The sequence below is a fragment of the Eubalaena glacialis genome, chromosome 2 (genome assembly GCF_028564815.1).
Source record: "Eubalaena glacialis isolate mEubGla1 chromosome 2, mEubGla1.1.hap2.+ XY, whole genome shotgun sequence".
Lineage (NCBI taxonomy): Eukaryota > Metazoa > Chordata > Mammalia > Artiodactyla > Balaenidae > Eubalaena > Eubalaena glacialis.
The window spans coordinates 19,712,227-19,856,405 of record NC_083717.1 but is presented as its reverse complement, the minus strand read 5'-3'; the positions used below and the strand labels follow the sequence as shown (position 1 = coordinate 19,856,405).

Genomic DNA, 144,179 nt, shown 5'->3' with positions numbered 1-144,179 from the left:
TTGTTATACTTGGATTATACCATATAATGACTGTTATTCATCCTATATGGGCAATTGATGTGTAAGCTATGATTTTCCGTAATTGGGTTTGGTTTAGGCTGCCTTATCCCCCAATTATAAATGATAGTATGGATGTAGATAGTATTAAATTTAGGTTAATATTATAGTACGGATGTAGATAGTATTAAATTTAGGTGAAATTTGATATAATACTGATAGGTGTGTAAGTTTTTGTCAAGTTAATAAAATTAAGCCTGCTATTAATGAGATGCCTTGTGTGACTTCAGGTACTCAGAAGTGGAATGGAGATAGTCCTAGTTTTATGATTAGGGCTACTGTTATGATTATTGATGCTGTTGGGCTAAAGATTTCTGTAATAGTTCATTGGCTGGAGTATAATAGATTAATGATAATAGCTATTATAAGTAATATTGATGTGGTGGCTTGTGTCAGAAAGTATTTAGTGGATGCTTCTGTGGCTTATGGATTAAACTTTTTTATTATGATGGAATAATGGCAAGTATATTTCAAATCCAATTCAGATAAGCAATCAGTGGGAGCTGGTTATTACAATTATGGTTCCTGAGATGATGGTTGTTAAGATAATGATAAAGGTGATAGGATTTATTAGTACGGGAAGGCTATAAACCAACATTTTCGGAGTATGGGCCAGGTAGCTTATTTAGCTGACCTTACTATAGAATGTGGTGTAATGCGGTAGCACGAAGAATTTTGAATTCTTAAGGGTAGGTTCAATTCCCATGATTCTAGAAATAGCAGAGTTGAAACCTCTATTATTTATTCTATCAAAGTAACTGTTTTATCAGACATATTTCTTATGTTGTGGGGTTATGCTTGATGTTATGATATGTGGTGAGACGTGTCATATGCATAGGGCTAGTGTTAGCCGTAGGAAATTTTTTCAAAGCAGATGTACAGTATAAGTTGATTGTATTGGAATCAAGGCTAGGATGCTTGGATTCGTAGGAAAGAAATTGTTATAATAGTGTTTTGATGATAAAGTTGGTTGTATATACTTCTGGTGTGGGGGCGTTGTGGAATGCTCCTAGAAAATGGATTGTTGTGAAAATATTATGATGATGTTGGCATATTCTCCTAAGAAAAATATAGCGAATGGGCCTGCATATTCTACTTTGAAGCCCGAGTTCAGATTCTCCTTCTATTAGGTCGAAGGGGGCTCGATTAGTTTCTGCTAGAGTAGAGATAAATCATATTATGGTTAGGGGTCCTGATGGGAAGATTCTTCATAAATGAGGGTTGAGAGAGTAAAGGATCCATTTATTATCAATAAAAGGACTGATAGAAGAGTAATCACTAGTGTTAGTTCATATGAAATTGTGCTACCGCTCATAGAGCTCTGATTAATGCATATTTTGAATTGGAAGCTCATCTGGATCATAGGATAGTATAGACAGGCTTGACACAGCTAGTATAAATAATACTCTTTAAGTTTATATTAATGAGGGGGTAAGGTAGAGGGATTCGTATGGTTAGGTCTAAAATTAGGGCTAGAATGGGTGCTGTGATAAATATGGAAATGGAAGACGTAGCTGGTTGTAATGGTTCTTTAATGAATAATTTGACTGCATGGCAATAGGTTGTAATAGGTCATATGGTCCAGTGATTTTTGGTCCTTTTCAAAGTTGCATGTAGCCTAGAACTTTTGATTCAATTAATGTGAGGAATGCCACAGCTAGAAGAATAGGGATAATGAATATTAAGGTGTTAATTATAAACATTTTGTTAGGGAGAGGATTTGAACCTCTGGTTATAAAGGTTTAAGTTTTATGCAATTACCGGGCTCTGCCACTCTAACAAACCCTGTTCTTGGGTAAGATTTGTATATATTTATTAAATTAAGATTATATCATTAATTGGTTTTAAGATGCTTTTATAAAGTGAGCCTCATTTCTCTTATCCTTTCATCCTGGGAGAAATATATAATAGATAGAAACCAACCTGTATTACTCCAGTCTGAGCTCAGATCACGTAGGACTTTAATCATTGAACAAATGAACCTTTAATAGTGGTTACACCATTGGGGTATCTTCATCCAACATCAAGATGGTAAACCTTTTACAACAAATACATCATCGATATGAACTCTAGAATAGGTTTGCACTGTTATTCCTAGGGTAACTTGGTCTGTTGATCAATTTTTGGAACAATAAGTGATCATATATTTTGACTAGTAAGTCTAGACTTTAATCACTCAGAGACTTTTTTGTTCTCCAAGGTCACCCCAACCAAAATTGTCAACCCAGTTAGGTAGCCTCATCCACGAGAGGGCAGACAGCAGAAGCAAGAAGAACTACAATCCCGCAGCCTGTCGAACAAAAACCACATTCACAGTCCCTCGTAGGAACTCAGCCCCCGCCTGTCTCCCGCTGTTGCTGCTGCTCTGACTAGCTTGCTGCCTCTTGCCTCTTCTTTCTCTCTCTGCTTAGCGCCTTGCCTTCTGCCGTATGGATGAAAGGCTCTTGGTGCTCCAGCCAGGCATCAGGGCTGTGCCTCTGAGGTGGGAGAGCCAACTTCAGGACACTGGTCCACAAGAGACCTCCCAGCTCCACGTAATACCAAACGGCGAAAATCTCTCAGAGATCTCCATCTCAACATCAAGACCCAGCTTCACTCAACGACCAGCAAGCTACAGTGCTGGACACCCTATGCCAAACAACTAGCAAGACAGGAACACAGCCCCATCCATTAACAGAGAGGCTGCCTAAAATCATAATAAGGCCACAGACACCCCAAAACACACCACCAGACGTGGACTTGCCCACCAGAAAGACAAGATCCAACCTCATCCACCAGAACACAGGCACTAGTCCCCTCCACCAGGAAGCCTACACAACCCACTGAACCAACCTTAGCCACTGGGGACAGACACCAAAAACAACGGGAACTATGAACCTGCAGCCTGTGAAAAGGAGACCCCAAACACAGTAAGATAAGCAAAATGAGAAGACAAAAAAACACACAGCAGGTGAAGGAGCAGGGTCAAAACACACCAGACCTAACAAATGAAGAGGAAATAGGCCGTCTACCTGAAAAAGAATTCATAATAATGATAGTAAAGATGATCCAAAATCTTGGAAATAGAATAGACAAAATGCAAGAAACATTTAACAAGGACGTAGAAGAACTAAAGAGGAACCAAGCAACGATGAAAAACACAATAAATGAAATTAAAAATACCCTAGACGGGATCAATAGCAGAATAACTGAGGCAGAAGAACGGATAAGTGACCTGGAAGATAAAATAGTGGAAATAACTACTGCAGACCAGAATAAAGAAAAAAGAATGAAAAGAACTGAGGACAGTCTCAGAGACCTCTGGGACAACATTAAACGCACCAACATTTGAATCATAGGGGTCCCAGAAGAAGAAGAGAAAAAGAAAGGGACTGAGAAAATATTTGAAGAGATTATAGTTGAAAACTTCCCTAACATGGGCAAGGAAATAGTTAATCAAGTCCTGGAAGCACAGAGAGTCCCATACAGGATAAATCCAAGGAGAAACACACCAAGACACATATTAATCAAACTATCAAAAATTAAATATAAAGAAAACATATTAAAAGCAGCAAGGGAAAAACAACAAATAACACACAACGGAATCCCCATAAGGTTAACAGCTGATCTTTCAGTAGAAGCTCTGCAAGCCAGAAGGGAGTGGCAGGATATACTTAAAGTGATGAAGGAGAAAAACCTACAACCAAGGTTACTCTACCCAGCAAGGATCTCATTCAGATTTGATGGAGAAATTAAAACCTTTACAGACAAGCAAAAGCTGAGAGAGTTCAGCACCACCAAACCAGCTTTACAACAAATGCTAAAGGAACTTCTCTAGGCAAGAAACACAAGAGAAGGAAAACACCTACAATAACAAACCCAAAACATTTAAGAAAATGGGAATAGGAACATACATATCAATAATTACCTTAAATGTAAATGGATTAAATGCTCCCACCAAAAGACACAGACTGGCTGAATGGATACAAAAACAAGACCCATATATATGCTGTCTACAAGAGACCCACTTCAGACGTAGAGACACATACAGACTGAAAGTGAGGGGATGGAAAAAGATATTCCATGCAAATGGAAATCAAAAGAAAGCTGGAGTAGCAATTCTCATATCAGAAAAACCACATTCACAGAAAGACAGACAAGATGAAAAGGCAGAGGGCTATGTACCAGATGAATGAACAAGATAAAACCCCAGAAAAACAACTAAATGAAGTGGAGATAGGCAACCTTCCAGAAAAAGAATTCAGAATAATGATAGTGAAGATGATCCAGGACCTTGGAAAAACAATGGAGGCAAAGATCGAGAAGATGCAAGAAATGTTTAACAAAGACCTAGAAGAATTAAAGAACAAACAAACAGAGAGGAACAATACAATAACTGAAATGAAAACTACACTAGAAGGAATCAATAGCAGAATAACTGAGGCAGAAGAATGGATAAGTGAACTGGAAGACAAAATGGTGGAATTCACTGCTGCAGAACAGTATAAAGAAAAAGGAATGAAAAGAAATGAAGACAGCCTAAGAGACCTCTGGGACAACATTAAATGCAACAACATTCGCGTTATAGGGGTCCCAGAAGGAGAAGAGAGAGAAAAAGGACCAGAGAAAATATTTGCAGAGATTATAGTCGAAAACGTCCCCAACATGGGAAAGAAAATAGCCACCCAAGTCCAGGAAGTGCAGCGAGTCCCATACAGGATAAACCCAAGGAGAAACACGCCGAGACACATAGTAATCAAATTGGCAAAAATTAAAGACAAAAATTATTAAAAGCAGTAAGGGAAAAATGACAAATAACATACAAGGGAACTCTCATAAGGTTAACAGCTGATTTCTCAGCAGAAACTCTCAAGCCAGAAGGGAGTGGCATGATATATTTAAACTGATGAAAGGGAAGAACCTACAACCAAGATTACTGTACCCAGCAAGGATCTCATTCAGATTTGATGGAGAAGTCAAAAGCTTTACAGACAAGCAAAAGCTAAGAGAATTCAGCACCACCAAACCAGCTCTACAACAAATGCTAAAGTAACTTCTCTAAGTGGGAAACACAAGAGAAGAAAAGAACCTACAAAAAAAAAATGCAAAACAATTAAGAAAATGGTCATAGGAACATACATATCAATAATTACCTTAAACGTGAATGGATTAAATGCTCCAACCAACAGACACAGGCTTGCTGAATAGATACAAAAAGAAGACCTATATATATGCTGTCTACAAGAGACCCACTTCAGACCTAGGGACACATACAGACTGAAAGTGAGGGGATGGAAAAAGATATTCCATGGAAATGGAAATCAAAAGAAAGCTGGAGTAGCTATACTCATATCAGATAAAATAGACTTTAAACTAAAGAATGTTACAAGAGACAAGGAAGGACACTACATAATGATCAAGAGATCAAGAAGAAGATATAACAATTATAAATATATATGCATCCAACATAGGAGTACCTCAATATATAAGGCAACTGCTAACAGCTGTAAAAGAGGAAATCGACCATAACACAATAATAGTGGGGGACTTTAACACCTCACTTACACCAATGGACAGATCATCCAAAATGAAAATAAATAAGGAAACAGAAGCTTTAAATGACACGACAGACCAGATAGATTTAATTGATTTTTATAGGACATTCCATCCAAAAACAGCAGATTACACTTTCTTCTCAAGTGTGCACAGAATATTCTCCAGGATAGATCACATCTTGGGTCACAAATCAAGCCTCAGTAAATTTAAGAAAGTTGAAATCATATCAAGCATCTTTTCTGACCACAACGCTATGAGATTAGAAATGAATTACAGGGGAAAAAGCGTAAAAAACACAAACACATGGAGGCTAAACAATACGTTACTAAATAACCAAGAGATCACTGAAGAAATCAAAGAGGAAATCAAAAAATACCTAGAGACAAATGACAACGACAACACAACAATCCAAAACCTATGGGATGCAGCAAAAGCCGTTCTAAGAGGGAAGTTTATAGCTATACAAGCCTACCTCAAGAAACAAGAAAAATCTCAAATAAATAATCTAACCTTACACCTAAAGGAACTAGAGAAAGAAGAACAAACAAAACCCGAAGTTAGCAGAAGGAAAGAAATCATAAAGATCAGAGCAGAAATAAATGAATTAGAAACAAAGAAAACAATAGCAAAGATCAATAAAACTAAAAGCTGGTTCTTTGAGAAGATAAACAAAATTGATAAACCATTAGCCAGACTCATGAAGAAAAAGAGGGAGAGGACTCAAATCAATAAAATTAGAACTGAAAAAGGAGAAGTTACAACAGACACCGCAGAAATACAAAGCATCCTAAGAGACTACTACCAGCAGCTCTATGCCAATAAAATGGACAACCTGGAAGAAATGGACAAATTCTTAGAAAGGTATAACCTTCCAAGACTGAACCACGAAGAAACAGAAAATATGAACAGACCAATCACAAGTAATGAAATTGAAACTGTGATTAAAAATCTTCCAACAAACAAAAGTCCAGGACCAGATGGCTTCACAGGTGAATTCTATCAAACATTTACAGAAGAGCTAACACCCATCCTTCTCAAACTCTTCCAAAAAATTGCAGAGGAAGGAACACTCCCAAACTCATTCTATGAGGCCACCATCACCCTGATACCAAAACCAGACAAAGATACTACAAAAAAATAAAATTACAGACCAACATCACTGATGAATATAGATGCAAAAATCCTCAACAAAATACTAGCAAACAGAATCCAACAACACATTAAAAGGATCATACAGCATGATCAAGTGGGATTTATCCCAGGGATGCAAGGATTCTTCAATATACACAAATCAATCAATGTGATACACCATATTAACAAATTGAAGAATGAAAACCATATGATCATCTCAATAGATGCACAAAAAGCTTTTGACAAAACTCAACACCCATTTATGATAAAAACTCTCCAGAAAGTGGGCATAGAGGGAACCTACCTCAACATAATAAAGGCCATGTATGACAAACCCACAGCAAACATCATTCTCAGTGGTGAAAAACTGAAAGCATTTCCTCTAAGATCAGGAACAAGACAAGGATGTCCACTCTCACCGCTATTATTCAACATAGTTTTGCAAGTCCTAGCCTTGGCAATCACAGAAGAAAAAGAAATAAAAGGAATACAAATTGGAAAAGAAGAAGTAAAACTGTCACTGTTTGCAGATGACATGATACTATACGTAGAGAATCCTAAAGATGCCACCAGAAAACTACTAGAGCTAATCAACAATGAATTTGGTAAAGTTGCAGGATACAAAATTAATGCACAGAAATCTCTTGCATCCCTATACACTAATGGTGAAAAATCTGAAAGAGTAATTAAGGAAACACTCCCATTTACCACTGCAACAAAAAGAATAAAATACCTAGGAATAAACCTACCTAGGGAGACAAAAGACCTGTATGCAGAAAACTTTAAGACACTGATGAAAGAAATTAAAGAGGATACCAACAGATGGAGAGATACACTATGTTCTTGGATTGGAAGAATCAATATTGTGAAAATGACTATACGACCCAAAGCAATCTGCAGATTCAATGCAATCCCTATCAAACTACCAATTGCATTTTTTACAGAACTAGAACAAAAAAATCTTAGAATTTGTATGGAGACAAAAAAGACCCCGAATAGCCAAAGCAGTCTAGAGGGAAAAAAACGGAGCTGGAGGAATCAGACTCCCTGACTTCAGGCTATACTACAGAACTACAGTAATCAAGACAATATGGTACTGGCACAAAAACAGAAACATAGATCAATGGAACAAGATAGAAAGCCCATAGGTAAACCCACGCACCTATGGTCAACTAATCTATGACAAAGGAGGCAAGGATATACAATGGAGAAAAGACAGTCTCTTCAGTAAGTGGTGCTGGGAAAACTGGACAGCTACATGTAAAAGAATGAAATTAGAACACTGCCTAATACACAAAAATAAACTCAAAATGGATTAGAGACCTAAATGTAAGACCAGACACTATAAAACTCTTAGAGGAACACAAAGGAAGAACACTCTTTGACATAAATCACAGCAAGATCTTTTTTGATCCACCTCCTAGAGTAATGGAAATAAAAACAAAAATAAACAAATGGGACCTAATGAAACTTAAAAGCTTTTGTACAGCAAAGGAAACCATAAACAAGACAAAAAGACAACCCTCAGAATGGGAGAAAATATTTGCAAACGAATCAACGGACAAAGGATTAATCTCCAAAATATATAAAGAGCTCATGCAGCTCAATATTAAAAAAACAAACAACCCAATCCAAAAATGGGCAGAAGACCTAAATAGACATTTCTCCAAAGAAGACATACAGATGGCCAAGAAGCACATGAAAAGCTGCTCAACATCACTAATTATTAGAGAAATGCAAATCAAAACTACAATGAGGTATCACCTCACACCAGTTACAGTGGGCTTCATCAGAAGATCTACAAACAACAAATGCTGGAGAGGGTGTGGAGAAAAGGGAACCGTCTTGCACTGTTGGTGGGAATGTAAACTGATACAGCCACTATGGAGAACAGTATGGAGGTTCCTTTAAAAATTAAAAATAGAATTACCATATGATCCAGCAATCGCACTACTGGGCATATACTCAGAGAAAACCACAATTCAAAAAGACACATGCACCCCAATGTTCATTTCAGCAGTATTTACAATAGCCAGGTCCTGGAAGCAACCTAAATGCCCATCGACAGACGAATGGATAAAGAAGATGTGGTACATATATACAATGGAATATTACTCAGCCATAAAAAGGAACGAAATTGGGTCATTTGTTGAGATGTGGATGGATCTAGAGACTGTCATACAGAGTGAAGTAAGTCAGAAAGAGAAAAACAAATATCGTATATTAACGCATATATGTGGAACCTAGAAAAATGGTATAGGTGAACCGGTTTGCAGGGCAGAAATTGAGACACAGATGTAGAGAACAAACATATGGACACCAAGGGGGCAAAGCTGCAGGGTGGGGGGGGTGGTGGTGTGATGAATTGGGCAATTGGGATTGATATGTATACACTGATGTGTATAAAATTGATGACTAATAAGAACCTGCTGTATAAAAAAAAATAGAAAAAAACCTATTTATTAAAAAAAAAAATTGTCAACCCATGTGAGAATTTTGTTATCTGTTGGGGGTTTCGTTAGTTTTTTGGGGTTAATTAATTAAAGCTCCATTGGGTCTTCTCATCGTATTTTGTTATTCCTGCCTCTTCGTGGGAAGGTCAATTTCACTGATTGAAAGTAAGAGATAGTGAAACCCTTGTGTGGCCATTCATACAAGTCCTTATTTAGAGAACAAATGATTATGCTACCTTTGCATGCTCAGGATACTGTGGTAGTTTAACAGTTGTCACTGAGCAGGCAGTGCCTCTAATACTAGTTATGCTGGAGGTGATGTTCTTGGTAAACAGGCGAGGTTTGTGTTTGCTGAGTTCCTTTTACTTTTTAAAATCTTTCCTTGAGTGCATGCCTGTGTTGGGTTAACAGTGTACTTAATAAATAATTCAATGTTGAATTGTGTTTATTTGCTGTTAGCTATCAGTAACTGATGTAACCTTATGCGAGGAGAAATGGTTCTTGTTATTCATGTTAACATTATTGCTTCTATTGGTTAATAGATTATTCCAGTGTAAAACTAGGGGTTGATTTGCTTATTGTTGATATTAAGATAAAGTTATTGTTGAGTTTGAACACTTTTTAATTGGTGGCTGATTTTAAGCCAACTATTGTGTTGTTTATTTTTACTCTCTAGATAAAGTTGTGCCCATTTCTAAAAAGGTGTACCTTTGTAAAAATACATTAACATTTATAATTTGGGGTAAGTTTTTAAAGTTGAACTAAGATTCTTTTCTTGGACAACCAGCTCTCACCAGGCTCATTAGGCTTGTCATCTCTACTTATAAATCTTCTCGCCATTTTGCTACATAGATGAGTTTGTTCTAATAAACTGTTCATAAGTAGCTTGTTGGTTTCTGGGTATTTAACTTAAGTTCTCTTTGTTAAATGTTTACTAGTTAAATCCTTGTGCAACAGATAAAAGGGTAAACTTTGCTTTTCATTCCCTTATGGTACTTTCTCTGTAGCACCAAAGGTTGTTTTAAATTTCTATCTTCTATACTTTGAATGTTGAGTGAATGATTTATTAATGTGCTTGTGGTAGTGTGTGTGTGTGTGTGTGTGTGTGTGTGTGTGTGTACAACTGATTTTTGTATATTGATTTTTGTGTCCTACAACTTTACTGTCTATTCTAACATTTTGGGTGTGGTCTTTAGGGTTTTCTATATATAATAGCATGTCATCTGCAAATAGAGACAGTTTTACTTCTTCATTGCTGATTTGGATGCCTTTTATTTCTTTTTCTTGCGTAATTGCCAGGTTAGGATTTCCAGTACTCAGTTGAATAAAAGTGATCAGAGTGGGTGTCCTCGTCTTGTTCTTGATCTTGGAAGGTAAGCTTTCAGCTTTTTACCACTGAGTGTGATCTTGGCTGTGGGCTTGTCACACATGGCTTTTATTATGTTGAGTTTCAGTCACTCTGTATCCACTTCATTGAGAGTTTCTATCATGAATGGATGCTGAATTTTGTCCAGTACTCTTTTATGCATTATTGCGATGGTCATATTTATCTTTGATTTTGTGAGTGTGGTGTATCACATTGATTTGTGGGTGTTGAACCATGCTTGTATCCCTGAAATAAACCCCACTTGATCATGCTATATGATCCCATTAATGTATTGTTGTATTTGGTTGAATATTGAATATTGTTGATTTTTGAGGATTATTGCATGTATTTTCATCTGGGATATTGGCCTATAATTTTCTTTTCTTGTAGTGTCCTTGTCTGGTTTTGGTATCAGGGTAATTCTGGCCTAGTAAAATGTGTTTACAAGTATTCTCTGCTTTTGTTTTTTTTTTTTTTTTGGAAGAGTTTGAGAAGAATTTGTATTAGTTCTTCTTAAATGTTTGGAAGAATACACAAGCAAAGCCATCTGATACTGGACTTTCACTTGTTGGGAGCTTTTTGATTACTGATGCAATCTCCTTGCTAGTAATTGCTTTGTCACATTTTCTATTTCTTCATGATTCAGTCTTGGTAGGTTTTATGTTTCTAGGAATATATGCATTTATTAAAAATTGTCCAATTTGTTGGCATATAATTGTACATAATAGTCTCTTACGATCCTTTGTATTTCTGTGATATCTGTTGTAAATTTCTGTTGTAAAATTTCATCTTTCATTTCTGATTTTATTTGTTTGAGTCCTCTCTCTTTTTCTCTCGGTGGGTATAGTTAAAGATATGTTTAATTTTTTTTATCTCGTAAAAAAACAGCTCTTAGTTTCATTGATCTTTTCTTTTGTCATTTTAGTCTCTATTTCATTTATTTCTGCTCTGATATTTGTTATTTCCTTCCTTCTATTAACTTTGGGCTTAGTTTGTTCTTCTTCTCATTCCTTGAAGTAGAGAGTTGTTTATTTGAGATATTTCTTGTTTCTTAATGTAAGCATTTATCACTTGAACATCTCTCCCATAACTGCTTTTGCTGCACCCCTTAAGTTTTAGTATGTTGTGTTTCCATTTTCATTTGTCTTGTGATATTTTTTAATTTCTCTTAAAATTTCTTCTTTGACCCATTGATTGTTCAGTAGCGTATTTTTTAACCTCCACATATCTGTGACTTTTCCAGTTTTTTTCTTGTAATTGATTTCTAGTTTCATACCATTATGGTTGGAAAAGATGCCTGATATAATTTCAGTCCTCTTAAATTTATTAAGACTTGTTTTGTGACCTAATGTATGGCCTATCCTGAATAATGTTCCATGTGCACTTGAGAAGAATGTGTAGTCTGCTGCTATTGGATGGGATGTTCTTAAATGTCTGCCAAGTTTATCTGGTCTAACATGTCAGTTAAGTCCAGTGTTTTCTTTTCTTTTTTAAAGATTTTTTTCCTTTTTTTGGATGTGGACCATTCTCCAAAGTCTTTATTGAATTTGTCACGACACCACTTCTGTCCCATGCTTTGGCTCTTTGGCTGTGAGTCATGTGGGATCCCAGCTCCCCAACCAGGGATCGAACCCGCACCCCCTACATTGGAAGGTGAAGTCCCAACCACTGGACCACCAGGGAAGTCCCAAGTCCAGTGTTTTCTTATTGATTTTCTCTCTAGGTGATCGACCCATTGATGAAAGTAGAGTCAATAGAAAAATAGTCCCTACTATTATTGTATAGCAGTCTATTTCTCCTTTAGGGCTGTTAATATTTGTTTTATATATTTAGGTTCCTCTATGCTGGGTGCATAAATATTTACAAATGTTATAACCTATTGTTGGATTGGCCCCTTTATTGTTACACAATAACCATCTTTGTCTCTTATTGCAACCTTTGTCTTAAGGTCTATTTTATCTAATATAAATATAGCTACCCCAGCTTTTTTTGGGTTTCTGTTTATATGAAAGATCTTTTTTCCATTCCTTCACTTTTACTTTGTGTGTGTTCTTAAAGCCAAAGTGAGTCTCTTATAAGCAGCATATAGATGGGTCTTGTTTTTTTTTTTTTTTAACATCTTTATTGGAGTATAATTGCTTTACAATGGTGTGTCAGTTTCTGCTGTAGAACAAGTGAATCAGCTATATGTATACATATATCCCCATATCCCCTACCTCTTGCATCTCCCTCCCACCCTCCCTATCCCACCCCTCTAGGGGGTTACACAGCATGGAGCTGATCTCCCTGTGCGATGCAGCTGCTTCCCACTAGCTATCTATTTTACATTTGGTAGAGTATATATCTCAATGCTACTCTCTCACTTCATCCCAGCTTACCCTTCCCCCTCCCCATGTCCTCAAGTCCATTCTCTACATCTGCGTCTTTATTCCTGTCCTGCCCCTAGGTTCTTCAGAACCTTTTTCTTTTTTTTTTAGATTCCATATATATGTGTTAGCATATGGTATTTGTTTTTCTCTTTCTGACTTATTTCACCCTGTATGACAGACTCTAGGTCCATCCACCTCACTACAAATAACTCAATTTCATTTCTTTTTATGGCTGAGTAATATTCCATTGTATATATGTGCCACATCTTCTTTATCCATTCATCTGTCGATGGACACTTAGGTTGCTTCCATGTCCTGGCTATTGTAAATAGTGCTGCAATGAATATTGTGGTACATGACTCTCTTTGAATTATGGATATCTCAGGGTATGCCCAGTAGTGGGATTGCTGGGTCATAAGGTAGTTCTATTTTTTGTTTTTTAAGGAACCTCCATACTGTTCTCCATAGTGGCTGTATCAACTTACATCCCAAGCAACAGAGCAAGAGGGTTCCCTTTTCTCCACACCCTCTCCAGCATATATTGTTTGTAGATTTTTTGATGATGGCCATTCTGACTGGTGTGAGATGATACCTCACTGTAGTTTTGATTTGCATGTCTCTAATGATTAGCAATGTTGAGCATCCTTTCATGTGTTTGTTGGCAATCTGTATATATTCTTTGGAGAAATGTCTATTTAGGTCTTCTGCCCAATTTTGGATTGGGTTATTTGCTTTTTTGATATTGAGCTGCATGAGCTACTTGTATATTTTGGAGATTAATCCTTTGTCAGTTGCTTCATTTGCAAATATTTTCTGCCATTCTAAGGGTTGTCTTTTCGTCTTGTTTTTGGTTTCCTTTGCTGTGCAAAAGCTTTTAAGTTTCATTAGGTCCCGTTTCTCTAAGAGGTGGGTCAAAAAGGATCTTGCTGTGATTTATGTCATAGAGTGTTCTGCCTATGTTTTCCTCTAAGAATTTTATAGTATCTTACATTTAGGTCTTTAATCCATTTTGAGTTTATTTTTGTGTATGGTGTTAGGGAGTGTTTTAATTTCATTCTTTCACATGTAGCTGTCCAGTTTTCCCAGTACCACTTATTGAAGAGGCTGTCTTTTCTCCATTGTATATTCTTGCCTCCTTTATCAAAGATAAGGTGACCATATGTGCATGGGTTTATCTCTGGGCTTTCTATCCTGTTCCATTGATCTATATTTCTGTTTTTGTGCCAGTACCATATTGTCTTGATTACTGTAGCTTTGTAGTATAGTCTGAAGTCAGGGAGCCTGATTCCTCCAGCTCCGTTTTTCTTTCTCAAGATTGCTTTGGTTATTCAGGGTCTTTTGTGTTTCCATACAAATTGTGAAATTTTTTGTTCTAGTTCTGTGAAAAATGCCACTAGCAGTTTGATAGGGATTGCATGGAATCTGTAGATTGCTTTGGGTGGTATAGTCATTTTCACAATGTTAATTCTTCCAATCCAAGAACATGGTATATCTGTCCACCTGTTTGTATCGTCTTTAATTTCTTTCATCAGTGTCCTATAGTTTTCTGCATACAGGTCTTTTGTCACCTTAGGTAGGTTTATCCCTAGGTATTTTATTCTTTTTCTTGCAATGGTAAATGGGAGTGTTTCCTTAATTTCTCTTTCAGATTTTTCATCATTAGTGTATAGGAATGCAAGAGATTTCTGTGCATTAATTTTGTATCCTGCTACTTTACCAGATTCATTGATTAGCTCTAGTAGTTTTCTGGTAGCGTCTTTAGGATTCTCTATGTATAGTATCATGTCATCTGCAAACAGTGACAGTTTTACTTCTTCTTTACCAATTTGGATTCTTTTATTTCTTTTTCTTCTCTGATTGCTGTGGCTAAAACTTCCAAAACTGTGTTGAATAATAGCGGTGAGAGTGGACATCCTTGTCTTGTTCCTGATCTTAGAGGAAATGGTTTCCATTTTTCACCATTGAGAACGATGTTGGCTGTGGGTTTGTCATATATGGCCTTTATTATGTTGAGGTAGGTTCCCTCTATGCCTATTTTCTGGAGAGTTTTTAGTCATATATGGGCATTGAATTTTGTCGAAAGTGTTTTCTGCATCTATTGAGATTATCATATGGTTTCTATCCTTCAATTTGTTAATATGGTGTATCACATTGATTGATTTGTGTATATTGAAGAATCCTTGCATTCCTGGGATAAATCCCACTTGATCATGGTGTATGATCCTTTTAATGTGCTGTTGGATTCTGTTTGCTAGTGTTTTGTTGAGGATTTTTGCATTTATGTTCATCAGTGATATTGGCCTGTAGTTTTCTTTTTTTGTGACATCTTCATCTGGTTTTCGTATTAGGGTGATGGTGGTCTCATAGAATGAGTTTAAGAGTGTTCCTCCCTCTGCTATATTTAGGAAGAGTTTGAGAAGGATAGGTGTTAACTCTTCTCTAAATGTTTGATAAAATTGGCCTGTGAAGCCATCTGGTTCCAGGCTTTTGTTTGTTGGAAGATTTTTAATCACAGTTTCAATTTCAGTGCTTGTGATTGGTCTGCTCATATTTTCTATTTCTTCGTGGTTCAGTCTCAGCAGGTTGTACTTTTCTAAGAATTTGTCCATTTCTTCCAGGGTGTCCATTTTATTGGCATATAGTTGCTTGTAGTAGTCTCTCATGGTCCTTTGTATTTCTGCAGTGTCAGTTGTTACTTCTCCTTTTTCGTTTCTAATTCTGTTGATTTGAGTCTTCTCCCTTTTTTTCTTGGTGAGTCTGACTAATGGTTTATCAATTTTGTTTATCTTCTCAAAGAACCAGCTTTTAGTTTTATTGATCTTTGCAGTTGTTTCCTTCATTTCTTTTTCATTTATTTCTGATCTGATCTTTATGATTTTGTTCCTTCTGCTAACTTTGGGGTTTTTTTGTTCTTTCTCTAATTGCTTTAGGTGTAAGGTTAGGTTGTTTAATTGAGATATTTCTTGTTTCTTGAGATAGGATTGTATTGCTATAACTTCCCTCTTAGAACTGCTTTTGCTGCATCCCATAGGTTTTGGGTCATCGTGTTTTCATTGTCATTTGTTTCTAGGTATTTTTTGATTTCCTCTTTGATTTCTTCAGTGATCTCTTGGTTATTTAGTAGCATATTGTTTAGCCTCCATGTGTTTGTTGATTGATATCTAGTCGTATAGCGTTGTGGTTGGAAAAGATACTTGATACGATTTCAATTTTCTTAAATTTACCAAGGCTTGATATGTGACCCAAAATATGATCTATCCTGGGTAATGTTCCATGAGCACTTGAGAAGAAAGTATATTCTGTTGTTTTTGGATGGAATGTCCTATAAATATCAATTAAGTCCATCTGGTCTAATGTGTCATTTAAAGCTTGTGTTTCCTTATTTATTTTCTGTTTCGATAATCTGTCAGTTGGTGAAAGTGGGGTGTTAAAGTCCCCTACTGTTATTGTGTTACTGTCGATTTCCCCTTTTATGGCTGTTAACATTTGCCTTATGTATTGAGGTGCCCCTGTGTTGGGTGCATAAATATTTACAACTGTTATATCTTCTTGGATTGATCCCTTGATCATATGTAATGTCCTTCTTTGTCTCTTGTAATAGTCTTTATTTTAAGGTCTATTTTGTCTGATATGAGAATTGCTACTCCAACTTTTGATTTCCATTTGCATGGAATATCTTTTTCCATCCCCTCACTTTCAGTCTGTATGTGTCCCTAGATCTGAACTGGGTCTCTTGTAGACAGCATATGTACGGGTCTTGTTTTTGTATCCATTCAGCCAATCTGTGTCTTTTGGTTGGATCATTTAATCCATTTACATTTAAGGTAATTATCGATATGTACGTTCCTATTACCATTTTCTTAATTGTTTTGGGTTTGTTATTGTAGGTGTTTTCCTTCTCTTGTGTTTCCTGCCTAGAGAAGTTCCTTTAGCATTTGTTGTAAAGCTAGTTTGGTGGTGCTGTATTCTCTAACTTTTGCTTGTCTGTAAACGTTTTAATTTCTCCGTCAAATCTGAATGAGATCCTTGCTGGGTAGAGTAATCTTGGTTGTAGTTTTTTCCCTTTCATCACTTTAAATATATCATGCCACTAGCTTCTGGCTTGCAGAGTTTCTGCTGAAAGATCAGCTGTTAACGTTATGGGGGTTCCCTTGTATGTTATTTGTTGTTTTTCCCTTGCTGCTTTTAATATTTTTTCTTTGTATTTAATTTTTGATAGTTTGATTAATATGCCTTGGCATGTTTCTCTTTGGATTTATCCTGTATGGGACTCTCTGTGCTTCCTGGACTTGACTATTTCCTTGCCCATGTTAGGGAAGTTTTCAACTATAATTTCCTCAAATATTTTCTCAGACGCTTTCTTTTTCTCTTCTTCTGGGACCCCTAAAATTCGAATGTTGGTGCGTTTACTGTTGTCCCAGAAGTCTCTGAGACTGTTCTCAATTCTTTTCATTCTTTTTTTCTTTATTCTGCTCTGTGGTAGTTATTGCCACTATTTTATCTTCCAGCTCGCTTCTCTGTTCTTCTGCCTCAGTTATTCTGCTGTTGATTCCTTCTAGAGAATTTTTAATTTCATTTATTGTGTTGTTCATCATTGTTTGTTTGCTCTTTAGTTCTTCTAGGTCCTTATTAAATGTTTCTTGTATTTTCTCCATTCTGTTTCCAAGATTTTGGATCATCTTTACCATCATTACTCTGAATTCTTTTTTAGGTAGACTGCCTTTTCCTCTTCATTTGTTTGGTCTAGTGGGTTTTTACCTTGCTTCTTCATCTGCTGCATATTTCTCTGTCTTCTCATTTTGTTTAACTTACTGTGTTTGGGGTCTCCTTTTTGCAGGCTGCAGGTTCGTAGTTCTTGTTGTTTTTGGTATCTGTCCCCAGTGGATGAGGTTGGTTCAGTGGCTTGTGTAGGCTTTGTGGTTGAGGGGACTGGTGCCTGTGTTCTGGTCGGTGGGGCTGGATCTTGTCTCTCTGGTGGGCAGGGCCACGTCCAGTGGTGTGTTTTGAGGTGTCTGTGAACTTAATATGGTTTTGGGCAGTCTCTCTGCTAATGGGTGGGGTTGTGTTCCTGTCTTACTAGTTGTTTGGCATGGGATGTCCAGCACTGGAGCTTGCTGGCCGTTGGGTGGAGCTGGGTCTTAGCATTGAGACGGAGATCTCTGGGGGAGCTCTCGCCAATTTATATTACATGGGGCCGGGAGGTCTCTGGTGGTCCAATGTCCTAAACTTGCCTCTCCCACCTCAGTGGCTCAGGCTTGACACCAGGCCAGAGCACCAAGACCCTGTCAGCCACAGAGGTGGAAATACATTTGCTCTTGATTCTTGCAATTTCCTGGCCTGTGAACATAAGAGACTTGTCTCCTGCAGCTGTTAAGGTGAGTAGTTCTCTGCACCTACCTGACGGAATCTTAAAAGTTTATATAGAGGCCGGTTTCAGTCGCATATTCAGTGCCGATGGTCTCAACCCTGCCTTACTCTCTCAAAGGCTGCATCCTTGGAAAAGCTATGTTTGTTTGTTTTTTGGTTTTTAATCCATTCAGCCACTGTATATCTTTTTGTTGGAGAATTTAGTTCACTTACATTTAATGTAAATATTAATAGATACGGACTTATTGACATTTTTTAAATTGTTTTCTGGATGTTTTGTAATTCCTCTGTTCCTTTCTTTTCTTGTTCTCTTCCCTTGTGATTTGATGGTTTTTCTGAGTGGTATGCTTAGATTTCTTTTTCTTTATCTTTTGTGTGTTTTCTGTAGGGTTTTGCTTTGTGATTACCATGAGGCTTACATAAAACATCTAAGAGTTATAACAGTTTATTTTAAGCTGATAACAACTTAAGTTTGAATGATTCTAAAACTCTACATTTTTACTCTCCCCTCCCACCACATTTTATGTTTTTGATGTCACATTTGCATCTTTTTATCTTTAGTATCCATTAACAAATTATTGTAGTTATAGTTATTTTTACTATTTTGCCTTTTAACCTTTATACTAGTTATATAAGTGATTAACCCACCACCATTGCAGCATTAGATTATTCTGAATTCAACTACATATTTACCTTTATCAGCAAGATTTATACTTTTATATATGTTTCCTGTTACTAATTAGTGCCCTTTTATTCCAGCTTAAAGAAGTCTTTTAAACATTTCTTGTAGGGTTAGTCTATTGGTGCTGAACTCCTTCAGTTTTTGCCTGTCTGGAAAACTCTCTCTCCTTCAATTCTGATTTTTGTATATAGATTTTGCATCCTGCAACTTTACTGAATTTGTTTATTAGTTCTAAGAGCTTTTTCTGGTGGAGTCTTTAGGGTTTTGAATATACAATATGTTCTCCTTCAATTCTGAAGGACAACTTTGTTGGGTAGGTTATTCTTGGTTGGTAGATTTTTTTTCTTTCAGGAGTTTAAATACATATCCCAGTCCCTTCTGGCCTGTAAAGTTTCTGCTAAAATAATCTGATAATTTTGTGTGCGTTCTCTTGTATATAACAAGTTGTTTTTCTCTTGCTGCTTTTAAGATTTTCTCCTTGTCTTTAACTCTTGACAGTTTAATTATAATGTGTCTCAGTGTGAGTCTCTTTGTATTCATCCTTTTTGAAAATCTGGGCTTCCTGGATCTGGATGCCTGTTTCTTTCTCCAGGTTAAGGAAGTTTCAGCCATTATTTCTTTGAATTAGCTTTCTGCCCTTTCTCCTTCTCTTCTTCTGGCACCCCTATAAATGTGTATATTGGTCTGTTTGATAGTGTCCCATAAATCCCTTAAGTTCTCTTCAATCTTTTGTCTTTTGCTCCTATGATTAGATGAATTCTACTACCTTATCTCAAGTTTATGGATCTTTATGATTGATCTAGTCTGCTGTTGAAACCCTCTATTGAATTTTTCAGTTCACTTATTATACTCTTCAGCCTTGTGATCTGATTGGTACTTTTTAATATTTTCTATCTCTTTGTTGAAATTCTCACTTTGTTCATGCAAATGATGATGGAGCAAAGATGCTCCTGACCACAGTGAGCATCTTTATGTCTGTTAACTGAAGTCTGTTAGATAACTTACTAACCTCTGTTTTATTAAGATCTGTGTCTGGAGTTTTATCTTGGTCTCTAGTTTGGAATATATTCCTCTGTTTCTTCATTTTCCTTGACTCTGTGTTTGTTTTTGCACATTAGATAAAGCAATCTCCTCTCCCAGTCTTGCTAGAGTGGTCTTGTGTAGGAGATGAACCTTATCTATCAGGCTGGCTCATGCTCCTGTAAACTTTGTGATTGTCCAAGCCACCTTTTTTGTTCCTAGTACCTCCCAGTCGTTGAAGGTGTGCCAACTTGGCAGGGTTCCAAAAGAAATGATCACAGCACCTACGTGAAGGCTGGTTGGTAGCTGGGCCCTCAGGCAGCAGCTGGGAAAGTATGTAGATAGGCATCTTCCAGAGAGAAATGGGAGCTGGGTGTTTTTGCCTGCTCCCTCTGCACTGGGCCCAGTTGTATAGCTTTGTGGCCAGGCTGTGCTCTTGAGCCTTTTAAGAACTTCTTTGTTTGCTACATGAATGTAAGTCCTGTTTGCTATCAGAACCAAGCAATTTGGGTGCCTGCCCCTGAGGTGGCAGCCACAAAAGCTGGGGCACAGCTATGTGTACAAGTTCCTTCCAGGGAGATAACTAGCCACCTGGAGCAGGCTAGAAAAAGAGGGAGGAAGAGGTGTCTGCGGGCTTCCCTGGTCTTCAGAGAGGATCACAATCAGGCCCTAGGTGCATAGTACATTAGAAGGCTGACCCTCAGGCAGAAGCTTTTGAAGTATGCAAAGAGACCCCTTTCAGGGAAAGACTGGGAGACTGGGCATTTCTGTTTGCTCCTTCTATGCTCATCCCTGGGGGGATGGCCAGTTTAAAACTGCCTCTGTTTTCTATAGTCCTATGGGACTTGTGAATGGACGCACTGGTGACTGTCAGAGCCAGGTGATCTGGGGACCCATCAGCTACCAGCAGCCACAAAGGCTGGGGTGCAGACCTGTGTACAAGTTTCCTTCAGGGAGATTCTGGCAACTTGGAGCAGGTCAGAGAGAGAGGACAGGGGTGGTGTCCACTGGCTTCCCTGGTCTTTGGGGAGGATGGCAGTCAGCCCCTAGATATGGGCTCAGTTAGAAGCCTGACCCTCAGGCAGCAGCTTTTAAAGTATCCAAGTAGACCCCATTCAGGGAAAGACTGGGAGGTGAGCGTTTTTTGCCTGCTCCCTCTGCACGGACCCCGAGGTGGTGGCTGAAGTGAGTGCTTGTGCCCTTTAACAACTGCTGCTTCTCTTGCTATAGTCTGTGGATCTCATGGACGCAAACCCCATTGGCTTTCAGAGCTAGGTGTTTGGAGGCCCACCGCTCGGGTAGGAGTCTTAAAACCTGGCGGTTGTAGATGTGGGGTCCAAACCCTTCACCCCTCAAGGAGAAGCTGGCATTCGGGGATTTCCTTCCAACTGTACAATCTGTGCCAGGGCTGGGGTTTGTGGCAACAGCATGTCTCAGCCTTTCCTACTCATACATAGGAAAGACATAGGTGTTTGCTTGGTCCCTCATTGTATAAGAGGTCCTTAGCCAGTTTGAGTTTCTTTCAGAGGGAGTTGCTCTGTGTGTAGCTGTTCACTAGGTGTGTCTGTTGGAGGAGGGGGGGGGGCAGGAGCCTTCTGTGTCACCATCTTTAAAGACAGCCTCAATACTTTCTAAACTGTTTTGTTTTGTTTTCTCCTGGGATGGATAAATCTGAGCATGGCTGGAGGATAAGGGCAGGATTCCCCAACGAAGAAAAGATTTATGATAAAAGAGGGAACATTGGTGGAGCCAGGTTTTGAGAGGAGCGATATGAACTCAGGATAACAGGGCAGGGGTTTGACCCTGGATGTGGCCCAGAGGGATGAGCCTTCCTTTGAGTTGGAAGGGAGGAGAGAAGGGGGGCAAACTAGACAGTGTGAGTGACAAGCTAGTATGGATGAAGAATGTCCCCTGCCATATCAGTAAACAAAGGATGTTGCGGCCATCAAGCTAGCAGCCACTGCAGCGGCCCTGACTGTGCACCCTGAGGGGATTCAGGATGGAGAAAAACAGGATACTGGCCCTAGCTAGTTAAGATGCATATCAAAGGAATGACTTCAATAAGCCCAGACTCTCGCATCTTCCCGTACATAGAAAAGCCCTCAGTTCGTGAACTTGAGATGTCTGTTTTTTTCTTTAATTAACCGCCATCTTTCAGTGTCCTATCTGGTTGTGTTTTGCTCTGTTTCTGCAAAAGCTCCTGTGTATCCTGGCTCCTCACTCACCTCTTCAGAGCAGCCCCTCAGAGCGACCTGAGAGGCCCCTCCCGGGCTGAAGTCAGTATGTCCACCGAGTAAAACATAATTCTCAACTTTTAGGTTTTGCATTTTTTAAGTTGACCCTAGGAAGGTGAGCAAACACATTTCTGATGGACTATATTTTCTTGGTAAATTTGAAGGAACAACCAACTACTGAATGTGAAAGAAAAGGAGGTAGTTCAGAAATAAGGAAAATGGAAAGGAGCTGGAATATTGTATGGCAATTGGACAAGAAAATTACATGGAATCCCACCAAACACTCTGATTTCTGACATGCATTGGGCCTTTCTTGTGAGTACTTATCAGTATAATAGAGATGATTATTGTGAGTAATATTATTGAGTACGTGTGGGGTGTCAGGTATCATGCTAAGCATCTGTATGAGTAATTTCAGTCCTCCTCACAGCCTTTACAGTAGGAGTGATTATCCCCATTCTACAGGTGAGCAGGTGCAAAGAGAAAAGAAGATAGGGTTGGAGGCTTGACTGGCCACCTGTCCTAGTTGCGTACACTGGGCAAGTTAATCTCTTGAAGCCCCAGATTCCTCTTGGAAAATGGCGATCAGAATCACTATTTATGAAATTATTAGGAATATTAAATGAGATGTGTGTGTGAGAGCCTAAAGCATTCTGGGTACTTAGTTTTGTTTTTTTTTAAACCATCATAGAATGTGGGCATTGCTGAGCCAACAGCTGATCCATAGTCGTGATTGGATTTTGCGTTCTCTCTCCCCAACGGAAGATGAGGATTTGCACCACAGAAGCGGGAATCCCTGTTAACTTCTGCTGCCAGGCAGGTACCACAAATGCGTGATGTGTGTTAAAAAAAAAAAAAAAAACCCAATCGGGGGTGGGTGTGATAGTAGCAGAGACAGCGGCCTGAACCGTAGTCCAGGGAAGGCTGGCATTCAAACACAGAAACCTCATCCCCACATGCGGTGTGGCCCACATGCCACCAGTTTGTAACTCCTGGGGACCCGGGTTTAAAGATGCTAGATTCTGTCAGCCTCTTGCTTATTATGTGACTTTGGCAGAGTCACTTAGCCTCCTTGAACCGCTGAGTGGAACTAAACCATGGCCCACAGCTCAGAGATAGTGCTACAACAGGTCGGCCAATGTGTGTGAAGTTCTGAGCAATTCTTGGGTTTTTCTTGCATGAACAATTCCTACTAGTACGAGCGGGTGGCGAGGGCTGCCATAAGATGACAACGTAGCAGATAATGGGGACCTGGGAGTTCCTGTTGGCACAGATCCTAATGTACTTTTGAAGACGTTGATTAATGAAGCTGCGTGTCCCTCGTGAGGTGAGGCCAGGATAACACTGCTCGTCTGCAGGTGTGTTGAGATGGGAACCCGGGGAGAGACAGGGTTAGCCTCATCCCAACGGGGAAAGCAGAGGAGGCTTGAGCTCAGTCTCCTAAATGCCTCAGGTGTGACCCACAGATGCTTCCCCCAGAGGATCTAAATGGCCTTTTCAGGCCAAAGCTGGAAATCCTGCAGGCCCCCTGCTCCAAAAGAAACACGCATTGCTTTACTGCTGTGGCTGAACTATTGCTCATGTTTATTGAAAAGGCAGAACATAATGCATCCGAAGAGATCCAGCTTCCACAGTTCTCCAAACGCTGGCTGTAAATCACTGTTAGGCTTGTCATTCCCTTGGGTGGCAGCAAAACTGCTGGAATGAAACGTCCCTGGGAAGAATAAACCACAAGATGTGCCTTCTATTGTACCAGACCATGAAGATTACAGCTGATGAAGTGCTGGCAGAAGCTTAGCAGTAAAGAGCCCTTGAGCAAAAGTCCCCATGCTGTGCAGTCCAGGGCGTTGACTTCTCCTCTGAGGCCATCGCCTACCATCAAGACCCAAGTGTCGCAAGGCTCAGGCCCCAGACGCGCTACCAGAGCAAGAAGGACATGGTTTTTCTAAAGGCAGTGGATGGAAATCTGACTCTAACTGCCATTTCCAATGGAGAGGATGGCATTGTTGGGCCCTCCTGTATCTGGGGTGGTAAAGGGGCAGCTTCTACCTAAAATAGCAGGGAAGGGACACTGGTTGGTTTGGAGAACCATTATCAGAAGATAACCAAGGGATGGGCACTTCTCAGTCACACAGCTGGGACGCGATCACATGTGGCTAAGGGAAGGGCTCAAGTGTTAGGTATTGTGAATATCTTTTACTTGCAATACTCTTTCTAGAGGTTTCTTCCCAAAGAAGGTGAAGCGATTGTACGTAGGATCTAATGCAGTGAGAAGCGGGCTGATGTGCAAACACTACTCCCAGGGTCTGCCTGGACAGTCCAGGTGGGTGGAAAGCATTTGCATAAAGAAGCCAAGATCGGAATGCCCTCAACAAGCCCTTTTGGGAGAGAGCCTGGATAGCAACGGGGCAAGGTCCCCTGACCCCAGTAGGTAAGGAGGTGTCTTTGCACAACAGAAGTTCACAACATAGTGGGTCAGCTCACCTCGAATTCAGACAAGTTGGAAGTAATCACTGAGCAAACAGTAAGTTAGAATTTAGCAGGGGCTGAGATACTTAGAAATGTGCTTTGATGAAACAGGACAGGCCCATAAAGGCAATTCCCCTTTAGATTAAAGGGGCCCATGGGAAACCTCTGTAACTCTGGATAGCTGAGGTTGGAAATCAGGTATAATTCTTCTTAATTACCTGCCACCTGTAGCCCCGCTCCCTGACTTGTGATGAGCTCCCTAGGTCTTAATGACACCAGAAGATCCCACGACCTATCAATCATTCCTTCAAACTGACGGCTGTCCTGCTGCTCAGAGCTGGGACCACGCTGCCTTTCTTCGGAGATGGAGGCTGAACCCCTTGAGTTCTTGTACCTCTAGAGATTCTAAAATGTTCTTTCCCTAATAAGTGCACTTTTTCCAAGCTGCTCCTGGAAGCCAGGGACAGGCCCCAGGCAAGCGCATGGCACTGCCGGCATCAGAGCACTGGGTCTGGGACAAGGCCAGGGAAGGGCAGGAGGCCGGCAGCCAAGGAGATAGGAGACTTGCCCTGTAAACCAACTAGACGCTACCAAATGCACAGTAAAAATATCATCATCTACAAGAGTTCTTGAGCTATGTGCACGTATAAACCCAGTGTCCTTTTCCACTCCCTGTGAGAGGCCTCAGCGGGTACCAGGTGAGGCCAAGGCTCCATCCCTGCTACCCCCGCAGGTAGGCGGCGCCCGCGGGCTCGCGGCCCAGCGCGTTGATGTGCGGGAGCGCGCCTGCCGTGGCCGCCAGCTTCTCGCTCAGCTTCTGGTTCAGCAGCTCCAGGTGGCGGCTGTTCTTCCGCGCCTGCCGCAGGGACCTCTTGACCTTCTTCACCCGGTCCCGCAGCTGCTTGTTCCGCTTCTCCAGCGTGGCCACCTTCTGCTGCAGCTTCTTGACGTGGTCCTCCTCCTCAAACAGGGCCTTCTGCACCGAGGAACACATGAGCTGGGGAGGAAACACCAGGAGACGCAGGTGAGTTTCAGAAAACCTCCCCAGGTGAGCTTCCTGGTGCTGCCAGCCCGGCAACACAGACCACGATGTCACCCATGGCCCCAGCCCGGGATAAGGACAGCCCTCATGCCCCCTTCTTGCTTTCACCCTGTGGACCCCAAATGCAGAGCCCCCCTCTTTTGCTTTCTGTGTTTGGGTACCCTAGATAATTTTGTTTTAAAAAGATACTCCATGGTTTTGACTTCTTACATGCCTATCGATTTGCATCCTATTGAGTCCCTGTTGGAGCAGGTCACTCTTCACTTTTTGCTCTCATTCAGCAGTTTTGCCTGTTCAATTCTAATCTGGCTCTAGAACATTTTACAGTAAAGCCAAAGCTTGAGGATCACCCACTTGGAAGCAAAACGGGATCCACAGAGGGCCTTCAGCGTATTTCCACGAAAGGGCTTTGCCTGCACTGAGGCGCAAATACCCTCATTCTGGAAACCTTTCTAGTCATCGTGGGATGGGCTGGAAGTGAGTGTCTCTTTTGAAAAATTGAGTTTTTGTTTCTTACCTAAGCCACCTTGGTTTCTTACAGAAAAAAGAGATATTCTAAATATGTCACTCTAGCAAAAAGGACAGAGCTCTAGTGACCCAAGAAGTAAAAGAACAAAACCCGAAACAGAAAGATGCACAGAGAATATGAATAGTCTACAGGAAAGGTAATATACAAATATCTCAAACATATGAAAAACTTAGCCCTACTCTTAATAAGATAAATGCAAAGTAGATCCACAATGGATTGCTTTTTTTTAACAAAATGAAATTTTGAGTTTACCCTTTGGTAAAATCAGAGTCAGCATTTGGGGAAATAAATAGGCATTCTCATATACTGTGGGTAGGGTGTAAACTTCTATAAAGAGCAATCTGTGTCAAAATGAAAATTGCATATACCCTTTGATCTAGTCATTCTGGGACTTCATCTGATAGAAACACTCCCATATATGCAAATATATATTTATATATTATATATAGTATAATTATAATTATAATATGTATTTATATATATATATATATACACACACACACATAAAACAACTAACACTGTTAGAAGAAGGTTGAGGAATGACATTGGCATCATGGCCATATGAGACATCCCTCTTCCCACCCCCAACAAAAATGGCATCTATCCATGAACAAAAGTGACTTTAAGAGAACTGTGGGATCCACCAAGGGACCCAGGAGGAGTCTTGCCCACCCATTGCATCTATGCATGCCTGTCTCTAGTATTCTATTGTGTCCACAGAACATATTTTTCCCTGTATATGCAAACTAAATGATTGTTCATTTTAAAGCATTAAAAAAAAAGACAAACATCAGTCCTGGCTGTGGACCCTTCAGTGGTCTGTGAGCTTCCTCCAGCCCCTCTCAGGCAAAGAACCTCAACAGATATTTCTCCAAAGAAGATATACAAATGGCCGACCAGTATATGAGAAGGTGCTAGACATCACTCATCGTCAGGAAAATACAAATCAAAACCACAATGAGGAGCAGGCAAGCAAAGGAACCTGTTGTTTGTTCTCACTGCCCCCCCCCACCCGCTCCACTGCAGCAGGGGTCCCCATAAAGCCTTGACTGAATTTGGCCTCTGATCAATTTCTATCGATTAAGGAGGCCAAGAACCCTAGTTGGTAACATATTTTGTGGTGCCCAACGTGGGGCTTGTCCCTTCTGGGGAGAGGATCTGGGCACCTCCGGGACCACTGAACGCAGCTTCCCCGTGGGTGACAAGCGGCCACCTGAACCTCTCGTTTCAGCATCACCTCGTTTGGTAAGTCTGCCTTTCTGGCCCGCGAGGGGGCTCAGTACCCTCATTCAGGCAACGCTTCTCCCGTCCCCTTTGTCCCTCACCATTTTCCCTTTCCCTCTCCTGAAATCTCTCTACTTCTCTCTCTGTCCTGTCCTCCTTCTGTCCTGTCCTTCCAAGAGAGTGGATGTCGGGCAAGCTACAGCTCCCTCTGGCCGGCAATGGCTCACCTTGATGGGTGACAAGCAGAGGTGGGAGAGGCTCCCTCCACACCTTGCAGACCTTGGTCCAGCGGGCTCTCCCGGACTGGAGATTTATGAGAGGGATAGAGGTTCAAACCTCATATCGTGTAGTGGGCTGTAAGTCCGATCGTCCCAATATTCTCACCTTTATTTTCCTGCCGCCAAGAGAAGTCCCGTTGGGAACGAGCTGAAGCGGCAGATTTCTATATACTGGTGCATGCGTGGGTGAGGGTCCCACCTGTGGGTCGGGGACCCACAGACGACGTACAGCTGGCTGGTTTCCGGGCTTGATCACCCCGGTGGGCAGTGGACGGGTGCTCCTTCCTTCACTGGCCCTTTCTGGAAGCGTGCAGATTGGTACCTGACTAGACAGACGCAGGGGGCGTGCTGAAAAGGCAATCTCTCTTTCTCTTTTTCAGTCTTTTCTGTCTCTCCTCCCTTTACCTCTCCCTTGGTCCTTACCCCTACCCTCCCATCCCCTTAATCCTGAAAACTTCTTGTTTGTGTCTTTAAGTTTTGCGATTGGTATCTTTGTGATGTAGTTTTTGTCTGTCCAGCTGTTCCTGCAAGTCTCTGCCGACATTGTGAGTACATACAAACACAGCCCACGTTGCCTGAGACTCCAGCCCTGGGTTACTTAGTGGGATTTTAAAGAACAAAAAGAAAAGACAGGAGCTTGCATCTCTCTCTCCTCTGCACTTGCAATGTCACTATTCTGCCTGAGCTCAAGGGGCTTGCATCTCTCTCCTCTGCCTTTGCAATGTAACTCTTCTGCCTGGGCTCTCAGGAACCACCTGATTCATCTGTAGTCCCCCAGACTGAGGGGGAAAAAAAGGCCATTTTAAATTCAAGCGGGAAAACTATGAGATCTCTGCTTCTATAGAAATTAACTTGTCTAGCTTAAGCTGTGGGTTTAATTAATTAATACAGACCCATCTTTAGAGTTATCAACATTAAGTACAATACTTTCATTGTATCTAGGGTTACCGGAAGTCAATAAGTGCATATTGTTCCTGTTATAAAAATCTGTCAACAGGGATAATAACCTGATATGATTAAATTTTTAAGTAAATGTAACTGGGATAAGAACTTTTTGCTAAACTACATAGGAATAATTATGTTTTGGAAACGTCCATCTAAAACCGTCTCTCCAATTTTTGGTAAATTTGAAGCTAAAGAAGTAATTAAGATAGAAATTAATTGTATATTCAGGCCATTTCAAATAAGATAAACTATTGGAACATTAATTGCTAAACAGGTCTAAATTTACCTACTTTTGTCTCCTTGTGAGAGAGAAATTAAGCTGTTTGGTGCCACCTTGAGATGTTCGCTGCCAATTTATGGAATGCTAATGTGAAAGACAGTTCATGGTTGCTTAAGGAAAGTAGGATGCGTAAGAAAAGAAGGTATGAGGAATGGAAATATATTTTGGTGAAAGGAAAAAGGATGACTTTGTCCTAGAGCTGGCTGTTTCTGAATGGGGAAAGAATAAGGGACAAAGTATGGCTACAGAAAGTTGCAGGTTTGAGGAAGAGGAACATTAGGAACTTTGTATGTGGTCAGGATTTTCTAAGGTTGGATTAAATTTAATTAGGTAAATGGATTTTAAGAGTAGGTTGATGCAAGACTGGGCTTGGTTTCTCTGTTCTCTTACGAGAGAAAGTTTTCCCAGGATCAGGTTCAAAGTCAGCCCCCACCTTTCCCCCCTTCGGGAAGTAGCAACGGCAACAGAGGGATGATTAGAGCGCACAGCCCCTTCTCAATGGGAGACTTAGGAACCTGTAAGGAGAGGTTTGGCAGGTTCTCAGAGAATCCTGACAAATTTAGGGATGAATTTATCAGGCTGGGATTGACATTCTCTCTCACCTGGCAGGACATCATGTTTATTCTGGCCCACTGCTGCACCCCAGATGAAAAGGAGCGCATACTGAGAAAGGCCAGGGAACACGCAGATGGCCGACTGGCCACCAATCCACACGGCCAAATTTATCAGGTGGGTGGGACGCAATCCCAGAACATGACCCACACTGGGACTATGAAAGATCGTGTAGGCCAGGCTAGGATGAGACATTATATTACTTGTCTATCAGAAAGAATGAAAAGGTGTATGGTGAAGCCAGTAAATTACGATAAGGTCTGAGAGGTTACACAGGAAGAAGGTGAAAGCCCAGCAGGCTTCCTGAGCCGGGTGACAGAGGCATTCAGGAAGTACACCAATACAGACCCTGAGTCCGCAGAAGGGAGGACACTCTTGGCCATGCATTTTATCACCAAGGCTACTCCTGATATCTGGAGACAGTTAGTTACAGAAGCTTGCGGCTGGGCCCCAAGCCCCACTGTCAACCCTGAGGAGGCCTTCAAGGTCTGTAACAACCGAGACTTAACAGAAGAGGCCGATAAGGATAAGAGGCTAATAAAGAAAACGCAGCTTCTGGCTGCTCTGATTCACCCACCACCTCGAGGGGACCCTGGAGGGCTGAGAAGGCTGGACAGACCACCAAGAAGCCCCTTGGACCCAAACCAGTGTGCCTTTTGTCGGAAAGGGGGGCACTGGAAGGCGGAATGTCCTGGGCGCCCAAGGGGCAGCCCCAACCGGCCCCAGTTCCTTGCAAACCTCTCGGATGAGAGATTCCCGCGCACCAGCTGAAGGGGCCCGAGCACCTGCTCGGGTCACCCTCGATGTGGCAGGTAGGAGAACTGAATTTCTTGTAGACGCTGGAGCCGCCTGCTCTGCTCTGACTTGGCCAGCTGGCCCCCTCTCCAGCCATGACTGTGCTGTGACGGGAGTCGATGGACAGCCAAAGGAAAGGCAATTTACATCCCCTCTTGCCTGTGGAATCGGGTCCATTATTATTACTCACTCCTTTTTGTACATGACAGAATGCCCTGTCCCTTTCCTCGGGAGAGACTTGCTAAATAAGTTAGGAGCTAGTATTTTCTTAGGTGAAGTCAGGGTGAAGTCCAAGAAGGTAATCCGAACGGAGAATGCATCTATTAGTAGTCCCAGATGACCCACCTGTTGGGCATCAAAATATGCCCCAAGACATCCCCCAAGAAATTACAGAACAGGTAGATCCTGCAGTTTGGGATACCTCGGTGCCAGGAAGGGCAAAACGTGTTCCCCCAATAAAAATAAGGTTAAGCCTGGGGAAAAATACCCCTGGAAGAGACAATATCCTTTAAAGCCTGAGGCCCCGAGAGGAATCCGGCCGCTGCTCGGCAGATTCCTGAAACACGGACTCATTAGGCCCTGCTCATCCCCCTGCAGCACCCCGATCCGCCCCGTACAGAAGCCTAGCGGGGAGTGTCGGTTTGTGCAAGCCTTACGAGCATTAATGAGAGCTTTGCAATTAGGGAAGGATAAGAAATTAAATATTTTCACTGACTCTAAATATGGGTTCCACGTGCTACATGCTCATGTTGCCATATGGAAAGAAAGAGGAATGTTAACCACTAGAAGTTCCCCCATAAAACGTGAAGATTTGATTCTGGTCTGTTAGAAGCAGAGTAGCTTCCTACCCAGGTAGCAGTAATCCACTGCAGGGGCCATCAGAGGGATGGATCTTTTGTGATCTTTTGTGAGCCAAGGGAACAGCAAAGCTGATCAAATTGCAAAACAGGCAGCTGAATTGCAGGAACCTGAACAAGTTAAGGCTCTAGTGATTGGCCCCCCCTGAACTCCCTAGCCTCCCCCAGTTTTCCCCACAGGAACAAGAAAATGCTGAGAAATGGAGCTATGAGAAGGGAAGCACAGGCTGGTATAAAAAGGAGGATAAGGTTCTAATCCCTGAAGCCCAACAATGGAAACTCACCAAGAGCTTACATGACGCCACCCACTATGGGAGGGATGTTCTATGGGACTTGATGCAAAAGGGTTTTTCAGGAAAGGGGCTTAAAAGAACAATAAAACAAGTAACGCTTGCCTCGCCTGTAATAACCCACAGGCCCATCCAATGCCCCCTTCGTTACTCAGGCCAGTTCAACGCCGAGGGACATACCCGGGGGAAGACTGGCAGTTAGATTTCACCCAAATGCCCCCACGATCAGGATATAAATACCTTCTGGTGTTTGTTTGTTGATACTTTCACAGGATGGGTTAAAGCCTTCCCCACCCGATCTGAAAATGCCATGGAAGTCTGTAAGTCCCTTTTGAAAGAAATAATTCCTCAGTTTGGACTTCCAAAGTCCCTGCAGAGCGATAACGGGCCCTCTTTTATAGCCAAAATCACACAGGGGCTCACAACAGCCCTAGGGCTAGACTACAAGCTACACACCTCTTGGCACCCCCCAGTCTTCAGGGAAGGTAGAGAAAATGAACCATCCTTTAAAGAAAACCTTAGCAAAGCTCCGCCCAGAGACTCATGCACCCTGGACCAACCTGCCTCTTACTGTACTCCTCAGGGTCCGTGTAGCCCCCAGGAGTGGTCTGAAACTTAGTCCACTTGAAATGACCTACAGGAGGCCTTTTCTTACTACTGACATTCTACAGGATGAGGAAGTGAACCAGACCCTGAGATATATTATTCTAGGACAAGTTCAGAAAGCAATCCAGGACTATGCCTACAAGGCACTGCCAGCTCCCACTAAAAATACAGAGGAAGGAGCAGTTCCTTCACAAATAAACCCTGGGGACCCAAGTTCTTCTCAACACCTGGAAAGAGGGCTCCCCCAAAGACCAACTATTGCCAAAATGGAAGGACCACTATAAAGTAATTTTAACCACCCCCACTGCTGTCAAACTGCAAGGGGTATCTGTTGGGTACACCTGCCCAGACTAAAGCTTTTACTTCCAGAAACCCCACGGGTCACAACAGAAGAACAATGCACCTGTGAGCCAGCGGAAGCTCTGAGATACCTATTCCAAAGACAGGTACCATCAACACGTAAGTAAAATGATGTAGTGAGTTGGCTCCTATTTGAAGCCTTAATGGGACTTGGGACCTCTCTTGTTTCCTTGGCTGATGTGGTTCTTGACAATCGTCTGGCCCTTGAGTACCTTCTGGCAGAGCAAGGCAGAGTTTGTGCGATACCTAATACTTCCCGCTGCACTTGGATCAATGCAACAGGACAGGTAAAAGTTAATATTAAGGAAATATAAGCGCAGGCAGAGTGGCTTCGTAATTTTGGCAGGGGTGATATCGCCTTCCTTGTTTGGTCAACAGTCAAGGAAGCCCAAAGTTAGCCTGGTTCCTTCCCTTTCTAGGCCCTTTAATGGCGATTGTTGTTCTCCTTTTTAGCCTTTGTTTGTTTAACCTTTTGGTTAAGTTTGTGTCTTTTAGGCTCCAACAGTTTGAAGTAAGGCTCATGATGGCTCAAGAAATTCAGCCCATTCCAGCGGAAAGTGGCCCAGGTCCCTACAGGTCCTTGGAACAGTCAGCGAGGGACTTCTCCTCTAGGGTAGGCTAGGGTCTGTGGCCCCTGTCCAGCAGGAGGAAGTTTCAGAAGAAGAGACCTTCAGCCTCTTACCCCTTAATAAATGTGTAGAGTCTCTCAGGGGGGAATGAGACAGGCTGGGACCTGGGACCCTGTACTGCAGTGCTGCAATGCTTGCACCTGGGCACACCTCTCCTCAAGCAACAAATTAAAAGAAACTGTATGGGACTAAAAATTACTGCGTGCATGCTCAGTTGGGAAAATTCTGGACAAAAGATACAAAGAGACCAAAAAAACCCAACTGCCATTTTGAGGAGCCTGGAGCAAAAGCAGGGGGTCTGGAGCAAAAGCAGGGTACTTGCGCATGCCCCCTGCACACACCACCACCTAAGGGGTGGGCAAAACACCTAAGCTACCCCTTCGGCCCAACCCCTGGACACACCCCTACCCTCACCCCATATAAGGAACAAGCTCGCCCCCTCTCAGGGGGTGGGCAAGCAAGGGAACCTGTTGTTTGTTCTCGTTCCCCCCTGCTGCAGCAGGGGCCCCAATAAAGCCTTGCCTGAAAAAACCAACCAACCAAACAAAACCCACAATGAGGTATCACTCACAGCTGTCATCAAAAAGACAAGAAATATGGTTCCAGTTCAAGATGGTGACATAAGAGGATTCTGAGCTCACCTCCCACCATGGACATACCGAATCTACAGCTATATACAGAACATCTTCCCCTGAAAGAAACCCCAAAACTACGAGTGACCCCTACATACCAGGCAACCAAGAAAAAAATGTACATTGAAGCAGGTAGGAGAGGCTGAGACAATCTCATCTTAAACCCGGTGCAGCAACCTGCAATCAAGAGGGAACTGACAACTGAGCTTATCCCTGAGGAGCAAAGGGGTTGAACCCCACATCTGGCACCCCAACTTTTAAGACCTGCACCTGAGAGACGAGCCCCTGAAACTTCCAGGTTTGAAAGCCACCAGGGCTTGCCTCCCTGAGACCCACAGGCTATGAGTGAACTGAGAACAGTTCTTAAAGGGCTCACACAGACTCACCTGGCTACCCAGCACCAGGGCCCAGTGCAGAGGCAGCCGACTGAAAAGCACCCGATTCGCTTATCTGAAAGCTTTGGCCTGAGCGGCAGGCTTCTCATTGAACACACAACTAAAGGCCAACTGAAATACTCGACAAAGACTATGGCCTTCGGGAGGCATTGTCATGCTTCCCCTCTGCTCCACCCTAGGTTGTGGTGTCTCCGAGAAAGGGGCTTATGTACACATCTGACACCCTAGCTTTTGTGTCTGCCACCCAGAGAACACATCCCTTGATAGCGTGGCTCTGGTGGCCAGTGGGGCTTGTGTTCATGGGTTCATCAGGATGGTAGCAAACAAAGAAATAGTTCTTAACTGGCTATTACCACAGGGTTCAAGGCAGAGGGAGCAGACAGAAATGCCCATCTCCCAGTCTTCTCCTAAAAGAGATATTTGCAAACTGTAAAAGCTTCTACATGAGGGCTTGGCTTCCAATCAGTCTGAATCTAGGTGCTGACTGAAATCCTCCCCTGACAGGTCTTGGCACACCCTCAACTACTGCGAGCCACTAAGAATAAAGTAGGCTTCTTGGACAATCAATCACAAAGGTTTGAGAGATATCCAAGAGCTAGGGCAGAGTTGAGCGATAAGGTTCATCTCCTACACAAAGCCACTCCTTCAAGACTGGGAGAGGTAGTTGTTTCATCTAACGCATATAAGCCATAGATTGTCAAGGAAAAATGAAGACACAGAGGAATATTTCCAAAGGAAAGAATAAGATAAAACCTCAGAAAAAGACCTTAATGAAATGGAGATGAGTAATTTACCTGATAAAGAGCTCAAAAGAATGGTGATAAAGATGCTCACTGAGCTCAGGAGAAAAATGCATGCATAAAATGAGAATTTCAACAGAGATCAAAAATATAAGAAAGTACCAAAATAGAAGTGACAGAGCTGAAGAATACAATAACTGAACTGAAAAATACAATAGAGGTGTTCAACAGCAGACCGGATGAAGCAGAAAAAAAGGATCACTGAACTCAAAGACAGAGCAGTGGAACTCATCCAATCAGAACAGCAAAAAGAAAAGAGAATGAAGAAGAGTGAAGATAGCCTAAGGGACTTACGAGACAACATCAAGCAAAAGGGGTCCCTAAAGAGGAAGAGAGAAGGGGCAGAAAACTTGATTGAAGAAATAATGGCTGAAAACTTCCCTAACCTAGATCCAGATCCAGGAAACCCAGAGAGTATTAAATAAGATGAACCCAAAGAGACCCACACCAAGATACATTGTAATTCAAGTATCAACAGTTAAAGACAAGGAGAGAATCTTAAAAGCAACAAGAGAAAAATAACTTGTTATGTACAAGGGGAACCTACAAGACTATCAGCAGATTTTTCAGCAGAAACTTTGCAGGTCAGAGGGAGTGGCATGATATATAAAGAGCTGAAAGAAAAATAAAAAACTGCCGACTAAGAATACTCTACCCTGGAAAACTGTCCTTCAGAACTGAAGGAGAAAGAATTTTCTAGACAAGCAAAAGCAAAAGAATTTCATCACCACTAGACCAGCCTTACAAGAAATGTTAAAGGGAGTTATTCAAGCTGAATAGAGAAGGTGCTAATTAGTAACAAGAAAACATTAAAAAGTATGAATCTCACTGGTAAAGGTAAATATATAGTAAAATTCAGAATAATCTCATGTCAGAAAGGCAGTGGGTTAATCACTTGTAAAGCCAGTATGAAGGTAATAAAAGATAAAAGTAGAAAAATAACTATATAACTTGTTACTGGATACACAAGATAAAAAGATGTATTTGTGACATCAAAAGCATTGGAAAATAAGTTATTAACTTAAAATGGACTGTTACAAGTTGTTTTACATAAACCTCATGGTAACTACAAAGCAAAAACCTATAGTAGATAAACAAAATATAAAGAGAAAGGACTCTACCACTACAGAAAATCATCAAACAACAAAGAGCAAGAGAAGAGAAAGGAACAGAGGAATTACAAAACAACCAGAAAGAAATTAACAAAATGGTAATAAGTACATACCTATAAGTAATTACATTAAATGTAAATGGACTATCTCCAATCAAAAGACAGAGTGGCAGGACTTCCCTGGTGGCACAGTGCTTAAGAATCTGCCTGCCAATGCAGGGGACATGGGTTCGAGCCCTGGTCCAGGAAGATCCCACATGCCGTGGAGCAACTATGACCATGTGCTGCAACTACTGAAGCTTGCGTGCCACAACTACCGAAGCCCGCACGCCTAGAGCCCATGCACCACAACAAAGAGTAGCCCCCGCTTGCTGCAGCTAGAAAAAGCCCACGTGCAGCAACGAAGACCCAACGCAGCCAAAAATAAATAAGTAAATAAATAAAGACAGAGTGGCTGAATGGATATAAAATACGACCCGTCTATACGCTGCCTAAAAGAGACTCACTTCAGCTTTAAGGACACACAGAGACTGAAAGTAAAGGGATGGAAAACGATATTCCATGCAAATGGAAACCAAAAGCAAGCTGGGGTAGCTGTACTTATACTGTAAGACAAACTATAATAAGAAACAAAGGTCATTAATATAATGATAAAGGGATCAGTTCATCAAGAGGATATAACATTTGTAAATATTTATGCACTCAACATAGGAGCATCTAAATATATAAAGCAAATATTAACAGACCTAAAGGGAGAAATAGACAGCAATACAATAATAGTAGGGGACTTCAGTATCCCCCATCAATAATAAATAGATTATACAGACCGAAAAATAAGGAAACATTGGACTTAAACTACATGTTAGACCAGATAGACTTAACATTTACAGAACATTCAATCTAAAAGCAACAGAACACAGATTCTTCTCATACGCACAGGAAACATTCTCCAGGATAGCTAATATGTTCGGTTCCAAAACAAGTCTTAATAAATTAGAACGCTGAAATCTTATCAAGCAGCTTTTCTGACCACAATGGTATAAAAGTAGAAATCAATTATAGAATAAAACTGGAAGATTCAAAAATATGTGGAGATTAAACATGCTCCTGAACAACAAAAGGGTCAAAAGAGAAAATCAAGAAATAAAACATACCATAACTTGTGGGATGAAATAACATCAGTTGTAAGAGGGAAGTTCATAGTGATAAATGCCTACATGATGAAACAAGAAAGATCTCAAACAACCTAACTTTACACCTCAAGGACCTAGAAAAAGAAAAAATAAAGCCCAAATTTAGTAGAAGGACTATAAGCTGGTTTTCTGAAAAAATACTAATCTTCAGCTAGATTCAGTAAGAAGAAAAGAGACATAAATAAAATCAGAAATGGAAGGAGGTATTACACCTATTACAGCAGATCATAAGAGACTATGAACAATTATACACCACCAAACTGGACAATTTGAAGAAATGGATAAATTCCTAGAAACATACAACCTACCCACACTAAATCATAAAATAGATAGAAAATCTGAACAGACCAAGTACTAGTAAAGAGATTGAATCAGTAATCAAAAACTTCCCAAGAAACAGAAGTCCAGGACCAGATGGCTTCAGTGGTGAATACTACCAAACGTTTAAAGAAAAATTAATACCAATCCTTCTCAAACTCTTCCAAAAAATAGAAGAGAGAACACTTCCAAACTCATTTTACAAGGCCAGTATTATCTTAATACCAAAACCAGACAAGGACACCACAGAAATCACAAGCCAGTACCCCTGATGAATACAGATGCAAAGATCCTCAACAAAACATTAGCAAACTCTTTTCAACAATATATTAATAGAACCATATACCATAATCAAGTGGCATTTATTCCCGGGGTGCAAAGATGGTTCAACATCTGCAAATCAGTTAATGTGCTACACCACATTAATAAAATGAAGGATAAAAATCCTATCAATAAATGCAGAAAAAGCATTTGACAAAATTCAACATCCATTTATGACAAAAACTTTGGTGGAGGATTAGGCCTCGAGGGCAGAGCTCTCATGAATGGGATTAATGTCCTTATAAAGGAGGCCTGAGAGCTCCCTTGCCCCCTCTGCCATGTGAAGATACGAGAAGAAGTCTGTGACCTGGAAGAGGGCCCTCACCTGTCCATGCCGGCTCCCTGACCTTGGACTTCCAGCCTCTAGAACCTTGAGAAAAAAATTTCTGTTGTTTATAAGTCCCCCAGTAAGTGGAATTTTGTTATGGCAGCCCAAACAGACTAAGACCCCCTGGTACATAGTAAATGTCCACTAAATGTTGGTCATTATTATGGTATAGAGTTCAATCTCTTAAAACCCTTAAGACCTTTGTGACTGGACCCAGCCTGCATCTCCAGTCTTACTTATCATCCTTCTGTTCACACACTTTATGCCCAAAGCATCCTGGCTCTAGTTGTCCCCCAGTATGTCTTGTTCTTTCCCATCTCTGGGCCTCTGCGTGCTCTTCCTTCCTCCTGGAGGGCTGGTCGACCCCAGCTCTGTCTGGCAGTCCTAGAACCATTCTGCAGGTCCACCCCCATGACACTTTCCATAGGTGTCTCTCCAATTACACATAACGTTTCCTACTCCCCCATCTCCATAGCACGCAGAGCTATTCATACAGCACACACCAAGCACCACACAGCCCCGGGGGTATGTGCACTGCCCTCGTCACATCGCAAACTACCGAAGGCCTATTTCACCATGGTCTTTGTAGCCTTGTTGCCCTGGCCATTTTAGGCATACACTAAAACATCTGAATCAAGTTAAGTGTTCCAAAAATACCTGTCATTTAACAAAGAGCTTTTGCCACTGTTAGGGGGTTGGGGGGAGGGAACATGTGCCACACTGCCCTCTTCTGGCCAAAATGAGCCCCTCGAAGAGAAGGTGCCACAGGAGACTCTAGAGAACTCATTATTTATATAGTATATGACCAGATATCATCTATATAACTTTCTGACAGTTTAATATGGCCACATACTAGGCTCAGCACTTTATAGCCACTCTCACTAAGTCATGATCGTTCTCTAAGTTATGACAGATCCTTGAACCAAGAACAAGATAAAAGAATCCAAGCAAAGTCTATTAAAAGAAGAGGACTGGGTTTTGGGGGGGATCGACATGTACACACTGCTGTATTTAAAATGGATAACCGGAAATAGGAAAGCTGCAAAACACTGTGGAGTGTTCCCGTGTAAATAAAAAGAGGAAAAAAAAGTTTCTCAAGTCACCGCTGCACGACGTCGGGCTGGCGCCGGGGCGGGGGTCTGCGCTCTCCCGAGCGGCCGCGCGCTGGACTTCGTTGTGCCGCAACAAGCCCCTGTTCCCATTGTTTGTGTTTTTTTCAAAATATGGCAAAGGTTCAGGTGAACAATGCAGTGGTGCTGGATAACCCTTCTCCTTTCTACAACCCATTCCAGTTCGAGATCACCTTCGAGTGCATCGAGGACCTGTCTGAAGACCTGGAATGGAAAATTATCTATGTGGGCTCCGCAGAAAGTGAAGAATATGATCAAGTTTTAGACTCTGTTTTAGTGGGCCCTGTTCCTGCAGGAAGGCATATGTTTGTATTTCAGGCTGATGCACCTAATCCGGGACTCATTCCAGATGCAGATGCAGTAGGTGTAACAGTTGTGCTAATTACATGCACCTATCGAGGCCAAGAATTTATTAGAGTTGGTTATTATGTAAATAATGAATACACTGAGACGGAATTAAGGGAAAATCCGCCAGTAGAACCAGACTTTTCTAAGCTTCAAAGGAACATTTTGGCATCCAATCCCAGAGTCACTAGATTCCACATTAATTGGGAAGATAACACAGGAAAACTGGAAGATGCAGAGAGCAGTAATCCAAATCTACAATCACTTCTTTCAACAGATGCATTACCTTCAGCATCAAAGGGATGGTCCACATCAGAAAACTCACTAAATGTCATGTTAGAATCCCACATGGACTGCATGTGACCACCTGCCATCCCTATAGTACAAATTAAGCTATAAAAACACACAGAACTATTTCCCTGAAATTCCGTAAGTACATAGTCAAGATACAATGTGAAGAATTTGTTTAAAAAACATCCTGTAGAAAGTTTATAAGAAAACCAGTATTTGAGCAAATTGTGGAATATAAATACAACTACTTTTAAGTAATTTTTTTCTCTAACGTGTTATTTGTTCTGAAACTAATCTGATTAAAATATATATATTATTTTCTTTTCCTCTATATGTAATTAAAGCACTTATAAAGAAAAATGAATCATTAGACCAGGTTGTAAAGATGTCTTAGCCTCTTGGACAATAATCTTTGGACCACTATTTTACTAATCTTTGAAAGAACAAAGTTAACTTCAACTAAAATGTGTCTTCCTGTGATAACACATAATTTGGTTTGATTTAAGGGGCAAGTTTTCATTCTTTTTACGGCATGCCCTTAAAGAAGGGATTTGAAGTCAACTGTATGCTACCAAGAACTCTAGGATCTGATTTTCCAGGCCACCTTGAAGCCTCTTATGGCTACTGTTCAGTTCATATAATGTTAGACAGCATTCAGTTTGGTTTCTAAGACAACAAATGTGGTTAATTGTTTATAAGGTCCTCTGGCTATGATTTTTGTTTTTATAACAGTTCAGGACATCAGAACACTCCTTGAATCATACATCATTATTACCCAGTGAATTCAGCAGGTCAAGAGCAGATACAAACTCCCTAAGTTTAAGAACAGGAGAGTATAATGACTCCGTTCCGTTCGTTAGATTTATAATACTATGAACTTAACTCTTTAAAACTGTTTTGCTAGGTCATCTGTTGTTGGCAGCATTTATATAAAAACAGTGGATTTGGAAAGATATATTTAGCTTTATCATAATAGATAAGTTACTATTTTGGAACTATATGTATTTTCACATGTAGTACTCTTCTCCATATCCCCTGACACTCATGCACAATAAGATTAGGCATATTTGTGGTGGACATATGTTAGATAGCTTTTCCAGGTAAGTTTTTTAAAAGCAGTCTTGGAAAGGAATGCATTAACTAAATGGGCCAAAAAGTTCTTTTTCTTTGATGAGAGCTAGGTCCTTCCTCGAAAAGTTTCTTATGCTCCAGTAAATTAAATGTAGAATATTCTCATTACTCTTGCTGCTAAGCAAGACATTAGCCATATAATGCAGAGTTATGCAGTGCCTTCATATCTAAAACTTTTATACTGCACTTTTTAAAGCTTTTATTTTGAGTAAGGGAAAGGGGCATTTGTCTGAATATGGATTCTAAGTTGTATATATTTCCTGTCATTCTAAAAAGTGACTTTGTGAAGCAAAATTTTGCTAAATGTTAAACTTTGAAATTTAATATACCAGATAATTAAAATACTGTCCACTAACTAGTTCAGACTTTAAAAGTAAAATACATCTGGCTGTTAAAACAATATGAAGAAAATTTCATTTTTGTCTAATTGCAATTAAAAGAAAATGTTAAAATATTAAAATGAAAATAAAAGCAATACCTTCCAACCAAAAAATAAATAAATAAAAAATAAAATGGATAACCAACAAGGTATTGCACAGGGAGCTCTGCTCGATATTACATAACAACCTAAGATACATGTATATGTATAACTGAATCACTTTGCTGTACACCTGAAACTAACCCAACATTGTTAATCAACTAGACTCCAATATAAAATGAAAAGTTAAAAAGGAGGACTGGGTTTTAATATGGCCGGCTGTTCATTTTGAAAGGACAGAATCCAATAGTGGGTTGGAACATAACATCAAAGAGAAGGCTGAGTTACATTTTATGACGTTCTTCACACGCTGCATTTTAAAATAATGAATGAGAGCAAACATGGTGGGATGCAACAAGCTCTGTGCTCTTGGTGGAACGTTAGTGCACATCTAAGACATCAACACTCTTCGCAGGCATCACTCAGACCCAGGGGCCAGCTGTTCCCTACTCTAGGGAGCTAGAGCAAGAGGAAGACCACCTTGACAATGGCCTGAAGAAACCAAGATGGAGCAAAGGGACAGCCGGAAAGTGTGTCTGTGTGTGTGTGGGGGGGGGGGGTAGTTATTAAAATGGGATGAATGGGATGACTGGAGTTCCTTGGTGAATATGTCACTCTCAATGCCTTAGCCTCTCTTTGACATGGGTAGGGTTTGAGCTGGAGCAGAAAGACATAGAAGGACTCTTGTCCAATGTCACCAATAGCAAAGCTGTGACCCAGGACCCCTTACCAAGCAGAAGGTCTTTATCTCTGCGGAAAGTGGGCTCTGCCTGCAAATAGGGAGGGCTTAGGCCCTAGGAATAAGAGGCTAACCCCATAAAATGAAGAAGCCATTGTCACAAGTGTCTCAAGCAGGCCTCCTGAATCCTGGCCTTCACCTCTTGAGAAAGCATGAATTTCTATGCAAGACCTGTGCTTTCAAATATATGTTTCTTTAAGAAACTATCCTTTCTCTGGAATGCTTTCCAAATGAAATCACTCTCTTTAGAAACTGCTTTTAAAATATACATATAAAAGGTCAACACACTTGCTCATTTAATTTTGTGTGCTTTATAAGAGGCTGAGAAGAGGAGGGGGAAAGGCCAGACCAAGAGGAAACACGTATTGCCACGTGTTCTTTGAAGAAGAACCAAAGAGAAGCAAATGATCATTTGGGGCAACCCCCAAGCAAATGATTCCTAATGGGCAGCCCCATCCTCAGGACCACATCACACCAGCTCTGATTGGCTACAGAGGAGAAAGCCCTTGCCTGTCAGATGTCTAAGCCCCCAGCATCTACCTGTGGCTGAGTCGCTTTTCTCTAGAAAGCTCCACTGCTTCAGGGTGGATGGGAAGGCTGTCATAGGGGAGCCTGCCCTTTTATTCTCAGACAAAAGGTAGGCTGGGATACCCATTCTTTACCTTCTTTTTAAAGTAACGTCTTTTTAAACTATAAAAGCAACATTTTATTGTAGAAAAACTTTTTCAAATTGAGACCAAAAAAAAGATAATTAAGATCATCTGTAATTCTGTTGCACTGAGATAGCCACTGTTGACATTTTAATACATCTCTTCCTAGGATTGTTTCTATTGGTATACATAAATATTTAAACAAAGTTGGACTCATGCCATTATTAGACTTTCTGATGTAACTTTTTCCCTTTGCTATTTTATCATGATTATTTTCTGGACACTTGTACATTTCCATTGAGCATTTCGATGGAAGCTGGGGGAGGGGGAGTCAGGTGGTTCTGCCCAGCTGCCATGAACTGCAAAACTCATCACTAGTTGTTAATCCTCCTCCATCCTTATAACCACAGGCCAACAGGGAAGGATGCCAAGATGGGCGTTTTTGCATCTGTGGGGCTGAATGATCTTAGGGTGGCCTTTCGGGTGGTCACCAGCCTCCAATGACAGGACAAACCCATGAGAGTTTCTCACCTGTGCTCTACCTAAAACCTTCCCATGTGTTCTCTGCTGTCCCCAGGAATCTCAGGTGCTGTGGGAAAGTTTCGCAATCAAGATCTTGAAGGGTTAAGGAATTGAAGCCATGTTACCATACAGAATCCATATACAATACAGAATCACCTCTAAATGATTAAAGAAATCATTTCTAAATGGTTTCCACTTCCATATGTTCGTTCATTCCAGCAAGAAGCATTTATTATACCATGCCTGGCACCGTACGGTGCAGAAGGTTCTCCCTGAATTATTCCGCAATATACTAAGCTCTGTATCTACTTAACAAAAAGACAGTGCATTAAAAATTACTATTTCATGGCAGCAGACATACCAAAGGCTCCCTGAGAGGATTCTTGCCTTCACAGCTGCTTTCAATTTAAATAACCCTATACAGACAAGACAAAATGTACTTTCTGAAATGTTAAAAATGAGGCAAGTCCCAAAGTGGTAACACTGACCAACAGCTTGCCTTTTTAACACTTCGCTCCTGGTTCTTGAGATTCAAAAAAGAGAAAGGAAAAAAAAAGGTGAGAATTAAAATCTAGAACAGAGGCCTGCAAACTATGGCTTGTGGACCCGATCTGGCCCACCACCTGTTTTTGCTAATAAAGTTTTATTGGAACACTGCCACATTCCTTTGTTTACATATGGTCTGTGGCTCTTTTCCTACTACAGTGGCACAGTAGTTGCGACATAGACTGTGTGGTCCAAAAAGTCTAAAATGTTTAGTACCTGGCCCCTTGTAGGAGAAAATTCTGGAACCCTCATCTTGAGAGAAGCTCAAGGCAAACGGAGATGCAAAGGCAACGGCTGACAACTGGATGAGTTTGGAGGGAAAACAGCCAATAAAGAATGGAGGAGGGCTAAGGATGGAAAAAGCATCGGGTCCCAGAGTTTGCCAAGAGCCTCACTGCCCACCCTTCACCCTTTTCACACCATTTTTGAACACCGATGTGCAATCACTGCTTTGGGCTGCCAGGTCGCACCTCAAGTTCTCAGTGATTCTTGTCAAGGAGCCTTTGACTCTCAACAGACTGCTGCCAATTTCAAACCTCCAGATGGAAGTTCACAAAAGAGCTCTTTCCAAAATGGTTATCCCACTGTTTCTAAAGTGCTTCCCCAGCGACACTGGAAAGATACGCTTTCTGGAGCCTACCCATGTGCACTGCCCAGGAGCAGCCACTCTCAGGGTGAGAGGCACTCTGAAGTGGGTCGCTGGTCACACAATTTGTCAGTTCTGAGAAGCTTACACTGCATGGTGCCTTCTGACCCAGTCACGGCCAGAGGCCAAGACTCCTTCATTCTCCGTGTGATGCAGGAACTCCTGGAGGGTTGATGGTGAGCCCACAGGCCTCAACCCAAGTTCTTGCCAGTTCTCTCTCACCCTGTCTCTTCGTTCCACCATTGTTTTAAACCTCTTAGAGACAGAGGGATGAGGAGGCGAGCAGCAGAGTCAAGTCAAAGCAGAATGGTTTCCTAAATGATTCGACAGTAACAGTTTGGATGACACCCAGCACTACCGAGAAAACTCCCAAGCCACAGAAGCGACAACAGGGTGGTTCTTCTGCGGACTCTCTGGAGAAACAACCTGAGGTTCCTATGACTGTATTTGACTTGGCATCTGGTCCTTCCTCTGCTCCACCCAAAGTCAAAAGAGTTGTCTCCCTGGGCCAGGAACCCAGCAGAAGGGAAAGCAGATGCCCCAGACAGGCTGTGGCTGAAGGCGAGGGGCGCGGAGAATGGGCCAGTGGAGGTGGGAGCAGGCAGGCAGGGGGTCAGGGGACAGAGCTGGGGGCAGGAGCACCCTTCCCACTGGGCAGTACTGGCTCAAGGGCTCCCCCAACCCTCCCTTCCTGCTCCCTTCCCCCCACTCTCCCCAGACAAGCCAAGGCTGTCTGGCATCCTGGGTAGGAGCCTGGGCTTCAGAACCAGGCAAAACTGGGACTGCATCCTGGCTGATCCTTCATCCTATGGCAGGGCCTCCTCGCCTGCATCAATGAAGCTGCCTTAGTTCACTCTCCTCATTTACACAACAGGGGTAATAATGCCTCCACCATCGACTTGCTTTGAAGATTAAAATCAGATAACAGATGTAAAAGCATCTGACATAGCACCTGACATACAGTAAACATACAGTAAATGAATCTTTATGACTGTTCCTCACCTGAACTTGAGCTTTCCTGATTGAACTACTCCTTCATAACCACAATGGGCTCCCTCAAATATCTATGCCTTTGCACGTGTAGTTCCTTCCGCTTAGAAAATCTCCACCAACTACCCCCCACATCCTTATCCAACTGACGAAATTCTACTTATTCTCCAGGCCTGGGTTCAAGGGTCACCTCCTCTGTGAAGCCTTCCCTGATTCCTCCAGAAAGAGCCATGTAATCTTTCCCCAATTCTATTGTCAAGTTTATCACACTGTGAGTCTGACTCTCTCCTGGACAGTCAAAGCCCCTCAAATGCAAGGGTTCCATCTTTTCATCTTTGTATCCAGTACCTGGCATGGAATAAAGCACTTAATGAAGGAAGGGATGCAGGTTGAAATAAAAACAAGTTCAGTGACTTAAAAATGAGCAACAAACGGAGAAGCAGAGCCACCTTTGGAAAGTAGGTGCTGGGTTCATTGTGATCCTTGTGAAGTCCTATCCCAAGTCTGTTCTGACTCCCTGTTCTGGTAAGATCAGGAACTGGCTTTAATGATCCTTGAAGTTAATGCATTTTCTTTTCTGATTCTCTCCCAGGCCCAGCTGACTAGGTTATTTCGTGTATCCTATACCAAATCCATAAGAGCTTCAGGACATAATGGAGGTGAGAAAAGACTGAATTTTCACGGGGAGATGCTGGGTTACAGGAAGCCCAGGTAAATTTAGGACACAGATCACGTTTCAGAAAGACTCCACAGATGGCGGAAGAAGAGGACAGGGTCTTCAAAGGCCAGGGCTTAACTCTTGAATCGACCATGATTAAAATCAGGAGAGACTGCGCCGCCTTGGGTCCATTCTGTGCTATCACAGAAAGGGAAGTTTACCGATTAAGTTCAGTTACAGAGAGATGAAGGTAAATCTTCAGATAAATGCACTAGAGAGCACTGCCAAGGTGAGGTCTACATAATGCTCATCTCATGATGCTCGCATGGGGACAAAGGGGGTTTTTTGGTCAAATAAAGTTCAAAAATTCTGCATATTATGTCTCCCTCTTTGATATGATACACATTAACCTATCAACCATACACGTTGGTCCTGCATTAAATCAACCTCCATAAATGTTTTACACCCATTCTCATTTGACTATGGCAGAGCCCTCCAACAGGCAACAAGAACTGATTTCACGTGTTGGGGGGATGTCTGTCTTCTCAGGCCTGGAGGCAGCCAGTCCGCTCAGCTATGAGCAGCCTGCTGCATTGTCCTCAGGGCTTTTTTATCAATGTCCATTACAAAAATCCTTTACTGTTATGGCTGGAAAAGGCATCATGGGTCTAGGAGTTGAGTAACTTTTAAAATAAATTTTGAAGATAATTAATGATATTTTAATTACCACTCATACATAAATGAATAAATGTCCTCATTGCATCCCACTACACACACACTCTCTCTCTATATATATCTATATAGAGATATAGACATATATCTCTATAAAGAGAGAAAGAACATTAATCACTCAATTGTATGCATGTGGACCTTGCTGATGGGAACTGAACTTGTTCCATTCTGTGACACTTCGATCTAGGTTCTAAGCTTCTCGCGGGGGAAATCTGTATCTCCCCAGGGAGTTTTGCAAACGTCATTTTCCACTGTCCATGATGGAAGGAGGACTGGGAAGCACTAGGTCATGGAAGACTGATTGCAACCCCCAAGGCTTTTCTAGACCTACCAAGGGAGGTAAAACTGAAACCACAGATCCTTGCGTGAGAAGGCTGCTAGCAGCTCTTAGTCAGTTCCAAGCACTTTCCATGGTGCAAGGGAGAAAAGACTCCCCGGTAAAGTGGAAAGGAGGGTATGATTTTTTTAGGTTCCCAGAAATTCATTCCAGACAATTGGCATCACAGTAGAAGGATGGGCACCTCCATCTAGTCCCAATCCTGCCATTGATGAGTTGGTGACTTTGGCGAGTCATGGTCCTCCCTGAACCTCAGTTATAGCCTCAAAGACATCTTCCGATGCCTTTGAATGTTTGGTCAAAGCCTCCTTGGGCATTTTAGTCCCTAGCTGTCCAGTTCTGGCCAGGGCTGGGATTCTCTCCCATGAAAACAGCGGGAGGAAAACAGACCCACAGTAGACTTGCCAATGCAGGAATTCCCTTGGGAGGCATGGGTGCTATTCATGGTCACTGGGATCTCAGGATTTTATTTAAAGATCTGACCACTGGCCTTCTGAGGTGCGTGCTCAGCTTTCATGGCATCTCGGGCTATGGGAGAGGAAGAATGAAAGGGCCTGATGGTGTGGGCACCTCCAAACCCAGCAGTTGACAGATGTGCGACTACTGGCGATGGGGGCCAAGTTCATTCCTGCCCCAGCCCTGGGTGTGCGGACCACTGCTGAGTGGGGCTCACGGAGCCACCGACTGGCTCCTTAAGCTCCAGGCCTCAGGTCGCTGCTGTTGCCCAAGGGAACAGCAGGCCAAGGTGAAGGCTTCCCCCTCGCCCTGTGGACCTGTGAACTCTGTCCAAGGTGACCTAAAGGCAGCCCCTCTGATCTCAAGGCATCCGGGTAAGGCTGCTGAGAGTAGGAAGGCTGAACCATGGATCACGGGGGGCCCACCAGGGAGGGGAAGCCTAGAGCAGAAACTGGCCCAGAGGCAAGCCAGCCTCCTCTGCCCCTGCTCTCTCTCCAAAGGCATCACTGGCCTGACCCATCTGGGTCCGAGGCTCATTTCCCTGGGGCCTTTCACACTCACAGGTTTCAAACATTCAGTATTGTCTCCAGCCCTTCTGAAAAGGGCAGCTAAGGACCAGGTTCTACTTTTCCTCCTGATGTGTGGTATATTTTCCTGGCATCATCAGTACTGGCTGAAAAACCCAGAGGGTTCCCGCCACCAGCCCAGCCCAGCCCAACTGGGAAATGCAACAAAGATTTATAAGCTGTGAGCATGCTCCTTTTTACTTCCCAGAGACTGATGACTGGTCCACGGCCACATCCAGGGTCTGACTCAGTCCAAAGTCTGTTTGCTTGGGAGAGTTTATCAAACCCAGATACAGGACTTTCTGCTACTGAATCAAGACAGGTAGCCTCGGAGCCACCTCTCCTTAGAGGAGAAAGAGCTGGGGGTGGGATTCAGTGAGAGCTAGCTTCAAACTTAGCTCAGGCTACGCAGCTATTTTTTCTTCTTTCAGAAAGTGGAGATACAGATAATGGTAAGACTGTGCATGGCGGTATTTGGGAAGCTGTCCATCCACTAAATGTTGACCATTATAATTACATACAGGCTCGGTCCATAACCTCATGTCCCAGAATCAGTTCTCAGCTAATATTTTAATAGGTAAAAATATTATTGGAAAATCCTTAAACCCACAAACAGAGGACAAACAGATACTCAAGCACAGTGATGTGTTTCTGCCAACTTTCAAGGGCCGTCCTTCCTGCCTTGGTATCTGGCACAAGTCCCTGCAAACCTGAAAGCTTCCATAACATGGTCAGGGCAAATTTTACATGTGAAAGGCATTAGATTACAGAATCCTACCCACTGCATGGTTATGGCCAGATTCTATGACAAATGAAAAAGGAATATTAGCTCGGAGAAGAAAATTTAAATATGCCTTAATTATTGCCCCATTATACAAACAACCAGAGTTATTCCTAGCCACCTCTTTAACAATTTGCTGTTCCACCTTCCTGAAATGCTGTTCCATGACTCTGCACATCAGGCTCATTGTCATCCTTCTGGTTCCTGTGTCACCGCCTCAGATGTCTTTCCTTACCACCTTGTAAGTAACCTCCCCTAATGACTACCTCAGCAACCTGCTCGTGCCCCTAATAGCATGATCAGTTGACTAAATAATGATTAATTATCTCTTTCTTCCATGACACTATAAAACAGGGACTCTGTCTCTCATTTTTACTGCTATTACCCTAGTGCAGTTATTACCCTAATACAGTGCCTGGCATACAGTAAGTGCTCAAAAGAGTTTTGACTGAAATAACGAATTATAAAGCTATTACATGCTAATTATTTAAAAAATTGGAAACTACTTCAAAACAGAAAAAACAAAGTCACCACTCAAAAATGACTTCTTTTACTGGCATCATTTTTTTTTTAACCTGGGTATAAACTACACTGTATTTTCAATTTTGAATTTGGCTTTCTCAAGCTTTCATTTCATAAAAACCTTACAATCTGAGAATTTCATTATTCTGATGGCTGAATCTATTTCATTATAAGATTACTCTTTATTTAGATATATTCCTTTGATTGGGCACACAGGCTGTTTCTAAACATTGTACTATTTTAAATAATGTTCAAGAAAATAACACGCCACATTTTTCTTTATCAGGATTATTTCTTTAGGGCTGACACTTGAAAGTGAAATTCTTAGGTTATTAGACTGGAAGTAATGAACATTTCTAAGAATTGTGCTCTATGTTGCCAAATTGTTTTCTAAGAGTATTATACTGATTTTAGGTTTAATTTTTCATATTTCTTTCTTTGATTTACCTAGAATCTATTTGGGTATATGGTATGATGGGAGTATATAAATACATTTTTTTCCAAAAAGCAAATCAATTATTCTCCCACATTTTATTAAATAGTCCTCCCTTAAGCTGGGGGGTGGGGGGTGTGATGAATTGGGAGACTGGGATTGACATATATACACTAATATGTATAAAATAGATAACTGATAAGAACCTGCTGTATAAAAAATAAAATAAAATCCAAAATAAATAAATAAATACTCCTCCCTTTCCCACAGATTATATTACCTCCTTCCTCAGGATTCTAACTTATACTAAGGTCCGATTGGACCTACTTCGACCTGTTTAGCTGTGGGTTAGTACACCAGTCTCATGGGGCTTTTATAGTATATCATGTGATAGGATATTCCTCTTCTTTTTCAAAAAGTCCTTGGCTAAACTTTTAAAATCCAGATGGATTCTATAAGGATCTTAAAATACAGTATGAACCCATACAGCTCTATACATATTTTGAGTGTATCAAAAACTACAGACTAATATTTATTACCTAACTTTAAAAACTGCTTCAAAGTATGTGCTTTTCTGATCTGTCTCCCTGCCCATTATTTTTTCTTAAATACACCCTTGATTCATCTGTCTTATTCCTACTCAGGGAATAAAGCCATGAAAGTTTATGTTTTGTTCTGGATTTAACCTATAAAAGTTGTATGTTCTCCTCTTCTCATTACCCATCTAGAAAAATACGCACAGATGTTCCTAATGGGGATAAAGAAGGACGGTCACAGCAGAATTATTAATAAGATTGAAAAAGTAGCAACAACTTTCATGCCCGTCAGTAAGGGAAGGGCTAAATAAACTACAGCCTGTCCACCCAATGAAATACTATGCGAAATTAAAGGGATGAAAAGGGAAAAAATCTCCGACATGTATTATCAAGTGGGAACCTCCCCCCAGTTGTAGACCCATTCATATTGTATTATACCACTTATGAAAAAAAAAAAAAGCCCACCAAACTATTTTTTAGGGTCCACATGTATGCATGTAAAACCCTGGTCTGAGGTCTGGAAGGATCTTGACTGTTAACAAGGTTGCCTCCGGGGAGGGGCCTGGGACTCAGAGTTGTAAAGGAAGCTGTGCTTTTATCTGTAGCGCATACATTTTTATACAAATACCATATGCGTGCGTGTTTCACTTGTGCAATTAGAAACGAGTACGTGTTTTTAAAGTCATACTCTTGGAAGGGATGATCAGCTCTTAGGTGCATTTCTCTTGCACATGCCTTGGTGCCATGAGGTTCCTTCTGTAGGTGCTCGGCACGACTTAGCCCCACGGAGCACCCAGGGCATCGGCCCCCCGGGGATCCTCACCCCACAGGAATCACAAAAGACTCTGCAGTTGCCATTTTAGGTAAGAAAAGCCACTCTCGGGCAAGGGTGGGGGGAGCTTGATGAGGATTAGACTAGCAGCCGAGTCACGGGTGACACTTCCCAACCACAGTCATAAAGGAGCAGGTGCTAAGCATGTAACCGGCTGGGGACATCACACACGACCCATCGGAACCGGTTCACGGCTGTGGAAGGGGGCTGTTATTTACTTGATGCACCAAGATCCCCACACTTGGGACTTTATCATCCCTAAATTCTGGCGTTGGAGAAAGAATAATAACTACCATTTATCAAGGCATCCATGTGCCAGGCACCGTACTACCTGTTTTGGACACACTCTCATATTAAATTCTGACATTTGACCCACAAGGTAGGTTGCACTATTTGTCCCATTTTAGAGATTAGAAACACGAAGCTCAGACAGCGGAAGCACCTTGCCTACAGCCCCATGGTACGTGATGGGACTTGAACTTGGAATCAGACCATCTCTCTTCAAAGGCTGTGTGCCCTTTGCTCTTAAGCTCTCTGACAGAGGTCTTCAAATAAGGAGATTTCATCTGCAAACCAATAGCTCAAGTGGAGGTTTCCAGGGGCCTGGCTTTCCTCCCTGGCCCTCGGCAGTGCGCACAAGGCCATTCCCCTCCCAGAACCACCACCTTCCAACTACTCCCCACTCCTCCGCCTGCCCCCTCGCCCCCCAAAAAACCAGGGGCAAACTAAACATGACAATATTTGCCTGTGACACAGTGGTTTCAGTTAACAAAAAAGAAAACTGAAAACAAGCGTTCCAGCTGCCCGCCTCCTCATCCGCATCCGTAACCCCACTTGCGAGCAGTCTGGATACTCAATCTAAAATGAATGAGGCAACTTTAGTGAAGAAGGACATCAGCTCAGCTTTTAAAAACTCAGTTAATGAACATCAAATTCCACTCTAGTCCCTGAGAAGGTGACCTTCTGACTCATAAACTTTATACATCCTGTGGCCAGAGCCGCCTCAGTGCTGGAATCCTGTCCCCAAGGCTGGGCGTGTACGTCTGCTGTGAGGTCGGCCCAGAGGCCCAGAGTGGGCAGCCAGCTCCCCACTCACCCCCTCCCTGAGCTGGAAGCCAGGAAGCCCCGCCCACTGATAGACTTGACTGACCAGTGGAAAAGCCAGGCCTTATTCTTTTTTCTTTTATTTATTTATTTACCTATCTATCTATCTATCTATCTATCTATCTATATTTTATTTTTGGCTGTGTTGGGTCTTCGTTGCTGTGTGCAGGCTTTCTCTAGTTGCGGCGAGCGGGGGCTACTCTTCGTTGCGGTGCGCAGGCTTCTCATTGCGGTGGCTTCTCTTGTTGCGGAGCACGGGCTCCAGGCACGTGGGCTTCAGCAGTTGTGGTGCGCTGGCTTAGTTGCTCCGCGGCATGTGGGATCTTCCCGGACCAGGGCTGGAACCCGTGTCCCCTGCATTGGCAGGCGGATTCTTAACCACTGCGCCACCAGGGAAGTCCCCCTTTTTTTCAAATAATTTTTTTTTTATTGTGGTAACATATACAGAACACCATTAATGCACCATTAATGCATCCACGTTTACATGCACGGCTCCGTGGCATCAAGTGCATTCCCACGGCTGTGCAGTCCCCTCTGCCATCCATCTCCAGGCCTCACCTCTGAGCTCCCTAAGCGTTTCCACTCCACCCTACCTTCCCCTGTCATCTGCTCCGCTTCTGCCCTTACAAACTGGCCTCCACTTCTCCACATGGTCCTTTGCTTTCTGCAGCGGTACCATTCTGGGGAATAAAGCCCGCACCGCGACCAGCCCACACGGCACAGGCTCCCAAGCAGCCCCGCTCTGATGGCCTCCGGGGCCTCCTTCCAGACCCAGGCTGGACCTCCCTGCCCAGAAGGCTCAGGATCTGCCCCCTGAGCCGACTCCCGGGCCTCCCCCTTGGACAGCCCTGCATCCACCCGCTCCTCCCTCCAGGCTTCTCTGTGTCAGGAGATGCTTTGGAACACGGGTTACAACCTGGCACCTCCTTGGGCAGCTAGATGATCCTGGGCAGGTGGCCGAACCTCAAGGAGACAAAACACCCCTCTACAAAATGGAGCCCCCGTATCTAACTGCTACAATGGATGTGAGGACTAAAAAAGAGTCTTGTCAAGGGCCCAGGATCTGGAAAGCTCTGTTAGATGCTAACTGACATGCTCCTTCTGTAAGATGATACTGACTCCCTCCTACTGATTCCTACTTCAGCTCCCTCGCTCTCTCCATCGCTCTCCTTCTCAATTCTCACTTCCCTCTTCCCACAACACCCCTGTCCACCCACTCCGCACTCTCTGCCTTTGGTGGGAACCCGGAAAGTTGATGTTATCCCAGCACGTGGTAGGCTCCCTGCTGTCTGAATCCCAGGGAGCTTCTGTTTCTAACCTCTTCCCTTGGCTGAGTCTGGCAGAAAAAATGCCCACTTAGATGTCACATCTCATAGGAGGGAATGTACAGAAAGAGACAATTCCCCAAATGCCAATTTACAGCCTGGAAAGGGAGCCCAGAGCCTTCTGGGCTCGGAAAACATACCCTTGCTCTGATGCTTGCCAAATGCTCGATATACAAACATAGGACATCCTTTCCTTCCCTTCCCCCTCTGTGAGCGAGATAAGAAAGACAATCCCTTGATAGATTTGAAGAATGAATTACTTATTTCTAAAAGTCACTGGGGGGAAAGAGACCATCTGGAGGTTTTGAAAGCCTTAAACACAGGAAAGAAACCAAGTAGACAAAACCAGATTGGAATGGGCTTCTACAGACATCCCCTGGGCCTGTCTGTAACTTTAATCTCCTAGAAGAGAAAGTAATCTGATTGTTCCCCTGCAATCCCCTGCTTGGGAAATACATGCCAGGGCACTTGCATTATATCACTTCTCTGCTCAGAAACCTGCAAAGGCAACCAGAGCCCACCAGGAGGTGGTCCTTACTTGGCTTCCCGATTTGACATCATTACTCTTTTCACAAGCACTAAATTACAGGCACCCTGAACTAGTCTTGCTGTTTCCCAAACATACCCCAACCATCACTTGTAGAGTCTTTATTACCGATGCGTTCTCCACCTGGCATGTCTCGCTACACCCACCCACTTAAAAGGCACCCTTTCCAAGGCCAGCCTCTGATGCCACCTTCACAAAGCCTTTCCTGGGTCCCTCGACTGCATGTAATCCACCCCCTTTGGCCCTCCCATGGTGCTTGAAACCCCCCTTTTCGCATTTATCTTGTGGAGGCAAGAATTAAAACCCATTATGTGATATCTTATCATAAGGTACATAGATAGGTTCACCCCAGGGATACATCATGGTCATGTACATACTTGTCTTCACCTCTGTGCTTGATGATGAACCTTTGGAGGCAACACCTGTGTCTGCCTCCTGGTCTCCATCACTCAGCACCCCCGGCTCCATGCCTGGAACTTCCCGGGTACTCAGTAAACATTAGTCTATTAAGCTTTACAAGTTGATAACACTTCTCTAAGCATACAGCCTGTGGACACAACCTCCGCTGCCATGTGGATCTTTGCAAATGTTTATAAGGAGCCTGAACTCAGCAGTGCACACATCCCCATGGAACAGCTGCACTTTGCAGTGAAACCAAGGGAAAGTGGAATTCCCTCCCTTTGACAGATTGATGACACACTAGGTCTGGTCTGAGATTCATCTATGAGCTCAGTTCTGTACCTTGAAGGAGACTGGTTTCAGATGCTACAGAATTATCATCCCCTCAATTTCTGCTTGAAGCATCTGGTATGATTAGCTTAGGCTATGCAAATTTCCAGGTGAAGCTCTGAGTTTTTAGAGCCCTTCCCAGTCTTCCGGAAAGCCGTGAAGCAAAGAGCTTAACATTCCCTATTTCCGATTCTGTCTTGAAACCACCTTCCCACACAGTGTGGCTTAAGACACAAAAATCATTGCATTAGGCTGCAGCCTTTCGAGCACGAACGAGCTCGTTAGGTCCTTCTGACCTGTTTCAGGAAATCCTACACTTGTGGGTTGAAGTAGAAATCCTAGCATGCCTTCTGAACTGAAAATTCATTGCCAAAAGGGAACTTATAACTGTGTTGCCATGGCAGCCAACCTGTCACGTTTCACTCAGCCTAAGAATATCTAAACCCTGATGGTTCTGAGAACAGGCTAAGTGGAACAGCCAGGTGCGATCTCCACAGGGACCTGGGGTAAGACCCGTTTTCCTGCTCTTAACCCACTGTGCCTCTCTGTGGATCTCTAAATGCCCTGACTTCCTCTGAGTGTCATTGTGGGGATCCAGGCTATAGCTCCTGCTTCTCCATCACGTTCTGTATGTACACATGTGTGAATGTGAGACTCCCCAGAATACACGGTCAATGTGGGTCTCCGGAGTGTGAGGCACCATGGAGAACAGTGGGAGAGAACAGACAAAGAGGAGCTAGAGATTTTCAAGGGAGACTGGCAGTTCCCCAAGGTGGGAACTGGATGTGACGTGGCGAGCAGCCCCCGGGGATCACTGAGCACAGGTGGAGGGGATGCAGTAAGCCTGAAGTTCTAGAAGCTTCTGTGTGCTGAAGGAGAGGGCACCACCCATAACTGTTTGGGGGAAGGCAGATTTGGGAGGCAGAGATGGTCCGAATGAAACACAAGGTCCCAGGAGAGCCCAACTGGGGAGCAACAGACCTCGGTCAGACCAGTGGGTCTCCATCAGGAAGCAGGTAGGTGGGAAGGGGATTCCAGAGAGGGGGATAAGCAGCAAGGCCTGAAGGGATGCCTCGAAGTGCTGAGAAATCCCGCCAATGGGAGTGCTGTTGAGGTCACCAAACTACGGTGTCCTCTTTGCCTCCCTGGCTCATATTCAACAGGTTACTGATCCTAGTCAGAAAGTCACCCAGATCACCTTTCCCCTCCTTAAAATCCCCGGTGGCCCACTATTAATCAAGAATAATTTCAAAATTCAGACCCGCGGAATCACATGTTTCGAGGTCCTGCAGGCAACCTCTCACCCAGTGAAGGCAAATGCTTCTGACAAGTGGCCACTGGGGAAAGACACTCTGACCACACCGGGCATCCAGCTCACTTTTTTTTTCCTAGCACAACTACCTATCCCAAAGGTAAACATACTTACGTACCTTATAGCAAAATATAACATAAATGGTTTCAATTCTTGCTTCTGGAGTCACGCAGAATAAAACCATTTCCTCTTCTCCAAGGTAGCATGCCAAAGGTTTGTACTACACAGAATCATGCCTTCTTTAAGTTCTCTCCATCCCAGGGTAAATATCGCCAGCTCCCTGGACCATTTCTCACATTACATTTTTCAAGACTCCCTCATGGTCTAAACTCTACATCTCAAGAAAGCCTCCAATCGATCCATCCATCCATCCATCCATTCATTCTACCTAATGTGGTGTCCAGAGCTGAGCACTGTGCTTCAGGGATGGTCTGATCAGGGCTGTTAAAGCCCAAACCTTATGTATGAGGCAAGAAGGAGCAGGGAGGGGTAGACTTGGAACTCCCATACAGCCAGCTCACTAAGGTGGGATAGGCCTGAGGAGGCCTTACCGGGCTGTAGAAGGAGAATCTGCAGATGCAGTGGGGTATTTGAGGTGCTGTGCCCAAGGGAGAGGTTGGGCAGGAGTAGAGAAGGACAGCTGGGCACCCAGTGATACATCTGGAGTGCTGGACAGTGTTCCAGTCCTGGGTGGGGTCTATACACTGGGTAGGGTGGAAACAGGTGGACAGTCAGTAGTAGAAACCAAAACAACAATCAATATCAATCCTTGCTATGGACTGGGGAACACAGGTGGAGTGTGAAGACAGCTGGAAATTAGTGATAATAGGCTGGTCTCTACTCCATACACCGGGCTGTGTGTAACAGGTAGTGATCATCAAATTCTGAGACTAAGAAACTGACATAACCCTAAGATCCACTGGATGGGGTACCAAAGCCATGTACTTAAAGCCATTAATGTATTTCTCATATACGCCAAGAACTGTGGCTAAATGGAAAAGGATGGTGGGCAACAGTAGCCTTAGCTATGAGGTCCAATGAAAGGACGGCAGGACAGACATGATGCCCTGGCTCCAGGATGCCTCATTCATGATGCATTGGAATTGTGATCCAGCAGCACTCTTTTCAAGATTGTGATGTGAATGATCATACAGAGAGGGCCTACTTTCTTTGCTCTGCATTCTGTTTTTCTATTAAGGTGGAAACAAAGATCGAATAACAGGTAAGACGTAGAAAATGATAAATAGCAAGATGGTACACTTAAACTCAACCATTAAATATGGTTGGACTAAACACTAATTAAAAGGACAGAGATGATCTAACTAGACAGAAAAGCAAGACCCACTACATGCTATTTATAAGAAATGGACTTTAAATACACAGACACAGATACATCATGGAAACATGCAGCACAAGAAAGCTGGTGTGGCTACACTGATATCAGGCGAAGTAGACTTCAGCACATGGAGTCTATTACTCGAGATAACAGAGGACACTTCATCAAGGGTCAACTCCTCATGAAAACATTATGATTATATATATTTTACCCCTAAAAACAAAAAATGTAGGAAGTAAACTCAGGGAATATTTCTTTAATGCTGTGAGCATTAGAAAGATAAATAAGATATAGTCACTGCCTCCAAACAACTTCCATCTTGTAAATAAACAAGTATTTAAAGATTTTCAGAGTAGAGTAGGAATTCTGTCCTCTGACCACCATTCCATCCCTGGAGCAGCAACTGGGAAGTCAGTCCTTTTTGTGTAGCAAGTTCTGATGTGGCAAAAGGCTCTTGTTCCACTGAAGACATGTCTAGTCCCCCAACATCCAAAGTGAGGGGACAGAAAGGTCTCTATCACAGGACCGTTGGCAAGACCAGCTTTGCAGACACCTGGTTGACCTCAAATAGAGATGAATGTGATGATTAATTTTATGTGTCAACTTGACCAGGCTAAGGGATGCCCAGAGAGCTGGTAAAACATTTCTGGGTGTGACTTTGCGGGTGTTTCTGGAAGAGATTAGCATTTAGTTCGTAGACTGAGTAAAGGAGATCCCCCTCCCCAATGTGGGTGGGCATCATCCAATCCCTTGAGGGCCTGAATAGAACAGTAAGGTGGAGGAAGGGGGAATTCTCACTCTGCTTGAGCTGGAACATCTGTCTTCTCCTGCCCCCAGATATCAGCACTCCTGGTTCTTAGGCCTTCAGACTCAGGGCAAGACTTACACCATTGGACCCCTGGTTCTCTGGCCTTTGGGTTGGGACTGGAACCATACCGCTGTCTTTCCTGGACCTCCAGCTTGCAGACGGCAGATGGTATGAGCCAATCCCTCATAAGAAGTCTTTCTGTTTTCCTACATTTATCCTCTTGGTTCTGTTTCTCTGACTGATACAGTGAAGATCCAGGTCATCTGGGGCCATCAGACTAAAAGATGACTCAGAAGTGCAACAGGAGAATGTTGCCTAAACAGGACCCCTGCCCAACTCTGAGTTTTATTTTTGCACCCTGTCACGTTAGAAAAAATACTCAACCTGCCTCCGCCTCTTCTTAAGGTCACTAAAATCAAGGTGCAAAGGCTGCCAGGGACTCTGATGCAGGACTGTCACAGAAACAGAGCTTGTGAGCATGAGGTGAGACAATGCTCCCTCTTCAATGGCTCTATCATTTTCGCTGGGAAGCCCAGTCCTTGCACTGAGGGGTGACACCCACACACCCACGTGCTGGTTGGAGCCATGGGAAATGCAGCCCTCTCTGCCACGGATCTTTGCCACCACTGTCAACCACATGCCACCGAACATCACAATGATGCCCTCACCCATCAAGGTGCCCCAAAACTGGTGTTTACCCTTCTCCACTGGTCCAACATGCCTCAAGACTGACCCCATTGAGACAATCCAACACCATTTGATCCTGAGCTGGTAAACTTTAACTCTTGAGGCTGTTTCATTATTTTTTTTTTAACATCTATTGGAGTATAATTGCTTTACAATGGTGTGTTAGTTTCTGCTTTATAACAAAGTGAATCAGCTCTACGTATACATATATCCCCATATCTCCTCCCTCTTGCGTCTCCCTCCCACCCTCCCTATCCCACCCCTGTAGGTGGTCACACAGCACTGAGCTGATCTCCCTGTGCTATGTTTCATTATGTTTAAAATGAAAGTCCTGATGCCAGTCTGATAGAATTACATCATGCATGAAGACGTATACGGAAGGTCTTTGTAAACTATAAAATGCTATACAAAAGCGAGCTAAGAAGTCAAAGTGGGAGGGGGTACAGTCCTATCCTGCAGGGCACAATAACAGAAAACCTAGAATGAGAAAGAATTTTCTGGGCTTGCTTTAGCCACTGAAATGTCTTTGTGTAGTAAGTAGATGAAAGGTGAAGGGTATTATAAGGTAGTCCGCAAACATAAAATGGGAACGACGTGACGATTAACAGCTATGTATTGTTTCAAAATAAAAGTACTGTTTATGCATCTATATGTTATAATGGGAGATGCTAACTTGGGAGCAAGTTATGATGATGATTTTTTAAAAATTAACTTATTTTTGGCTGCATTGGGTCTTCGTTGCTGCCCGGGGGGCTTGCTCTAGTTGCGGTGAGCGGGGGCTACTCCTCGTTGCGGTGCGTGGGCTTCTCACTGCGGTGGCTTCTCTTGTTGCGGAGCACACGCTCTAGGCGTGCAGGCTTCAGTAGTTGCAGCATGCGGGCTCAGTAGTTGTGGCATGTGGGCACTAGAGCACGTGGGCTTCACTAGTTGCGTCACGCGGGCCCTAGGGCGCAGGCTCAGGAGTTGTGGCGCACGGGCTTAGTTGCTCCGCGGGATATGGGATCTTCCTGGACCAGGGCTCGAACCCGTGTCCCCTGCATTGGCAGGCGGATTCTTAACCACTGCGCCCCCAGTGAAGCCCCAGTGATGATTTTCTTCGTTCATTTTTTCCTTTCATAATTGCACAGTTGGAACAGAATTCCAGATGTCATCAAGCTCATGCTCCAGGCAGAACCTCAGCCAAATCACTTTCATCAAATAGGTCTCTAATCCTTTTGAAAAAGCTTTCCAGGAGAAGAGATTGTGAAGTTTCTCTGTGAATGGTTTAACATTTTTCACTTTCTTTTCTAATCAGTGATAATGGGTCACCGATTTGCAATGTGCCCTCAGAAAGCGTATGTGTCACAAAAGCAATCTGTAGACATTTAGCAGAGTGGTGAGTATACTTAGATATTATTTTGAGGGAAAGTATTACCCAGTTTCTAGTGGCAAATATTGTGAACAATGGAAAATGTTCTCTTCCCATGACTGGGATGAGAGTTCCCCTCAATGTGTGAATGTTTCTCTGTATTACTGGTAAGAGGTCAATCTGACATTGAGGGGATGGGATGCCGTTTTGATATGTGAGGTAGGATTGTCCTCCTGTGCAACTGACAACGGCCACAGCAGACAGTGGCTGCTACTGTTGGGTTAACAGCTGAAACCACATTCTAGAGCAATTGTTCTCAAATGGGGTGGGGGGGATTTTACCTGCCAGGGGAAATTTGACAGTGTTTGTAGACATTTTGCTTGTCGTGACTTAGGAGATAATACTACTGCCATCAGTGGACAGAGGGCAGGGATGCTGCCAAACATCTCACAACGCCCAGGACAGGCCCCCTCAACAGAGAAGTATCCATCCCGAAATGTCAACAGTGCTAAGGTTGAGAACGCCCGTTCTACAAGGAGACCTGGAGCACAGAGCAAAGGAGGGGCTTGTAAGGATGGGGCTTCAGTGGGAACTCCAATGACATGTGTCTGTCCCAGGCTCTGGTCCAGACCTGACTCTACACAGTGAGGGGCACAAATCCATTTAAAGCTCTGACAAGTGTACTGTGTTCACAAACACAGTATGAATGAGGTCCACCCATGAGTACAACAATTATCAACTTTTTTAGGCAGACATGGTGGAATGGGAAAAGCCAGAAGTCCTAAACTGTCTGCATTTCAAGAATTGGGTCCTATGTGTATGTGTCTTCTATGGGGGTTCTTACTCTGGGGTTCCCACCCGCCAAAGGTCTGTGAGTAGAATTCAGAGGCCCTGTGGATTTGGGTGGGAAAATATTACATATTTATTTTCACTAATTTCTAACTGAAACATAGCATTTTTCTCTATTGTGAATTCAGTCAACAAGCCACAGCAGTATTAGCAACACCGGACGTTCTGTCACTGGTGGAAATCAGACACCTTCATCTTACCTTATATCTCAATAAATTACTGATACTCATCATTACTTTGAAATTATAAATGTTATGAGACTTGCAGCTAGTTCTTATTCTATAATGTGTCAACAATACAGCATGTGTATTTCTGTATCACAAATTTGTTTTTTTATATTCTGATAACTTACGTACATAAAACTGGTTGCCTTTGTAACCCTGGGCATCTTATTTTCTGCATTTAAAAATATACTCTGAAAAGGGGTCCATAAGCTTCACCAGACTGTCATAGAGCTCTATGGCACAGAAAAAGCTTAAGAATCCCTCTTGATGATATAGTGAACAGACTTGTGGTTGCCAAGTGAGAGGAGGGGTAGGGAGGAAAGGAATGGGAGTTTGGGATTAGCAGAGGCAAACTACTATGTATAGGATGGATAAACAATAAGGTCCTACTGTATAGCAGAGGGAACTATATTCAATATCCTGAGACAAACCATAATGGAAAAGAATATGAAAAAACATCTATCTATATAACTGAGTCACTTTGCTGTATGGAAGAAATTAATACAACATTGTAAATCAACTATACTTCAATAAAATTAAAAAGAAAGAAGACTCCCTCTTGGATAGGGACAGAATATGACTCAGAATAAGCCCATTCACAAATTGTTGCCACGGCTAAAGGAAGGCTGATGGTCTGTGGAAAGCATGTTCATTGGCCTGGCTCTGATGGAAGGCCAACCTGGGCCCTTTGGATAGTGGTCACCACCTGGGGCCTTGGCCTGCTGGAGGCCCATGCAACTTCACACCAGGGCTCACTTGGACCCTTGAAGGCAAACAGTCCACCCAGGTCTGTCATCACCCAAAATGTTGGCCCCTTCCATCTCCCATCCTCAGCCCTGCTCTCACTCCAACTTTCTCTGTGTTTTTATGCTTTGATCCAGGCTGCACCCCCCTCCTCCCTCCCAGATCGCTGGAACTCTGCAGTATAGAAAATAAATCCTCAAACACCTTCACCTCACGGGGAGAATCCTCCTTCCATCTGCCTGCCTGCTTGAAGCCTCGCTCTTCCCCAAGAACACAGCTTCCCAGTCCCTCAGGCTGCAGGGCTGGGAGGAGGGATTCGCTTTTTCCTCCCCCAACAATGGCATTTCCAAACTATTCCTCCTCCACTCACATATAATAACCCTAGAGCTTTCGGACTCAGGCCATCTCATTGTATCACAATCTCCACCTCTTTATTTGTCATCCACTGGTCTTCTAACCACCAGCCTACACTCATGAATGCTTGTAGCCCAGACTTCTCTCCCACCAGGAATCACATGGATAATGTACCCTTGATCTTGCCTCCAGTGACCTTCATCCACACCGGGCTTTAGCCACTTTCTCCTACGGATGTCTCCAGTAGTGAGTCATCACCTGGAACCACCCCACCCTTAACATTCTGCACCCATTACGCACCACAACTTCCTAGAGGCCGTATAAGTACAATGTGGAAAGCTTAGGCTTTGATGCTAGACTATCTGGGTTCAAATTCCAGTTCTGTACTAGTGGGGAGACTTTGGACAAGTTACTTAATCTCTCCATGCTTGTAAAATGTGAAAAATAAGAGTCCTTTCTCATACGGTTGCTGTGAGAGTTAAATGAGTTACTTTGCACCAAGAATCTAGAATGATGCCTGGCACACATACAGAGCTATTTATACACCGGCTTCCACTATCATCCTTCCAGATTGCTCATGCCGTCACTTCCTTTGTTGGTCCTTGACTTCCTGAGGTTTCTCATCTCCTGACCTCTCCATTTTCTCCCAAAGTATCCATTTACTCCTGTCTTCACCTCCTTCCCTATCCAGCCACCCTCTCTCCCATGGTTGCTTCATAAATATTTGCTTAATGGATGAATGAATCAACGATCCATAACTTCAACTATGTTCTCGTCCATACCCTCAGCCCCGCTGCCTTCTTGTCCTTTTAATAAACACCCCAACAATACACCAGCCCCAGATCTAACCAAAGATCTAACTTCTCCCCTTCTACCCCCAGATGTTGACTGCTTCCACTACAAATTTAGCATCTCCGGCTTCAACTCTGCCCAGTTCTTCCTTTATGTGTCTCAAGTCAACTCTTTGCTATCACTCACAACAGTGATGCCAGCCTTCAGTGCTTCCTCAAAGCCCTCTTCTCCTACCACCTCTTTCTTCACTCCTGGCAGATGACTTTGCTTCCTGCTTTATAGAGAAATAAAGACTTCCGTGCGTGCGTGTGTGTGTGTGCGTGCACGCTCACGTGTGTATGAGACAGAAAAGAAGAAATGAAGTGGGGCAGAATAAAGGTTCCTCAACTTTCTTCCCCATTCCTTAAACATATCTGCATCTTCTAATCTCCCCGTTCCAGGAGAAAAGCTGCCCTTCTTTGGAGGAAGCTAAATTCCTACTCCAGTGCTCAACTTCCATCCAACCCATCCAACTGTAGCTTTTAAGCTGCCTGAGAAGGAAGCTTTATATTTTATAATGAAGATTACTACTATGTAATAAATGGTAGAAATGGATCAATCCTGTCCAGATATCAGCTGGCCTCTAAGAATAAATTAGACACTTTGGGAAGGTCAGCTTTCTCACATGGGTCATACAGAGACATACTGGAGATACCAACCAAATCATGAGAATTACCTAAAAGAACTATGAAATCAAAGCCTGAGCAACCCCATTAAGAGTGACCAAAATCAGTAACTTTTTACAGCCAATGACTTAATAAAAATCTTAACTAACTGGCAAACCCAAAGAACTTCCTGAAAACAAAGACTGTTAGGTACCAGCATAGTTCGTCAAAGTGAGATTGCAGGCCTTTAAAGATAGGATAGACCTGGCTCAGATGGATCAAATGCCCATTCCAGGGCCTTCCCTGTCTCCAATTTTACTTCTGTGTTAACACTATCAGACCTAAATATCTGAAAACAGGCTGTTTTTTTCCGACAAAGCAGAGAACCCTGCTGGCAGATGTTTTACAGAGAAAAGAAAATAGCTTAAAATACATCAGACTATTTCAGTTCAAGAAGCAATGACACAAAAAGAAAAAATAAGGCATCTGGAAAAAGAGTAATTGAAAGAATTTTTTCCCCTTAAGCCAAGCCCCAGTACACTTTCTCCTGGGAATGAGATTTTACAGTTGGGAAACATGATGTGGGGATAACTGCTACATTTCAAATATATTACTGGTGCACAGAAGGCTGCAATGAAATGGTCTGCAATGGTCTTCAAAATCGTATAACCCTTTGAGAGTTACACTAATAAGATCCATGTTATGAATGAGCTTAGATGTCTGCAGAAGTCACCTTTGGGTCAGGGTGGTTCCCTATTCAAAGGGATGAGAATCGGATGTGGCTGAAGGAAGGAAGGTAATATACATACATGATGGAGGAAAGGGCCACCTTCAGCCCACATCCCTTCCTTCTCTCTCTGTACTTGCAGGACTTTTCCTAGAATAGCAGATCTCTCTCTTCAACCTTAATTTGAAGGTCATTGTTGGACAGGGTTTGCCCTTCTTAGACCCTAGGTGCAATGCCTTAAATCACTGGGAGCACTAAATAAATATCTGGTGACCAACTGAAGACCAACAGGTCTGGTCAGAACTCAAGTCCTTGTCCTTAGGCCCGTTCATATATATCTTGTGACTTTATGAGGATACCTGGGAAGCTGTGGGGCTGTGAGCAGACTGCGACATCACATTCGATTTTTAGGGCCCCTGGAAGACTCTTTTGGTTACTTAAATAGCAGAAGAGCCAAACACCACTGCCAACGGTCCCTCGATATGGGTTCTCTCTTTTCCTCAGTAACAGAATCCTACGAGAACTGTGTAACTGGGCACTGGATTGCCCAGGTGAGAACCCAAGTTTCCCAGCCTGCCTTGAGCCAAGTGCAGCCACATGAACAAGTTCTGACCACGGGATATGAGTAGAAGTGGTAGGTAGAGTAGTATAATGTACAACTTCTAGGAAGTGCTTCACAAAGGTAAAAGCATGTCCTTCTCTTACCCTTTCTTCCTTCCCGCTGGCTGGAATGCAGATGTAATGGCTGGAGCTGGAATGGACATTTTGGGCCATGAGTTGAAGTTGGTCACAGAGGCCATGCACAGGGGAGTAACCAGATGGAAGGACCAGACCCCAGGGCACTCCATTCCAGTCTGGCCTGCCTACCTGACTTTCACATGAGTGAGAAACAAACCTCTACCTAAGCCTCTTGGGTTTTCTGATCCTTGACCTGAAACTAACCCTAGGAATACATACTGATTTATATAACACGGCAGGACTGGGCTAGTTGCCAAGCTCACTGGGAAAGAAGGTATAAAACAGACTCGTGCTTCTAACTCCGTGGAAGTAATAACCTGGCAGGACTCTTTGAGGAGGTCACATCAGATTCTCTGACAAAGACTCTTCCTTTAATACCAATATATCTGGGTTTTCTGACCAGGGGAACCATGGACTTCTCTGGCTGTAGATCACTATGAGTGCAGCCTGTCAAGCAATCAGGTGCTGACGTTAGGCTGAGGTTGTATACACGTGGTGACCGTGCAGGTCCATAGGAATGGCGGGACATCCATTGGAATGGCTGGGCATCGCACTGTACCTGTTTCTGAGCGCGCTTTAGGGGCACACACTTGTGCTCTCTCCTGGCTACTGCTACTCTCCTGGTGGCTGCTACTGAGCCACCCCTCATGCACCATCATGTCCTGCGCTCCCCTGGCTGTCTCCTCTCCAGGGCAACCCCCTTCCCGCATCCACCATTCTCCTTACGACACAGATCCAGCCCCATCCCCTCCTGGAAGCTGGTCCTTTCTTCCTCCAGCTCTTACCTGCACACTGACTAACCCAAGGGCTCCCCCTGACAGGTCAGGGCTCAAAACATACGTATTGAATGAATAAATAAACTAAATATGTTCAATAAGGCCTCAGGCCTGAGAGTTCAAGCTAACAGGAAACTCTCTCCAAAGCACTCCCCAGAAGCCAGAAAGCAGTGCATATTTAAAAGAAAGAGAATCAGCCTGAGTCATCACTAGGCTGCTCTGTCGACAGGATTGTTTCACTTGAAAAAAAGAGGGGGCACTGCCTGCTGGAATGCTAAGCAAGACTCTAAAGGAAGGAATTCATCCCTCACCCTTTCAGATGCTAGCTATGGCGCCCAAGATCAGCTTCGGAGCAAAGAGAATGAGGTGAATTGTTCTCTATTAAAATAAACAACATGGGGGGCTGCCCTGGTGGCACAGTGGATAAGAATCTGCCTGCCAATGCAGGAGACACAGGTTCGAGCCCTGGTCCGGGAAGATCCCATGTGCCGCAGAGCAACTAAGCCCGTGCGCCACAACTACTGAGCCTGTGCTCTAGAGCCTGCGAGCCACAACTACTGAATCCCATGCACCTAGAGCCCGTGCTCTGCAACAAGAGAAGCCACCGCAATGAGAAGCCCGCATGCCGCAACGAAGAGTAGCCCCCGCTCGCCGCAACTAGAGAAAGCCCGAGCACAGCAATGAAGACCCAACGCAGCCAAAAATAAATAAATAAATAAATAAATAAATAAAAATTTTAAAAATAATAATAAAATAAAATAAACAACATGAAATGCTTTAACACACTGGGGTTGGTGAACCCCAGAGAAACATGCATTTGATTGTCATTTTCTCCCCTTATCCTGGATTTTCTGGCTAAATCTCCTGTACACTAGAATAGAGAAGATAAACATTTCTCAATTTCCCACCTCATCGCCCACATCTGAAACCCTTAGAAGAACCCACACACCCCAAGCAGAGCCAACTGCACAAGTTCAGACGTGCAGTCCTGCCCAGGGAAGGTGTCAGTCATGATCGTTTTTTCACGGCTAACAGCGAGATCCTCTATAAGGAAGGGTCTGACTCCATCTAATGCCCAACTGGAGTAATTATGACCAGGCAGCCTGGGTCACCTCAGGAGGGGCAAGACATGCAGGGGGCATGTATGGCTGGGCTTCCTCGGTAACACAAAGACTGAGTGATCTACGGCTCAGTTTGTGCACAGCTGCTTGGATATCAAAGGCCAAGGAGGAGCTAAAACAATCCATCAACAAGTACTTAGTGAGAACTGGGAGAAATAAAGACCATTGAAAACCCTGTGTCAGCCAGCAAGGAATGTTCACCTTGACACAGTGATTCTTAGCCTGGAGGCCATGACCCAGTCACGGTGGGTTGTGAAATCAATTTAGCGGGTCTTTACCTACATTTGTAAATAAATCAGGACAGAATAGAAAGTATCAGGACAACACTTTCATAACTTTGTGAAACGTCTGTTTTGGTTCTAAAATGTTCTTCTTTGTGGGAGCTCCAGCCAAAAATGTGTGGAAGCCACTGCCTCAATAAATGATGAATAGTTCACGTTCTTGTGGGAACTCCTCTTTTATGTCTCGTGCACTCGCCTTCTGTGGAATTTGACCCCATCTGCACAAACCCCAATATCGTTCTTCCAGTGTGTTCAAAGATGGCCACAATTATACCCTTTAATCAGATAACGGATGCAGGTACAAAATAGAAAATGACTTCTAGTGGCCACTCAGAGGACACGGCCTCCTATGTAGCCAAACAATGAACGGCTGCAAATAGCTAGTGGGCGCCAGCTAGAGCAGCTCACTGCTCCGTCCTCAGTCCCGGAAACAGTCCCTGGCACAAAGTTGGTCCTCAATAAATATTAGTTGAATGAATAATTCAATCAAGGAATGAATTAGGACAATCCCCAAAGCTCAAAAATCATGATGTAGTGACATGGACATTTACCTAACCCTACAAAGAAATCATGTTTCATTGAGGTGCAATAAAGATACTCAGCTAGACTTAGAGAACTGAGTTAGAACCAAGATTATTTAACTCCAGCTTGAAATGCTCTGATGGCATCATTCGGACTGAACACTAACCTGGCCTGGGGCATCACTTCATACCCGAGCTCCCTCCTAGCTTTCTAGCTACAGATTCTTCTTCCCTCTCAGCCCGTCTTGAAACTTCTTTAGCAATAAAGAGCTAATTGAAATTCTCCGTTGCATGGGACTGTTTTATGATTTGGTGCCGTTGCATGTTCAGTGTCCTTTGCCTGAAATGCTAGTCTTCTTTGAGAGCCCAGCCAAATCGTCCCATCCTCCTTTAAGTCCCAGGTCAGGTATGATCTCCTCAAAGCCTGCCCTGATCACGTGCCCTTAACCCCAGCCTCTGCAGAGTAAACCAAGCTCTCATCCACGCTACCTCTGTACTGCAGACAAATCCAGTACAATTGTTGTTTGGCTAATATCCTGTTGCAATTTACCTGGTTACATGTTTTACTCCCCGACTGGATTTTGAGCTCCCTGAGGTCTACAGCGGCTCTTATTCAGTAAGTGTTTATTGGAGGCATAAATGAATACATGAATGAATGAGTAAACGAGTCAGTCCTACTGGACCCCTCTTGCCCACCTTCAGCCCATCTCATCCTATCCCCATAAATTACGAGAAAATTAAAAAGATTAAAATATGTACATGCAAATAAAATACTGATATGGCCTGAAGCAAAAGAAAAATAGGAAGTCAACGGCTAATGGTGTTTTCACAGGTAGACCACGGAGAAGTCATTGGTCTGCGACTCTGGCACCACCTGTTTGAACGTGGGCAGGGAACATTCTCTCCCGAGTCTCGCTGCTCACTCGCTGAGGGACGAGCTGAGAGGATGGCTCGCTCAGGTTTAACCCTGTGGAATTGTGACTTAGGAAGAGCCTGGGGGGCTCGTAGGCACTCAGCCCAGGGAACGCTGACCCCGAGAGAAAGGACCTCTCACGTGGGAAGAAGAAAATAAGGGAAGCCATGAAAGGGTCCAGGGCAGGGGACGGCAATCATTTTTGATAAAAGGCCAGTGAATAGATATTTTTGGCTTTGTGAGCCACACGGCCTGGGACACTACTCATCCAGGCCATTGTAGCCCAGAAGCAACCACACACAATCCCTAACACCAACCAAGGCTGTGAGCCACTAAAACTTTACTTATACACACTGAAATTTGAATTTCGTACAATTCTCATGTCGCAAAATATATTTTTTTTACATTTAAAAATGTAAAAACCATACTTAGCTCAGGCAGTGGGCCGGAGGTGACCAGCTGACCAGATGTGGCGTGAGGGCCAAAGTTTGCCGACCTCTGGCCTAGTGTGGAGAAATCATGCTAGGTAATAACGTCTGAAAATCTTCACTCAGGAAACAAATAGTGCTATGTATATGTATAACTGAAACACTTTGCTGTACACCTGAAACTAACACAACACTGTAAATCAACTATATTCTAATATAAAATAAAAACTAAATTAAAAAAAGAAAAAGAAAACAAATACTGTTGTAGTTTACCCAGAATGCCCATGATCTGACCTATGCCAAATTACCAGTATTTCCAGAATTTGGATATCTTAAGTCCAAACAAACATGATGCTCATAAAAGACTTCATCCAACTCAAATGTTTTTGATTTTGAATGAGCTTATGCTTCCTTCTATGACACAGATTATTGAATGGAGTACTTAATATATATTTGCCCCATTAGAATCCAACACTCCAAAAAAATGAATATCATCCATGAAAGCAAATAAGGGACTCAAACAATCACAGTGCATATGTCACCTGGGAGACTCCCAGGAGAGCCCTGCAGACGTCCATCGCCATCTGCCTTCCCGTTTTTAGCGTGTGGACCAGCCCACCTAGACATCACCAGCTGTCACTCACAGCCCAGCTCTTCACGCAGTCACCGCACACTGCCCACAGCAGCAACCTGTGCTTCAATTGTTTTCGATGACTCATCATTTATTTTTAAAACGTTTAGAATAAGTGTATTTTTGTTCAGACGTGTCTGGTATTTAGACTCCTCAGTTGGTATACCAAATGGAGTTACGTGTTCCCAAAATCGTTTACTTCCATTTCCCTAAAGAGTCACTGTAAGATTCCGTTAAATACTAAGCTCTCCTAATTCAAATAAAATATAACTTAATTCACTTTTCAAGGACACCTCTGTTAGGCAACCTGTAGAATTTCACTTAAGAAAATCTTACTACCTGCCCTCTGATTGGGATTCCACACACCCCGCCCCCAATCCTACTCCATCCATCACTTGATTCCTGTCTGAAAACACCACCTTTCTGAGGCAAAGCCCAGTTATTTCTAAGCCTGTCCACAGTTATTACAGGGCAGGATGTTGAGAGTGAAGAGAGGGAGAAAAGTTTCAAGGGAGCCCCTGTGGATCATCTGGTTTGTAACCAAGATGCAGATTCAATAAGTTCATCCTTGTTTCTGTGACTTGTGACCACTACATGTTGCTGTTCTGCCAGACCACCACAATCAGAAAGAAAACTTCCATCCATCATTCTATGCCTCTCAAGATATACTGAGCTATTCCTAAAACTCACTATTATACTCTTCAGGCCAATTTTCTTCCATCAAGCATGCCTATGGAGCAGCAATATGGTTAAGATGGACATTAATGGGCCCTCCACCCAACACAGCTGGGGAGTCAGCACCCAGACCCAGTGGCAGACCCGAAAGCCACTCCTCACCCCCTTCTTCCTGCCCATGGAACCCTGATTTTATTCACCTTCCTCCTGGTTCCAGGCTCAGAGAAAAGGGCTTTCCCACCTCCAGGAGATGTATCTTGATGAGTCTAAGGTTAGACTCTACACTAATAGGGGAAATTACACTTCTTTTGCCACAGTATAAGCCTGGAGCTTCCAGTGGATTGATCCTCATGGGCCAAGAACACAATTCTGGCCAAGGAAATGACAAAGACCTCTTCTTGACGAAGCTTTAGTCAAGCTCCTCTGAGTCTTCTTCTCCACTAGGCCTCAGCCTTGTGCTGAAAGGACTGACTTTCGGCACAAACGATCTTACCCACTGCGCCCCACTAAGGGACGCAAACAAACTCTAACGCGGCTTCTAGCAGCCTGTGGTCACGTCCCTGGGTTGAACCAGTGCCCTGTGAGTTCCCACCAGAGAAACCTCAAAGCTGCCAAATCAATTCACCATTTGTTCCAGCCAACAGCCTGATAGGCCCCTGACTCCCTTTTCTTAAAGCATTTCTTTAAAAAACAAAACAAAACAAAAAACCTTACAATTGTAAATCCTTCTTCTGTCCCTTTGAGATGTATATGTATCTCCTATAACCAAGGAGTGTCTTTCTCAAGGACCTGAGAGCCATTCCTTTCAAATGTAATCATCAGGAAAGATAGCACCCCCCACACACACACACACCCCCACCGTCCCCCGGTCTCCCAGGCTCTATGGGAGGCGAGGAGCCTCACTTCAATTAGCAGCAGTTAGTAAACCCACATGGCCTCATCACACTGACTAACCAGCGTGCTTTTTGTGATTTTTCTACCTCTCTGTCTGCGCTTGAGCCTCTGCTCATTCTCCTCTTAAAACTCACAGCTACCTCTAACCGGATCAGAGTTAAGCCCAGCTCTCCACATACTCAAGTCTCTTTCTCCTACTGCCATAGTACTGCGTGAAATCTGTCTTTACCGCCTTTACCTAGTGTCAGGCTTTGTCTTTCTTTACCAGAAGCATAAGGAAAGCCTGCTAAAGGGCTGCTAGAACTTTTTCTTTCTGATCAAAAACAAAATGAAACCAAACCAAATGAAACAAAAAAAAAACCCAACCATCCAAGACTATGAAGGAATTTGGAGACAAATTTCCATTTGGGATAAAGCAGCTGTGTGAGGAGGTGATTCCTAAGGCTACAACCTTGCACCACAAGGGGACAAATTCAAAGGCCAGGCTGAGAGCCGCAGGTGCCAAGACCCTGACAGCCTGAGCCTCCGATGACACTAGATACCAACCCTGGACCTGCACGGCCCTGGGCTTCTTGTTATAGGAGACTGATAAACACCCTAGCGTTTAGGCTGCTTTGGGTACAACCCTGAAGTCAAACACATCCTAACTGATTCAATCCACAGGGTGAAGAGCTGCCCAGAGGGTGCGGCAGAAACACAGCAGTGCCCAAAGAGCAACGGTGATCATGACAATGACAGGTAACACAAATGCAACCCAAAACTCCAGTAGGGAAAAAGGAGTCTTTGGTCTATGAAACTGACAAGTCCAGGACTCACTTTAGGTTCTGGCAGAGCTGGACTCAGGTATGCTGACGATGCCATCAGAAGGCTTTCCTGTCTCCTCTGCTCTGCTTTGCCCGGCATCAACCTCATCCTCAGGAGCTTCATCCCATGTTGTGGTGAAGACGCCAACAGCATCAGGTGTACAGTCTTCCGATTGGTAACCCCAAAGGGAACGGGGAGCCTTTGTCCTTATAGTTCCAGCAAAGGTCTCATTGGCCTGGCTTAGGTGTCTGCCCATTTCTTAAACACTGACCATGGCCAGGGGATATGAGATCTACTGGGCCAGGCTTAGATCACAGGGATGCAATCAGTTCAATGAGAAAGGGTGGCCACAGCAAAGTCAGGATGCCACTGCCAAAAGCAAGAAGAGGCAGGCCGAAGCAGCAGATATCCAAAAATGACAGGAATGAAAATTAAACCTTAGACTCTGACCTGCCCGGCTAGCTTAGTCGGTAGAGCATAAGACCCTTAAATCTTAGACTCTGATAACTACCCTACAACTGCCCTAATTCACTGTAACCTGGGGAGGGCTACCACTGCCATCTCACCCACATTAGTAGTAGTAGTAGTAGTATACAAGCTACAAAGAGTAGGACTATGCCTTATTATTCCTTAGCACAGTGCCTGGCTTGTAATAGACACTCAAATACTAGTTACCCAAGTGTTCTATCATTTGCATATACAGGGGTCAGGGTGAGCCAAGGACCAGCCCATAGGAAACCATCTTTATGGACTTAGTTATCTCCTCTACTCAAAAAACAGGATGTCAGAGCTGAAAGACCCCTTATAAATCATCTAGTCCAAACCCCTCGGATTACAGTCAAAACACCTGAGCCTCAGACAGGGTTGCTGGTGTGGCCTAGATCTCAAGGCTGGTCAGGGTCAGGGTCAAGGTCAGGGCTAGGGCCTCTTCCCAGCCTGGTGTTTACCACTGCACCACGTAGTCCCCAAAACACTTACAGGTGAGTCTTAAGGAAAATTAAAATGTTCCCTCCTTTCTTAAGGGTTTTCTCAGCATAACTGTACTGTCCTTGAGAGGGAAAAGCGATGAAAATAACAGACATAAGATTTCTGAATATCTGTTGTGTTTTTATCCTCCAGTTCCACAGACCTTTGGGATTACTGTATTGTTTTTTAGTGTTTCATTTGCGTGTGTTTGGAAAGAGCTGGGGGAAAAGAGCCAGAATAAAGAAAGACTGGGGCAAGAAAGATCACTGTGAGCGAGAAAGATGTGTCTGGGTCCTGGTGCAGCAGAGGATGGAAATTCCCTAACCCTAGGTTCAAGGCTTATCTGCTTATTGGCCCAGAGAAGGCAGCTGCCAGGCACGGGAGATTTATAATGTGACATTCCAGCCCTGATCTCTGTGGAATAAACAGGCCAAAGCCCACAATACTCAGTGTACGTCTGGTGCTTTTGTACCGAGCTCAAGATCTTTTCCACCACAATGGCAAACTATGCAGAATGGAAACACAGGGTGGGCGGGGGGAGCTCGGCAGTGGGGAGAGGCGAGAATTGTGGGAGATGACTCCGAGGCCCCTGAAGGGGGCGAGGCTGTACAACCCTCCCTAGACCCAAGGGCTTGGAGAAGGCCACACCTTTCCAGAGTAACTGTGCTGCCCCAGCCCCGCCCGCCACATCCCAAGCTTGGGATTTCTGCTCTGACACCCAGAAGCAGCCCTACTGACCACATCAAGCAGGATGGAAAATGGAAAATTTTCTATGGGGTATAAAGCTCTGTGCAGAAACACAAGGGAGATTTTGGTGGTCTTCAGACTTGGTCTGCTTAGAATGTGACATCTCAGTGGAGGAAAAGTAGGCAGGAGGGGGAACAGAAGTACCTAACAGCAGGGAAGAGCCCACAAATACCATCACCACCCCCTTGGCAATATGGATGCCCCCTAAGGTGCTGGCAGAGAGTGCCACCATCCTGAAACAGCTCTGCGGTAAGCACGGGCTCGGGATCCCCTACACCCAGGCCCTGGCCCAGACTCTGCCCTCACCAGCTCGGTGGTTTCAACAAGTGGCTTCAGCCCACCCTGTCTCAGTGTCCACGTCTATGACAGGAGGGTCCTAAGAGTATACACATCGCAGGGCTGTCGTGAAAACCTAGTGTCGCCAGAGCCTGCCGAGTGACTGTCACCCACTGTATCCACCGTTCCCAAAAATGAGTCAGGAAATGGCAGGTGGATCGACTCCTTGCTGAAGACCAGTATTTCCTTCAAAGCAAAGAAGAACCATAAAGCCAAAGAGCATGAAACGTGCAGAGAGGGAAGACGCTTCCATCAGTCTTAAATTATCCAAGCTACAGTCTATGTAGCAAATCTATTCATAGAAATGGTCCTTGTGAGGGTTGGGAAAGGTGTTGGCATACATAATTGGGGTGTTTTTTCTGTTGCTTCTTCCTCAAGCCTCTGGGACTACCGTTTACCTGTAGCCTAGCTCCCCACTCCGTGTTTGCTCTAAAGCCTGGAGCAACTCAGGACAAAGGAGGGCTTTGCATTAGGAAGTTAATGGAAGCACCTAGGCTCAGAGTGCTGGGGATGCACAAAGGATCTGCCACTCCCAAGAAATCAGCTGAAATCAGTACAGTTTCCATTTCAACCTTGGTGATCCAGGTTTGCACTAAAGACCTCCTTAGGAGGCTTCCAAATAGTTACTTGCGGTCTCAACTTCAAAGAAAATACTCCAGCCGTGTAGAGGAAGACCCTCTGACCCCTCTTTGAGGGCATGAGCGTGAGGAAACAGCTTCTGAGAAAGAAATGACTATTTGGATTTGTGGATGCTAAGTGTCAGACCAGATAGATTGGCAAACATCAGACTTTAGGAGGTTGATGATAAATAATGGAATGCAGCTTTCTGAGATTCAAAGTCAAATTTGATAAAAGGCCAAAAAGAAAGAAAACAGAAACTGCTGTTTTCACACCAGAGTAAGAGCTCCAAAATTTCTCCCTGCCTTCTTTGGCTTCCCTGAAGTGGAAGGATTTGATATGACAAGTTCTACTGTCAGATGGACACCTACCCTTTAAAGAGATTTGCTTTGGATCTAAGAAAAATACCGAACAATCAGCAAACCCCCCAAATCTCTGCCAGCTGTAAGAATGAAACGATGCATTAACGTGAATGAGCTTTCCCATTTAGAACTGGTTCTTCCTTTCTTCTTCTAAAGACCTGTAGTTTTGCAGTTGTCACCTGTTACATTTAAAATGCCATATCAAGTGGTCAGTACAAAAGCCTAAGTCCCAAATGACATAAAACACCATCAGATACAACAGGGAGCTTAGCTTCTTAAGTCACATAGCGTGAAAATGAACTCCAAAATCATTTGGGATACACAGAATAAATTTTTTCTTGAGTAATGTATCAAACATGGACTAGGAAGATTATTTTTAGTTCTAGTTAAAAGCTTCAAGAAGCCAAGTTTTTTCTTTTCCTTTTTCTTGGCTAGAATTGCCATAGCTTTTATATGTTTCTTACAAGTGTATGTTGTATGCTTTTCATAAATTTACACACAGATACACAACACACTATTTTCCAACTCCATTCTCCCATCAAGAGTAATGGAATCTAAGCTTTTTATTTGGTTAAGAGACCTCTGGCTGTGTTAAGAATACTTCTGCAGTTAAATACCACTTTCAACTAGTGAAAGAAAATAGCTGTGGGAAAGAGGAGACTTCTGAGACTGGAATTCATTAACACATTGGACAATAGTATTTTTCCTTTATTTAGAAAGCTGCTCTAACTCCTCCCAAGATAAAGACGATGACCAAATATAGGCCAAGTGCTCACTCTGTCTCCTCTTTGGCTCTGAGCACCAACTAGATTTCCTTTCTTGTTTACCTTTGGCTTTCTCTCTTCTTTTACCTCTAACAAAACAATACCATTCATAATGCTACTTTTTATTGGTATGGCACTCAGACTCATCAAATACATATATTCAGCACAATAAGCAAACACACACATAGTGGTGCCCACGTCCTAAGCACTGTTCGAAGAGTTTTGTATGTGTTCATTCATTAAACCACGTTACGTCAACATTCCTCACAATAATCCTACAGGCTTCATGGTGTTGGCTGCCCGAATCCTTCCTCCCTTCCCGTTAAATCCCAACTTTGTTAAAGTTCCACCCTTTTTCACATGGCCATTACTTCAGGAGGGGCTGTCCTAGGGGGTGGGTCCTTACTGGTCTAAGTTAAGTGGCCCACTGGGTACAGGTATGTGACACACTTCTGGCCAAAGACACATGAGAGAAAGTCTGCCGGGTTGTGGGGAGGGGGAAGTTCATGAGAATAATTTTTTTGTTCTTAATAAAAGCTACACAGGAAGAGAGAATGTCTCCCTCTTTTGGATCTTGTTGGGCCTGGAGTTGATGTCTTGAACTGCTGCAGCCTTCTTGCAACCATGAGAGAAGCTAGCCTGAGGACAAAGGCACCACAGAGAGAATGCCAAGCCAAGAGAGTCACCCAGAGGGGTCCGAGAGCCCCGATTGTACTGTTTCTGCAGCTGCCATAGCTTTTGATTTCCTGCCTCGTGTGATAAGACGTTTCCTCATTGTTTTATTCTTTTATAAACTATTTAATCTAGTATTAATTTTTTTATTATTATTATTTTAAAATTTATTTATTTTTGGCTGCATTGGGTCTTTGTTGCTGCATGCGGGCTTTCTCTAGTTGCGGCGAGCGGGGGCTACTCTTCATTGCAGTGCGCGGGCTTCTCATTGTGGTGGCTTCTCTTGTTGTGGAGCACAGGCTCTAGGCATGTGGGCTTCAGTAGTTGTGGCACGCGGGCTCAGTAGTTGTGGCTTGTGGGCTCTAGAGCGCAGGTTCAGTAGTTGTGGCACATGGGCTTAGTTGTTCCGCGGCATGTGGGATCTTCCCAGACCAGGGATCGAACCCATGTCCCCTGCATTGGCAGGCGGATTCTTAAGCACTGTGCCACCAGGGAAGTCCCTTCCTCATTGTTTTAAATTAGCTGAGTCCAGAGTTCTCTCTTACTTGTAGCCAAAGGCATCCTTAATTATAAATTAAGAGGTAAAGAAAGAAATAAAGAGTAAGAGGGCAAGTGACTTACCTAAAATCACACTGCTAGTAAATGTCCTAAGAACACGCAGGCACTAAGGGACTACGGTTTATACACAAAACCTAAGAAAAAGGGCTAAGAGAAAGACTTCCAAATACCAATGTTTTATAAATTATATGTACATATACTTTCATAATCACACACACACACAGTCTCTCTCTCACACACACACAAGCACATCACAACTAATCTTGAAATTATGGTTAGCAAGTTCATTAACTAGAGCTCAATATATATTTCTGACTCCTATCCCCAAAGATTATTAGATTTTGATGTTGTGTGAGAGAGAAAGAGATTATAGGTGTAAGTCACTGAAAGTGTCACAGGCACACGAGAAGGCAAATATATTCTCTTTTTATAAAACTCCAATGGTTTTGACTCTTAACAGTTTATCTTAGTAAAATCAAGTGATCAGCCACCATAGTCTAAGAATATAAACCAGGCAGTGATCTGTTGTTCATTGTTAATGCTTCTTTTCACCCGTGATCCTGAGTCACTGACTCCTGGATGCTAGCTGTGTGGGGATTTCGGCTAGAAGGAGGCATCATGCAAAAGAGAGCCCAACGCTGGCTCTCCCCAAGGAGAAAGCTTCATTACTACAGATGCTGTAGAATGACACATGGAAAAGGCAGACTCCACACCAGCAGGACTCGGCATGGAATTCACTCTGGATGATAAACCATTGAGTTCTATGAAGCAAATTAAGAGTTCATTCTTAGTGACTGCCCATCAATAAGAGTCTCCAGCACAGAAAGCGAACCCTCCACCCAGGCACCAGACTTCCAGGTCCTTTGTAAGCCTTTCCCCAGAGGCTCCTAAGGCGATGTCTCAATAAATCTGTCATGGTCTGTGAACAAGAAGCATCTGGGAGTGAGGTAAAAAAGCGCTAACGAATTCAAAGCCCACAGCAATAGTTCTGGGCTGAGTTACTTCTAAATGGTAATATCTGTCGGGAGGAGCCTCCTTCCCTGCTGTCTAGTTTCTCTGTAGAGGGTCCTTCAGTGGAGGTGCGTTCCTGGTCTACCCAGGGCTCCTCACTCATGCCCCCCTGGGGGCGGGGAGTGAATTCTGATTGGTTTATTTGAGAACGGAAACTGCGCCTGCCTCTCTTGGTCCCACCCTCTCCCCTTACCCTTTCGGGAACTAGCTGACCACAGGGAGCTCCCTGTCCAGTCTTCTTATCAAAGCTGAAAACATTAGAGCATCACAGCCCACAGACACAGGCTGTGGTTTTCCAGAGCCATCTGTGCGTGACTGGGTGGGCGAGTCCATCGAATTCTAACTGGGGAAACAGCCCTCTCACCTGCAGGTAGGATCACATTTTCCTACACCATCTTGATCCGTTAAAGGAAAAGCAATCTTCAACTCAATCTAGAACATGGGTGACGAAGCTGGCGGCTCTTTATGGAGCACACTCCGACCCCAACATTTTCCAAAAGCAGAGAGGCTTCACCACCCTTGACTGTGTATACTGCCTCATGGCATTAGAAGCACTCTCCCACATCCTCTCTCTTTGGGCCTTTTCAACAAACCTGGGAGGAAGACAGCGTTTATCATCCCAAGTGGGCTCCAGTGTGGAAACTGGCACTCGGAAATTTTAAGTGATCTGTCCAGAGCCCACAGCTCTGCGCAATGTCCCAGATCGCTAGCTCCAGGCTTCTGTTCTTTGCGGAATACCTTTCCCTCCCAGCTCCCTCCAAGGCTCTAAGGATCCATGAGCTGCGTGACTGAGCCGTGATGGGGCAGGACGTAGGCCAGGACTCTCTCCACCTCCCCCGACATGGCAGTCCTGCCTTTTAAAGGCTGCTTCAGTACAACACCATTTATTGATTTTGGTTCTGTATAATAGAGAGCTTAATTTACAGGAAGCCACAACTTTAAATTTTTCCTCGCTTCAGAGGCTCGACCAGGCACAGAAGATAATTAGATGAATTCTTCTGTTATTTCAGTGACCTATTTTTCATTCTGACAAACAGCGTGTCTCTCTCCAAATTAGAGACTGTTAAAAAGTTCTTTAAAAGCCACTCCACAAACTAATAAACTAAGCAAATAGAAAGCACTTTGCAAAGGCAGGCGTGTCATCAAACCGTCTACTTCTCAGGGTCTACACCCTAAAGTGGGAGCCTGTCTACTTATAGGTGCAGTGTCAAGGCAGGTAATCACTCTAACACATACATCTGCAAAGTTGTAGTATTCTGAAGGGAAGAAAAGTCCTTGACTGTCATGATGTGGAATCAGACCCCGAGCCGTCAACTGCCCTCGGAAGCCTCCCTCCCTCCCTCTCTGTCCCGGGGTACTCATAGACTACATTTACATGGTGCAGCAAAACTCTGCCTCACTGAAGCCGGCAGGAGAGGAGCCTCGGTGGTCAGCCGAACCAAGGCCTGAGCGGAAAACACAAGTGGCTGTTACCCTTCCTCCCATGACCGAGGACGTCTTCTTGCCTTAACTGGCTCTGCACAGCGAACACAAGTGACTCTCTGAGGACCTCAGGTCTCCCACTCAGAGCACAACTTCCCAACGTCGACCACGGTAGGCGGCGATGTGGACGAGCAGGAGTGTGCACGCTGCAGTCCTAAAGGACCTCTTTCTTGCCAAATCCAGCATCTTTCCGCCCCCTGAACTTCAGTTCTTGGCACCGCTGCCCTCCTGGTTGTCTCTGCGAGAGGGTCCCGCCAACTGCAGTCTCTTGCTCTCCCACCCACATTCCCCATGGCTGGTTGTCTGTCCGCCGGGCTGAGTCTTGTCCCTCTGTCCTCCCTCAACTGCAGCCAAGGCCCAAGGCTTGGTTCTCAGCCTCAGTTCTCTCCTGTCTCCTCTGAGGTGGCCTCATTCTGCCTCGTGGCTGCAACCATCACCTCCCAGGCCAGGCACATCAACTTCTCTCTGCCTCTCATCCCACTGCCTGCAGGATAATAACCCTCACTGTCAAACCATGACCTCGTGCCATCCACAACCCAGACCACCCCCTACCCAAGCAAGGCCTCCAATGCAACCTCTCCCCCCAACTTTGCTTGTGGTTTTTCTTTTCTTGTTCTATTTTTGTCATGATACTCGCAGTCAAGCAGGCTTCACCTCCAAGAATGCACAGCATCCTTGGACCTCATTGGCACCTCACCCCCAATTTCTAAAGCCGGCCAGAGGCAAGCATCCCCTTATCTCAGCCACAGGTCCAGGCCATACAGTTGGTTTCTGCCATGTTTCCAGTCTGGTATCCTGCGTTTCCTGCTGGACCAGACCGCCTACCCTAAGCCACATCCTATTCTAAGCTGGAGTCCTGATATGTTCCTAGTTCCTGCCAAGTCCCCAACCACCAGGGCTGGGGGACAAGCATGTTCCATAGCCACCTGGAGACTCTAGATCACATTTCAGATGCCTCTAAAAATGAGAAATTCCAGTACGGAGGTTCCTTAAAAAACCAATAATAGAACTACCATATGATCCAGCAATCCCACTCCTGGGCATATATCTGGAGAAAACCATAATCCCAATGTTCACTGCAGCACTATTCACAATAGCCAAGACATGGAAGCAACCTAAGAGTCCGTCGATGGAGGAATGGATAAAGAAGATGTGGTACATATATACAATGGAATATTACTCAGTCATTAAAAAGAATGAAATAATGCCACTTGCAGCAACATGGATGGACCTAGAGATTATCATACTAAGTGAAGTAAGGTCAGACAGAGAAAGACAAATATCATATAATATCACTCATATGTGGAATCTAATTTTTTAAAAAATTAAACAAATGAACTTACTTACAAAACAGAAACAGATTTACAGATATCGAAAACAAACTTATGGTTACCAAAGGGGAAACGTGGAGGGGAGAGATAAATCAGGAGCTTCGGATGAACAAACACACACTACTATATATAAGACAGGTAACCAACAAGGACCTACTATACAGCACAGGCAACTCTACTCAATATTCTATAATAACCCATATGGGAAAAGAATCTAAAAATGAATGAATATATGTATATGTATAACTGAATCACTTTGCTCTACACCTGAAACTAACACAACATCGTAAATTAACTATACTCCAATAAAATTAAAATTTTTAAATTTTTTACAAAATAAAAATGAGGAATTCCAGAAGACAGCTTGGTTTGGGGTAAACAGCACAGCAGAAGGAAGTAGGGTGGTGTAGTAGAAAGAATCCCAACTTTGGGTGCAGACAGGCCTGGGTTTGAATCCCACCAACTCACCAACTGTGACTAGGCAGCCTTCTCCTCTAAGCCTGGTCCCTTCACTGTGAGGTGGGGACATCACCACCTGGTTTTTGGAATTGTCATGAGAAATAAAGAAGTTCAGAAGAACAATGACAGGAGCTACCAATTATGGAGTCTTCAGGGGAAGGAGACCAGATGAGACCAGCCCTTAGGGCTGCAAGAAACAGAACATTCGCACTCCATCTTGCGAGAGCACCAGAATCACAACTAACTGCTGAACAATCATCGACAGGAAGACACTGGATCTCACCAAAAAAGATACCCCACATCCAAAGACAAAGGAGAAGCCACAACGAGACAGTAGGAGGGGCGCAATCACAATAAAATCAAATCCCATAACTGTTGGGTGGGTGACTCACAAACTGGAGAACACTTATACCACAGAAGTCCACCCACTGGAGTGAAGGTTCTGAGCTCCACGTCAGGCTTCCCAACCTGGGGGTCCGGCAACTGGAGGAGGAATTCCTAGAGAATCAGACTTTGAAGGCTAGCGGGATTTGATTACAGGACTTCGACAGGACTGGGGGAAACAGAGACTCCACTCTTGGAGGGCACACACAAGGTAGTGTGCGCATCAGGACCCAGGGGAAGGAGCAGTGACCCCATAGGAGACTGAACCAGACCTGCTAGTGTTAGAGGGTCTCCTGCAGAAGCAGGGGGTGGCTGTGGCTCACCATGGGGACAAGGACACTGGCAGCAGAAGTTTGGGAAGTACTCCTTGGCGTGAGCCCTCCCAGAGTCCGCTATTAGCCCCACCAAAGAGCCCAGGTAGGCTCCAGTGTTGGGTTACCTGAGGCCAAACAACCAACAGGGACGGAACCCAGCCCGCCCCATCAGCAGACAAGCGGATTAAAGTTTTACTGAGCTCTGCCCACCAGAGCAACAGCCAGCTCTACCCACCACCAGTCCCTCCCATCAGGAAACTTGCACAAGCCTCTCAGATAGCCTCATCCAGCAGAGGGCAGACAGCAGAAGCAAGAAGAACTAAAATCCTGCAGCCTGTGGAACAAAACAAAAGACACAGGCTCACTGAATGGATACGAAAACAAGACCCATATATATGCTGTCTACAAGAGCCCCACTTCAGACCTAGGGACACATACAGACTGAAAGTGAGGGGATGGAAAAAGACATTCCATGGAAATGGAAATCAAAAGAAAGCTGGAGTAGCAATACTCATATCAGATAAAATAGACTTTAAAATAAAGAATGTTACAAGAGACAAGGAAGGACACTACATAATGATCAAGGGATCAATCCAAGAAGAAGATATAACAATTATAAATATATATGCACCCAACATAGGAATACCTCAATACATAAGGCAACTGCTAACAGCTATAAAAGAGGAAATCGAGAGTAACGCAATAATAGTAGGGGACTTTAACACCTCACTTACACCAATGAACAGATCATCCAGGCAAAAAATTAATGAGGAAACACAAGCTTTAAATGACACAACAGACCAGAGAGATATAATTGATATTTATAGGACATTCCATCCAAAAACAGCAGATTACACTTTCTTCTCAAGTGCGCACGGAACATTCTCCAGGATAGATCACATCTTGGATCACGAATCAAGCCTCAGTAAATTTAAGAAAATTGAAATCATATCAAGCATCTTTTCTGACCACAACGTTATGAGATTAGAAATGAATTACAGGGAAAAAAATGTAAAAAAACACAAACACATGGAGGCTAAACAATACATTACTAAATAACCAAGAGATCATCGAACAAATCAAAGAGGAAATCAAAAAATACCTAGACACAGATTACAATGAAAACATAACGATCCAAAACCTATGGGATGCAGCAAAAGCAGTCCTAAGAGGGAAGTTTATAGCAATACAAGCCTACCTCAAGAAACAAGAAAAATCTCGGGGCTTCCTTGGTGGCGCAGTGGTTGGGAGTCTGCCTGCCAATGCAGGGGACACGGGTTCGAGCCCTGGTCTGGGAAGATCCCACATACCGCGGAGCAACTAGGCCCGTGAGCCACAACTACTGAGCCTGTGCGTCTGGAGCCTGTGCTCCGCAACAAGAGAGGCCGCGACAGTGAGAGGCCCGCGCACCGCGATGAAGAGTGACCCCCACTTGCCACAACTAGAGAAAGCCCTCGCACAGAAACGAGGACCCAACGCAGCCATAAATAAATAATTAATTAATTAAAAAAAAAAAAAAAAAAAAGAAACAAGAAAAATCTCAAATAAATAATCTAACCTTACACCTAAAGGAACTAGAGAAAGAAGAACAAACAAAACCCAAAGTTAGCAGAAGGAAAGAAATCATAAAGATCAGAGCAGAAATAAATGAAATAGAAACACAGAAAACAATAGCAAAGATCAATAAAACTAAAAGCTGGTTCTTTGAGAAGATAAACAAAATTGATAAACCATTAGCCAGGCTCATCAAGAAAAAGAGGGAGAGGACTCAAGTCAATAAAATTAGAAATGAAAAAGAAGTTACAACAGACACTGCAGAAATACAAACCATCCTAAGAGACTACTACAAGCAACTCTATGCCAATAAAATGGACAACCTGGAAGAAATGGACAGATTCTTAGAAAGGTATAGCCTTCCAAAACTGAACCAGGAAGAAATAGAAAATATGAACAGACCAATCACAAATAATGAAATTGAAACTGTGATTAAAAATCTTCCAACAAACAAAAGTCCAGGACCAGATGGCTTCACAGGTGAATTCTATCAAACATTTAGAGAAGAGCTAACACTCATCCTTCTCAAACTCTTCCAAAAAATTGCAGAGGAAGGAACACTCCCAAACTCATTCTATGAGGCCAACATCACCCTGAAACCAAAACCAGACAAAGATACTACAAAAAAAGAAAATTACAGACTAATATCACTGATGAATATAGATGCAAAAATCCTCAACAAAATACTAGCAAACAGAATCCAACAACACATTAAAAGGATCATACACCACGATCAAGTGGGATTTATCCCAGGGATGCAAGGATTCTTCAATATACGCAAATCAATGTGATATACTATATTAACAAATTGAAGAAGAAAAACCATATGATCATCTCAATAGATGCAGAAAAAGCTTTTGACAAAATTCAACACCCATTTATGATAAAAACTCTCCAGAAAGTGGGCATAGAGGGAACCTACCTCCACATAATAAAGACCATATACGACAAACCCACAGCAAACATCATTCTCAATGGTGGAAAACTGAAACCATTTCCTCTAAGATCAGGAACAAGACAAGGATGTCCACTCTCACCACTATTATTCAACATAGTTTTGGAAGTCCTAGCTACGGCAATCAGAGAAGAAAAAGAAATAAAAGGAATACAAATTGGAAAAGAAGAAGTAAAACTGTCACTGTGTGCAGATAACATGATACTATACATAGAGAATCCTAAAGATGCCACCAGAAAACTACTAGAGCTAATCAATGAATTTGGTAAAGTTGCAGGATACAAAATTAATGCACAGAAATCTCTTGCATTCCTATACACTAATGATGAAAAATCTGAAAGAGAAATTAAGGAAACACTCCCATTTACCATTGCAACAAAAAGAATAAAATACCTAGGAAGAAACCTACCTAGGGAGACACAAGATCTGTATGCAGAAAACTATAAGACACTGATGAAAGAAATTAAAGATGATACAAACATATGGAGAGATATATACCATGTTCTTGGATTGGAAGAATCAACATTGTGAAAATGACTATACTACCCAAAGCAATCTACAGATTCAATGCAATCCCTATCAAATTACCAATGGCATTTTTTACAGAACTAGAACAAAACATCTTAAAATTTGTATGGAGACACAAAATCCCAAATAGCCAAAGCAGTCTTGAGGGAAAAAAACGGAGCTGGAGGAATCAGACTCCCTGACTTCAGACTACACTACAAAGCTACAGTAATCAAGACAATATGGTACTGGCCCAAAAACAGAAATACAGATCAATGGAACAGGATAGAAAGCCCAGAGATAAACCCACGCACCTATGGTCAACTAATCTATGACAAAGGAGGCAAGGATATACAATGGAGAAAAGACAGTCTCTTCAATAAGTGGTGCTGGGAAAACTGGACAGTTACATGTAAAAGAATGAAATTAGAACACTCCCTAACACCATACACAAAAATAAACTCAAAATGGATTAGAGACCTAAATGTAAGACCGGACACTATAAATCTCTTAGAGGAAAACGTAGGAAGAACACACTTTGACATAAATCACAGCAAGATCTTTTTTGATCCACCTCCTAGAGTAATGGAAATAAAAACAAAAATAAACAAATGGGACCTAATGAAACTTAAAAGCTTTTGCAAAGCAAAGGAAACTACAAACAAGACGAAAAGACAACCCTCAGAATGGGAGAAAATATTTGCAAACGAATCAATGGACAAAGGATTAATCTCCAAAATATATAAACAGCTCATGCAGCTCAATATTAAAAAAACAAACAACCCAATCCAAAAATGGGCAGAAGACCTAAATTGATATTTCTCCAAAGAAGACATACAGATGGCCAAGAAGCACATGAAAAGCTGCTCAATATCACTAATTATTAGAGAAATGCAAATCAAAACTACAATGAGGTATCACCTCACACCAGTTAGAATGGGCATCATCAGAAAATCTACAAACAACAAATGCTGGAGAGGGTGTGGAGAAAAGGGAACCCTCTTGCACTGTTGGTGAGAATGTAAATTGATACAGCCACTATGGAGAACAGTATGGAGGTTCCTTAAAAAACTAAAAATAGAATTACCATATGATCCAGCAATCCCACTACTGGGCATATACCCAGAGAAAACCACAATTCAAAAAGACACATGCACCCCAATATTCACTGCAGCACTATTTACAATAGCCAGGTCATGGAAGCAACCTAAATGCCCATCGACAGACGAATGGATAAAGAAGATGTGGTACATATATACAATGGAATATTACTCAGTCATATTAAGGAACGAAATTTGGTCATTTATAGAGACATGGATGCATCTAGCGACTGTCATACAGAGTGAAATAAGTCAGAAAGCGAAAGACAAATATCTCATATTAACGCATATATGTGGAACCTAGAAAAATGGTACAGATGATCCGGTTTGCAGGGCAGAAATTGAGACACAGATGTAGAGAATAAACGTATGGACACCAAGGGGGAAAGCGGCGGGGGAGGGGGAGTGGTGGTGGTGTGATGAACTGGGAGATTGGGATTGACATATATACACTAATATGTATAAAATGGATAACTGATAAGAACCTGCTATATAAGAAATAAAAATAAAATAAAATAAAATAAAAAAGAAAGAAACAACATCCTAGCACAGTGCAAGTCCCTCTGCCAGCTATGAGTCCTGATTCAGGGCCACTACAGCTGCCCACCCTATGGGGTAAGTCTCCTGCATAAAGGGAAGAAGGAGGAGGCCCTGGAGAGAGTCCAACCAAGGCGGGAGGCCTGAGCAATGGAAGAAGGCAGGGAGGCAACTTGGCCTCACCCCTGAGTCCTTGGGGGATGCCGCCGGTTCTCGCCTGTCTGGACCAGCACTGTCCACCTCTGGGAAGGGTTCGGGGAGACAACCATGCTCTTCCAATATGGAAGTCTGCTCCAAGAGGTCAGAGGCCGAGACTATTTGCTGGGTTCCCAGCGCCACCAGAAGGCCATTGCTGTCTCTGAGTCAGTGAGAAGGGGTAAGTTCCCCTCTCGCTCATGCACGTTACCCAATTTCCACTGCACTTAGGGCTTCCAGGTAAACCCAACCCCAGTCCCACACCCCCAAGGCCTCTTGCATATAACCCCAGCTTTTCTCCCAGGAGCACGATGTAGTTTTAAAAAAAAGTCACTACACCAGACATTTGGGGACCTGAATCATTTTCCTACCTGCTAACAACCTCTGTGCCTTTGAGTTGGTCACTTACCCCTACGTTCTCATCTGTAATGACATCTGTGGTTGTGAAAATGAAATGAGATATAAAAGCATCCCCAAACTAGGCAGCACTACAGAAAGATCCAAGATGATCTTTGGAAAGGTCAAAGACATAGACAATAGCCCCTTTAATGGTAGGAGATTTAAGGGGCGATGGACAGAGCATCCCAAATCTGAGATACCTAGGCCTCCATAATGAAACACGTTGCATAGGAAATACCTGCTGGGTACAGTGAGAAAAGCCTCATCCCACGCAGAAACCAAGGCCAGGTTTTCAAACTTCCTGTCTGTACTTTCCGTTTATGAGACAGGCTGCTTTCGGAACCTGGCCAAGCCAGCCAGTGTGTTCCATACGTCATCAACAGAGCACAGGAACAGGGCAGTTCGGTGCAGGCCAGCGGTCTCCAATGCCACCAAAATGATGATCCTGCTGGCAGGGACTGGCCACATGCCTCTCCTCCTGTTTTCCTCTCAAAGTGTGTTTTTATAGCTGTTATCTTTATCAGCAGAGGGGATGGAACTGCCTGATGGTAGATTGATATATTGAAGTGATAGCAATTATACAGAATTTGGAAATCAGGCATGTGGCTATTTTATCCACCTAAACCCGGCCTCAGAATACCCTGCAGAAGGGGAGGGAGGGGTGGGATGGAAATGGAATTACGGCCCAGCCAGAACACGAGGTACTGGGAAGCAGAGGGCACGGGGCTGAAGGCTGAGTGAGCTCTGACTATGAGTCACAGTGGAGCTGGGAACCGAGCTCAAGTCAGGAGACCCAAGGTGGGCTGGACCCCCAGGCCAACAGGACACCCCCATCTTTCTAGGAGAGAGGAGAGGTGGGTGAGTGGATCAAGAAGAGGCCCGGTTTTTCCCAGTGATATGATCTGCAACCTTAATCCCAAAAAAGGAATCAGGAGGGTGTTTTATGAGAGTTCTCCCTGCAGCCCAGAGAAGCCCCACGGTCTGCTCACTTCCTCTCTGTCCGGAGGCCCATCCTTCAAGGTCGGATGAGGACACTCTCTTGCCAGCTCCTGCAATGGTAGGAACCAACCTTATGCAGAGCAAGACCTGATTTCTGCCAGGCGCAAGGGAAGAAAACTGGGCTGACTCAACCCATCCGAATGGAAGTGGGTGGGAGGAGGCGGGCAGGATGAACCCAGCTTCTCAAGACAGTCCCGACAATCCCCTGCCCTTCCTGGAAACTTCTTGGAACCCAAATCAAAGGCAGGAGATGGAAAGAGAGGATGGAGGTGTAGGAGGAGAAGATGGAATACAGAATAATCACAGTAAGAACAACAGAACCAACATTTATCGGGGCTTTACTCTAAGTGTATTAAGTATATTAACATGAGTTAATACATTTAACTCCTAACAACCCTATGAAGTAAAGTCTATTATTAATCCTATTTTTTTTCATGAGGAAACTGATCCCACAGCTGATACTGTTCACTTTCATGCCAGGTGTTTGAAAAATGTCCCCAAGGCCTTTAAGACACGAGTTAACTGTCACTCTGAGTAGCCAAGCAGAAAAGGGCAGCGTGGCTGGGAAATGCCGTTCCATGTGGCCAAACAGGAGTGTGGCGTCCTGTTGTCGAGAGCTTTTGTGAGAATGCAGGGAAGAGAAACAGACGCAACTCTCCAAGCCCTTGACGCTGACCCACCAGCAGAGGCACCTGCCTTTCTGAGCAGCTGGGTCCTTGCGGCCGGCTCCACGGGGGGCCTCCATCCCTCCCCCACCCCACCCCCCGCAGGTCACTGCCTAACTGCGGGGGGTTGGGGTTCTGTGAAGCTTCGTCCTTTCAACATCTTGAATTCTTCAATGGGTCTTATTTGAATCGCATCCAGGGATGAAGGTGGATGGCCAGATATGGATCTCCCCAGGAGAGCCCAAATAATGTGTTCTCCCAGTTTAACAGTTACCATTTTTTGAACACCTACTGTGTGTCAGAGACGTGTAGTAGCTAGGGTTTTATATACATTATTTCCTGAAATCCTAACCTCTTCAAGGTAAGTAATGCCTACCCTGTACATTGTGCCATGACAAATGAAGAATCTGAGACCACCCTCCTGCCACCACCTCCACAATGAAGGGATTCCCAAAGGTCAAATGTCCGGTGAGGCCAGGAGTCAAGTCCATGCCTGACTGACTGACCTCAGGTCATCATGTGGGCTTCTCTGGCCTTCATTATTAGGTTTAAATTGTTTTAACACCATGGACTTCGACCCTGCCATCCACACCCTCTTCCCAAGCCCCTGACCCAGCAGGGAGCAGAGGCATCTCTCCCTTGTAAATGTCCTCCACCTGACACACACAAACACACACACACACACACACACACACTATCTCTCTCTCTCTCTCTCCCTCTCTCCCCCCCTCTCTCTCTCTCCCGGCCTCCCACGCCCTCCAATGGGAACAAACCAAGGCTCCTTTTGGGCCTAACCCCCAGCCCAAGTTCTGAACAGACAGGAACCTTCCCATGTTCTGCTCAATTCCAACCCCACCTACTGCACACAGGTCAGCCTTGTAAGAGAAGAACTTGAGTTTCAGCAGCCTTTCACGAGAAAGGCTGCAAGTAAAACAATCCACTGAGCCAATTCACCCCTAGTTGTTTTTCCAACTAGAAGAAAGATGGGCAAATCAATACTCAACAACCCCTCCCACGGTCTACAGCACTCAAGTCTCTCTTCGTGCACAAGGCCAAGCCTTTAGCCAAGGGCTCTCAACAAGCAGCTGCCCACCTGCTGAGTATTGGGGGACAAGTCCTGCTAACAGTCCTTCTGTTGCCAGTGCCCTCAGTCACACAAGGGGTGCCCCTGGCAGGTGACAAGAAATGGACGCACTGTGCATTTAACCAGCAACTCTTACAGACAGCCTCAAAGCATTTCACTCTTATCATCCTTTAACCTTGTTACCAAGGGTGGTAGAGTTATCCCAACCCCAGTTTGCAGGTGCTAACCTTCATTTCCCCAGGTTTCAATGAATTGAGGACTAGAAATTCAGGACACAGCACAGTCATGGGACCCTGGGCCCCAAGACACACCCTTCCACGTTGCATCCTACTGACTTAAAGACAGGAGGTGAGAATCCCTGCAGGGGTAAGATGGCTGTTATTTGCATCTAAGCCCCCAGGTATCCCCAGATGGGGTCCAGACATTGGAGCAAGGCCACCTCAACCAGCCACAAGCCCGGGCTTGGTGAGAAGCATGTCTCTGGAGAGCAAGGTCTCTGCCCAATTTCCCTCAGATGGATGAGTAGAAAGATGAGCCGGAGCAGCAGCGTAAGTGAGGGACGGGTGGTCAGCAGCAGCGCACAGACCAGCATAAGTGAAAAGAAGTGGTGTTTTTGGAGCTGGTGCTTGAGCATTCATTCTCCCATTTGCTGAGCAATTTCTGTGTGTTAAGCTACAAGGATGATGAAGACATGGTCCCTACCCTCAGAGGAGCAGGTATAATGGAGAAGCGTAGGATGAGGAGTGGCAGGGATGGGGAGCAGGAGTAGCCAAGAATTCTAAGTGAATTCCACCACATAAGGTTGAACTGTCAAGACAAGAATCCACAACCACAAAGAAATGTATGTTATAGAATTTATTTTCCTACATCTGATCCTAACCTGCTTCTAACTTATGGTCTTATGATGCAAGTAGATAAAAACAGATGCATGCACCTCTACACATGCCCTGTCCCATATGCAAAATAATGTAATTCTCGCTGAAAATCCAGTAAGACTAGCGGGGAGGGAGGGATGAATTGGCAGAGCACGAGGGAATCTCAGGGCAGTGAAACTACCCTATATGACTCTCCAATGGTGCATACGTATCATTATGCATCTGTACAAACACATAGTATGTACAACACCAAGAGTGAACCCAAAGGTAAACCATGGACTCTGGGTGATTATGATGTGTCAATGTAGGTTCGTCAACTGCAACAAATGTACCATCTGGAGAAGGATGTTGATGTATGTGTTGAGGCAGCGGGTGTATGGGAAATCTTTCTATCGTCCCCTCAATTTTGCTGTGAACCTGAGACTACTCTAAAAAATAAAGTATTTAAAAAAAAATTCGATAAGACCGCCACCGGATCATAATATAGACGGGTATTTAGTCCAGTCCAGCTGCTAAAACAAAGTACTATAGACCGGGTGACTTGCACATAACAGAAATTTACTTCTCACAGTTCTAGAGGCTAAGAAGTCCATCAAGACATTGGCAGATTCGGTGTCAGGTGAGTGCAGCCTCCTGGTCCATAAGCAGGCATCTTCTCGCTATGCCCTCACATGGAGAGACAGGGAGCTCACTGAGGTCTCTTCTATAAGGGCACTAATCCCATTCATAAGGCTCCACCCTCATGACCTAATCACCTCCCAATCCCATCGCATTGGGGGTTAGGGTTTCAACATATGAATGGGGGGAAGGGCACATAAACATTCAGTCTGTGGCAACAAGAGCCCTGGGCAGCCAGCCAGCCTACCCACCCTGAGCCCTCTCTCTGCTCAGAGCCTTCTCCGTGGCAGCAACCAAAATGAGACATTATGCAGTATGCCAGGCATTTGAGCCTCCATGGCCACCCTCTAGGGTCCCAGATTTAAAGAGACGTCCACTTGGAAGCCCAGATTTCTCAGTCTGCAAGCTCTGCCTTCACACACCGTCCTGAGATAGAAGGTCAGGGGGCCAAAATGCAAACCATTTGGGGATTTGCCAAATTACAGAGCTCCGTTCAGCAGCTAGCCACTTCTTAATCTGTGCCAGAGTCTTTGCATACATAGCTCGTTTGAATCTTAAAACAGCCCTGTGCAAAGAGATCATTATCCCAGTTCTACAGATAAAGCAGCAGAGACTCGGAGAGGTTGAACGTCTTACCCACAGTCACAGAATGAGTTTGGAGCAGTACCAGGATTCAGCCCCCAGGTCTCCCCAGGCCAACACTCAAAATGGTATCCACCACTTTTTAGTGTCCAGAGGAGAGTAAGCAGTGCCTTTGACATATTTCCTTGGTGTCCCTAAATGCCTGTAGATACCAGCGTTGGTGAAGCTTTTCAAGGGAAAAGAGCAAACCTGCCACCCCTGCAGAGTTAGTAAGCTGATTGCAATGCTGACAATGACAGCATCTCAAGCTAATTTCCTTGGATAGGTCTCTCCAGAAAGCATTCAATTCCAGCCATGAGAGCAACATGTTTGCAACATGAATTGACTAAAGGGAGAAGAAATGCCCTCCACTTGAGGGTTTCAATTAATCAGTGTTTCTCATAACAAAATCCAAGCCCTCATAGGGCCTTTCCAATAAGGCCTTGTAAGCGGTTTTCTAACCCTAGGAAAGACTTACTGCTGACTCCTTCAGGTGTATTAATATTTCATCATTAACAGATACATATTAAGTTCCTATTGTTCGTGAAAAGAATTGGATTTAAAAGAGAGGATTCCTTTTCATTAGTAGCATATGACCTTACTACAGACAGATAAAAACTTACAAAAGACACGTCTGGGGACTTCCCTGGTGGCGCAGTGGTTAAGAATCTGCCTGCCAATGCAGGGGACATGGGTTCGAGCCCTGGTCCGGGAAGATCCCACATGCCGCGGAGCAACTAAGCCCGTGCGCCACAACAACTGAGCTTGCGCTCTAGAGCCCACGAGCCACAAATACTGAGCCCTCGTGCCACAACAACTGAAGCCTGCACGCCTAGAGCCTGTGCTCCACAACAAGAGAAGCCACCGCAATGAGAAGCCTGCACACCACAACAAAGAGTAGCCCCTGCTCCCTGCAACTAGAGAAAGCCTGCATGCAGCAACGAAGACCCAACGCAGCCAAAAAATAAATTAAATAAATAAATTAATAATAATTAAAAAAAAAAGACACGTCTGGAATAAAGCAGGTTTAATCTTCCTTAGGAACAACTGGACAGAGGAATGAACTCAGGCCTGGGTTTGTTCATGGTTGGTGTCTGGATGGTATCAACTGTGTAGTTTGAGTGACCCAATGTATCGTCTAGAAAAGAAAAGCTATTTTCCCACTCTTGCTTGAGTGCCCTATGCCACTCATTTTTTTTTCAACTGAAGTATAGTTGATTTATAACATTATATTAGTTGCAGGTTTACAACACAGTGATTCAATATTTTTATAGAGTATACTCCATTTAAAGTTATTATAAAATATTGGCTATACTCCCTGTGCTGAACATTACATCCTTGTATCTTTCATTTTATACATCTTTATTGGAGTATAATTGCTTCACAATACTCTGTTAGTTTCTGTTGTACAACAAAGTGAATCAGCCATATGCACACATATATCCCCATATCCCCTTCTTCTTGCGTCTCCCTCCCACCCTCCCTATCCCACCCCTCTAGGTCATCGCAAAGCACCAAGCTGATCTCCCTGTGCTATGCTGCTGCTTCCCACTAGCTATCTATTTTACATTTGGTAGTGTATATATGTCAATGCTACTCTCACTTTGTCCCAGCTTCCCCTTTCCCCCCACCCCATGTCCTCAGTTCCATTCTCTATGTCTGTGTCTTTATTCCTGTCCTGCCACTAGGTTCATCAGTATCATTTTTTTTAGATTCCATATATATGCGTTAGCCTACAGTATTTGTTTTTCCCTTTCTGACTTATTTCACTCTGTATGACATACTCTAAGTCCATCCACCTCACCACAAATAACTCAATTTCGTTTCTTTTTATGGCTGAGTAATATTCCATTGTATATATGTACCATATCTTCTTTATCCATTCATCTGTCGATGGACATTTAGGTTGCTTCCATGTCCTCGCTATTGTAAATAGTGCTGCAATGAACACTGTGGTACATGTCTCTTTTTGAATTATGGTTTTCTCAGGGTATATGCCCAGTAGTGGGATTGCTGGGTCATATGGTAGTTCTGTTTTTAGTTTTTTAGATATCCTTGTATCTTATTTTATACCTAGTAGTTTATACCTCTTAATCCCCTTCCACTATCATGTCCCTCCCACTCCCCTTGACTCATTTTTTTTTTAAGAGTTAAAGGATCTAAAGCTTTAAAATGTAAATGTTTATGGAAGGCAATAAATAATGCCACTAATTTCCCTTACCATTTTACCCTGAATTAGTCTATGAGATCAGCTTCAACTGTCTAGCAGAGCCTTGGGGTTACACAACACAGGCAGGCAAAGGACAGGTGGGGCAGAAGAAATCTCTGGGGTCTGGAGAATGGGACTCTGAGAAAGAGATAAGGTGGGAGCCATGGGCACCAGGCAGGCGGCCAACCGGGGTCTGCAGGGAGAACCCAGAGATGAAAACAAAAAGACAAAGAGCACATAGAGACTAACCCTGGTCTCCAGACGCAACTACGACCATTTCCCAGAAAACAGAAACCGACCCTTCTCTCTGGCCACAGAATAAGGAAATGAAAAAAAGGACCCTTTTCTCAAAGCAAACAAATAGAAATGATTTAGAAAGCACCTACAGGGTTGCCACCTGACACTGTGCAAGAATGTCCTTCCTTTACTTTTTATGTATGTATGTATGTATTTATGCACACATGCATTGGTTTATTATATTCCTTTGACCTGTATTTATGACCATTTTGCTTTATTACAAAGCTGCGACAGAGGCTACACACTTTTGGAACCCTATGCTAGCTTCTACTAATATTTTAATAGTTTTAGCATTGAAATTACAGTTACCATATTTAAAATCAAAACAGTATCACTCGGCCACATGATAAGAGCTGTAGCTGTGGGGTGGGTCTTTGTTTTCCTATAAAATTCTTCCGCGATGTTGCATTAAGGGGTTGACTAGATGACTCTTCAGCTCCCTTCTAGCACTGACATTCTTCTCCTTGTGTCTGTGCAGAGTAAATGGACTGGCCTTGAGTGCACTCCGGGGACACCGATCCCCAGAACAGGCTGGCAGCATCTGGGTTTGCCTAGGCCCCCAGGGGAAGCACGGCTCTGCCAGGTGTCACAGCTGATTTAACTAAAAGAAAGATGAAAACCAGCCATGGGAACTGAAGCTTGACAGCATTCCCTGAGGGTCTGGCGAGTGAGAACCAGAGCAGTATGGAGGAGACTGGAGGAATCTCCTCTGGCCCAAGACGCCCAGGCAATGTTTGCTCTAACCACTGAGATCCATCCCCAGAAATGCCCCCAGCTGTGTGCAACACCACAGTGCAAGCTGAGGAAGGTGAGAGTTGAAGCTGCTGGTCAACTCCTGGGATAGGATGATGCAGAAGCAAAGGGCCTACTGGGAGAAGGGGGTGTGGGGAAGAAAAAAGGATAAAGGCAAAGATACGTTTTCCCTTCCCAAGAGAAGTTTGCATGAGCTAATATGTCCACAGGGAGAGCTCAGATGGTGGCAGATGTTTTGCTTCCAAGACAAGAAGGGGATAAATGATCATCCTGTCTTATTTAAGACCACAGCCTGATGGCCAGAGATCTCTCTTCCAAATCTCTCACGCTGCTTTGTAAAGGACAAGGACAGTCAACACATTCAGCCTCCGTGTCCACATGGGAACGATGAAACACTAAGAAAGAATTTAATGAAGAAAGCAACTGCAGTAGACTTTGGGAACAGACGTCAGAACGTCCATTTCCTAGCCTGCAAGACTCTCGGAATGCTTCATTTCCTTTCCTCCTAGTACCAGAGCACATTTCCATAGCAACTCCCAGAGAACTGGGTGCCTCATGGGGCCAGGTGGAGGTTGGCTTAAAGATCCTCTTCTTTGGGGGCATAGAAGACCCTTATCAAGAACCAGATCCCTTGTTGGATCCTCCCCTTTCAATTTCAGGATATACGTGCTGAGGTACTCTGGAATGATTTGGGGATTAAAGGGTGAACATTATGCAAGAAAAGAAATTAAAAATTAATGAAGAAATGAGGCAGCTCAGTGAAGCCTCTTCGACAAACCAGGATGAGAACCTTCTCCTGCTGACTTCTGACTTTTTGGCAAAGATGCATAACTGCCATCTGTGAGGCGGTCCACAGGACGAGAGTATGGATTATTCACAAAGCTCTGAGTTTAGTTACCAAGTTCCATACCACTATGACCTACTGTTATCCATTTTGCTGATGGAGAAATGGAGTCATGGTGAGATCACATGGTTATTAATGAGATAAAAATGAGCACTGGCCTAGCATGGAACCAAATCTACAGCTTGGCAGCTCTATTCACAACAGTCAAGACGTGGAAACAACCTAAATGTCCATCAACAGATGAATGGATAAAGAAGATGTGGTGTATATATACAACGGAATATTACTCAGCCATAAAAAAAAGAATGAAATAATGCCATTTACAACAACATGGATGGACCAAGAGATTATCATACTAAGTGAAGTAAGTCAGAAAGAGAAAGACAAATACCATATGATATCATTTATATGTGGAATCTAAAATATGACACAAATGGGGGATTCCCTGGCAATCCAGTGGTTAGGACTCCGCACACTCACCGCCGAGGGCCCAGGTTCAATCCCTGGCCGGGGAACTAAGGTCCCACAGGCCACGCAGCATGGCCAAAAAATAATAATAATAAAAAAATAAAATAAAAAATAAAATATGACACAAACGAACTTACCTATGAAACAGAAACAGACTCACAGACATAGAGAACAGACTTGTGGTTGCCAAGGGGTGGGGTGGAGATGGATTGGGAGTTTGGGGTTAGCAGATGCCAACTATTATGCATAGAATGGATAAACAACAAGGTCCTACTGTACAGCACAGGAAACTATATTCAATATCCTGGGATCAACCATAATAGAAAAGAATATGAAAAAGAATGTATATATATGCATAACTGAGTCACTTTACTGTACAGGAGAAATTAACACAACACTGTAAATCAGCTATACTTCAATAAAATTTTTTTAAAATCTACAGCTATGGTCACATACTACAACACAGATGAACCTTGAGGACACTATGCTAAGTGAAACAAGGCAGTCACAGAACGACAAATAATGCATGATTCCACTCATTTAAGGTATCTAAAGTAGTCAATGTCACAGAAGCAAAAAGCAGAATGGTAGTTGCCAGGGGCAGGGATATGTGGGGAATGGGGAGTTACTATTCGATGGGTCTAGAGTTTCAGTTTGTGCAAAATGAAAAAGTCTTAGAAATCTGCTTACAACATGTGTATAGTTAATAGTTGCACTGTACACCTAATGGTTGAGGGTAGATTCCATGTTATGTGTTTTTTAATCACAATTTAAAAAATCTATAGCTATGAGCAGCTTAACAGCTGTGTCTCATCCATCTTAGTGCTGCTGCAAAGAAGAGTTTGAAGACATATATACTATAAAGGAAAATGTCTACAGCCATAGCTCTAGTAAGAGGAAATGACAAACATGGGCAAAAGATATGAATAGACATTTCACCAAAGAGGCCATACAGATGGTAAACCTGCAAATGAAAAGATGACCAACACTGGCAATCATTAGGGAAATAGAAATTTAAACCACAGTGACAAGACAGACCACAGAATGGGAGAAAATATTTGCAAATCATGTATCTAATAAGGGTCCAGTATCTAAAATATGTAAGGAACAGTTACAACTCAACAATAAAAAGACAACCCAATAGAAAACTGGGCAAAAGCTTGAATAGACATTTCTCCAAAGAAGCTACGCAAATGGCCATAAACATGTGAGAAGATGCTCAAATCATAACTCGTCAGGGAAATGAAAAATCAAAACCACAATAAAAGACCACTTCACTTCCAGCTGGATGGCTAGAATCAATAAGACAGATAATAACAAGTGTTGACAAAGATGTAGAGAAACTGGAACCCTCATACACTGCTGGTGAGAAGGTAAAATGGCACAGCTGCTTTGGAAATCAGTTTGGCAGTTCCTCAAAACGCTAAACATAGAATTACCATATGACCCAGCAATTCAACTCTTAGGAAAATACCCAAAAGAAAACACACATACATATGTACAAAAACTTGTACAAAAACGTTGTTAGAAATATTATTCATAACAGGCAAAAGTGGAAACAACCCAAATGTCCATCAACTGATGGAATAAACAAAATGTGGTAATCATACAATAGAATATTATTCAGCCATACAAAGGAATGAAGTGCTGATTCGTATTACAACAGGGATGAACCCATGAAACATTATGCTTAGTGAAAGAAGCCAGTCACAAAGGGCCATATATTATAAGATTTCATTTCTATGGGCAAATCCATAGAGACAGAGGATAGTGGTTGCCAGGGGCTGGGAAGAGGGCTGAATTGGGAGTGACTGGTAATGGGTACCAGTCACTCTTTTTGGAGGGATGAAAATGCTTTGGAAATACAGATAATGATAATAGTTGCACCTACCTGAGAATATACTAAAAACCATTGAATTATATACTTTAAAAGGGTGAGTTTTATGGTGTGTGAATTATGTCTAAAAAAAAATTTAAACACAATGAGAACACACCTATCAGAATGGATAAAATAAAAAATAGTGATAATAGCAAACAGCAATGATGCAAAAAACTGGATCACTCATACATTGTTGGTGGGAATGTAAATGATTCAGCCACTTTGGAAAACAGTTTGCAAGTTTCCTTTAAAATGACAAATGGACTCATCAGATGACCCGGCATATGACACTCTTGGCCATTTACTGTAGAGAAATGAAAACTTTTCTTTTTAAGTGGCATACCCAACCTTTTTTTTTTTTTCTGGCTGCACTGGGTCTTCGTTGCTGCACACGGGCTTTCTCTAGTTGAGGCAAGAGGGGGCTACTCTTCCTTGAGGTGCTCGGGCTTCTCATTGCGGTGGCTTCTTTTGTTGCGGAGCATGGGCTCTAGGCACACGGGCTTCAGTAGTTGTGGCACGTGGGCTCAGTAGTTGTGGCTCGCGGGCTCTAGAGCACAAGCTCAGTAGTTGTGGGGCATGGGCCTAGTTGCTCTGCGGCATGTGGGATCTTCCCGGACCGGGGCTCGAACCCGTGCCCCCTGCACTGGCAGGCAGATTCTTAACCACTGCGCCACTAGGGAAGTCTGAGAAATGACAACTTCTGTCCACTCAAAAACCTATGCATGGGGCTTCCCTGGTGGCGCAGTGGTTAAGAATTCGTCTGCCAATGCAGGGGACACGGGTTCAAGTCCTGGTCCGGGAAGATCCCACATGCCACGGAGCAACTAAGCCCATGCGCCACAACTACTGAGCCTGTGCTCTAGAGCCCATGAGCCACAGCTACTGAGCCCCCACGTCTAGAGCCTGTGCTCTGCAACAAGAGAAGCCACCGCAGTGAGAAGCCCGTGCACCGCAACCAAGAGTAGCCCCCGCTGGCCGCAACTAGAGAAAAGCCCGCGTGCAGCAAGAAGACCCAACGCAGCCAAAAATAAATAAATAAATAAATAAATTTATTAAAAAAACAAAAAAAAAAACCTATGCATGAATGTTCAGAGCAGTTTTTTTCATTATAGCTGATAACTCAAAACCAACCAATGCCCTTCAGTGAGTGAATAGTTAACCAAATGATGGTCCACCATACCATGGGGTATTACTCAGCAATAAAAAGAAAAACAACTTGGATGAATCTCAGGGAAGTTATGCTGAGAGAAAGAAGATAATCTCAGAAAGTTCCTTAAACTGTATGGTTCTACTGATATAACACTTGAAATAACAAAATTCTGGAGATAGAGAACAGATGAGTGGCCGCCAGGGTTTGGGAATGGACAATGGAGAAGTTGTAGCCATAAGGAGTACCACGAGGGAGCCCGAGGTGATGGGACGGTTCTGTATCTTGACTGTGTTGATAGCAACAGGAAGCTACACACACACAAACAAGTGCATTATGTATAACTGGTAGCATGTGACTCAGCTCTGTGCATTTTACCAATGTCATTACCCGGTTTTGCTATTGCACTAGTCATACAACATTTCTTCAATTGGGAAGAATGGGTGAGGGGTACCAAAGACTTCTCTCCATTTCTTTGCAACAGCCAGTGAATCTATATTTATTCCAAAATAAGAAGTCTGTGGGGTTTTTTAAAGTAACTACATGGGGTATTAGTCAATGCTTAAAAGTAATGACTGTGTTTCAATAAAGCTCAGAATTGAAGGCAGAAGTCAAGAAGAAATGACAGCCTGCACAGTACAGCCACAAACCATCACCTCTACAACATGTCAGAGGAATCCTCCTCTCAGTGTGAACTGCATATACCTGATAACAAGTCAAGAACTTCCGGTGTAGACCCACTAACTTGTGTGTTCTCACTTGTCCTCTAATCCCCCGCATGCAGCTCTGCTATCCTAACCTACCCTCATCCTCATCTCTGGGCTTCCATTCATGCTCTTCCCTGTCTGACTTCATCTTCTCTCCACTTATCCAAATCCTTCCCACTGGGTCATAAGGCCCTGCAGCAGTATCCATCTTTCCACGTGGGTTAATTGTATCTCTCTAACTAGATGCTTGAGTTCAGACACCAGGTCATCTTCCTCTACCACATCCTCCATAATACACCATACAATGCTGAGAATGTAGGGAGTATCAAAAATCTCTGTTGATGGAATAAAGGCCTGCCTGCCTCAAGATCTTTTATTGTCACTCTTGTGAGCTAGGTGATGGAGAATGGGTACACACAGGGGCATGAAAGCCAAGATAACGTTTCACACGTAATCGCAACTGTGTACTTTTAAAATCATCATCTCAGTTGTTTTTTATTACAGGGCTATGAATGATGCATAGGAGGTATAATCTGATCCATTTCATGGATAAGGAAGCTTAGTTCAGAGTGGCTAAGTGATATACAAAATCACAATTGGTACTGAGTCAGGGTTAGAAACCAAGACTCATCCTAAAACCTTAACGAGATGCAAATTGCCACTTTAAACTTTGTTTTTAAAAGAGCAAATTATTGCTCTCTTCCCTTTTGCGGCCATCGCTGAAGCACCAGCGGCCAAAATGAAGTGCAATCCCTTTGTGACTTCTGACCCAAGCGAGAACCGGAAAAGGCATTTCCATGCGCCTTCCCACATTCGCAGGAAGATTATGTCTTCCCCTGTTTCTAAAGAGCTGAGACAGAAGTACAATGTCCGATCCATGCCCATCTGGAAGGATGATGAAGTTCATGTTGTACAAGGGCACTACAGAGGGCAGCAAATTGGCAAAGTAGTCCAGGTTTACAGGAAGAAATCTGTCATCTACGTTAACGAGTGCAGTGGGAGAAGGCTAATGGCACGACTGTCCATGTGGGCATTCACCCCAGCAAGGTGGTTATCACCAGACTAAAACTGGACAAAGACCGCAAAAAGATCCTCGAACGTAAAGCCAAATCTCACCAAGTAGGAAAGGAAAAGGGCAAATATAAGGAAGAAACAATTGAGAAGATGCAGGAATAAAGTAATCTTGAATACAAGTTTCATTAAAAACTGTTAAAAATGAAAAAAATGGGCAAATTATTAGTAAATTAAGATGCAAATTTCCCAAAATGAAGTGTAACTTTTGCAACCCAAAATATAGTACTTAGCCAACACCTTGGGGTGGCTGAGGCCCTATATGAAGAGGAAAAAGGAAAAGCCTTAAAAAGTGGGGATAGAAGAGCAGACTGTGATCAGGGAACAATTGGAGGCACACAGGAAAAGCCCCACTTCCAAACATATCCTGAATCCAGCCATTCCTCTCCAGCACCACTGCTGTCCCCTAGACCCTGCCTCCATCACTCAGAGCACATCATTCCACTCAACAGCTCCCCTAAGCATAAAGATCTAAACTTCTTGACCTTGCTTAGAAAGCTCTAGATGGTCCGGCTCCTGCTCACCTCTCTAAACTCATCTCATTCCATTCGTCCCCACCAACAATGCTCCCTTCACACCTTTCCATCCCTCAAGCATGCCTAGCAGGGTCTGTCTTGCACAGCGGCACTGACTTTCTCCTGCCTGGAATGCTTTGCCACCTGACCTTTGTACAGCTTGCCCTGTCATTCAGACTTCAGTGTAGGTGTCACCCCCTCAGCCTAAAGTAGTTACTAATTCCTCTTTGTCATTTACCACCCTCTTTTAATTCTTTGTCAAACATCATTAACTGACATGTTTCTTATTGACTGATGTACTGATTGATGTATTGATTATCTCTCCCTCATCCCACTACAGTGTAAGCTCTAGGAGGGCAGGGAACTCTTCTCTCTTTTTTTTCTTTTGTATTCCCAGTGCCTGACATATAGCAGGTATTCAATAAATATGTGTACAGTGAAGGTCTGAATAAATGAATGAATGAAAAAGACCACCACCCTACCTCCTTCAGAGTTCTGGTTCTATCTGGCCAATGAATGACCTATTAATGGCAATCTAAAAGTTACTAACATTCAACTAGAGGATAAGTAAATAGCATGACTCTTGATATCACAAAAAGTACTTTGAAAACAGTAAACCGCTGAACCTTGAACAACACGGAGGTTAATCCACATATAACATAGTTGGCCCTCTGCATCCTCAGACTCAACCAACCATGGACCGTGTAGTACTGTATTTACTACTGAAGAATATCTGCATATAAATGGACCCGTGCAGTTCAAACCTGTGTCGTTCAAGGGTCAACTGTATTACAGATCATCTTACAAGGTCCAGATCAAGCCCCCTCTCTTCTCTGAAATCTTCCTGGGATACTCAAGGCCCCATTGATCCCCCCTTTCTCTGACTTCCTAAAGCTTTTACTGTCTACACCACTCATGTGATACTTTACAACCCCCTTCTGTATTTTGGTACCCATGCCTACCATGTGAGGGAACCATGCTAGGTCCTGGGAATACAACAACCAGTAAAAAGGAGTTTATATCCCGGTTGGGGGACATGAATAGTAAACCAGTATTTTCATAAACCACTGTATTTGTGATGTGTCACACACACAAAAAAGTGTGCACTAACAGCATAATCAAAGGACAAAACCAGACCAGCTGCATAAAGGAAGGATAGCAAGTAGGAAGTGGGTCAGGGAAGTAAGAGTCTATGAGAAGAAAATCTCTCAGCTCTGGGAGGCAGGAGACCAGGGAGCAGGCAGGATGGAGAACATAAATAGCATGAACTTGAAGCTGGGATCTCACCCTGATCTCACTTCCGGCTCCTTCACTGTCCACCCACATTCCTCAGTTTGTCTGAGTTTCAGTTGACTCAACTGTGATAAGAACAGAATCATGTTCAGTGTTTACAGAACCCTCAGAGAAATAAAATATAACCCCTTCATTTTCCAGAGATGAAATTATTTAATTTCAATGAACAAGATACCTATTGAGCATATATTAATTACGTGTTAAGCATAAAGATCCATCAAAGTAAATGGATTTGCCCAAGATTAACATTAGTTAGTGGGCACAGACCATATTAGAATCCACATCTGCTGAATCCCAGGCCCTGAATTCTTCTCGTAGGTATCCATCACCCTCCACAATCTGGTCTATGCAACTCCCACTACTCTCACTGCTAGAAGCCCATTCCAAGCTGAAATGCTGAAACCATTCCAAGCTCCATGTTGACTCCAGGCCTTCTGAAATTCTGGGCCCCTTTGTGAGGTCACATATCCCCCTTTCCCAGCTCAGAATGTGAAATGTCCCCCATCCACACTCACACACTCAGCTCAGGTAACACCTCCTAGTTTGCCATTCACCTAGTCGGTCTAGAGCAGTGGTTCTCAAAGTCTGCAGATTCCTGGGGGATCCAGAGATCCTTTCAGTGGAGCCCATGAGATCAAAACTATTTTCAGAACAATACTAAGATGTCGTGTTCACTGTGCTGACATTTGCACTGTTGGTGCAAAAGCAAAGGTGAGTAAAACTGCTGGCACCTAGTGCAAATCAAGGCAGCAGACCAAATGACACTAATAGGCATTATATTTTTCAGTGCCTTGTGTGGGCAGAAAAGAAAAAGGCAGTTTAAGAATGTCCTTGATGATGGGACTTCCCTGGTGGTCCAGTGGTTAAGACTTCGCCTTTCAATGCAGGGGAAGATTTGATCCCTGGTCGCAGAGCCAAGATCCCACATGCCTCAGGGCCAAAAAACCAAAACATAAAACAGAAGCAATATGGTAACAAATTCAATAAAGACTTTAAAAATGGTCCACATCAGAAAATCTTAAAAAAAAAAAAAAAAAGAACGTCCTTGATGAAGCAGTAAAAACCATTAATTAAATCCTGACCCTTGAGTACACACATGTTTTTAATATTCTGAAGAAATCAGAAGCACACAAAGCACTTCTGCTGCTTATCAAAGTACAGTGGTTGTCTCAAGGAAAAGCACTTGGGCGATTGAGTTCGGAGTTGAACTAGTGGCTTTCTTTGTGAAAGACTATTTTTACTTGAAAGGATGAATGACAGACAAACTATAATTTTGAGTATTTGATAGACATTTTCTTGAAAATGAATAAAGTAAGCCTCTCACTTCAAGGAAAACTAGCAGTATTTGTTGCCACTGATAAAATTTGGGCTTTCAAGCAAAAATTAGAATTTCAGAAAATTTGCCACTGCATGCTTGACATTTTTCCATTGCTTCAAGACTTTCCTGATGAGATCAATGGTGATACTGATGAAAAGGGTTTTTTAATATTGTATAATTAAAAGTCTCAATGTTTTCAACATCTGTATAACTCTGAACGAGTATTTTTCACATGGTCAATTCATCATGTTACAAAAATCATGCATGGATTAAAAAAATCCATTCAAAATGCAAGAAAGACTATTGGATTTTCATGTAGGAATACAAAAAGTTCATTGATAAGGTTTCTGATTCTGCACTGTAACTAACTTTTAAGAAACTGTCACTTTTTGAGTTTTGATGAGGTATCAAAGAAGACTAAATACAGAAAAAGTACTTAACTTACACTTAACAAGTCACAAATACTTGTTAAACTGACGTTATACTCCTCCATCCCTAACGGATATCTTTGTTCTTGAACAAATAATGTGGTAAACTAGACTGCCTAAGCAAAGTTCCAGGGACATTTTAAATCAAATACTTCTAGGGCTTTATGGAAGATATGGATGAACTGAATTATGATTTTCTTGACCCATTTGGGCTCGAGTTTCACTTTAAAAACTACAGATCCTCTTTCCCATTCCTATTTGCTTTTGATCATCAAGAAATAAATACTGTTCTTTCCCTCCCTGCAGTATGTCCCATGCAAGATTGACCAGATGTTCTTGATGGGCCCAGTCAAACAGGAACATCAACTTCCAGTGGCAGTCAAGATGAAGGAAACTGAATGTAGCCTATGATTCCTACTGATGTTAAAATCTCTGCACATAATACACAAAGCAACTACCTGAAGACTGAAAACTAAACAACTAGAGGCTATGGGACCTGAATCAAAGGGGGCAGAATCATTGAACTATGCAGCAAAAACTCTAGGAGAAATCTCCTATTTCTATCTAGAAGATCAAGTAAAGGAGCCCCAGTATACTACACAGTAAGGGGGAAGTCCCTGGTTTTCTTCTCTTTTTCTTTTCTTTGCTCACCCAGCCTTGCACTACAGCCAACCCCAGTCTCAGATCTGCATTGCCACAGTGGCACAAGAAAAATAGACACCCTAAATAGTCCTATCTATTAAAGAAATTGAATGAGTAGTTTAAAACCTTCCAACAAAAGAAGACTCCAAGCACAGATTATTTACTGATAAACTTTACGAAACTGTTATGGACTGAATTGTGTCCCTCCAAAATTCATATGTTGAAGCCCTAACCCCAGTACCTCAGAATGTGCCTGTATTTGGAGATAGGGCATTTAAAGCAGTCATTAAGTTAAAATGAGCCTGTTAGGGTGGGCCCTAATCCAACCTGACTGGTGTCCTTATAAGAAGGGGAGATTAGGACAAATGGAGAGCTACTAAGGATGTTCACACACAGAGCGGGGACCCTGTGAATAGGCAGCAAGAGGGAGGCCATGTGCAAGCCACAGACACCTCAGAGGAACCCAACCCTGCCAGCACACTGATCTTGGAATGCTGGCCTCCAGAACTGAGAGAGAATAAATTTCTGTTGTTTAAGCCACCCATTATGTGGTATATTGTTTTCCATAGAAGGCTAATACACAAACATTTAACGGAAAAAAATACCAATTCTACACAATCTCATCCAAAAAACAGAAGAGGAAAGAATACTTCCCAACTCATTTTGTGAGTCCCAATATTATCCTGATGCCCCCTTTTATATTATAAGAAAACTACAGGCCAATATTCCTCATGAACATACATGTAAAAAATCCTCAACAAAATATTAGCAGATTAAATCCATCAATATATAAAAAATGGGATTTATTCTGAGAATATAAGGGTGGTTCAAAAGTTAAAGACAAAGAGAGTTTTGAAAGCAGCAAGAGAAAAGCAACTAGTTACATAGAAGGGAACCCCATACCCACTGCAATAAGACTATCATAGGATTTTTCATCATAAATCTTGCCAGGCAAAAGGAGTGGAATGATATATCTATTTAAAATATTGAAAGAAAAAGAACTGCCAACCAAGAACACTATTCTTGCAAAATTGTCCTTCAAAAACAAAGGGGAAAAAAGGGGGGGGGGACAAATGGAATGTAATTGATATAGCCACTGTGGAGAACAGTATGGAGGTTCCCTAAAAAACTAAAAAAAAAACTACCATACGACCCAGCAATCCCACTACTGGGCATATATCCTGAGAAAACCATAATTCAAAAGGACACATGTACCCCAATGTTCATTGCAACACTATTTACAATAGCCAGGACATAGAAACAACCTAAATGTCCAACAACAGATGAATGGATAAAGAAGATGTGGTACATATATACAATGGAATATTACTCAGCCATAAAAAGGAATGAAATTGGGTCATTTGTAGAGATGTGGATGGACTCAGAGACTGTCATACAGAGTGAAGTAAGCCAGAAAGAGAAAAACAAATATCGTATATTAACACATATATGTGGAATCTAGAAAAGTGGTAGAGATGAACCTATTTGCAGGGCAAGAACAGAAACACAGACGTACAGAACGGACATGTGGACACAGTGGGAGAAGGGGAGGGTGGGACAAATTGAGAGATTAGGATTGACATATATATACTACCATGCATAAAACAGATAGCTAGTGGGAACAAGCTACAAAGCACAGGAAGCTCAGCTCGGCACCCTGTGACAAGCTAACTGGGTGGGATGGGGGGGGTGAGAGGGAGGTCCAAGAGGGAGGGGATATAGGTATACTTATAGCTGATTCACTTCCTTGTACAGCAGAAACTAACACAACATTGTAAAGCAATTATACTCCAATAAAAAAACAAAAAAACAAAGGAGAGATAAAGACTTCCTCAGACAAAGGCTAAGAAACTTTACCACCTGCTTTATAAGACATGCTAAAGGTAGTTCAAGTTGAAATGAAAGACACTAATTAGAAATATGAGAGCGTAAGAAAGTGTGAAACTAGTTGATAAAAGTAAATATAGAGACAAAAACAGTATTATATTACTATATACTATAAAAGACAAAAGTATTAGAAACAACTAAAACTAAACGTTAACAAATATATAAAGGTAAAGTAAACAGTGACATCAAGAATATGTAATGTGGTGGGGAGGAGAGGGAAAAGACAAGATTTCTTGTATGCAAGTGAAGTAAAGTAGTTGTCAGCTTAAAACAGAATGTTATAACTATACAATATATGATATATTACTTAAGCCCTTAGTAACCACAAAGAAAATATGTATAGCAGTTATACAAAAGGAAAAAGAAAGACATTTCCACTAAGATCAGGAACAAGACAAGGTTGCCCACTCTCACCACTATTATTCAACATAGTTTTGGAAGTTTTAGCCACAGCAATCAGAGAAGAAAAAGAAATAAAAGGACTCCAAATCAGAAAAGAAGAAGTAAAACTGTCACTGTTTGCAGATGACATGATACTATACATAGAGAATCCTAAAGATGCTACCAGAAAACTACTAAAGCTAATCAATGAATCTGGTAAAGTAGCAGGATACAAAATTAATGCACAGAAATCCCTTGCATTCCTATACACTAATGATGAAAAATCTGAAAGAGAAATTAAGGAAAGACTTCCATTTACCACTGCAACAAAAGGAATAAAATACCTAGGAATAAACCTACCTAAGGAGACAAAAGACTTGTATGCAGAAAACTATAAGACACTGATGAGAGAAATTAAAGATGATACAAACAGATGGAGAGATATACCATGTTCTTGGATTGGAAGAATCAATATTGTGAAAATGACTATACTACCCAAAGCAATCTACAGATTCAATGCAATCTCTATCAAACTATCACTGGCATTTTTCACAGAACTAGAACAAAAAGACTGCACAATTTGTATGGAAACACAAAAGACCCCGAATAGCCAAAGCAATCTTGAGAAAGAAAAACAGAGCTGGAGGAATCAGGCGCCCTGACTTTAGACTATACTACAAAGCTACAGTAATCAAGACAGTATGGTACTGGCACAAAAAGAGAAATATAGATCAATGGTACAGGATAGAAAGCCCAGAGATAAACTCACACACATATGGTCACCTTATCTTTGATAAAGTAGGCAAGAATATACAATGGAGAAAAGACAGCCTCTTCAATAAGTGGTGCTGGGATAACTGGACAGCTACATGTGAAAGAATGAAATTAGAACACTCCCTAACACCATACACAAAAATAAACTCAAAATGGATTAAAGACCTGAATGTAAGGCCAGACACTCTAAAACTCTTAGAGGAAATCATAGGCAGAACACTCTATGACATAAATCACAGCAAGCTCCTTTTTGACTCACCTCTTCGAGAAATGGAAATAAAAAGAAAAATAAACAAATGGGACCTATTGAAACTTAAAAGCTTTTGCACAGCAAAGGAAACCATAAACAAGACAACCCTCAGAATGGGAGAAAATATTTGCAAATGAAGCAACTGACAAAGGATTACTCTCCAAAATATACAAGCAGCTCATGCAGCTCAATATCAAAAAAACAAACAACCCAATCCAAAAATGGGCAGAAGACCTAAACAGACATTTCTCCAAAGAAGATATACAGATTGCCAACAAACACATGAAAGGATGCTCAACATCACTAATCATTAGAGAAATGCAAATCAAAACTACAATGAGGTATCACCTCACACCGGTCAGAATGGCCATCATCAAAAAATCTACAAACAATAAATGCTGGAGAGAGTGTGGAGAAAAGGGAAAGAGCAAGTGCAAGAGCACTGATGGTGGGAATGTAGATTGATACAGCCACTATGGAGAACAGTATGGAGGTTCCTCAAAAAACTAAAAATAGAACTACCATACAACCCGGCAATCCCACTACTGGGCATATACGCTGAGAAAACCATAATTCAAAAAGAGTCATGTACTACAATGTTCATTGCAGCTCTATTTACAGTACCCAAGACATGGAAGCAACTTAAGTGTCCATCGACAGATAATGGATAAAGAAGATGTGGCACATATATACAATGGAATATTACTCAACCATAAAAAGAAATGAAATTGAGTTATTTGTAGTGAGGTGGATGGACCTAGAGACTGTCATACAGAGTGAAGCAAGTCAGAAAGAGCAAAACAAATACCGTATGCTAACACATATATATGGAATCTAAAAAAAAAAAAAAAACGTTCTGAACAGCCTAGGGGCAGGACAGGAATAAAGACGCAGACATAGAGAATGGACTTGAGGATACAGGGAGTGGGAAGGGTAAGCTGGGATGAAGTGAGAGAGTGGCATGGACATATATACACTACCAAACGTAAAATAGATAGCTAGTGGGAAGCAGCCGCATAGCACAGGGAGATCAGCTCGGTGGTTTGTGACCACCTAGAGGGGCGGGATAGGGAGGGTGGGAGGGAGGGAGATGCAAGAGGGAAGAGATATGGGAACATATGTATATGTATAACTGATTCACTTTGTTATAAAGCAGAAACTAACACACCATTGTAAAGCAATTATACTCCAATAAAGATGTTAAAAAAAAAACAAACAGAGAGCTAGTGGGAAGCAGCCGCATAGCACAGGGAGATCAGCTCTGTGCTTTGTGTCCACCTAGAGGGGTGGGATAGGGAGGGTAGGAGGGAGACGCAAGAGGGAGGAGATATGGGGATGTATGTATATGTATAGCTGATTCACTTTGTTATACAGCAGAAACTAACACACCATTGTAAAGCAATTATACTCCAATAAAGATGTTTAAAAAAAGACAAAGGAATCAAAACCTATCCATACAAAATAAAACATAGCACAAAATATTGAAGATAGCAAGAAAGAAAAACATGGGAAAAGGAACTATAAGACAAACAAAAAACAGTTAACAAAATGCCAATAGTAAATCCTTATCAATAATCACTTTAAATGTAAATGGACTAAACTCCCCAATAAGAAGATATGGGATAGCCGAATACATACAAAAATTAAGATACAATTGTATTGGGACTTCCCTGGTGGCGCAGTGGTTGAGAATCCGCCTGCCAACGCAGGGGACACGGGTTCAAGCCCTGTTCCAGGAAGATCCCACATGCCACAGAGAACTAAGCCCGTGTGCCACAACTACTGAGCCCGCAACTCTAGCGCCCGCAAACCACAACTACAGAGCCCTTACACCACAACTACTGAAGCCCGTGCGCCTAGATCCCATGCTCCGCAACAAGAGAAGCCACCGCAACGAGAAGCCCGTGCACCTCAACGAAGAAGCCCCCGCTCACCGCAACTAGAGAAAGCCTGCGTGCAGCAACAAAGACCCAACACAGCCAAAAGTAAATAAATAAAATAAATTTATTAAAAAAAAAATACAATTGTATTGTATCTAGAAGAAACTCACTTTAGATTCAGAGACTGAAGGTGAAGGAAAAGGAATGGAAAAGGGTATTCCATGTGAAAGATAACCAAAAAAAAGTAGGAGTGACTATCCTAATATCAGACAAAGTAGGTTTTAAAAACTGTCTCTAGAGATAAAGGTCAGTACATAATCATAAAGTGGTCAGTTCAATAGGAAGATATAATAATTGTAAATATATATACACTTAATGTGGAACACCTAAGTATATAAAATATTGACAAATCCAAAGGAGAAAGTGATAGAATACGATAATAGTAGGAGACTTCAGTATCCCACTTTCATAATAGAGGTAACACTTAGATGCAGAATCAATTAAGAGTGGACTTGAACAACAGTATAGACCAAATCGACCTAACAGACATATAGAAAACTTTTCACCCAACAGCAGGAGAGTACACATTCTTTTCAAGTGCACACAGATATTCTCCAGGATATATCACATGTTATACCACATGTTAAGTAACAAACAAGTCTTATCAAATTTAAAAAGATTAAAAGTATACCAAGAATCTTTTCTGAACACAATGGAATAATCAATAATAGAAGCAAAAGAGGGAAATTCACAAATACACCGAAATTAAACAACACACACTTGAATAACCAATGGATCAAAAGGGAATTTTTTAAAATCTTGAAACAAATGAAAATGAAAACACAACATACCAAAACTTATGGGATGCAGTAAAAGCAGTACTAAGAGAAAAGTTTATAGTGATAAATGCCTATATTATAAAAGAAGATCTCTAATAAAGAACCTAACTTTACACCTCAAGGAACTACAGAAGAACTAAACCCAAAGTTATCAGAGGAAGGAAATAATAAAGATCAGAGAAGAAATAAATCAAATGGAGACTAGAAAATAACAGAAAAGAACTAAAAGTTGATTTTTTGAAAGAAATAAACAAAATCAATAAACCCTTACCTAAACTAAGAAGGAAAGAGAGGAGACTGAAATAAATACAGAAATGAAAGCAACATTACAATAGATACCTCAGAAGTAAGAATGATCATTAGGGACTATTTATGAAAAATTATGTGAACAAATGGGAAAACCTAGAAGAAATAGATAAATTCTGAGAAACATACAACCTGTCAACACTGAAACAAGAAGAAACAGAAAAACTAAACACACCAGTAACAAATAAGGAGATTCAAAAAGTAATCAAAAGACTCCCCAAAGCAAAAAGTCTAGGACCAAATGGATTCAAAGCTGAATTCTACCAACATTCAAAGAAGAATTAACACCAATCCTTCTTAAACTTGTCCAAAAAATAGGAGAGGGAATACTTCCAAACTCATTTTATGACAGCAGCCTCACCTGATATCATAGCTAGACAAAGACACTGCAAGAGTAGAAAACTACTGACCAATATCTCTGATGCACGTAGATGCAAAAATCTTCAATAAAATACTAGCACACTGAATTCAACAATGTATCAAAAAGATTATACACCACGACCAAATGATATTTATCCCTGGGATGGAAGGTTGGTTTAACATATGCAAATCAAGGTAATACAGCACATTAACAAAATGAACGATTTGAAACACATGATCATCTCAGTATGCAGAAAAAGCACTTGACAAAGTTCAACACCCATTCATGACAAAAACTCTCAATAAAATAAGTATAAAAGAAATTTCCTCAACGCAATAAAGGCCGTTTATGAAAAGCCCATGGCTAACATCATAATCAATGGGGAAAACGGAAAGCTTTTCCTACTCTTGCCAATTCTATTAAACATAATGCTGGAAGTACTAGCAAGAAAAAAGACATAAAAGGCATCTAAATTGGAACAAAGGAAGTAAAATTATCTGTTTGCAGATGTCATGATTCTATATGTAGAAAACCCTGAAGACTCCACACACAAAAAATTAGAATATATGAATCCAGTAAAGTTGCAGGATACAAAATCAACATATGCCAAAAAAAAAGCAGTTGTATTTCTTTACACCAACAACAATCTATCTGAAAAGGAAATGAGGAAAACAATCCTATATATGATAGCACCAAAAAGAACAAAATACCTAGGAATAAATTTAACCAAGGAAGTGAAAGATCTATGCACTGAAAACTTTATAAGATTGCTGAGAGAAAGACAAAAAATCAATAGAGAGATATCCCATATTCATGGATTGGAAGAATTAATATTGCTAAAATGCCCATATTACCCAAAGTGATGTAGAGATTCAAAGCCATCATTATCAAAATTTCAATGGTATTTTTCACAGAAATGGAAAAAACAATTCTAAACTTTGTGTAGAACTACAAAAGATCTTGAATAGCTAAAGCCATATTGAAAAAAGAACAAAGCTGGAGGCATCACGGTTGCTGATTTCAAATCATATTACAAAGCTATAGTAATTAAAACAGTATGATACAGGCATGAAAACAGACCAGTGGAATAGAATTGAGAGCCCAGAAATAAATCCACACATGTACAGTCAACTAGTCTTCAGTAAAGATGCCAAGGACACACAAGGGAGAAGAATAGTTTCTTTAATACATTGTGGGGCTTCCCTGGTGGCGCAGTGGTTAAGAATCTGCCTGCCAATGCAGGAGACATGGGTTCAAGCCCTGGTTCAGGAAGATCCCATGTGCTGCGGAGCAACTAAGCCCGTGCACCATAGCTACCGAGCCTGCGGTCTAGAGCCTGCGAGCCACAACTACTGAAGCCCACGTGCCTAGAGCCTGTGCTCTGCAACAAGAATAATGAAAACCCACACACCACAACGAAGAGTAGCCCCCGCTCGCCTCAACTAGAGAGGGCCCATGTGCTGCAACGAAGATCCAGTGTAGCCCAAAATAAATAAATAAATAAGTTTATTAAAAAAAAATACATTGTGTTGGGAAAACTGGATTCACATGCGGATGAATGAAGTTGGACCCTTATCTCACACCATATACAAAAATTAACTCAAAATAAAGACTTAAAGGTAAGACCTGAAACTAGAAAAAAAATACTTCTTGACATTGGTGTGGGCCATAATTTTCTAGATAGGACCCCAAAAGCACAGGCAACAAAAGGAAAAATTGATAAATTGGATTGCATCAAAATAAAAAGCTTCTGTACAACAAAGGAATCAATAAAATGAAAGGGCAACCTATGGATTGGGAGAAAATAATTTGCAAACCATCTATCTGGTCCAAAATATACAAGGAACTCATACAAGTAAATAGCAAAACAAACAACCTGATTTAAAAATGGATGAAGGAATTGAACAGACATACACATGGCCAGCTAATCATCAGGGAAACGCAAACCAAAGCCATAATGGGATATCACCTCATGCCTGTCACGATGGCTAGTATCCAAAAAATGAAAGATAACATGTGTGAGCAAGGATATGGAGAAAAGGGAACACCTGTACACTGTTGGTGGGAATGTAAATTGATACAGTCATTACGGGCAACAGTCCAAATGGAGGGTCCTCAAAAAATGAAAAATAGAACTACCATCCAGCAAACTCTCTTCTGAGTATATACACAAAGAAAACGAAATCAGTACCTTTAAGAAATCAGTACCATGTTCATTGAATCATTAATCACAATAGCCAAGACATGGAAACAACCTGTGTCTATCAACAAGTGCATGAAGATAAATGTGGTATATACACATACAATGGAATATTATTCAGCCATGAGAAAGAAGGAAATCCTGCCATTTGTGACAATACAGATGGACCTTGAGAGCATCATGTTTAGTGAGATAAGTCGGAAAAAGGCAAATACTGTTTGGTCTCACTTATATGTAGAATTTTTTTTTAAACCCACAGTGAGATAGCACCACACACCTATTAGAATATCCCTTTTTTTTTTTTTTTAACTGACAATACCTAGTACTGATGAGAATGCAGAACAACTGGAAATCTCATACAGGGCTAATGCAAATGAAAAATGGTACACTCACCCTGGAAAACAGTTTCACATTTTCTGATAAATTTAAACGTACACTTACCTTATGATCCAGCAAACCCATCCAAGGTATTTACCCAAGAGAAACGAAAATTTATTTTCACACAAAAACCATACATCTCTATTTAGAGCAGCTCCAGTAGTCTAAAACTGGAAATAACCTAAGTATCTCTAACTGCTGAATGGATAAATAAAACTGTGGTACAGCCCTATAGCAGAATATTCCTAAGCAATAAAAAAGGAGTGAACTATAGATACATAAAACACAGACGAATCTCAAGTGCTAAATAAAAGAAGCCAAACTAAAAAAAAAAAAAAAAAGCAACATACATGATTCTATTCACATGACATTCTGGAAAACGCAAAACTAGTTGGAGAAGCAACCAGAGGTTCCCAGGAGTTGAGGTTGGGGAAGGGTCTAACTATATGGCAGCAGCTCAGGGGAGGGTTTTGGCAATGATGGAACTTTTCTATATTGTGGTTGTAGTTGTGATTATACAACCATGTGTATCTGTCAAAACATAACGGTACATGAAAAAGAGTGACTTCTGCTACATGTGGATTTTAATTATTAATTTAGAAAATAGAAATAGAGAGGGAGAAAAAGGAGGCCTCTGCTTACTAAGGCCTCAGAGCTCTCTGAGTGAGAGATAATACATGCAACAAATGTGTAAGACACCATAAAAACATACCAAATATACAATAGTGAATAAAATAGATATCCCTGCCCTCGAGTAGTTTAGTCTACTTGGGAAGACAGCATCTAATGACTAGGAAAACAGGGACCAAGAGGCTTTGAACAGGATGGCTGCCATCTTTATTTATTTTGGATGGCTACCATCCTTAAATACAACAGCCGCCCCCCACCCCCGCCCAGCTGTTCTGCCCCCTTCACCTGCAGCCTCATCTGTATTCAACCCTCCACAGCCAAATGTCCTGAAGGAGTTGCCCACTCCCACTATCTCCATATCCTCTTGTCCCACTCTCTCCTCACACCCCACAACCTAGATTCTCCTCCTTCACTCTATGGAACTGTCCTCATCTCTGCCACCAAAGTCGAGTGGTTACTTGACTTCATCTTACTTGACTTCTCAACTGCTTTTGGTTCTGTCGATCACTTATCCTTCCAGAGACATTCTGGGCCGTTGACTCTCCTAGTTTTCCTCGTACCGGTCTGACTGCTCCTTCTCCACCAGTGTTAGCGTTCTACACCACTCGGTCCTACCCTAGGGCTTCTACTCTTACTCTAAGCCCTCTCCCTTGGAAGTCTCATCCGTGTCCAGTTTCAGCTGACATCTAGTTATCGATCAGACACAAAGGTATACCTTCTACTCAGAGCTCTTCTCAAAGCTCCAAAGTTACAGACCCAACCACCCATTCAAGATCTCACATGGATGGCTCAAGGGCACCTCAACTCAACATGTCCAACCCTAGACTCATGAATTCCCTACCAAACCTGTCCTATCCCCATTTATCAAGTGTTAGTCCTGGCATGCAGTCAGCCAGGAACACAGGAGTTATCTTTGACCCTCCCACCTCTTGTACCACCCAAATCCAAACCGTCATGAACATCTACTGATTTTATTTCCTAAATCTCTCTCAAGTTTGCCTACATCGCTCCACCCCCATTGCCTCCACCCTGGTTCAACATCTATCTGGTAGCTTTCTAACAACCACTACCTGTTCTTACCATATCACCTGGATCCCCTCCAATCCAGTTCCCTACTCCTGCCACTTTGGGTGGTTTGTGTGTGTGTGTGTGTGTGTGTGTGTGTGTGAATTTGCTCCCATCACCCCTTGCTTTCAAAACATCAAGGGTTTCCCATTACTGTAGAACAAAGTCCAATCCTCACCAGGATCTATCAATCCCTGCATGGTCTGACCCCACCTACTGCTCTGGCCTCATTCTTCTCACTCACTCCCTTTCCTCCAGCCACAGGAGCTTTCTCTGGTTTCCTCAAAGGCACCATGGACCCTGCTACCACAGAGCCTTTGCACAGATTCTTCTCCCTCTCTGGATTGCTCTCATTTCCCAGTTACCCCAACATTCACTAACATACCTCCTCATCCATCAGATTTTAGTCCCAGTATCAATTCAGCAGAAAAGGCTTTCTTTACCCCTAAGTCTAGATCAGACACCCTGATTATTTCCTTTCTTTTCCTTGGAGCATCTATTTCCATTTTAAATTATAAAGTCATTAATGTGGTCTTTTGATTGTGGCCACCACCAACACTAAGACTATAAATTTCATGAGATCAGGGACTTTGTATTTTGCTCAACACTGAAACTCTAGTATCTAACACAGCAGCCGCCTCACGGTAGGCACTCAATAAATGTTTGCTAAAGATTGGACGTGGGACTTCCCTGGTGGTCCAGTGGTAAAGAGTCTGCCTTACAATGGAGGGGACGCGGGTTCGATCCCTGGTCAGGGAACTAAGATCCCACATGCCACAGGGCAACTAAGCCCGAGTGCCATAACTACTGAGCTCATGCGCCTCAACTAGAGCCCATGTGCTGCAAACTAGAGAGCCCACGCTCCCTGGAACCTTCGCGCCACAACTACAGAGCCCACATGCCCTGGAGCCTGCGCACCACAACGAAGAGCCCGCGCGCCACAACAAAAGATCCCGCATGCCTCAACGAAGATCCCACATGCCGCAACTAAGAACTGATGCAGCCAAAAAAATATAAAATAGAATAAATACCATAAATAAATAAATAAATTTTATAAATAAATAAATAAGTAAATAATAGATCTTAAAAAAAAAAAAGATTGGACTCAACAATCCCACAAAATGAGGTATGTATAATGTTATACATGTCCACGCTCTATGTAATATCAATGAATTGGAAACAGCGTAACTACCTATCGACAGGGGACTTGATTAAATATATACAGTGAGGCATTCATACAATGGAATACTATGCAGCAATTTAAAGCAACTTACATGCATTGATATGGAAAGATTTTTAAGATCTACTTATGAATAAAGCAGGGCACAGCAAAGTGTGCATAGTGCAGTGCCACTGGTGTCAAAGACGACAATAAATCATGTTTGAATTGTTTGTTGGATGAGAATACTCATCGAACGTTTACAAGAAACTGTTAACAGTGGTTACTTGTTTGGAGGGTAGGTGGGAACTGGGTGGATGGGTGTCAGAGGTGGGAGGAAAAAACTCTACTGACTACCATTTTGTACTTTTAGATTTGGGAATCCACATGAACATGGTTTATAATTCAGTAAATGAATTTTTTTAAGTGCTCCCTGGCTGGAACCCAATAAACTCTACTGAATGAATTACGGCACACATGACAGCTTCCCCATCACTGTTCCCATCCCCAACACATATCTCTGTCACCACTGCTGCCACCAGTGTGCCACTGCCCTGGGAAGAAGCAGGAAGCTTTTTTTTTTAAACTTTTGGGTTTATTTATTTATTTATTTATTTATTTATTTATTTATTTATTTATTTATTTATGGCTGCGTTGGGTCTTCGTTTCTGTGCGAGGGCTTCCTCTAGTTGCGGTGAGCGGGGGCTACTCTTCATTGCGGTGCGCGGGCCTCTCATTATCGCGGCCTCTCTTGTTGCGGAGCACAGGCTCCAGACGCGCAGGCTCAGTAGTTGTGGCTCACGGGCCCAGTTGCTCTGCGGCATGTGGGATCTTCCCAGACCAGGGCTCGAACCCGTGTCCCCTGCATTGGCAGGCAGACTCTCAACCACTGCGCCACCAGGGAAGCCCCAGGAAGCTTTTTAAAAGCTACATATCCTTTAAATTTTAAAGCCCTACTTTCTAATTACCAATTTACAGTCATCACTCTTTATACTTGACAAAGTGCTTTCAAACATGTGCTCTAATTAGGTCCTTATAACAACCTGAGACAGTTTATATGTTTTTAGCCCCATTTTATAGATGAGAAAGCTGAGGTTGTGAGAAATTAAGGGTCCTGCGTGAGGTCACGCCTCTGGAAATGGCTGAGCCAATCTCAATCTCCTGATGAAAAGTCAACGTTCCTTCTGATGCAGCTTGGAGGATGACAACTCCCCCACCATCCTTCCTGACTCCAAAATGGGAAAAAAGAAAGATGGCAGCAGGTCTTTCACAGATTTTACTTCAATCCCATGACGTTCTAGAACAGATTGATGTAAGTGTGGATCAGTCTGGGTATCGGTCCTAGGGGACAGGACTTGCTGAGAGGGGAAAACAGACAACTTCTGTTTTGATTGTTACACTCACCCAGCAGGGAAGAAAAGAAGGAAAATCTTCTTGGCTGGTGTGGAGAGAACCCTGCCAGAAAATGGGATGGATGCTCTAACTTGCCAAAGACATCCCCCGGTCCAATTAACACCATGATACTGCACCAGAGAGACACTAAACACTTAGGAACGCTGCTGATTTCCTGGCAACTTTTGAAAGCAAGATTGTGTTTCTACTGTCTGAGGCGTGGGTGGGACGTTTGAGGATGGAACTAGAGAATGGGAGGATTTGGCTGCTGAGGACGAGTTGCGGGTCACCCTGGGTGTGCATCACAAAAAGTTTCCCTACATAAGATTTTCCTCTGGTTCCATTTCTTAACCTCCGGATGGACCCTAGAGTCCCAGATTCATGTGATGCTCCGAGAGAGTGAGAACGATGAGAGAAAAGAATGAGATGTGCCCTTCACAACCAGAGCCTAGATCCACCGTTCAAGCTGACTGGGGGCTTAGAGACAAGGAGCAGCAACAGTGGAAAGAACAAGAACTGAGCGTTCCTCCAGGATTTATCATCATCTAAGATACGGCACGTAATTCAAGAAAGCCATGTTAACATGCCACATCCAAGGCCATTCATAAAGGTCTCAGAACAAATGAAGGATTCATGTGTTCCGATTAGCAAGAGTCTAACTGGAGTAAAAAGGAGACGTGCACAGCTCCTCTGATCCCTCCTAAGACGGAGAACCCACCACCTTAGGAAAAACATAGCTTCTGATGTAATATGATGTGTTTATCCTGCTTAGGAGGGAAAATAGCATGCTCACCTTCAGACAGAAAAGGCAGAGAATTTTTAGCCTTTTTTGGAAGAAAGGAGCAAGTAATTGTCAATAAGGCTTCATCTAACTCTGAGATCTTCAATTCACAGCTACTTTAATCACTCCAGAGGCCATAAAAATTTCTCAAGGAGTGTTGTAAAATGTAAATGCTAACATTTACCAGAAAGCCAACTTAGTTTTAGTTTAAACCTAAATTCTCAAAGGAACTAGCTAATTTAATTTAGCTCTAATGTGGTACATTTCAAAATGGACCAGGGATAAAAATGGAAAGAGCCAAGGTGTTGAAAAGTACAAGGTCCATCAAGGCCTTCAGCTACACAGCAGCTCAGCAATCTGGAACAATTAATTTTCCTCCCCAGAAGCTTCTGACTCTTAGAGCAAATGCACACGCCCACCCTTTGTTGTCTAAGAGACCAGGGTGATGAAAGGGAAAAGGAATTCTCCCCAAGATCAACATCTGACCACCAGAAATAGGACTGCCTTCACACTGAAACAATTCTCCATGGTCTTATTGTTCTACTTTTTTTCTAATGATGGAAAAATCTAATTCCAGGGAAATGTTAAGAGCTTCATTATGTGACCACAGGGCTAATCAGTTATATAGCTAAAGAGTTTGGGGGCTAAGCTATAAGGTATTTTTGGAACAACATCTGATCTCTTGATATAGATCTATTGTTACCAAGGATTTAGTAGTTTAAGCAAAACTCCCACAGGATGGAGACCCAAAGGACCAAGACTAAAAGGATTTCATTCAGAACATGCTGAGGACTGACCCAGGCTGGGGATACTCAGGCTGATACTTGGTAGGTCCAGTTCAATGCGGGGTGGGTGCCAGCACAGATGAAGAGCATAAAAACAAACTAACAAACAGGTGCTTGGAACCATGTTGGGAGCAAAATATAAGACAAGCACTCAGAAAATTCTGGCAAACCATGGAGGAAGGGTCAGAGTCTAGATCTCTGTCAGTAGAGTAGGCCTAAGGAGGGAATCCTTGGTCATGTTAAGGAAGAATCAACATTTTTCCTTAGTTGGACGCACCTGCCCATCAATGAGAACAGTTTCTGTGCAAAGAACATGAAGGAAGCCTCCAGGTGCCAGGGAGCCCTGGGCAAAAGGTAAGGAGGTTTGGGCAAACAAGGCCGCTCCCCTGGGCCCATCCACCAGACAAGAGAAAGTCACATCCCCCAAGGCCACCCCAGATAGGAGAAAAGAAGGAAGCCACCTAACATGTGCAAATTGACCCATAAAAAAAGTCCTTGTTTCAGGGGACACACACATCCCCACATCAGAACTCTCTCCAGTGGTCTGTCACGTGGTCCTAAAAACATCTCAGATGGGAGACTGGGAGCCATGGGCCACCACCTCCCCTGACCTGGTCCCACAATCACCCCAGGTCTATTGTGGCAATGCCACTGCTCTGGGAAAGTGACAATCCTCAAAATGTCCCCAAAACTCTGGCAACTGCCTCAGATTGAAAGATCCCTTTTATATTTTCATGCCCAAAACTATCCGACCCTTACATTCCACAATTACCTTGGTCACACTATACCTCTATGTCTTAGCAACTATAGATAAGAATCATAAAAGTGTTAGCTATAATTATTTAATTCCATTTCCTTAAGGACTTTTTCTTTCCTCTTAGAAAATTCCTTAGAGCCCTATGCTATCAATAATAATGATAATAATAGTGGTAGTAGTCATAATAGCTCACATGTATTGAGCACTTACTGTGCTAAGTACTACGCTAAGGGCTTTACACATTTCTATTTCCTGCCTAGTTAAATCATGTCCCATCAGCCCTACGGGGTAGCTGCTACTATTGTTTCCATTTTACAGAAGAGGAAACTGAGGCACAGTGTGCCAACCTTCATCCCATCTTGTTCCCTCACTTTGTGAGGAACCCCACGCCAAACAGTAAAGCCTCAGAAATCCAAAGTTTACGTACGAGCAGTGTTCGTTAACTGCTGGCAGGGAAGGGAGGAAAATACTCTTTGGTCTGGGTTTTTGGAAGAGGACTCTTGACTCCCTTGGTCACAAAATGCACACAAGATGTAGCTATTCTATTATTTTGCTGTAGCTCAGGGTACAGCCAATTCTTACCCTAGTGTCTTCTTGGACTTCCCAGTCACTGGAGAAAGTTGCCAGTTGCTGCCCTTGGGAACAGTTTGAAAACTGGAAAAGGCTGGAAAACATCCTTCTGTTCTCTTGAGTGTCTGGAAAGATGGCATCTTGGAAATTGACTCCATGAGGCAAGAGGTTATAATTTTCATCCATCCTAATGGAAAAAAGGAAAAAAGCAGAGCTGTAGACTGGATACCTATGGGGTGTACCATCCTGAATCAAGAGTCAATAGAAGACTGTGACAGTGTTGCCAATTTTATGACAATGCCTTTTTTTAAATTAAAGTATTGTTGATTTACAATGTTGTGCTAATTTCTGCTGTATAGCAAAGTGACTCAGTTATACACGTATATGTACTTTTTAAAATATTCTTTTCCATTATGGTTTATCCCAGGAGATTGGATATAGTTCCCTGTGCTATACAGTAGGACCATGTTGTTTATCCATTCTAAGTGTAATAGTTTGCATCTACTAACCCCAAACACTCAGTCCATCCCTCTCCCTTCCCCCCGTCCTCCTGGGCAACAAGAAGTCTGTTCTCTATATCTGTGAGTCTGTTTCTGGTTTGTGGACAGATTCACTTGTGCCATATTTTAGATTCCACATGTAAGTGATATCATATGGTATTTGTCTTTCTCTTTCTGACTTACTTCAATTAGTATGATAATCTCTAGTTACACCCATGTTGCTGCAAATAGCATTATTTCATTCTTTTTTATGGCTGAGTAGTATTCCATTGTGTATATACCACATCTTCTTTACTTATTCATCTGTCGATGGACATTTACGTTGTTTCAATGTCTTGGCTATTGTGAATAGCGCTGCTATGAACATAGGGGTGCATGTATCTTTTTGAATTATAGTCTTGTGCATGTATATGCCCAGGAGTGGGATTGCTGGGTCATATGGTAGTTCTATTTTTAGTTTTCTGAGGAACCTTCATACTGTTTTTCATAGTGGCTGTACCAACTTACATTCCCACCAACAGTGTAGGAGGGTTCCCTTTTCTCCACACCTTCTCCAGCATTTGTTATTTGTAGACATTTTAATGATGGCCATTCTGACCAGCATGAGGTGGTTCCTCTCTCTAGTTTTGATTTGCTTTTCTCTAATAATTAGTGACGCTCAGCATCTTTTCATGTGCCTACTGGCCATCTGCATGTCTTCTTTGGAGAAATGTCTGTTAAGGTCTTCTGCCCATTTTTTTGACTGGGTTTTCTGTTGAGTGTATGAGCTGTTTTTATATTTTGGAGATTAAGCCGTTGTCTGTCACATCATTTGCAAATATTTTCTCCCATTCCGTAGGTTGTCTTTTCTTTTCTTTAATGGTTTCCTTTGCTGTGCAAAAGCTTGATTTTGATTAGGTCCCGTTTGTTTATATTTGTTTTTATTTCTATTGCCTTGGGAAACTGACCTAAGAAAACATTGGCACGGTTTATGTCAGAGAATGTTTTGCCTATGCTCTCTTCTAGGAGTTTTATGGTGTCATGTCTTATGTTTATGAGAGAAAGTCTCATAAAGGCACAAAGTCTCTAAGCCATTTTGAGTTTATTTTTGTGCATGGTGTGAGTGTGCATTCTAACTTCACTGATTTAGATGCAGCTGCCAATTATACGACAATGTCTTACATGGCTCTCATTAGAGGAGTGACTTTGTTTCTCTGCCTCACATCGCATGAGTCTATTCTTAAGGTTTTCAAAAAATGTGAGTTGGGGAATGGGGGAGTGTGCGCATGTGTCTGTTTGTCTATTTGTGTCTCCCAAGTGGTCTTTCTTCTCAGAGTGTTTCTTGGTGAAAGGAAAGCCAGTTATAATAAGCCGGGATTCAAGTCCTACCATTGCTACTTATCTCCGGTCTGACACAAAGTGAATTTCTTAAATTCTCTAAGCTTCAATTTACAATCTATAAAAAGAGGGTGACAACAGCGCCTTATTATTTAATGGTGGTGTAAGGATTGCATTTTAAAAAGTAAGTAAAGCATCTGGCACAGAGTGAGGACAGTATGAAAGTTAGTTAACATTTTTACAGAGCCTCACGTAAAGTACCTGTTGGCAAGATAAAGTCAAGAAAAGGCAAGGGAGAGATGGGAGTTACCCTCCACCCCAAAGGGGGCATTTAGGGGTCACCAGGGAGTCTCCACCGCCACTTTCTCCTGTGACACTGACCAGAATCTGTTCTCTTCTCAGTGGGTCCCAGAATAACAGAAGAGGAATGATTTGTATGCGGTTGTTAACACACATCAGGGCAACACAGCCCTGAGAAATAGAAATCTGTCAGACTACCATTTGACTCTGTATTTCTGCCCTAACGTTTTATAAACATGTCAGAGCAAAAGATGAAAGAGTTGGCTGACCACCGCAGAGCCAGCAGACAAAACCGTATTTCATTATAAAATCGGAAAAGAAAATAATGTCTTCTCAAGTACTCCAGCTCTTTTTTCTTGGGAAAATAAAGTTTTATTGTTGAATAGTTTTATGGCTGGGTTCCCAGTGTTTTCTCTAAATAAAGGCATGAAAAAATCTATGTGAAGTTTCTCCGTATCAAGAAGATACTGTCTCACTCCTTGCTGACTTCATTTAGAAACTGTACTTCTCAAGCAATTAAAAAAAAATTCAGCTTAATCTAGCTAAACCACCCAAGCCAACACAAAGCACGCCATGTATTCTAAACTTAGATATTCTGGCTTCAATATGGAAAACATGTGTTGACATGAGCTTACCGACGGCCCTCTGTGGAACTTACTGCTTTCTTTCTCAGTGACATGAAATCTCGAGAGCTAAAAGTGAGTCTGCAGGCCAAGGTCATGGTCATTCCGTATATCCTTACTGCTACTCCAGGGGCTGGGAAGACTGGATCTATTATTGCCCATCACAGCCGTGGATTCACTCGCTATCTTGATAGATACGTTAGATTCCATTTTGAGGTTCTGTATCAGTCTCCTCCTTCAACTGGAGACAACCAATGCATTTAGGGTTCCACCTGCTGTTTTTCATTTCAAACTTCAGCTGAACCCATCGCCTGAATTCTTATCCACACGCATTTCATCGTGACCACAAGACCAACTTTCATGGAACTGCACGAGATTCCAGGAGTCTCCAATCAGACAGGGCGTCCTACCTAATTCACCTCTGTATTCTTCAAAGCCCTGTGACACCTCGTCCCCCCGCCCCAAGCCCTTACCGCCCCCCAGGTCCCTCCTCCATAAACCTTTGCTATTTCGAACAGCCTGGCATTGAGGTCTGCTGGCAGCTGATATGAGCTAACACGAGTGAAACAAGAGGACAACAGCTGGGTTGCATTCCACACCATTCCCATCTTGGCATTTAAGCAGGTGCGCAGAATAGAGTAACTGTTCGTTGCCCATCTAACCTGAACCAGGTGTTTTGCATGAGTTACTGTGTTTTAGTCTCAACCAGCCTTGTTTCTCACATTATGAAGCTGAGGCTATTGAGGTTCTCGACAAGGTCAGTAACTTGCTCAAAATCATAGGGAGAGCAGAGCCAGAATTCCAGCAACAGTCTGATTTCAAAGGGGTTTTGTTTTGACCACTGCCCAGCCCAAACTACTCCCACCGAATCCAGTTTAAAACATAGGGTCCCATCTATATTAGAGTTCCACCTAAATTAGGGTTCCACCTGTTCTTTATTTCAAACTTGAGTCGAAGCCATCACCTGAATTCTTATCCACAAGCATTTTATCTGGACCACAAACCAACTTTCATGGAACTCAATCAGAGAAGGCTCCTGCGTGATTTACCTTTATATTCCTCAAAGCACTGTGACCAGGGTCTCCCCGCCCACCCCCCGGAGCCCCCCGCATAAACCTTTGCTCTCTGGAATAGGCTGGCTACTTGTTGCTGGAAACCACCTAGAGCTTTTGCCTGAAACACTCTTCTGTCCTTTAAGCGCAGGAATCATCCCTCTTTTGCCAAGTCTTAGCCAGAGGTACCCAGGATGTTGTAGACACGTCGGGAGGAGCAGGAAAGAGTCAAGTACGGGAAGGAGCCCAAGGCACCATCTAACATCGCACGCACGGCCAGGATCCCGTGGGAGGTCCTGATCCGGCTCCGAATAAAGGTGACCTCGGTTGGTCACACGCAAATGGCCGAGGGGGTGGTGTGGGCGGGAGGTGGCGGGCTCACCTGAGGAAGAAGAAATAGGAGTAATCCTGGACCACGGTGTGGGAGTGACAGGAGAAGTAGCCCAGGCCGGTGAGGTTGAGCCTGGAGCCCGCGGGCACCTCGAGCATGCTGCCCCACGCCTGGTCGCACAGCATCTCGATCTCGGCCGAGTAGAAGAGCCCCGCCTCGCCGGCCTCGTACTGCCAGGGCAGGTAGTTGTACAGGCCGTGCACCTCTTGGTGCAGCGCCAGCACCTTGGCGTACACGATGATCTCGGCCAGCTCGGCGCGGCAGCCCTCGCTCAGGGGTCTCCACTCCGAGGGCAGCTGGCAGCTGCGGGAGGTCCCCAGCCGGCCGGCCAGGCAGAGTGCGGCAAGCAGCAGCGGGCGCAGCATGCCGGCGGCGGGGCGAGCGGCGGGACCTGCCGGGTGGGCGCTGCGCCCGAGGCGCACTAGCCGGGGCGCATGGCGGGGAGGCCCGGGGTGGAGCTGGGGCGCCGGTGGCGTCGGGGAGCCCGGAGCGCCCGGCCCACGGCGCCGCCCCGCCGGCCGGGGAAGCGCAGCCCTGGGCGCTCGGCGCGCCGCTCCCTGCGCCGCCAGGATCAACCGGTTGGCCCTAGCCCGTGACGCTTTAAAAAGGGCGCGGGGAGGGCCGACCGCCGCCTCCTCCTGCCCCCCGCGGCTGGGGCGTGGGCGGCGGCGGGAGGGGTGGAGGCGGGACGCGCGGAGGCGGGACGCGGGCCAAGGGCGCGCGAAGCTCGGGAGACGCGGGGCGCTGGACCCGTAGCCCCGGGCCAGGCGCGGTGTTTGGGGAGTGCCGGGCTCCGCGGAAAAGCCAGTGCTGGGAGCGGCGGCCCAGCCCTCTTGCAGCGCCCCGCGGACCGACTGGTCGAAGCTTTCCAGGCGCAAAGCCTGTTCCAGATGTGGCATCCTTAGAATGATCGCTGTCAATTGCCATGATTACGCTGTATACGTTTTTGCATTTTCTGTAGTTCCTTTAGAGTCAACTACATAGAAATCTAACTTTACCATCGCAGAGGTCTACTGGGAAATTCAATGTGATATAACAAACTTTTCTGGATTCATTCATTCTCTCTCTCTCCCCACCCCCCCTTATTTTTTAATAATGCTCTTAGGAAAGCCTTAAAGATTTGAAAAGCCAAAACCAGACTGCTCTGATTTTCCTACAGTTACATGATGTCATGTTTTACATAATTCCTACATTCAGATTCTGAATATCCTTCACCTGAGAAATAAATTCAGAAGTAAATTCCAAACAGCTTTTCACAAGTCAATGAGTGACTGTGAGTAGAGCCAAACTCCACAGTTAAATCTTTATTCCTAAACTCAGCAGTTCCTTTTATCTCCAAATTGCCTTAATTGTTCCTAATGTAGTAAGGAGAAAAGAGAGGATATTATTCATAAATATGTAATATTTTATATAGGCAATACATATACATAATATCATGCATATAATATACATATCATGCATGTCATACATAATATATAATATATATTTATAATAAATTTATAAGAAAACTGCCTTAAAATGGAAGTCTCTTTTTTCTGCAAGCATATTAACCAGGGTATCTGCAAGTGTAAATCTTAGAATCCAGCTGAATTCTTCTCTGTACTGAAGGGAAGAGTTCTTAGGGAATTCTGGAAGGAAAGATAAAGAGAAAAGAGTGTAGAGAAGCAGGAGAGAAATATTCCAAGGCTGGGCCTCACCTCCCATGATCCCCAAATCTTCTTACTGTGATCCCTGAATCTTCGGTTAGGACAACTAAATTCGTGAGTGCTTCTTGTGACTGAAGGTTTTGAAAGGCAACTCTGGGGCACAGATCCATCCAGTGTGGGACAAGGAATGGGGAGGAAAAGTCTGTGAAAAGGGCAGCCTCAGGGAACCAGGAGACATCTTAGGGAGGGCTTGGGCATCCCAAGAAGTGGAATGACCGGGACTCCAGCCACTGCTGCCCAGCTCCTGAGAGAACGGAAGGCTCCAGCCGACATGAGGTCACACTGATCCAGAATCTCATCAGTGACTCAAGGGACCAAATTCTTATTCCTACAAAATCATCTGTGATGGGCCTAAAAGAAGAAAGAAATAAGAGTAAGAGCTCCTCACAGATAATAACTAACCCCTGCGTAGCTAGTAGTCAGCCTGAGGCCTCAATTAATTTTGTAGAAAAAGTAGTTATATTGAGGGAAGCAAGTGGACAGTAGTCCCGATGGTATATGACTCCTCACGGCGACCCCGCCCCCCCATGGTAGGTACCAGACTTTCCCACGATGGGGAAATGGTATTGGAGGATGGCATCAGATGTCGTACTTCAGGACTGCTCATTTGTCTCTCACTGAAAATGTGAGTTAAAACATTTCATAGTCACTGTCTTAGTCTGATCAGGCTGCCATAGCAAAATACCATAGCCTGAGGGGCTTAAACGACAGACATTTATTTCTCACAGTTCTGGAGGCTGGAAGTCCAAGATCAAGGTGTCAGCAGGATTGGTTTCTGGTGTGGTTGCTCTTCCAGGCTAGTATACGGCCGCCTCCCCTCTGCGTCCTCACACGGCCTTCCTTCTGTGTACCTGTAGAGAGAGAGAAATCTCTGGTGTCTCGCCCTCCTCTTGTAAGGACACCAGTCCTATCAGATTAGATCACCACCCTTGTGAACTCATTTAACCTTAATTACTTCCCTAAAGGTCCTATCTCCAAATACAGTCTCATTGGTGGTTAAGGCTTTAAGATATGAATTTAGGGCAGGGAGGATGGGGTGGGAACAGGGGACACAATTCAATCCATAAGTTATTTAGCAGGTGTTCTGCAGGTTTGCTAGAGAAAAAGAGAGAGAGGATATAAAAGGGTTTATATTCCTGGCAAGCCGACACAGAGCAAGCATTGCCAAATTATAATATTAACAACTGCTAACATTTATTCATCGCTTACTATGGGCCAAGCACCATTGTAAGGACTTTGCATATTGTAATGCTTCAAACAACACTTTGAAGTAGGTACTGCTTATATAGAATAGATAACTAATAAGAACCTACTGAATAGCACAGGGAACTCTATTCACTACTCTGTAATGACCTATATGGGAATAGAATCTAAAAAAGAGTGGATGTATGTGTATGTATAACTGACTCACTTTGCTGTACAGCAGAAACTAACACAACATTGTAAGTCAACTATACTCCAATTTTAAAAAATTAATTTAAGAAAAAGCAGGTACTGCTATCATCCTCATTTTAGAGATAAGGGACTTAAGAACAGAGAGGTTAATTGACTTACTAAGATCACAGAGCTAGAAAGTGACCGAGCCAGGATTCAAACCCCAGCATCAAATTCCAGAGTCCATGCACTTAACTACAGCATTAAAATATGGACAAAACAAGCAATGTTTTAAAAGCATGAGTGGGCCCTTTATCAAGAAGTAAGTAGAGTATATGAACAATAATAACCTTCGCAGAATCACCAGTGATGGTTAAATGAGGGTGTAATTGGACTAACATTAATTTTGTTTTAACCTGCAGCCCTGCTCTATAAGTTATTACGTTTATTTTAAGTTAGTGCTATAACTTAGGCAGACAAGAGAATAAGGAAGTTTTCCTTTTTAATTGTATCTTCAAGTGCTTCAGAGGCCTGGAAAATGTTTGTCCATTTCTACAGACCTTAAAACCTTGACTTTTCTTTCCATTTAGATGAACAAATAAATAAAAATCAGTATGCATGGCTGATGTCTCTCTTGTTGTATAAACTTGACAGAATCAAAACTCTTCCAATACTGCCCAGAATGTATTTTCCAGACACGAGGGCCTTTGAGAGGTTGTCCTTCTCCTGGATTCTTCACAGACACATGAGTCATGCTTTTCTTCTCTGTGAAGTCTGGCAGAGGGCCTCGCTGATTGGGGTTCTTCACCTGGAGCCCTGGGTGTGAGCGTCCCCTGGTGCGCAGCTCCTCTTTGGGGACTAAGAACTCCAAACAAGCAGAGCTCAAGGTAGTCGGGATGGGAAGCAAAAACTCTATGACTGAATCTATGGGTTCAGTGGCAAACAAGCCACTTCCACCCCTGGATTCCAAGACCCGTATGTTCTGGCTATGGCGAAGATAGCACCATATATGTTCTCTGTTTCAAACGTGTACAATATCCTTCACAGCATTTACAATATCCTTTAAGATAGCACCCCATCCTTTCAGGATGTTGACTCCCATCTGACACAGGAACTGAGTCTTCATAAGCCATTACATTGCATCAGTAAGCTTTCAAAATTTGCTCAGTTGCTTCTAGGTGACGTAGCACATGGTTAGACCAGTTAATTCCATGGCCAAGAGCCCATTGCTGCATTCGCTTTGCTGTGAGAGAAGAGATGCTATGGAAGTCATTGATCAGAAGCAATGCTACGGAAAGTACCATGACGGTGAATAAGGTGTTCTTTGGTCCATAGATAGTGCTCCTGGCAGAAGCACTGTGGGGCAGGGAAGGCGCATCCACACCTAGAATGTATCTACTCCAGTGAGGACAAGTCTCTGCTCCCTCCAAGATGGAAGAGGTCCAGTGTAGTCAACCTGCCACCAGGGCATCAGTATTGATCTCTGGTGCTGACATAGTAAGCCCTCAGCATTGGTGTTAGCAGGGTCAGCCTTAGTAAGGTAAGTTCAGAAACACGAAGTGAGCAAATACTGTTGGAAAAATCGCACAAATAGACTTGCTCAACACAGGGTTGCCACAAACCTTCAATTTGCAAAAAAACATAATATCTGTAAAGCACAGTAAAGTGAAGCATAATGAAATGATATATGCCTGTATCTTAAATATATATAAATGTAGATATATCCTAACATATATATTATATATTCTAATATATATACATACATCTCGTATTGGTGATACATATAATATATATATTCATCTGTTTTTCTGGTGATGCCTAACACGTATCCAATCAAACCACTATCAACTGCCCAAGAGTTGGTATCCATCTTACTACTGGCCATCTCTCAGTCTAGACATTGTGTACAACTAAATATGTTGCTCAGAGTTCTACCCATGGGAATGTTTTCCCTCACCAGCGTCCTTCAGCATCAACCCTGAGTGGCAGGCACTGAGTGATACTAGCATACAAGACAGAACAATCTGTAAACCAGGCTTATAGTTGATTCTATAGGTGGGTCCAAGTAGCACATTCAAATGTGATATATACAGTTGACCCCTGAACAACAGGGGTTTGAACTACACTGAGCTTGAGTTTGAGTCCTCTTATAAGGGGATTTTTTTCAATGAATATGTATTATGTTTTGTGGGACCTATCTCCCACCTTCTAATTTACAGACACATTACTAAGGCCTCTAAAGTATCTGCTACTTTATGAACATCAAATCTAATCATCATAATGTCATAAGTGAGCTTGGAGTATGATGTTTTGTGGAATGTCAAGATAATCAAGATCTGTCCAGAATAATATGACAGAAAGTAGAAGTGGTATAGCCCGGAGGCAAGACTGTGAAAGTGCACTGTTAGCCCTGACAAGTAAAAGCAAACTGTTTCTGGTGGTCTTTACAACTTGGTATAGAGAAAAGGGCATACACCAGGTCAGTAGCTGCAAAGCAAGTGCTCAAGAACATGTCAATTTGCTCCAGGAAAGATACTACATCTGGGGCAGCAGGTGGAGTTTTAGTCACCACTTCATTAAGTTTATAGTAGGCATCACTCATTCTTCAAGATCAGTGTGACTTTTGCACAGGTCAAACTGGTGAGTTCAATGGAGATGTGATAAGTGTCATGTTTTGTGCAGCTTTCAGCCTATATATAACTAATATTGTGGCTGGACTGGCCCTTGTGGTTCTTATTATAATTGTAAGATGCTCTCAGCAATAACTAATAGGAAACTTTGAAAAAAAAGAAAATTTTATTACTTTCAAGTCCTAGAAATTACATGGTACACATAGGGTCATACAGCAAAGTCACAGGTAGAGAGAGAGAGCACAGGCCTGGAGTTCTGTTATCTATCTATCTATTTATCTATCTATTTATTTAGCTAGCTGCGCCAGGTCTTGGTTGTGGCACACGGGATCTTCGATCTTCGTTGCGGCATGTGGGTTTTGTTGTTTGTTTTTTTTTTAAGTTTTGGCATGCGAATCTTTAGTTGCAGCATGTGGGATCTAGTTCCCTGACCAGGGCTGTAACCTGGGCCCCCTGCATTGGGAGCGCAGAGTCTTACCCACTGGACCACCAAGGAAGTCCCTGCAGTTCTGCTTTTATTGGGGTTGAGGGTGGGCTGCCTAGGATTTTGCAGGCTTACTATTTATTGGTGAGTTTAAAATGTAAGAGGACTAATAAGAACCTGCTGTATAAAAAAATAAGTAAAATAAAATTCAAATATTCAAAATAAATAAATAAAATGTAAGAGCAGGAACCTAAAGCACAAGAAGAGGAAAACCAGGAGCCCAGATGGTCAGTTATCGAAATCAACCAAGATCGCTAACAAAGGAGCTGGTGGGCTGGAGTAGGGACAGCCTGGCTTTTTATCTAGTCTTGCGGCTGGCACTGTGTTTATTCAAGATAGCTGACTTTGAAGAGGATGCCTTGGCAATCAAAGCTTAAATCAGGCACTTGCACTACAAAAAACAAACAAACAAACAAACAAAAAACTGTCAGGGCCTACACTACATATCATCACCCAGACTTCTTTCAAGTCTTTGATGGCAACATTAATTTTTGCACTCCTCCCAGGGATGCAGTACTGTTTCTGATTTACTCTCTTGATATGAATGGAAACCTTAGGGGCATCTACTTAGCCCTTCCTACCATAGTGGCCATCACCCATGGGTCAGAGACCAAATGTGGGAATTCTGCCCCTTGTCAACTATGTCTATTCCAATTACACCTTCAGAAACTGGGGAAATAACCACTAGCTGAGTCTCTGGACTCCCTAAAGTTAACAAATGAACAAACAAAAACTCCAGCAGCTACAATTCAGAGTTATCCTACGTGAATTAGGTTCAGAATGTTCTTTCACTTTTGCCTGTTATTTTAATATTGTACATATGGAATAGGCCCAGAAAGGCTGACCAGAGACCAACAAGTTAAAAATAAAGGACGTTCTTCCCATTATATCATATTTCCCAGTTGTACGGTGTCTTTCTTGGAGGCTCTCAATGTGCTATGTAAATATTAACTCATTCTTCCTTCTGGTTCCCTTGGAAGGCAGGAAGCCAATGTTATTTCATAGATAAAGAAGCTGGAGTCCCAAGGGGTTAAAAGCCTTGCCTGGGATCACATAACTACAGGGAGCTGGGGGTGCTGGGAATGGGGCTTGGGGTCAGGAATCCCTGCCTGGTGTCCCCTGGCTCCCAAATAGGGCCTTCTTCTTAAGAGACAACTTTGTGTGTTAAAACTCTGCGGGAATCTTGTTCTATAAAAGGAATGTTATGGGATGCTGAGATGCGACATACATTATTCTTCCCCACATTCATGCAGAGTACATTTCCAGGAGGCAGGTTTAGGACATGTAGGTATTGTCTATAATATTGATAGTTCCAATTGATCCAATTTGGGGACTAATATTTAGCCTAAAAGACCCTTTCAGTGCTGAATCCATGACAATTCTATCAAGAGAAGATAAAAATAAGGAGGCTTAACTCTTGACAGACATCTTAATCTATGCCATTTTATGCGTCCGCATTCAGAAAAAGAATGAGCTTAGTTTGGGGTTGACAAGCACCCCGTAGGAATGCATGGCTCTCTGTTAGGTTTTAAGAACCATGCTTACTTCCTCACTCTACTGGCACAATGAAGACTTGGCCAGACCCCTTTTCACAGTTGGCAAAACAGAAACAGAGAGACTAGCTGATTTTTCAAGTAACTGAGCTGAGGCTGTAAGAATTCCTGTTGTAATTTTAAGTACATCAAACCAAATTCCCAACATCCTTTTGTGTAAGTTTTTAGATGCTAAATGGAAATGCTAGGCATGGATTGAGCATCTTGACACTCTAATATCATCAATCAACACGTACGTTTCAACAAATAACTTTCAACATTTACCTTTCAACTACCATGTGTCAGGCACTATTCTAGGCCCTGGAGATACAGCAGTGAATAAAACAGAGACCCCCTCCCTCTTGGGGGGTACATCCACCAAAAGTCAAATTGGTGCCATTGGTAAGTTGGGGAGAGAAAGGCTTGCCTTTGAAGACAGAGCCTTTACCTGGGAAAGAATGGCTTGAAAACCTCGTTCAACATCCTCTGAAACAACTTAATTTAAATGTCCAAGTAACTGACCAGGTTAAAATTCAGCACTCTAGGTCTCAGATGAGCCTCTGAGAAGCCAAGTTCCCCTTTCTATTTCAGAGCGTAACCAACCCTCAGACTGAGAGCAAGGTGGGTTTCATTGACATTAGTGTCACATCATTTCCTTCACATCATTTCCTTTCACATCAGTGTCCTTGGAAGGAAATGAAAACAATAAGCCACAGTTGAGGAGGAGGAGTGGAGAGAGCGTATCTGTGTGATTATCCTAAAGCCGCTCTGACTTTCCCTGAGATGTTATCAACAAGTGGTTCTTTCCCATAGGAAGTGAAGTCTCGTGGGGAGGTGGTAGAAACCATGGTGGGTGGAGTGGAACAAAGTTCTTAAAAGGGAAGAGCCCTCCTGCTGAAGAGAAGACACACAGCTGGGCCCACTCAACAGACTGTAAATTCACAAACTGTGCATCCTGGACCAATTTTCACCTCTCAGCACTTGCCTGTTAGCTCAGCTTATCAGTTCCTGCTCCGGGAATGTATAAAACTGATAGAATAGCATGCGTGGGAAATTTTATTTAGACCCAAACATATAAACCACTGGGTGTTTTCAATTTGCTGGTTCAATGTTTTTGCCAGCTGCATAGAAGAGTTCAAATCCTGTTGAAAAGCTTGCTGGAGAAACAGGCTTTTATTCCAGAGGAAGGATCTCATAGGATTTTTGGCTTGGTGGGACATTGTGATGACCATTGAGAAATGAATAGAAAGTTTGGATTTCAGGTATTCTTATGTTTACTGTGAAAGCACCGCATTAAAAGGGTTAATAAATATGGCTCTGAAACATACATAAAACTAGATTGCAGCCCTTTTCTTGGCATCAGGAAGAAGTCCAACAGGTTCATTTATAGCAAAACCCCAAAGGCATCACAATTAGAGTCTTTTTTTCCCCTAAGTGATTTTTTTCACTTGCATTCTGCATTTATTAACCTTTCTATCTGCGCTCTTATTGCAAAGGCATAATGTGATCAGTATTTCAGCAACTTCTACCCCTAAGGTAAAGTACTTTGCAGAAGAATATCTGCTTTTTCCAAATTTTCCATTACTGATTTTGTTCCATTTAAAAATATTATGGGGGCTTCCCTGGTGGCGCAGTGGTTGAGAATCTGCCTGCTAATGCAGGGGACACGGGTTCGAGCCCTGGTCTGGGAAGATCCCACATGCCGTAGAACAGCTAGGCCCGTGAGCCACAATTACTGAGCCTGTGCATCTGGAGCCTGTGCTCCGCAACAAGAGAGGCCGCAATAATGAGAGGCCCGCGCACCGCGATGAAGAGTGGCCCCCGCTTGCCACAACTAGAGAAAGCCCTCGCACAGAAACGAAGACCCAACACAGCCATAAATAAATAAATAAAATTAAAAAAAAAAAATTGACTTACTGCCAGTGACCCCACTCTATACATTATAGCCTTTAAAAATAAGTTTTCCAAACCTGCGTTAATAATGTGAGCACTACATGTAGTGACTAGCAGTGAGCAGGCACTATTGAGTTAAATGAATGAATGAATATATATGTTCTGTATCTATAAATGTACAACTTCAGCTGAAAGATAATCCAACACTAAAACTATTTATTCAATTTAAATGTTCCCTTATCATGTATTTAATTTTTGTGTTCGAACTAAAAAATGTGGGCTTTGGGGGTGGATTATAGCTATAATATAATATAGCTATAAATGTTCTACTCATTATTTACAAAAATGAGTTCTTTGTGGGAGTAACTAAGCTTAACACTTAGCAATAGAAGCAGATAACTCTTCTGAAATAGTTTTTTTAAAGAAACCAATTCCAAGTACAATAGGTTCCCTTCTATCTTTCTCTTCTTCTCAATCTCAGCTTAATCTTGCACGAATCTCCAGATCTTCACTCAAGAGCTTCTCACTCCACTTCAATCCTTCCTTGGAGTCAACTCCCTCCTATTTCTAGTAACACACTTTGGGGGAAATTGGCTTTAAAAAAATCTTACAGCTTTTTTCAGCAATAAGTTCTGAACTTCAACTTGCATGAGAGCTCATTCCTGTGACCAGCTTCTATCAGTCTGTGGCTAAAGCAATTCTGCCCAGAAGTGTGGCTTCCTTTACTCAGCTCTCTTATCTTCTTTCCACGGGGGAAAATTAAGAGAGAAATAGAGAGTGATCTGCTCTCAGAGTATAACACCTGCCTCCCTTCTCTGCTTTGTGACTTTCCAACCTTCCATCACCTAATGGGTAGATTGATTCTCTCCAGTAAGACGGACACTGTAGAGGGATGGGATTCTCCAGCCCTCTTTTCCTGCTTTTCTATTTCCCTAACCCCTCCTTCCTCCATCCTCTCACAAGAGATGAGGATTTACTAACTTTACTGGTGAGAGCCCAGGACATGCATCAGGTCACATCTGCCAGTGAGCAGGTTCATGGTGCCTTTAAGGACAACACAGGTGGGCTGACCTCTCTCATCAGCCCCCTCCTGTAGACTATGCAGAAGCTGTCTTCTCAGAGCATTCATTTCTTTTCTCCACCTCTTCCACCTCTAATGGCATGCTAAAATGGGCCAGGGGATCTAAACTTCTCTCTAGTTTTCTCCCTCCCCGAAGTTATATCTGAGTGGCTTGTACCAAGATTTAGATTCAGGGTAAAACGTAGACGATCCTCTTAGACTGTGAGCCGAAATCACATGCTTCAACTCGGTTTTACCAGAGAGTCAAGCATTGTCTGGTACTAGGGCCTGTTCAGCTATAAATAGAGTGGTACAGGGGGCCTCTCATTATATGAGAATCCATTGTCTGGGTTATTTAAGAGAAGCAAAGTCATCTTAAAGCAAACCTATTCATTAATAAACTGACTACTTATAAAATTAATGTCCAACCAAAGACCCTTTCTTTCAAGACATTAGTATCCATCCTACCAACATTATAGCAGATAATAAATTCAAATATAGAAGTGAAGAGAACTTGTAAATATTACAAAAGATGCAGGATTTCATGAAGTTGATGAAAGCAATATTGCAGAACTGCTTGAAATATATTTCAAGCCAATAATAAATGGGGGGGGGGGCTTCCCTGGTGGCACAGTGGTTGAGAATCCGCTTGCCAATGCAGGGGACACGGGTTCAATCTCTGGTCCGGAAAGGTCCCACATGCTGCAGAGCAACTAAGCCTGTGCGCCACAACTACTGAGCCTGCGCTCTAGAGCCCATGAGCCACAACTACTGAGCCTGCATGCCGCAACTACTGAAGCCTGCGCGCCTAGAGCCCGTGCTCCGCAACAAGAGAAGCCACCACAATGAGAAGCCCGTGCACCACAACGAAGAGTAGCCCCCGCTCACTGCAACTAGAGAAAGCCCGTGCGCAGCAATGAAGACCCAACTCAGCCAAAAATAAAAATAAATAAATTTATTTTTAAAAATAATAATAATAAATGGGGATAATTTGACCAGTTAACAATTGAAGAAGAGAAAATAAACAAAGATGATGACATAAAAGATACAAAGCACGTGGAAAAATTAAAATTTTTGAATATTTTTGCAAAAACAGCCCTTTTTCTGATTACATCAAAAGTCAAATGTGAAGTCAAAGATATTTTATCCTACCATTATACAAGTGCATCTAAAAATCATTAGCTCCCTGTTTGGCTTATCTATTGTTGCCTAACAAACCACCCATACATTTAAAGATTTAAAACAATAACAATGTAACATTTCTCACAGTGCTATTGGATGATCTGGTAGCTCTTATGGTACTTTTAAGATTCTTAGAAGTCTTCTTGTCTAGCTGAGAGGGTCATTGAGATAGTCCTTAAATCTTTCTGACGCCTTAACAGAGACATTGACCCGGAGGTCATATTTTACTAATAGCACCCTGTATTTCATCCTCAAACCAAGGCCATTTTTTACTTTGAGAAATTTTTTTCTTGGAGAGACTAAGTATGGAAGCAATTTTATTATCAAACCCACAAGTTCTAATTCCTTTTTAGTTCTTCTAAATTCTGCTTGAAATCTAAACAGTTCCTTCTTTGCCTCAACTGGCTCTTCCTGGACTTTACCATAGGCATCTAAAAAGAGCCAGATTTCACTTTCAACATACTGTCCAGAAATCCCCTTAGCCAGATCCCAAGTTCATAAGGTACCCTTTCTATTTATTTCGCATATTTCCACAGGCAAATAGTTTTGCTAATTGTTCTACCAATACATAACTCGGGTTCTCTTTCCTTCAGCTTCTAGTAGGATGTTCCTCACTTCTCTTCAGTCTCCACTAACAGTCTCTTCGTCATTTCTCCAAATTTCTCCATTCTTCCAACAGACTCAAAATCAATGCCACATGTGGTGGCAGGACCCCACTTTGAGGTAATAGTTTCTGTTTTAGCTATCTATTGCTACATAACACACCACCCCAAATTTAATGGCTTCTCACAATTTATTATGACTTCTTACAATTCTGTGGGTTGACCAGGAGGTTATTAGGCTTCACATGTTGTTGGCTTGGAGTTGGATGCCTAGAAGATCTAAAATGGACTCACATACATGGCTGGAAATTGGTACTTGCTACAGGCTGGGAGCCCAGCTGGACTTGGCTAGAGGCCTTGATTCTCCTCCAGGGAGGCTTCTCCACATGGTTGCTTATGCTTTCTCACAGCATGGTGGATGGGTTCCAAAAAGAAGCATTCTAAGAAGACAAGGTCCACTGTGCAAGGACTAACCAGTCTTTCACTTGCATCACTCTTGCTTATGTTCCATTGGTCAAAGTTAGTCACACGGCCAAGCCCAGAATCAATGTGTGAGGGGACTCACAGGGATACAAATAAAAAGAAGCTTGGTTCATTGAGGGCCACTAAAGTAACAGTCTATCACATCCTTCAAATCAACACTCCATTTATTTTTGGTTGAGCAAATGATTTAGTGCACAATTGTCATTATAAGATCATTTTGTTGATTATGAAACAAAATAAACTAATTTTTCTAAATTTGCATTTTATTTGTCAAAAATCATACCTGTCAAACCTGTTTTACATTGTCTACTATGAAATTTTGGTCCTCACTTTAAGTGAATTCCGTTTGAGTGGCCTTTTTCTAGTATTAGTTATCCTCGGATATAAAGAGTCCTGTATTTTGTTTCACATTTAGTTTTTGTGCCTTGAGTCTCACTCTCAGGTCAAGAACCCTTTGCAGAAAAGGAGTGAGTCACAAAACAGAACTTGGGCCATCGCTTGTCCCTGGAAATATCATAATAGCACCAAAACATCACCCCTCATCCTGACATATCTTTTTTTACTTTACTCATAAAGAAGAATTAAATGGTCACTTTCCCACCAGTTTTCTAACTAGGCACTGATAACTAGGTGTGGCTTGAAATTATTTACAATAGTACTTTCCTTGTCAAGCCTTAAAAACCTACAGCTCTTACAAACTCCTTCAGTAGGAGAATTCTACAGATATTAGTTCTAAAAGGCCCAGAGTCTTTATAAGGAATATTTTGAACAAAGTATACTTTTTAAACAGAGGTTTAATTTTGTTCTCTGATACATGTTTAAGCTTTGAAGGAGACTTTAACGAATAAGAGTACTTTATGTTTCATAATGCTATGGAGTCTACACTTAGCATTGAATACCTGGGATATGTCTTCTTTATATAGAGATAGAAAAATATCTAAAATGTTTGAATTCACTGAAACTTAGGAAACACTCTACATTCTTATTTAATCCTTGATGAAATGACAGGTAATTTTTTTTAAGGGATTTAAAATCTAGCCAGGAAGCATGTATGCTGACCATTTTAATTACCTCCCCAGAGATTCTCAGTTTAATCACATAGTAGTCAATGAAACACAAGATTTTTTTTTTTTTTTACCCCAGTATGAATCTGAGAGGTAATGTAACTGAAACTCTCTAATCAAATGCTTCCACAGAGCCAACCATTTCAACAGTGCTGTTTGGGGCCTCCCCAAGGGTGTTGTTACCTATTCTTTCATTTCCTCCTCTTAGATAGATCCCTCATTTTGCCAGGTCTGAACTTTCTGTTCCTTTCACATACCCTCATAAGCACTTAACAAAGGATACCCCCCAACCTTGGAGTTTTGTCATTTTGCCTTCAGTTTCCATGACAATCTGGGTTGTTTTTAAAGGAACCATAATTGCTGCTTCAGTACTAGCTCTGCTTCCATCAAACTTGAAAACAAAACTGCCAAAGGCCAGTGAGCTGGTCTATCACCAACCTGGAAGGTAGGACCATTATTAGGGATGAGCTTATGAGAAAGGGTCAGGGTCTGGGTTCATGGGTGAATTTCAATAGCAATTCCTCTGCTAACAGACATTTCCCAGAACCCGAAGTGCACCTCAGGAAGTAATCCATCCTATAGTGAACTCTTTCAACAGATGGATAGTGTCTTATTTTAAAGAATCTAATGAGAAAGAGATTCAATGGCTTCCTTCAGAAATGTGTCCCATTCATCATGCCTTATCAGGAATTCCTTCACATCCCATAATAATATGAAGTTTCCCCTTTGTCCTCTTTCTCTCTGACTCCTCACTGCACTAAAACACTAATTGTTAGCTCATTCACTGCTACCATTCATGGAGCAGCCACCACCTGCCCACAGTATATGTTGACACTCTACCAGGGACTTTATCATTTAACCACTACAACACAACAAGGTAAATATTATTAGCCCCATTTTACTGATAATGAACTAAAGCAATAGTTCAGAGAGGTTATATTAACTTGCCCAAGTTCTCGTGGTCATACAGCTAGTAAATGCTACAGCCAGCATTTAAACCTCATATTCTTTCTTCTCAATTAGTGATGGAAACTAAGGAGATATCATGATTCCTCTTAGGGAGTTATCATGATTCTGCCGTAGAATGTTTACCGCATGTTTGACAAGGACCCTTGGTTTACAATGGCCAGGTTGACATAAGACACAGTGTCTCCATGTCGATAAGTCAGTGAAATAGCTCAGAACAGAATTTGGAACACATGTAACTCAGACCACCCAGACACTTGAACAACCTCATTGGGATTTCCATTTTTTTTTCTAATTTGCAGTTCATAGAGCACTCACAGATGCCAGAGCAGAATCAAAACTCTAGGGATTCAGTGGATTATACTACTTCACCCACCAAAAAAATGGGTATTGGAGTCAATTTGTAGACTACTGCTGGGTTCTTGGCCCCATGCACTAAATAACTGGTCCAAGTTGGAGTCCTAGGAGGACAAATTGATACAAGAACACAGATATAGAAAATAGAAGGGCAGTAAAATCCAAAGGGCACTGTCTCCCTTTCTGATAGTCAAATTCACCAAAACCAAGTTTCTGCCTCTTTACAAATGAGGTATTTCTCCAGACACTGCTGGACCATAAATGACATGAGGATAGGAAACCTGGTGTCTCAGTCCCTACCATATCACTGCACTCTGCAAAGTGGTGGCCATATTGTCAGTTCTCAACAGATACTGAATGAATCACTGCATAATCTAATAGTGTGTGGAATTTCCCTCCGATTTAGAGTCACTTGTTCTACAACTAAACAAGGTGTGTGGTACGTGATCAAGGATGAAAGTGGAGGCTGATGGGATGCCAGCCTCTCCTCTGTACTCCTGCGGTGGACTCTGATACCACTGCCCCTACTGCAGATTCCACTTCTAAGTCTCAAACTTCTGGAAATTTCTGTGACATGAAGAAAGCTGTTTTGATACTGCCTCAGGAAACAGTTTCATCTTGTCCATTTGAGTTAAAAACAGAAGAGATGGAAGGAAATCACTATAACACCCAGTTCTGGGATTATTTCAGGATGCCCAAGTAGAGAGAGCACCACTGCTCTATTTCTGGGTTGCAATCTTACATATGGGGCCTTTACTAAGTGGAAGTGGCCTCTGCAAGCTTCAGTGCTTTTTACTCCTGTTTTGCTCCAGCATGTCTTACATTACTTTTCTGCTAACTTCCTGAAAGCCAGGCAAAAGAAACTCACCTTTTGGCATGACTGCTATGATGGGTTTTGTAGCTCAGCAGCTAAACAATAGGTATTAGCAACCAAAAAAAAAAAAAAAAAAAGGAATGAACACCACCTAGTAAAGAAGGCCAGAGAAGACAAGTCTCAACTTGGTTCTGGAATGAATGGCAATATCCTTCAAAAACACTTTGCCAAAACAGAGATCCTACTCTACGTGAGCCTTTCAAAAATTTCAATTTTCCTGTGGTTCCACATTGTCTTTTGGGTTAGACCTGTGATATTGTTAAGGGCAGGAAAACATATCATGTTTATATACATTCCAGTGAACCAAGTATATTCTGATTGTTTGATTCATGTTAAGGAATCCAAAGGCATTTTTAAAAACTATCAAGGAGCTCTTAAATTTATAAAACAAATATTAACAGACCTAAAGGGAGAAATAGACAGCTATACAATAATAGTAGAGGACTTCAATACCCCGTTTTCATCAATGGATACATCACCCAGACAGAAAATCTATAAGGAAACATTGGACTTAAATGACACCTTAGACCAGATAGACTTAAGAGACATTTACAGAACATTCCATCAAACAGCATCAGAATACACATTCTTCTCAACTGCTCATAGAACATTCTCCAGGATAGAGCACATGTTAAGCCACGAGAAAGTCTTAATAAACTTGAGATTGAAATCATATCAAGCATCTTTTCTGACCACAGTGGTGTGAAACTACAAATCCATTACAAGAAGAAAACTGGAAAACTCACAAATATGTGGAGGTTAAACAACATGCAACTGAACAACCAATGGGTCAAATAAGAAGTCCAAAGAGAAATCAGAAACATCTTGAGACAAATAAAAATGGAAACA

General features: G+C 42.7%; 2 protein-coding genes and 1 pseudogene across 2 annotated transcripts; 2 read left to right on the top strand and 1 right to left on the bottom strand.

Annotated features, from left to right (window-relative positions):
- Positions 1-23,802: 23,802 nt before the first annotated feature.
- On the bottom strand, positions 23,803-127,589 carry CCDC3 (coiled-coil domain containing 3). The gene is made up of 3 exons (XM_061181628.1): positions 127,115-127,589; positions 122,953-123,127; positions 23,803-25,680 (listed from the first exon to the last, which is right to left on the bottom strand). Exons 1-3 carry the CDS (start codon positions 127,486-127,488, stop codon positions 25,405-25,407), a joined length of 825 nt encoding a protein of 274 aa, XP_061037611.1. The 5' UTR covers positions 127,489-127,589; the 3' UTR covers positions 23,803-25,404.
- Positions 39,441-40,231, top strand: LOC133084849 (histone chaperone ASF1-like). Its single transcript, XM_061181627.1, has one exon. The coding sequence runs from the start codon at positions 39,452-39,454 to the stop codon at positions 40,064-40,066; it is 615 nt and encodes a 204-aa protein (XP_061037610.1). The 5' UTR covers positions 39,441-39,451; the 3' UTR covers positions 40,067-40,231.
- Positions 102,018-102,454, top strand: LOC133084848 (large ribosomal subunit protein uL24-like; annotated as a pseudogene).
- Positions 127,590-144,179: the final 16,590 nt, after the last annotated feature.

Bases quoted from the DNA above. Each gene is read 5' to 3' on its own strand.
- LOC133084849 (XM_061181627.1), top strand. From the start codon at position 39,452: ATGGCAAAGGTTCAGGTGAACAATGCAGTGGTGCTGGATAACCCTTCT.
- CCDC3 (XM_061181628.1), bottom strand. From the start codon at position 127,488: ATGCTGCGCCCGCTGCTGCTTGCCGCACTCTGCCTGGCCGGCCGGCTG. The intron at 123,128-127,114 runs GTGAGCCCGCCA...TTTTTCCATTAG, and splicing joins TCCTATTTCTTCTTCCTCAG to GATGGATGAAAATTATAACC. The intron at 25,681-122,952 runs GTAAGAATTGGC...TTTCCTCCCCAG, and splicing joins AAGTCCAAGAAGACACTAGG to CTCATGTGTTCCTCGGTGCA.